This window comes from Danio rerio, chromosome 4 (genome assembly GCF_049306965.1).
Source record: "Danio rerio strain Tuebingen ecotype United States chromosome 4, GRCz12tu, whole genome shotgun sequence".
Taxonomy (NCBI): domain Eukaryota; kingdom Metazoa; phylum Chordata; class Actinopteri; order Cypriniformes; family Danionidae; genus Danio; species Danio rerio.
In genome coordinates, this window is record NC_133179.1 from 35,312,764 (window position 1) to 35,414,156 (window position 101,393).

The 101,393-nt window shown below is 38.7% G+C and overlaps 5 protein-coding genes, 1 long non-coding RNA gene and 23 other non-coding genes across 35 annotated transcripts; 9 read left to right on the top strand and 20 right to left on the bottom strand.

Moving 5' to 3' along the window:
- Nucleotides 1-2,545: 2,545 nt before the first annotated feature.
- On the bottom strand, nucleotides 2,546-2,616 carry trnag-ccc (transfer RNA glycine (anticodon CCC)). Its single transcript has one exon. It is a non-coding gene; the product is annotated as a tRNA-Gly (tRNA).
- A 2,537-nt stretch (nucleotides 2,617-5,153) lies between these two features.
- trnag-ccc (transfer RNA glycine (anticodon CCC)) lies at nucleotides 5,154-5,224 on the bottom strand. Its single transcript has one exon. It is a non-coding gene; the product is annotated as a tRNA-Gly (tRNA).
- A 565-nt stretch (nucleotides 5,225-5,789) lies between these two features.
- trnag-ccc (transfer RNA glycine (anticodon CCC)) lies at nucleotides 5,790-5,860 on the bottom strand. Its single transcript has one exon. It is a non-coding gene; the product is annotated as a tRNA-Gly (tRNA).
- A 723-nt stretch (nucleotides 5,861-6,583) lies between these two features.
- Nucleotides 6,584-6,654, bottom strand: trnag-gcc (transfer RNA glycine (anticodon GCC)). Its single transcript has one exon. It is a non-coding gene; the product is annotated as a tRNA-Gly (tRNA).
- A 2,605-nt stretch (nucleotides 6,655-9,259) lies between these two features.
- trnag-gcc (transfer RNA glycine (anticodon GCC)) lies at nucleotides 9,260-9,330 on the bottom strand. Its single transcript has one exon. It is a non-coding gene; the product is annotated as a tRNA-Gly (tRNA).
- Nucleotides 9,331-11,528: 2,198 nt separating this feature from the next.
- trnag-ccc (transfer RNA glycine (anticodon CCC)) lies at nucleotides 11,529-11,599 on the bottom strand. Its single transcript has one exon. It is a non-coding gene; the product is annotated as a tRNA-Gly (tRNA).
- A 1,671-nt stretch (nucleotides 11,600-13,270) lies between these two features.
- trnag-gcc (transfer RNA glycine (anticodon GCC)) lies at nucleotides 13,271-13,341 on the bottom strand. The gene has a single exon. It is a non-coding gene; the product is annotated as a tRNA-Gly (tRNA).
- Nucleotides 13,342-19,028: 5,687 nt separating this feature from the next.
- On the bottom strand, nucleotides 19,029-21,608 carry LOC110439607 (uncharacterized). The gene is made up of 5 exons (XM_021475745.3): nucleotides 21,287-21,608; nucleotides 20,368-21,169; nucleotides 20,062-20,271; nucleotides 19,301-19,597; nucleotides 19,029-19,119 (listed from the first exon to the last, which is right to left on the bottom strand). The coding sequence occupies exons 1-4, from the start codon at nucleotides 21,302-21,304 to the stop codon at nucleotides 19,335-19,337; spliced, it is 1,293 nt and encodes a 430-aa protein (XP_021331420.1). The 5' UTR covers nucleotides 21,305-21,608; the 3' UTR covers nucleotides 19,029-19,119; nucleotides 19,301-19,334.
- Nucleotides 21,609-27,429: 5,821 nt separating this feature from the next.
- Nucleotides 27,430-27,502, bottom strand: trnam-cau (transfer RNA methionine (anticodon CAU)). Its single transcript has one exon. It is a non-coding gene; the product is annotated as a tRNA-Met (tRNA).
- Nucleotides 27,503-27,606: 104 nt separating this feature from the next.
- On the bottom strand, nucleotides 27,607-27,679 carry trnav-uac (transfer RNA valine (anticodon UAC)). The gene has a single exon. It is a non-coding gene; the product is annotated as a tRNA-Val (tRNA).
- A 3,097-nt stretch (nucleotides 27,680-30,776) lies between these two features.
- On the bottom strand, nucleotides 30,777-42,484 carry zgc:174646. Of its 4 annotated transcripts, NM_001122615.1 has the most exon segments (5): nucleotides 30,782-30,962; nucleotides 31,076-32,150; nucleotides 32,235-32,398; nucleotides 41,998-42,145; nucleotides 42,434-42,463. In NM_001122615.1, coding segments are annotated over 3 exon segments (1,227 nt in total). In that variant the 5' UTR covers nucleotides 42,083-42,145; nucleotides 42,434-42,463; the 3' UTR covers nucleotides 30,782-30,962; nucleotides 31,076-31,172.
- A 1,966-nt stretch (nucleotides 42,485-44,450) lies between these two features.
- Nucleotides 44,451-53,223, top strand: znf1147 (zinc finger protein 1147). Of its 2 annotated transcripts, XM_068219487.2 has the most exons (3): nucleotides 44,451-44,503; nucleotides 45,046-45,195; nucleotides 51,875-53,219. In XM_068219487.2, the coding sequence occupies exons 2-3, from the start codon at nucleotides 45,111-45,113 to the stop codon at nucleotides 52,570-52,572; spliced, it is 783 nt and encodes a 260-aa protein (XP_068075588.1). In that variant the 5' UTR covers nucleotides 44,451-44,503; nucleotides 45,046-45,110; the 3' UTR covers nucleotides 52,573-53,219.
- Nucleotides 53,224-54,811: 1,588 nt separating this feature from the next.
- trnak-cuu (transfer RNA lysine (anticodon CUU)) lies at nucleotides 54,812-54,884 on the top strand. The gene has a single exon. It is a non-coding gene; the product is annotated as a tRNA-Lys (tRNA).
- Nucleotides 54,885-55,237: 353 nt separating this feature from the next.
- Nucleotides 55,238-55,310, top strand: trnam-cau (transfer RNA methionine (anticodon CAU)). The gene has a single exon. It is a non-coding gene; the product is annotated as a tRNA-Met (tRNA).
- A 355-nt stretch (nucleotides 55,311-55,665) lies between these two features.
- On the top strand, nucleotides 55,666-55,738 carry trnak-cuu (transfer RNA lysine (anticodon CUU)). Its single transcript has one exon. It is a non-coding gene; the product is annotated as a tRNA-Lys (tRNA).
- A 1,184-nt stretch (nucleotides 55,739-56,922) lies between these two features.
- Nucleotides 56,923-56,995, top strand: trnak-cuu (transfer RNA lysine (anticodon CUU)). Its single transcript has one exon. It is a non-coding gene; the product is annotated as a tRNA-Lys (tRNA).
- Nucleotides 56,996-57,105: 110 nt separating this feature from the next.
- trnan-guu (transfer RNA asparagine (anticodon GUU)) lies at nucleotides 57,106-57,179 on the top strand. Its single transcript has one exon. It is a non-coding gene; the product is annotated as a tRNA-Asn (tRNA).
- Nucleotides 57,180-57,811: 632 nt separating this feature from the next.
- On the bottom strand, nucleotides 57,812-61,054 carry LOC110439618 (PWWP domain-containing DNA repair factor 3B-like). 3 transcript variants are annotated; one of them, XM_073947959.1, is made up of 12 exons: nucleotides 60,977-61,024; nucleotides 60,770-60,850; nucleotides 60,615-60,692; nucleotides 60,086-60,146; nucleotides 59,933-59,983; nucleotides 59,813-59,857; nucleotides 59,540-59,604; nucleotides 58,615-58,813; nucleotides 58,275-58,463; nucleotides 58,105-58,193; nucleotides 57,962-58,022; nucleotides 57,812-57,878 (listed from the first exon to the last, which is right to left on the bottom strand). In XM_073947959.1, exons 3-12 carry the CDS (start codon nucleotides 60,644-60,646, stop codon nucleotides 57,864-57,866), a joined length of 807 nt encoding a protein of 268 aa, XP_073804060.1. In that variant the 5' UTR covers nucleotides 60,647-60,692; nucleotides 60,770-60,850; nucleotides 60,977-61,024; the 3' UTR covers nucleotides 57,812-57,863. The 3 variants fall into 3 exon arrangements, with proteins under 3 accessions (XP_073804060.1, XP_073804062.1, XP_073804061.1); XM_073947961.1 differs by lacking the exons at nucleotides 57,812-57,878; nucleotides 57,962-58,022; nucleotides 58,105-58,193; nucleotides 58,275-58,463; nucleotides 60,615-60,692 and adding an exon at nucleotides 59,010-59,058 and having other exon boundaries at nucleotides 58,724-58,813; nucleotides 60,977-61,054; XM_073947960.1 differs by lacking the exons at nucleotides 57,812-57,878; nucleotides 57,962-58,022; nucleotides 58,105-58,193; ... (1 more) ...; nucleotides 58,615-58,813; nucleotides 60,615-60,692 and adding an exon at nucleotides 58,881-59,058 and having other exon boundaries at nucleotides 60,977-61,054.
- A 1,164-nt stretch (nucleotides 61,055-62,218) lies between these two features.
- Nucleotides 62,219-64,604, bottom strand: LOC101886954 (uncharacterized). The gene is made up of 5 exons (XM_068220681.2): nucleotides 63,935-64,604; nucleotides 63,717-63,858; nucleotides 62,728-63,363; nucleotides 62,610-62,651; nucleotides 62,219-62,500 (listed from the first exon to the last, which is right to left on the bottom strand). Exons 2-5 carry the CDS (start codon nucleotides 63,769-63,771, stop codon nucleotides 62,292-62,294), a joined length of 942 nt encoding a protein of 313 aa, XP_068076782.2. The 5' UTR covers nucleotides 63,772-63,858; nucleotides 63,935-64,604; the 3' UTR covers nucleotides 62,219-62,291.
- Nucleotides 64,605-75,147: 10,543 nt separating this feature from the next.
- trnap-agg (transfer RNA proline (anticodon AGG)) lies at nucleotides 75,148-75,219 on the bottom strand. Its single transcript has one exon. It is a non-coding gene; the product is annotated as a tRNA-Pro (tRNA).
- Nucleotides 75,220-77,440: 2,221 nt separating this feature from the next.
- Nucleotides 77,441-77,514, bottom strand: trnat-cgu (transfer RNA threonine (anticodon CGU)). Its single transcript has one exon. It is a non-coding gene; the product is annotated as a tRNA-Thr (tRNA).
- Nucleotides 77,515-77,700: 186 nt separating this feature from the next.
- Nucleotides 77,701-77,774, bottom strand: trnaa-ugc (transfer RNA alanine (anticodon UGC)). The gene has a single exon. It is a non-coding gene; the product is annotated as a tRNA-Ala (tRNA).
- Nucleotides 77,775-78,646: 872 nt separating this feature from the next.
- trnar-ucu (transfer RNA arginine (anticodon UCU)) lies at nucleotides 78,647-78,735 on the bottom strand. Its single transcript is given in 2 exon segments — nucleotides 78,647-78,682; nucleotides 78,699-78,735. It is a non-coding gene; the product is annotated as a tRNA-Arg (tRNA).
- A 433-nt stretch (nucleotides 78,736-79,168) lies between these two features.
- Nucleotides 79,169-79,242, bottom strand: trnat-ugu (transfer RNA threonine (anticodon UGU)). Its single transcript has one exon. It is a non-coding gene; the product is annotated as a tRNA-Thr (tRNA).
- A 186-nt stretch (nucleotides 79,243-79,428) lies between these two features.
- Nucleotides 79,429-79,504, bottom strand: trnat-cgu (transfer RNA threonine (anticodon CGU)). Its single transcript has one exon. It is a non-coding gene; the product is annotated as a tRNA-Thr (tRNA).
- A 273-nt stretch (nucleotides 79,505-79,777) lies between these two features.
- trnat-cgu (transfer RNA threonine (anticodon CGU)) lies at nucleotides 79,778-79,851 on the bottom strand. Its single transcript has one exon. It is a non-coding gene; the product is annotated as a tRNA-Thr (tRNA).
- Nucleotides 79,852-86,926: 7,075 nt separating this feature from the next.
- Nucleotides 86,927-87,008, top strand: trnas-gcu (transfer RNA serine (anticodon GCU)). The gene has a single exon. It is a non-coding gene; the product is annotated as a tRNA-Ser (tRNA).
- A 1,179-nt stretch (nucleotides 87,009-88,187) lies between these two features.
- trnas-acu (transfer RNA serine (anticodon ACU)) lies at nucleotides 88,188-88,269 on the top strand. The gene has a single exon. It is a non-coding gene; the product is annotated as a tRNA-Ser (tRNA).
- A 4,827-nt stretch (nucleotides 88,270-93,096) lies between these two features.
- On the top strand, nucleotides 93,097-93,861 carry LOC141381764 (uncharacterized). Its single transcript, XR_012402417.1, has 3 exons — nucleotides 93,097-93,295; nucleotides 93,405-93,470; nucleotides 93,540-93,861. It is a non-coding gene; the product is annotated as an uncharacterized lncRNA (long non-coding RNA).
- Nucleotides 93,862-101,393: the final 7,532 nt, after the last annotated feature.

The window sequence follows — 101,393 nt, forward strand, 5'->3', positions numbered from 1 at the left end:
TCTTCACTTGGTGGCTGTGCATTACCCTGAAGTACCTTTTGCTGTTTCCAGCTTTGTGCTACATGGGAATAATGCTACCTCCTTAGGGAACCTTACTTCTAGGAACCTTGTTCCGTCCTCAATGTCAGTGCCTGTGTAAACTCTTCTTTTTATTTTTGATATGGGATAAACTCCCCATCCTTCTAATTTTTCTAAAATTTCTCTGTCATCAAGATAGACTGGCAGGTGCACGAAATAAACAACATAATCCTTGTTTTGCAGCTTTTTGATTTTAACAGTTCATTTCCTTAATCAACAGTTCATAGATCAATTCCTCACATGTTTCTTGCTTTACCATAGTTAGTTCAAACTCTTTTCCTTGCCTCAGTCTCAAAGCCAGAATCTTCCCATGACCACACTTGTCTGTCACTGCTTTAATGATGTCCACAGCTCTTACCTCATTTACTTCTTCGGCATTCACTATTACTGTTACTTCTTTTAAATATTTTCTTCCAAGTTTTTCCTTTGTCCAGCTCGTTGTCTATCGTCCAGTCCATTGTCCTTAACCATTCTTGCCCCTCCATCCAGTCTAGTTTCATTTGCCAAGAGAGTCTCTGCATCCAGCCCAGTTTCGTTTGCCAAAGAACGGTCCATTTTATGCCCAGGAAAAGTGAAAAACAAAAAACACCCTCCAGTTAGCAAGATGCTGCTCTTAGGTGGTTTAAAAAAATAAAATAGACTCTATTTCACTCCATAAAAACAACACAAACAAACACACAACAAAAATTCTAAAATGAAGGAGACCCTTTCTCCAAACTGCAGCTGTTCACTCCCTGTATCGCTCACTAGTGTCCTCTACTGTTCCCAGGGTGGTACGGCTATAAGCAGGCAACAATTCTACCACTGAGCCACCAATGTTGACACATATCTTTCCTTGCCTTTGTGGTGTGTGTGCTGCAAGGCTGTTACATGCAGCTGGAAGAGGAGCAACACAAAACATGAACTGCATTGGCCCAGAATCAGACCCGGGTCTCCTGCATGGGACGCGAGAATTCAACCACTGGACCACCAATGCTGCCTCACATGTTCACCTGCCCTTGTGGGCTCTGAGAGCTGCCAGGCGGTTACATGCAGCTGGAAGGGGAGCAACATAAATTGCATTGGCCAGGAATCAACACAAATCCACAAATGCTGACCTGCTTATTATTTTGCCATTGGCCGGGAATCGGACACGAATCTCCCACGTGGCAGGTGAGAATTGTGTGTAAGCGAGGCGCAACTCTGCGCAGGAGTTTAGACCGGGTTTGTTTTGGTCTAATGAAAAATCTATTTTAGTTTCTCAAAATAGCAACGCGCCAGCAGTGCGCCTCAGAACACCTTTTTTAGACCAGAACGCCTATGGGTGCACATATGAGCGCTAATGCATTTGCTATTTAAACAGCGTAGCGCAACGCCTCAAAACGACTCTTGTGTCAAGCTTAAACTAGCAATATACTTTTGCGCCGCGCGTATGATAGGGCACTAAACCATCAATGCTGAAACACATGTTATCCTACCCTAGTGGGGTGTGATTGCTGCTATGCTGTTACATGCAGCTGGAAGAGTAGCAACACAGACCAGCAACTGCATTGGCTGGCAATCAGACCCAGTTCTTCCACAAGGCGGGCGAAAATTCTACCACTGAAACACCAACGCTGGCACATATGTTCTTTTGCCCTTGTGGGGAGTCAGTGCTGCAAGATAGTTACATGTAGCTGGAAAAGGAGCCACACAAAACAGCAACTGCACTAGACGGGAATCGAACTCATGTGTCCCACATGGTAGGCAAGAATTCTACCACTGAACCACCAATACAGATATACTCATATTGCTGCCCTAGTGGGGTGTGATTGCTACAAGGCTGTTACCCAGAGCTGGAAGAGTAGCATCACAAAACAGTAATTGCATTAGCCGAGAATCAATCCTGGGTCTCCCACGTGACAGGTGAGAATTCTACCACTGAACCACCAATGCTGATCCATGTTGTTCCTTGCCTTTGTGTTGTGTGAGAGCTAAAAGGCCGTCAACCAGAGCTGGAACAGGAGCCACACAAAACAGCAAATGTTATAGCCGTGAATCGACGCCAGGCCTCCCGCGTGGCAAGTGAGAATTCTACCACTGAACCACCAATGCTGATATGCTCCTACTGCTGTCCTAGTGGGGTGTGATTGCTGCTAGGCTGTTACACAGAGCTTGAAGAGTAGGAGCACAAAACAGGATTTGCATTGGCAGGGAATCGGACTCGGGTCTCCCGCGTGGCAGGCGAGACTTCTACCACTGAACCACCAATGCTGATATGCACATACTACTGTCCTAGTGGGGTGTGATTGCTGCAAGGCTGTTACCCGGAGCTGGAAGAGTAGCAACACTAAACAGGGTTTGCATTGGCCAGGGTCTCCCGCGTGGCAGGCTAGAATTCTACAAGTGAACCACCAATGCTGATATGCTCATACTGCTGTCCTAGTGGGGTGTGATTGCTGCAAGGCTGTTACCCAGAGCTGAAAGAGTAGCAACACAAAACAGAAATTGCATTGGCCGGGAATCGGACCCGGGTCCCCAGCATGGGAGGCTAGAATTCTACCTGTGAACCACCAATGCTGATAAGCTCATACTACTGTCCTAGTGGGGTGTGACTGCTGCAAGGCTGTTACCCAGAGCTGGAAGAGTAGCAACACAAAACAGGAATTGCATTGGCCCGAAAACGGACACGGATCTCCCGTGAGGCAGGCAAGAATTTTACCAGTGAACCACCAATGCTGACCTACCTTGTTCCTTGCCTTTGTGTGAGTGCTAAAAGGACATCAACCAGAGGTGGAACAGGAGCCACACAAAACCACTTCTGTATTAGTCAGGATTCGACTCCAGGTGTCCCGCGTGGCAAGCGAGAATTCTACCAGTAAACCACCAATGCTGATATGCTCATACAGCTGTCCTAGAGGGGAGTAATTGCTGCTAGGCTGTTACCCAGAGCTGGAAGAGTAGCAACACAAAACAGGAATTGCATTGGCCGGAAAACGGACACGGATCTCCCGCGTCACAAACAGGAATTTTACCACTGTACCACCAACGCTGATACGCTCATACTGCTGTTCTAGTGGGTTGTGATTGCTGCAAGGCTGTTACCCAGATGGTTCAGATGGTTTAAATGGTTCAGATCTTACCTTGAAGGGAGAGGTTACTATGTCAGTTTAGGTGATCATAGGTCAAGGTGGACACCCATGACATGTGGAGTCCCACAAGGCTCGATTCTGGCACCTCTCCTGTTCAACCTTTACATGCTCCCTCTGAGCCAAATAATGAGAAAGAATCAAATCTCCTACCACAGCTATGCTGATGACACTCAGATCTACCTAGCCTTGCTGCCTTATGACTACAGCCCCATTGACACCCTCTGCCAATGCATTGATGAAATTAAAAATTGTATGTGCCAAAATTTTCTTCAGTTAAACAAAGAAAAAACTGAAGTCATTGCGTTTGGGAACAGAGATGAGGTTCTCAAGGTGAATGCGTACCTTGGCTCTAAAGGTCAAACGACAAAAAATAAGGTCAAGAATCTTGGTGTGACTCTGGAGTCAGATCTGAGTTTCAACAGTCATGTCAAAGCAGTCAGTAAATCAGCATACTATCATCTCAAAAATATTGCAAGAATCAGATGCTTTGTTTCCAGTGAAGACTTAGAGAAACTTGTTCATGCTTTTATCAGCAGTAGGGTGGATTACTGTAACGGCCTCCTCACTGGCCTTCCCAAAAAGACAGTCAGACAGTTACAGCTTATCCAGAATGCTGCAGCTAGAATTCTGACCAGAAGCAGGAAATCAGAGCACATCACACCTGTCCTCAGGTCTTTACACTGGCTGCCAGTTACATTCAGAATAGATTTTAAAGTATTATTACTGGTCTATAAATCACTAAATGGCCAAGGACCTCAATACATTACAGATATGCTCACTGAATACACACCCAACAGATCACTCAGATCTTTAGGATCTTATAAACTAGAAATTCCAAGAGTTCAGTCAAATCAGGGTGAATCTGCCTTCAGCCACTATGCTCCTCGCTGCTGGAATCAGCTTCCAGAAATGATCAGATGTGCTCCAACATTAGGCACATTCAAATCGAGACTGAAAACACATCTGTTTAGCTGTGCCTTTACTGTATGAGCACTGTGCTGCGTTCGACAGATCGCGCTATTATGTTTTTTGTTTTCTTTTTCATTCGTTTATAACCTATTTTAACTCATTTTAATTTGTTTTTATTTTTAATGATTTTTATTGTCTGCATTTTATGTTCCTAAACCTGTCTTTTTTATTCCTGTTTATGTACAGCACTTTGAATTGCCACTGTGTATGAAATGTGCTTTATAAATAAACTTGCCTTGCCTTGCCTTGCCTTACCACTGAACCACCAATGCTGATATGCTCAAACATCTGTCCTAGTGGGGTGTGATTGCTGCAAGGCTGTTACCCGGAGCTGGAAGATTAACTACACAAAACAGGAATTGCATTGGCCGGGAATCGGACCGAGGTCTCCCGTGTGTGAGGCGAGAATTCTACCAGTGAACCACCACTGCTGATATGCTCATACTGCTCTCCTAGTGGGGTGTGATTGCTGCAAAGCTGTTACCCAGAGCTGTAAGAGTAGCAACACAAAAGAGGATTTGCATTGGCCGGGAATCGGACCCGAGTCTCCCGCGTGGCAAGAGAGAATTCTACCACTGAACCACCAATGCTGATATGCTCATACTGCTGTCCTAGTGGGGTGTGATTGCTGCAAGGCTGTTACCCAGAGCTGGAAGATTAGCAACACAAAACAAAAATTGCATTGGCCAGGAATCAAAGCCAGGTCTCCTACGTGGCAGGCGAGAATTCTACCACTGAACAACCAATGCTCATATGCTTATATTGCTGCCCTAGTGGGGTGTGACCTCTGCAAGGCTGTTACCCAGAGCTGGAAGAGTAGCAACAAAAAACAGGAATTGAATTGGCCGGAAAACGTACCTCCCGCGTCACAAATGGGATTTTTACGACTGAACCACCAACGCTGAAATGCTCATACTGCTGTCTTAGTGGGTTGTGATTGCTACCCACTAGGGGCTGTTACCCAGAGCTGGAAGATTAGCAACACAGAAGAGGAATTGCATTGGCCAGGAATCGGACCCGGGTCTCCCGCGTGGGAGGCGAGAATTCTACCACTGAACCACCAATGCTGATATGCTTATATTGCTGCCCTAGTGGGGTGTGACTGCTGCAAGGCTGTTACCCAGAGCTGGAAGAGTAGCAACACAAAACAGGATTTGCATTGGCCGGGAATCGCACACGGGTCTCCCGCATGGCAGGCGAGACTTCTACCACTGAACCACCAATGCTGATAAGCTGATACTACTGTCCTAGTGGGGTGTGATTGCTGCAAGGCTGTTACCTAGAGCTGGAAGATTAACTACTCAAAACAGGAATTGCATTGGTCGGGAATCAGACCCAGGTCTCCCGTGTGGGAGGCGAGAGTTCTACCACTGAACCATTAATGCTGATATGCTTATGCTGCTGTCCTAGTGGGTTGTGATTGCTGCAAGGCTGTTACCCAGAGCTGGAAGAGTAGCAACACAAAAAAGAAATTGCATTTGCCGGGAATCGGACCCAGGTCTACCGCGTGGCAGGTAAGAAGTCTACCACTGAACCACCAATGCTGATATGCTCAAACATCTGTCCTAGTGGGGTGTGATTGCTGCAAGGCTCTTACCCAGTGCTGGAAGAGTAACACCACAAAACAGAAATTGCATTGGCCGGGAATCGGACCCGGGTCTCCCGCATGGGAGGCAAGAATTCTACCACTGAACCACCAATGCTGATATGCTCATGGTGCTGTCCTAGTGGGTTGTGATTGCTGCAAGGCTGTTACCCAGAGCTGGAAGAGTAGCAACACAAAAAAGAAATTGCATTTGCCGGGAATCGGACCCAGGTCTACCGCGTGGCAGGCAAGAAGTCTACCACTGAACCACCAATGCTGATATGCTCAAACATCTGTCCTAGTGGGGTGTGATTGCTGCAAGGCTGTTACCCGGAGCTGTAAGATTAACTACTCAAAACAGGAACTGCATTGGCCGGGAATCAGACCCAAGTCTCCCGTTTGGGAGGCGAGAATTCCACCACTGAACCACCAATGCTGTTATGACATAAATCTGTCCTAGTGGGGTGTGATTGCTGCAAGGCTCTTACCCAGTGCTGGAAGAGTAGCATCACAAAACAGAAGTTGCATTGGCCGGGAATCAGACCCGGGTCTCCCACATGGCAGGCGAGAATTCTACCACTGAACCACCAATGCTGATATGCTCATACTGCTCTCCTATTAGGGTGTGATTGCTGCAAGGCTGTTACCCAGATCTGGAAGAGTAGCAACACAAAAAGGGATCTGTGTTGGCCGGGAATCGGACCCAGGTCTCCTGTGTGGGAGGCGAGAATTCTACCACTAAACCACCAATCCTGATATGCTCATACTGCTGTCCTAGTGGGGTGTGATTGCTGCAAGGCTGTTACCCAGAGCTGTAAGAGTAGCAACACAAAAGAGGATTTGCATTGGCCGGGAATCGGACCCGGGTCTCCCGCGTGGCAGGCGAGAATTCTACCACTGAACCACCAATGCTGATATGCTCATACTGCTGTCCTAGTTGGGTGTGATTGCTGCAAGGCTGTTACCCAAAGCTGGAAGAGTAGCAACACAAAAAGGGATCTGTGTTGGCCGGGAATCGGACCAAGGTCTCCTGTGTGGGAGGCGAGAATTCTACCACTAAACCACAAATGCTGATATGCTCATACTGCTGTCCTAGTGGGGTGTGATTGCTGCAAGGCTGTTACCCAGAGCTGTAAGAGTAGCAACACAAAACAGGGTTTGCATTAGCCAGGAACCGGACCAGGGTCTCCTACGTGGCAGGCGAAAATTCTACCACTGAACCACCAATGCTGATATGCTCATACTGCTGTCCTAGTTGGGTGTGATTGCTGCAAGGCTGTTACCCAGAGCTGGAAGAGTAGCAACACAAAAAAGAAATTGCATTGGCCGGGAATCGGACCCAGGTTTACCGCATGGCAGGCAAGAAGACTACCAGTGAACCACCACTGCTGATATGCTCATACTGCTCTCCTAGTGGGGTGTGATTGCTGCAAGGCTGTTACCCAGAGCTGGAAGAGAAGCAACACAAAATGGGAACTGTGTTGGCCAGTAATCAGACCCAGGTCTCCTGTGTGGGAGGTGAGAATTCTACCACTGAACCACCAATGCTGATATGCTTATATAACTGTCCTAGTAGAGTGTGATTGCTGCAAGGCTGTTACCCAGAGCTGGAAGACTAGCAACACAAAATAGGGTTTGCATTGGCCAGAAACCAGACCAGGGTCTCCCACATGGCAGGCGAGAATTCTACCACTGAACCACCAATGCTGTAATGCTCATACTGCTCTCCTATTAGGGTGTGATTGCTGCAAGAGTAGCAACACAAAAAGGGATCTGTGTTGGCCGGGAATCGGACCCAGGTCTCCTGTGTGGGAGACGAGAATTCTACCACTGAACCACCAATGCTGCTATGCTCATACTGCTCTCCTAGTAGGGTGTGATTGCTGCAAGGCTGTTACCCAGAGCTGGAAGAGCAGCAACACAAAACAGGACAGGCCAGGAACCGGACCAGGGTCTCCCACATGGCAGGCGAGAATTCTACCACTGAACTACCAATGCTGATATGCTCATACTGCTCTCCTAGTAGGGTGTGATTGCTGCAAGGCTGTTACCTAGAGCTGGAAGAGTAGCAACACAAAAGAGGATTTGCATTGGCCGGGAATCGAACCCAGGTCTCCCGCGTGGGAGGTGAGAATTCTACCACTGAACCATTAATGCTGATATGCTCATGCTGCTGTCCTAGTGGGTTGTGATTGCTGCAAGGCTGTTACCCAGAGCTGAAAGAGTAGCAACACAAAAAAGAAATTGCATTGGCGGGGAATCGGACCCAGGTCTACCGCGTGGCAGGCAAGAAGTCTACCACTAAACCACCGATGCTGATATGCTGAAACATCTGTCCTAGTGGGGTGTGATTGCTGCAAGGCTGTTACCCGGAGCTGGAAGATTGACTACACAAAATAGGAATAGCATTGGCCGGGAATCAGACCCAGGTCTCCCGTGTGGGAGGCGAGAATTCTACCACTGAACCATTAATGCTGATAAGCTCATGCTGCTGTTCTAGTGGGTTGTGATTGCTGCAAGGCTGTTACCCAGAGCTGGAAGAGTAGCAACACAAAAAAGAAATTGCATTGGCCGGGAATCGGACCCAGGTCTACCAAGTGGCAGGCGAGAATTCTACCACTGAACCTCCAATGGTGATATGCTCATACTGCTCTGCTAGTAGGGTGTGATTGCTGCAAGGCTGTTACCCAGAGCTGGAAGGGTAGCAACACAAAACAGGATTTGCATTGGCCAGAAATCGGACCCAGGTCTCCCGCGTGGCAGGCGAGAATTCTACCAGTGCACCACCACTGCTGATATGCTCATACTGCTGTCCTAGTTGGGTGTGATTGCTGCAAGGCTGTTACCCAGAGCTAGAAGAGTAGCAACACAAAAGAGGACTTGCATTGGCCGGCAATCGAACCCAGGTCTCACGCGTGGCAGGCGAGAATTCTACCACTGAACCACCAATGCTGTCATAATCACAAATCTGTCCTAGTGGGGTGTGATTGCTGCAAGGCTGTTACCCAGTGCTGGAAGAGTAGCAACACAAAACAGTAATTCCATTGGCCGGGAATCGGACCCGAGTCTCCCGCGTGGGAGGCGAGAATTCTACCACTGAACCACCAAAGCTGATATGCTCATACTGCTCTCCTAGTGGGGTGTGATTGCTGCAAGGCTGTTACCCAGAGCTGGAAGAGAAGCAACACAAAAGATGAATTCCATTGGCCGGTAATCGAATCCGGGTCTCCTGCATGGGAGGCGAGAATTCTACCACTGAACCACCAATGCTGATATGCTCATCCTGCTGTCCTAGTGGGGTGTGATTGCTGCAAGGCTGTTACCCAGAACTGGAAGAGTTGCAACACAAGACAGAAATTGCATTGGCCAGGAATCGGACACAGGACTCCCGCGTGGGAGGCGAGAATTCTACCACTGAACCACCAATGCTGATATGCTTATACAACTGTCCTAGTAGGGTGTGATTGCTGCAAGGCTGTTACCCAGAGCTGAAAGAGTAGCAACACAAAACAGGATTTGCATTGGCCGGGAATCGGACCCGGGTCTCCCGCGTGGCAGGCAAGAATTCTACCACTGAACCACCAATGCTGATATGCCTAAATTGCTGCCCTAGTGGGGTGTGACTGCTGCAAGGCTGTTACCCAGAGCTGGAAAGGAAGCAACACAAAAGAGGATATGCATTGGCCGGGAATCGGACACAGGTCTCCCACGTGGCAGGCGAGAATTCCACCATTGACCCACCAAAGCTGATATGCTCATACATCTGTCCTAGTGGGGTGTGATTGCTGCAAGGCTGTTACCCAGAGCTGGAAGAGTAGCAACACAAAACAGGAATTGCATTGGCCAGGAATCGGACCCGGGTCTCCCGCGTGGCAGGCGAGAATTCTACCACTAAACCGCAACTGCTGATATGCTCTGTTTTCTGTCCTAGTGGGTTGTGATTGCTGCACGGCTTTTACCCAGAGCTGGAAGAGTAGCAACACAAAACAGGAATTGCATTGGCTGGGAATCGGACCGGGGTCTCCCGCATGGCAGACGAGAATTCTACCACTGAACCACCAATGCTGATATGCTAATAGATATGTCCTAGTGGGGTGTGATTGCTGCAAGGCTGTTACCCAGAGCTGGAAGAGTAGCAACACAAAAAAGAAATTGCATTGGCCGGGAATCGGACCCAGGTCTACCGCGTGGCAGGCAAGAATTCTACCACTAAACCACCAATGCTGAAATGCTTGTATTGCTGCCCTAGTGGGGTGTGACTGCTGCAAGGCTGTTACCCAGAGCTGGAAGAGTAGCAACAAAAAACAGGAATTGAATTAGCCGGAAAACGGACCTCCCGCGTCCCAAATGAGATTTTTACGACTGAACCACCAACGCTGATATGCTCATACTGCTGTCCTAGTGGGTTGTGATTGCTGCAAGGCTGTTACCCAGAGCTGAAAGAGTAGCAACATAAAACATGATTTGCATATGCCGGGAATCAGACCTGGGTCTCTTGCTTGGGAGGCGAGAATTCTAACACTGAACCACCAATGCTGATATGCCTAAGTTGCTGCCCTAGTGGGGTGTGACTGCTGCAAGGCTGTTACCCAGAGCTGGAAAGGAAGCAACACAAAACAGGAATTGCATTGGCCGGGAATCGGACCCGGGTCTCCTGCGTGGGAGGCGAGAATGCTACCACTGAACCACCAATGCTGATATGCACATACTACTGTCCTAGTGGGGTGTGATTGCTGCAAGGCTGTTACACAGAGCCGGAAGAGTAGCAACACAAAACAGGATTTGCATTGGCCAGGAATCGGACCCAGGTCTACCGCGTGGCAGGCGAGAATTCTACCAGTGCACCACCACTGCTGATAAGCTCATGCTGCTGTTCTAGTGGGTTGTGATTGCTGCAAGGCTGTTACCCAGAGCTGGAAGAGTAGCAACACAAAAAAGAAATTGCATTGGCCGGGAATCGGACCCAGGTCTACCAAGTGGCAGGCGAGAATTCTACCACTGAACCTCCAATGCTGATATGCTCATACTGCTCTGCTAGTAGGGTGTGATTGCTGCAAGGCTGTTACCCAGAGCTGGAAGGGTAGCAACACAAAACAGGATTTGCATTGGCCAGAAATCGGACCCAGGTCTCCCGCGTGGCAGGCGAGAATTCTACCAGTGCACCACCACTGCTGATATGCTCATACTGCTGTCCTAGTTGGGTGTGATTGCTGCAAGGCTGTTACCCAGAGCTAGAAGAGTAGCAACACAAAAGAGGACTTGCATTGGCCGGCAATCGAACCCAGGTCTCACGCGTGGCAGGCGAGAATTCTACCACTGAACCACCAATGCTGTCATAATCACAAATCTGTCCTAGTGGGGTGTTCTACCACTAAACCACCAATGCTGAAATGCTTGTATTGCTGCCCTAGTGGGGTGTGACTGCTGCAAGGCTGTTACCCAGAGCTGGAAGAGTAGCAACAAAAAACAGGAATTGAATTAGGCGGAAAACGGACCTCCCGCGTCCCAAATGAGATTTTTACGACTGAACCACCAACGCTGATATGCTCATACTGCTGTCCTAGTGGGTTGTGATTGCTGCAAGGCTGTTACCCAGAGCTGAAAGAGTAGCAACATAAAACATGATTTGCATATGCCGGGAATCAGACCTGGGTCTCTTGCTTGGGAGGCGAGAATTCTAACACTGAACCACCAATGCTGATATGCCTAAGTTGCTGCCCTAGTGGGGTGTGACTGCTGCAAGGCTGTTACCCAGAGCTGGAAAGGAAGCAACACAAAACAGGAATTGCATTGGCCGGGAATCGGACCCGGGTCTCCTGCGTGGGAGGCAAGAATGCTACCACTGAACCACCAATGCTGATATGCACATACTACTGTCCTAGTGGGGTGTGATTGCTGCAAGGCTGTTACCCAGTGCTGGAAGAGTAGCAACACAAAACAGTAATTCCATTGGCCGGGAATCGGACCCGAGTCTCCCGCGTGGGAGGCGAGAATTCTACCACTGAACCACCAAAGCTGATATGCTCATACTGCTCTCCTAGTGGGGTGTGATTGCTGCAAGGCTGTTACCCAGAGCTGGAAGAGAAGCAACACAAAAAGGAACTGCGTTGGCCGGGAATCAGACCCAGGTCTCCTGTGTGGGAGGTGAGAATTCTACCACTAAACCACCAATGCTGATATGCTTATACTGCTCTCCTAGTAGGGTGTGATTGCTGCAAGGCTGTTACCCAGAGCTGGAAGAGTAGCAACACAAAAAAGAAATTGCATTGGCCGGGAATCGGACCCAGGTCTACCGCGTGGCAGGCAAGAATTCTACCACTAAACCACCAATGCTGATATGCTTATATTGTTGCCCTAGTGGGGTGTGACTGCTGCAAGGCTGTTACCCAGAGCTGGAAGAGTAGCAACAAAAAACAGGAATTGAATTAGCCGGAAAACAGACCTCCCGCGTCACAAATGGGATTTTTACGACTGAACCACCAACGTTGATATGCTCATACTGCTGTCCTAGTGGGTTGTGATTGCTGCAAGGCTGTTACCCAGAGCTGAAAGAGTAGCAACATAAAACAGGATTTGCATATGCCGGAAATCGGACCTGGGTTTCCTGCGTGGGAGGCGAGAATTCTAACACTGAACCACCAATGCTGATATGCTCACACTGCTGTCCTAGTGGGGTGTGATTGCTGCAAGGCTGTTACCCAGAGCTGGAAGAGTAGCAACACAAAAGATGAATTCCATTGGCCGGTAATCGAATCCGGGTCTCCTGCATGGGAGGCGAGAATTCTACCACTGAACCACCAATGCTGATATGCTCATCCTGCTGTCCTAGTGGGGTGTGATTGCTGCAAGGCTGTTAACCAGAACTGGAAGAGTTGCAACACAAGACAGAAATTGCATTGGCCAGGAATCAGACACAGGACTCCCGCGTGGGAGGCGAGAATTCTACCACTGAACCACCAATGCTGATATGCTTATACAACTGTCCTAGTGGGGTGTGATTGCTGCAAGGCTGTTACCCAGAGCTGAAAGAGTAGCAACACAAAACAGGATTTGCATATGCCGGAAATCGGACCTGTGTTTCCTGCGTGGGAGGCGAGAATTCTAACATTGAACCACCAATGCTGATATGCTCACACTGCTGTCCTAGTGGGGTGTGATTGCTGCAAGGCTGTTACCCAGAGCTAGAAGAGTAGCAACACAAAAGATGAATTCCATTGGCCGGTAATCGAATCCGGGTCTCCTGCATGGGAGGCGAGAATTCTACCACTGAACCACCAATGCTGATATGCTCATCCTGCTGTCCTAGTGGGGTGTGATTGCTGCAAGGCTGTTACCCAGAACTGGAAGAGTTGCAACACAAGACAGAAATTGCATTGGCCAGGAATCGGACACAGGACTCCCGCGTGGGAGGCGAGAATTCTACCACTGAACCACCAATGCTGATATGCTTATACAACTGTCCTAGTAGGGTGTGATTGCTGCAAGGCTGTTACCCAGAGCTGAAAGAGTAGCAACACAAAACAGGATTTGCATTGGCCGGGAATCGGACCCGGGTCTCCCGCGTGGCAGGCAAGAATTCTACCACTGAACCACCAATGCTGATATGCCTAAATTGCTGCCCTAGTGGGGTGTGACTGCTGCAAGGCTGTTACCCAGAGCTGGAAAGGAAGCAACACAAAAGAGGATATGCATTGGCCGGGAATCGGACACAGGTCTCCCACGTGGCAGGCGAGAATTCCACCATTGACCCACCAAAGCTGATATGCTCATACATCTGTCCTAGTGGGGTGTGATTGCTGCAAGGCTGTTACCCAGAGCTGGAAGAGTAGCAACACAAAACAGGAATTGCATTGGCCAGGAATCGGACCCGGGTCTCCCGCGTGGCAGGCGAGAATTCTACCACTAAACCACAACTGCTGATATGCTCTGTTTTCTGTCCTAGTGGGTTGTGATTGCTGCACGGCTTTTACCCAGAGCTGGAAGAGTAGCAACACAAAACAGGAATTGCATTGGCTGGGAATCGGACCGGGGTCTCCCGCATGGCAGACGAGAATTCTACCACTGAACCACCAATGCTGATATGCTAATAGATATGTCCTAGTGGGGTGTGATTGCTGCAAGGCTGTTACCCAGAGCTGGAAGAGTAGCAACACAAAAAAGAAATTGCATTGGCCGGGAATCGGACCCAGGTCTACCGCGTGGCAGGCAAGAATTCTACCACTAAACCACCAATGCTGAAATGCTTGTATTGCTGCCCTAGTGGGGTGTGACTGCTGCAAGGCTGTTACCCAGAGCTGGAAGAGTAGCAACAAAAAACAGGAATTGAATTAGCCGGAAAACGGACCTCCCGCGTCCCAAATGAGATTTTTACGACTGAACCACCAACGCTGATATGCTCATACTGCTGTCCTAGTGGGTTGTGATTGCTGCAAGGCTGTTACCCAGAGCTGAAAGAGTAGCAACATAAAACATGATTTGCATATGCCGGGAATCAGACCTGGGTCTCTTGCTTGGGAGGCGAGAATTCTAACACTGAACCACCAATGCTGATATGCCTAAGTTGCTGCCCTAGTGGGGTGTGACTGCTGCAAGGCTGTTACCCAGAGCTGGAAAGGAAGCAACACAAAACAGGAATTGCATTGGCCGGGAATCGGACCCGGGTCTCCTGCGTGGGAGGCGAGAATGCTACCACTGAACCACCAATGCTGATATGCACATACTACTGTCCTAGTGGGGTGTGATTGCTGCAAGGCTGTTACACAGAGCCGGAAGAGTAGCAACACAAAACAGGATTTGCATTGGCCAGGAATCGGACCCAGGTCTACCGCGTGGCAGGCAAGAATTCTACCACTGAACCACCAATGCTGATATGCTTATATTGCTGCCCTAGTGGGGGGTGACTGCTGCAAAGCTGTTACCCAGAGCTGGAAGAGTAGCAACATAAAACATGATTTGCATATGCCAGGAATCGGACCTGGGTCTCCTGCTTGGGAGGCGAGAATTCTAACACTTAACCACCAATGCTGATATGCTCACACTGCTGTCCTAGTGGGGTGTGATTGCTGCAAGGCTGTTACCCAGAGCTGGAAGAGTAGCAACACAAAAGATGAATTGCATTGGCCGGGAATAGGACCCGGGTCTCCCGCGTGGCAGGCAAGAATTCTACCACTGAACCACCAATGCTGATATGCCTAATTTGCTGCCCTAGTGGGGTGTGACTGCTGCAAGGCTGTTACCCAGAGCTGGAAAGGAAGCAACACAAAACAGGAGTTGCATTGGCCGGGAATCGGACCAGGGTCTCCCGCGTGGCAGACGAGAATTCTACCACTGAACCACCAATGCTGATATGCTAATAGATCTGTCCTAGTGGGGTGTGATTGCTGCAAGGCTGTTACCCAGCGCTGGAAGAGTAGCAACACAAAAACAGCAATTGCATTGGCGGGGAATCGGACCCGGGTCTACCGCGTGGGAGGCGAGAATGCTACCACTGAACCACCAATGCTGATATGCACATACTATTGTCCTAGTGGGGTGTGATTGCTGCAAGGCTGTTACACAGAGCTGGAAGAGTAGCAACACAAAACAGGATTTGCATTTGCCAGGAACCGGACCCGGGTCCCCCGCGTGGCAGGTGAGAATTCTACCAGTGAACCACCAATGCTGATATGCGCATACTGCTGTCCTAGTTGGGTGTGATTGCTGCAAGGCTGTTACCCAGAGCTGAAAGAGTAGCAACACAAAACAGGAATTGCATTGGCCGGGAATCGGACCCAGGTCTCCAGCATGGCAGGCGAGAATTCCACCACTGAACCACCAATGCTGATCCATGTTGTTCTTTGCCTTTGTGCTTTTTGGGTCCTAGGAGACAGCTCAAACTAGTCAAGCATGTCAGGTTGGCCGAGTGGACTAAGGCGCTGAGTTCAGGATGCAGTCTCTCCTAGAGGTGTTGGTTCAAACACCACATCTGACAAACCAAATTTTTGGCTACGCGTTCAGGCTCAGTTCTTTAACTCTTTGGCGCCATGTCCGAGTGATACAGTAACACTGACAAAGCACAGCATCAATCTCTTTGAGCCAAAGTTCATGCACCGTAGCAGTGTCCCTGGCAGACTTAATGGGCACTTTAGACTGTAGGTTTTAAGGCGTTTCCGATCAAGGTATTGTCCACAAAAACTCGAAGATGCATATGAAAAAAAAACAATGGACGAAGACTTTAATGCAAGTGAACCGAAAAGGGATCAAAAGAACTGTCTTGGAATGCCATGTAGTGGAATGTTCTGGGATGCCATTGATTTTTAAGGCAATGGGATTCGCAGGACTTTTCGTCAAATCCTCGCACAACGTTAATTCATGACATTTGACAGATCCACGCCGAACGTCAAGCGACAACGTGATAGGAATGGAGGCATCTTACCATCATTGCTTCAGACTCAGGAAATGTTCTTGGAACTTCACGCCGCCAGGCCTCCAGAGGAGCTGTAGCTTTTTTCGCCCTGGGGAAGCATGATCCACACGGAAGGGGATAAAAAATGCCACCCAGTCATCTAAGCGCTTCCATGTGCCAAAAGTTAGCACGCCATGTGAGGCTCGATCTCACGACCTTCAGATTATGAGACTGACGCGCTGCCTACTGGAGACAGCTCATACCATTCAAGCATGTCAGGATGGCAGAGCGGTCTAAAGCGCTGTGTTCAAGCTGGGGAAAAATTGTCCAACAAAGAAGGGCAAGAAGGGAAGAAAGGTGGGAAGAAAGAAAGGGAAGAAGAGGGGGAAAAATGAAGAAAAGAAAGGGTGAATTCTAAGCTTCCCAGACACGCCTTCCCTGCACCTGCTTTACGTCACGCATAGTGATACTGTTCTGTGTTAAAACAACGCAATTTGAGTTACATTGATTTCTATTGCAAGTGCTCACCAAGACCGGGGTTCGAATCCAGCTAAAGACGCTTTATTGTTATTGGTTAATTATTACTCAATAAACTAACTGTTTGAATGTGTAATGCTCCAAGGTAAATAAAATATGCCTAAGCACTTTATTCTTGTGTTTTTTGACATTATTTCATGAAAAATAAAGCATACTAACTTGAATGTGTCACTATTATATATATATGTGTGTGTGTGTGTGTGTGTGTGTATAGTGTGCGTAGTGTATTTGGAATTAAAAGTCAAGTAGTCAGTTATTTATATATGCATTATTTATCTAACAATTGTCAACAGAACAGTAATGAATATAGAGTAGAAAATGTAAAAATAATAAATTAGTTATTAATAATACAGTATTAACAATATAAATAATATAAATAAACAATGTTAATAAAATGGTAAATACAAACAGAAACCGACACAAAGTGGACTTAAAAGTCAAGGACATTTATTAATCCAATATTTATTTAACAATGGTCAAAAAACAGTAATGAACATGGAATAAAAATTCTTAAAAATTAAATGTTAAATATTAACAGAATAAATACAAAATTAACAAATTAAATAAAATGTTAAATAAATTTAGAAATCAAAACAATAAGTGAAATAGAATAAATTTAACTATTATGGTTGTAACCTGTATACACTTTATACACACACACACACACATATAAATAATAAATAAGTTAAATAAAATGTCAACAAAATAAATAAACTATTTAAATAAAAAGTGCAATAAAACAGAATCAAACAAGTTCATTAAAGAACTATTATGGTTATAAATCTGTTTATTATCTGTACACACACACATATATAAATAATAAGTTAAATAAAATGTTAACAAAATAAATACACTATTTAAATAAAATGCGCAATAAAATAGAAACCAACAACAAGTGAAATAGAATAAACTGTAGAACTATTATGGCTATAAACTATATAAATACACACACAAATATAAATAATAAATAAGTTAAATAAAATGTTAACAAAATAAATTATTAAAAAGTAAAATGTGCAAAAAAACAAGTGAAATAGAATAAATTAAATTATTATGGTTATAAACTGTAAACACTATACACACACACACACACACACACACACATGAATAATATATACGTTAAATAAAATGTCAACAAAATAAATACACTATTTAAAGAAAATGTGAAATAAAAATATAAACTAACAGCAAGTGAAATTGAATAAATAGAAGAACTATTACACTATATACATACACAAACAAACAAACACATTATTTTGGGTTGGTCCTTTTCATTTCCTCTAGCCACTCTTCTTTAGTTAAAGTTTCAGTCTGTGGGCAGTACACCCTGCCCCTGAGTTAGCTATGGCCTGTGGCATTTGTTTTGAACTGCCCACACTTTTTACAAGTGTTCGCTTGAACAGTTCTCCGGTACGGTCTTTTGGGAATGGATCCAGATGTGGACGGTGATGCAGCAGGCTATGAGCTGGTACTGGACATTGTTGGCTGAAGTGGTGGCTGTCTGAGTGGCATCCCCTGCACCATTGGGATACCCTGGGCCATCTGCACTCCTTGCATCATCGGGATACCCTGGGCCATAGGGATTCCCTGGACCATTGGCACAGCCTGGAACATTGGTACACCCTGAAACATCAGCATACCCTGGTGTAGCTGGGATGTATATGTTGGGTACCATCTGCAGCGATGCTCCAGGTGCTGGTGGTGTAAATATGACCTGGGTCTGTACTGGTGCCTTGGGTCTGAGTGGGGGTCGTCCAACAGATGTCTGCCTCTGCCTTGCCTGACCTGCTGTGCTCTCTGGCAACACATACTGGTGCTGCTCTCCTGGTTGGTCTGGCTCTGTCCGAAGACTTTTGGCAACTGGAAGAGGTTCCTGGGCTTCTGGGAGGGGTTGAGGCGACTGAATACCCTGAAGCAGCACAGACAGCTCCTGCTTCTTCTGTCTGTTAGGGTTAGACCACTGAATCAGGGTATTCTGGTTTACCTCAACCAGCTGCATGGATGTACCTCCCATTACCAAGCTGTTGCCCAGAGTTGCCTAATCCTGCGGTAGTCTTGGATCAGAGACCATCTTGAAAGGGTTCCCTTGCCTTTTTGCTTGGGACTAGGGTGGATGGTACAAAGCCTAATAAAGATGGTCTCCACAAGACGGCAACAGTCAGGCCACTGAGCAGGAGAACTGCTTGCACCCAGCACACATCTGGTAGTGCTCTCCACGCCAGGGGTGTGAGTGGGCTTCTTGGGTGTTTTAAATCGCCCACTCAGCAGTCGCTTCTGGTGTCGAGCTGCATACACACCCGCTTCTTGTCTTGGTCATGCAGGCTTTGCCAAAGACCAATGATCTCGTCGGCCTCCTGGTTGGTGAGGCTGAGGCTTTTGTGGGTCCAAAGCTCAACCAGATATTCAGCCAGCCTGTCCACATTCTGGAAGCCCGGAATATTTTGGTAGTCAACAGCCTAATGAAAGCACAACAAAATAAAATAGCATATTAAATTTTTCAATGCATAATTCCATAATTGTTTCTGTTATCATGTTGAAGCTGCACTACGGAAATAAACCTGATGCGTGTTTGACTTTACACTTTATTTTTTTTAATTATTCTAGATCACTGTAAAGACAGAAATTAGTGGGACTTACAGTCACTTCATCACCATCATCATCGTCGTCATCATCATGTGGAGACTGGCAAAGAAGCGACACTGCTGGTGACTGCAGTGGAGGAACCCGATCTCAATGTGGAGGAGGATGGTGACAGAGCAGCCTCCGGATCAACAATAGTGTGATCCTCACTGATGTCACAGAAGCCCTCATCTTCTTCTCGCTCATCCACATTGAGATCCTCAATGAGCTCAGCAGTCTGCTCACAGTCTGGGTTCATGTTCTGCAGTGCCTGACCAGTCTGCTGGAACAGATACTGCACTCCAATGAGCTCACCTGAAAAAAATAAATGAAACATAAATAAACAAATTTTAAGAGCCATGTTTGATTGGGTGTTGAAGTAGCAAGTAGTTTTAAAAGCTCAACGTCAAGGAAGAAACAAACAAAAACATACATTTTAATCAGAGATCCAAAACATAATTAATATTCTGGACAAAACATCTAATGAAATGCAATGGAAATACAACGAAGACAGAGAAATGTACAAATAAATTTCCCTCAAAGCTTGTAGCATTATGGTTGATAATGACATGTAATAATAATGTAATGATAACTTTGTATCTTGCTTTACTTCAGTAAATAGTCATGAAACAATACATTTGTTCTTACAAATATTTAAAGACAAGCAAAGATTTCACAGCACAAAGCTCATGAACATTGACCTACTGTATCAAACTGGATACAGTAGATGGAGAGAACACAGAAATTGCAGGTTTATTAACAATAGCAAAATCTCTTACCAGTGTAACGTGCAGGCGGACAAAAGTTGGGCACCACTTTTCTCCCAAACAGCTTTTCAAAGTTGCAGTTTACACAGTGAACAAGTTCTCCTGTGTAGCTGCGTAAAGCTGATGGTTCAGATGCCAAGGAAGCAGCCTCCCGGTCCTGGTTCCACCTGTTTAGTCCCTCCAGCAAATAAATCTGAAAGATCAGACTATTTGCGCTGTACCCTGTAAATATTAAAAACAATGTTTAGGACTTGATTAAAAAACAAACACACAAAGACATTTAATGCGTTTTTACACAATGTTTGTGCAGAATCATACCTGGGATGAAACGATTGAGGTGTAAATGAAAGGACTCGAGAGACGTGGAGTCCCTGGCACATCTGTAGGTCCGTAGCAGAACACCTCCCTTGGTTATGCTCCCCGTTTCAGTATAGAGCACGACACCAGGGGGGTCCTGAATGCATTTTATATGCTTTTTTTGGACACTCCAGATGTGCCCCATCCTTTCCTTGTCTAAAAGAGGAACGCCCAGCGAGTCATTGCCCTTGTTGCTCATGAGCTCAGTAAGAAGCTGTTCAAGTAGAAGGATGGTAGTCTCCTCCCCACGGGTCCTTCTCCGGCAATGGAGAGCCAGCTCCTCCCTGGTGAGATGCTTGTTGACATCAGCATCTGTCAACGCAGGCCAACCTTGGGACATCAACAGTGCTCGCTTTGCTTGGCGTAGCAAAGAAACATCAGCCGCATCCCATTCAAAAATGCACGCAGAGATCCGTGACATGAAGATGGGATACAGTTGATGAGCATCAGTTGTACATCCCACAGCAATCCTGCGCATAAAGTGCCAGATGTCCAATTTCACAGTCAACTCCGGCCATCCTCTAAACCTGGCTTTGAGTTTGGTCTCACCCACATCAGTGCAGCACCCACAGTCCACATACAAAACAGCAGGTGGATCCACACCAGCCTCCTGGTATCTTCTGACCAGCCCATCCACCATCCTGTCCAGTCCTGCTCCTTCCTGGGCAGTGAGCACACTTATCAGCACCTGACCAAACTCATTGCCAACAGAGGTGAGCCAGAGTCCTGTTCCTTTTGCTGTCCCAGCCAGCTTTTTTGTGATCTAGATTAGACAAGAGAAGAACCATGGTGTATCGTCAGATCAAGCAGACTACACAAAGGGTTTTCACCAATGCTGGAATATAATAAAGAAATTATAAATTGATGAATATCCACTAACCTTTTTAGTTGAATCCATCTTCAAGATGGACCCATGGGTCGATGTTATCCTGGCATGGATTTCATTCAACCTTGTCAAGATGTCCTGGCTGTAGACAGTGAGGAGCCACTTGCAGCTTGGCACAACTGTAGGTGCTGGGGGCTCCTGGAAGGTGATCGGCAACACCCCAGGTCCACTGAGGAAATCCACACACTGAGTGGTATAGCGGGCTAGACGCTGGAGCCACTCTTCACTGTGGTTTTCCTTCAGTTGTTTAATGACCCTTGTGGTGCTGTTGCCTAGTCCACGCTCATGCAGTAGGCGAATGACTCTTATATCACAGGCATACCTTAGGAACAGAAGAATATTAATATAAACATATATATATATATATATATATATATATATATATATATATATATATATGTAAAGTATTTTCATATATCTGTGATGATAGGTTAACAACTGCACGAGGAATAAAGGTGTTCAATTACTCACTTCTGTGTGAGAATGACCCGAAACTCGTGAGCGATGGCCAAGATCTAGCTGCTGCAAGACAGTCTGACTCCAGGACACATGCGAGGCTTTGCACTTGGTACAGATGAGGGTTTCTGTAACCATGTTGTACATCCTGTCGATGTCCAGAACCTGCCGTGCCCTTTTGTGCAGACCTCCACCTGTCAGCTGATGCTGTCCACATGCAGGATTAGGGCAAAGGACTTTGACCCTCCACAGCTTGTATGGCATCCACAGCAAAAGTGAATGACAGAAAAATCTGTCTGGAGCTGGAGCCTGATCGTATGTAAGTGCAGGCTGTGGAGGGTAATACCAGAGCTGGAGGTTGTCTCGAAGCTCTGGCTTTCCTTTGGACCCCATTTTAAAAAGCCTGCTGGCAATCCACTTGTGGTCCTCTGGTGGCAAGGTTTCAGCCCAAAGGCGCGGAAGTGGAACAGCTGATGGAGCTTGCAACAATGACCCAGAAGGTGCAGTCTGTGAAGGAAAATAGATAAAACCTTTAGTCTGGTAATGTAAATGCACCTTACATATTTGAGTGAGTACCCTCACATGATATCATGATTATAATCTAAATACCTTTGATTTTAAGTGATTGTTTTTGAATACCTAATTATGTTTTTCAATTCCAAAAATCATTAATAGAATTTCACCAATAAACATTTTCTTTAAAGAAGCAAAAGTATTTTGCAATACAGTTATTTCTCTTTTTCCTTTCTACTTCTTTTCCATCCATTTTCTTTTCTTTTACTACTGTGAACATAAAATATCAACAACAGAAGGCGTAATTTTTGTGATTCTTTGCTTTATTTTTTCCTCTCTTTATTTTGTTAACATTTATACATATATCAAGCTTAGTTAATTAACATCAAGTCAATTTAATTGGCTGGTCTTAAAACCACTTTGTGTGAATTCAGCTGGGGCAGCAAATATGCAAACCAAATTACCTTTTTTTGGACAGAAAATATGAAATTACTTACTGAGACAATGCCGGACGGCTCTGTGGAACTGGTCACTGCCGTAGTGGATGTGAGGACGGGGGCAGAATATTGAAGGTCCTGTGTCTGTACAAACAAGCAGTATAACAAAGTGCATTTTGTAAATATATATCTATAAGTAACATTAACTAATCAGAATTTTTTGCAACCATTACTTTATTTGAACATTAATGTATAAAATACATTGGAAATGAATGATTGCTGCTAAACTGTCAAATTTTGTCACAGCGCTTCTATGCAGAACAAAAAGTTTAAAGAATGGTGCTTATTTTTAATATATATGTTTTTATGCACTAAAAGAATACTACAGAGATGTTTTATTGAGATTTAATGTGACTGTACTTAACAAAAATACGAATTTACGTAAAAAAAAATGCTTATACCAAATTCTCTCAGAATGCTATGTGGATTATGACAATACTTACAGCCGTGTTTGGTGTAGAAGCACTACACACTGCTGAACTGGGCTGAACCCAACCTGTGATGGTGTTCACAATGGCAAAATGTACACTACTGTTCAAAGGTTTGCGATCTGCTCAATGTATTTTTTTATGTTTTAATTATGTTTATCAAGGCTACATTTATTTGATCAAATATTTAGTAAAAACTGGAATAATGTGAAATAATAATATAGGCAAATTTAATAAATAAAGAATAATTTATTCAAACAATTCAAATCAAATAAAATCTACTTAATTTATGAGCAAATCAAACACAATAGAATTCTTGCAATATATGAGTAATATTAAGCTTTTATATTTTAACAATAATAATTTTTTGAACATTAGTGTATATCACATTAAATTTCAAGCAATTAGAAACTATCTTTCTATATGTCAGTTGTACAATCAGTTTGATTTCTCTACAGTGTTTCGAGTTCAAGCTGTTTTTTACTACCACCCTCTGCTACTTTTACAGGTAGAAATAAGACATAAGTTAGAATAGATTTAATTAGATAACTGGTTCATTGCAAATAAATGTGACACATTAGGCTTTGATTAAAATTATAGTTTTCTGGATCAAGGAGCAATATGCAAACAAATATTTTTTTTTACTACCAAAGGAATAAAGTATTGCATTATGTTATATACAGTATTATTGTACTATTATTACATCATGCATTTTAACAAAAACATACATTGTATATTACAACATCACACTATGTGTTATATACAGTTGAAGTCTGATTTATTAGCCCGCTTTTTAATTTTTTTTCACCAATTTCTGTTTAATGGAGAGAAGATTTGTTCAGCACATTTTTTAAACATCAAAGTTTTAATAACTCATTCCTAAGAACTGTTTTATTTTATCTTTGCCCTGATGACAGTAAATAATATTTGACTAGATATTCTTCAAGACACTTTTATACCACTTAAAGTGACATTTGAAGGTTTAACTAGGTAAATTAGGTTAAATAGGCAGGTTAGGGTAATTAGGCAAGTTATTGTATAACGATGGTTTGTTTTGTAGACTATGCCAAAAAAAAAAAAAAAAAAAGCTTAAAGAGGCTCATAATATTGACCTTGAAAAATGTATTCGAAATAAAACAAATAAGACTTTCTCCCAGAAGAAAAAATATTATCATACCTGTGGTAGCAAAAAAATAAATAAATATATTTTTAAATAAGTACTATTTCAAGATAATACCTCAGACTCATTGTTTAGAAAAAGTACAAATTTTAGCTTACACTTAAAATCAAAACAAAGTATTTACTATTAGTGTTTATTATGTATCATTATCTGAAGACAAGAGGTTAAAATGTAGCTTTAAAAACTGTGACCCTGACCATGACCTGACCATGTAATTTAATCCAATCACAGAAACTCAAACCGACCAATCAGCAAGTGTCTGCTACCCCCCACTGTGCAAGAGGTGTGAAAAGAAGCAGGTCTCTAGCAACACCTCAACTTTTTTATTGCTTTTTGTTATTTTCTCTCCTATGTTTGAACTTTGAACTGAACTTTGAGCACCTTGAACACCTGAAACACTGAAATTGTCATTTCTTTTGATTTTTAAAAAAATGTACCATTGACAATTGCGGTGAAATCTTTGATGCCACTGATGGAGTAGACGGGGGCTGGGGCTGGGGCTGGGGCTGGGCCTCAAGTTGTCTCGTCTCCATCCCCTCCTGAGCAGTTGCATTAGGGGCAGGTTGTTGCACCGTTTGTGCTGGAGCAGCAGAAGCAGTACTCTGCTGAAAATAAATCACAAAAATACATATAATCATAAAAAAGGAAAGGCATTCTAGTAAATAAAAATAAACACATATTGACTCAAAAATGTACCTTTTGAGTGTGAAAACCACATGTGCATTTCAGCACACCTCCAAGCAAAGTCCTCTGCCCACGAGATTGCAATGGGCATTTCTCAATCTGAAAAAATCATGAAAGATATATTAAATAATTTTATACAATACAAAAAACTTTTATAAGTAAATAAGAATTTTTACTCAATGACTCCCTTAATAAAGCACACAATAGCTCTGTAAATTAATTTACCACTGTTTCTAGAATGTGTTTAATATTTGTCTAATATATAATCGTACAGTTAGTATCTCCAAAAACGAAAGGAAGAATAAAAGGAACTGGACAGGAACATTTCAAGCCTTAAAACCACATGCTGTATACTGTACTCATAATCCTTTCCCCCACCTTTTCAGATCTCTCTCATAAACGGTCAAACTTACTAAATTATTTGACGTAAATCTCAAAATACATGCAATTTAAAACACTTTAATATATAAAAACAAGTATGACATGTTTTACACAGATACTGTACTGAAGCCTAACAAGTTAACGTTACTCTGTTAAGCAAATTTCAACAAACGTTATATCATGTAAACGAAATACACACCCTTTGATAAATCTCATGCCACTTTTTTTTGTCGAGGAGCTGGCCTGTTTCCCTCATTTGATGGCCAAACTCCTGTGCTGGTAAACTTTTTCAGACATGAAATCCAGTCAGCGTCTGACATGGCTTTATGAGATTTTCCAGACATTTTTCTCCTATAAATTAAACGGTTTTGAATTAAAGTATCCAAATTTAAAATACAACACACTAAAACATTAATTCGTGCAATTGTGTAGTTTTTCCTACCTTTTTTAAGAAATCACTATCGAAAAAAATCCTTTACTGTAAGCAAAACGATGCTGTGCTCTGTCGAATGATGCTGTTCGTTGAATATCACTGATGGTCAATGAACTTTTTTGACCTCTGACCTGCCTCCAGAGGACCGCGTCATTCCTTCGTGTACCTTCGGCTCAGTTCGGAAAATTGATGGACATCTGACTAACCTGTTTGACTGCACACCTAGCGATGAATCCTGGAACGGTTCCTTCCCCCCGGCTTCAACATTGTCTCAACTCTGATTGGTCAAATGTTGAAAATGTTAAGAATTCCGGTCTGTGATTGGCTGCAAATGTTGAAGCGCTGCAACGTGATTGGCTACAATGTTAGAGCGAATCGCTCCGATTGGCTCTCATCTTCAACATTTGTGAAATATTGTCGGACTATCCTTCTGCAGCTGACGTTCAGGTCGCAGCCCTGGAGGCGTGGGTTCGAAATCCCACTTCTGACAAACCGAGCCTGCGGCAGTGCGCTCAGGCTGAAGTCTTCAACTCTCTGCTACCATGTCTGAATGATACAGTAACACTGACAAAGCGCTGCATCATGCGGGTTTAAATGCAAGTGCACTGAAAGGGGATCAAAAGAATTGTCCTGGGATGGCGTTGATTTTTAAGGTTTGCAGGGCATTTTTTCGTCAAATCCTCGTACAACGTCAAGTCATGACATTTGACAGATCCACGCCCTAGTATCGTGGATCATCCAGTGAGCAGAGAGCCAATTGAGAATGTGCGTAAACGCAAATCTGAATGTTTCTGCCCAGTTTCTAACAGGAGACCCTCCACTTGTAAAGCCATCGTGATAACCACAGGAGCCTCCGGTTAGGGTGAGAGCACTGTCTTGTGGTACCATTGCAGAGAGACTGAAAGTCACTTTCCACAATGTTTTCATTCAATGTTCTACGCTGGTGGAATCACCTTCCCATTCCCACTCGGATTACGGATATACTGGTATCCTTCAAACGACAGCTAACACCCATCTCTTCAGAGTACACCCGAACCCCGGTGAATATCCCTCTCTCTAAAGAAAACGAAACTCCTACTCCAGCACTAAATTCTCTGAGCACAAACTAATTACTTGAAATAAATAGCCCTTTTTCGTATGCATTGCCTCGTCTTGTTGAATACCTCCACTATTGTATGTCGCTTTGGAAAAAAGTGTCCACTAATTGTATGCTTCCGCCCAGTTTCGAACAGGAGACCTTTAGCGTGTAATGCAAACATGATAAACACTAAACTACGGAAACCAATAGGCCCGTGCTGCTTCAAGTATTTATAGACTTTTTTTATTGAGCTTTCTTGTACGGTCTGCACCGTGGAGGGCCAGCAAACGCACTGGCCACCTGCTCATGCACAACACAAAGCTAAAAGAAATCAGATTCTACGCAAGTTTGCGACACCGCGAGGGGCGGTAAACACTGAGTTGAATTCAAACTTCTAGCCTCACAACGCTCTGCAGAAAGAATGTTTTCAGTGAACGTCAGTACTCAACAGAAGCCTGATTTGACAATTGTCCTAAAAGGCAGAGGTTGTTTCCCCCCAGTTTCGAACTGGGGACCTTTTGCATATGAGGCAAACGTGATAACCACTACACTACGGAAACCTTCAGGCAAACCAAGCAGATAACCCTTTTTGATTAGGTGCCTGTTGACGATCATTGCTGGTGAAGCAGTGGATGCTATTATTTTCTTGCCAAAAGAAGAGCACTGTTTCTGCTCGGTTTCGAACCGAGGACCTTTCGCGTGTAAGGCGAACGTGATGACCACTACACTACAGAAACCCCACAAGCACTTTCACCAGCGAAGTTAGGCCTGCAAGGATAAAGCAAGCCAACTCAGCGCGACAAGCTCCCTGCAGGTATTAGGGCCAATTTACAATCCGGGCTTGACACAGCTGTACAGGTCCTTGCGAAATGTCCCCTTTCGTCTGAGCTCATGCATAGTCAACAGGTTTTTACCTGATTGGTGTGCATGACTCTAAAGTGCTGTGGCCCTTCAGCCGTCTCGATTTTGGTACTGTATGGTAAAAAGGACATCTCTTCTGGAAATCTGTTTTTTACAAACCTTGTTCCATCTTCTATGTTTGTGCCAGGATACAATCTTCTTTTAATTTTAGAATTTTAAAATTTCTTCATCAGGTAGGTAACAGGCAGATGCTTGAACGAAACAACATAGTCTCTGTTTTGTAACCTCCGTACTTCAGATTTCACTCCTTTAATTGTCAATCCATTGTCTATTAAAATTTCGTTGTAATCTTCAGTCTCCATTGTTACTTCATACTCCCTTGTTTGTTTGGGTCTCACCGCCAGAATTCTTCCTTCTCCAATCAGCTCCGTGACTGCTTTGATTATATCAAATCTTCTTGCATCTTTTACATTTTCTACTTCTACAGTTACTGTTGCTTCCTTTGTGCATACTCTTCTTTGTACCTCTTGCTTATCCTTACCTTTTTCACCTCTTCGTTGGCCGGGCTTTTCATTTTATTTATCTCTGAGTGATGTGATTTTTGTTTAAAGTGTTACTATTATTTTGTTTTTATTCTTTATCTTCGTAATGGGAAGTTTGTGTTGTTATTATTGTGGGAATGATGTGACATCACTTGCTTACTGATATTTGCCAAATCGGAACCAAGGGTTTGTTGTGAATTTGATATTTTGAATTGTGTGGTTGGTGGTATGTACAATTCAGGAGCGGAAGTAGGGGTGAGGCCACAGGCCCCCGTTTAAATTGGTATGGCCACTGTTGTGCCTCTCTCCTCTAAGTCATTGATGATTCATATCAAAACTCGGACATAAAGATGTGCTTTAATTCATGTCGAACGTCAGTGATACCTGTTACTTCAGCTATTTTTCTTGTATGATGAATGTTTTCATCCCTGCAGATCAACTGGTTTGTTCATAACAGGGAGTAAAATTGTTACAGTCAGTGTTGCTTGCTGTACGATTCGCTTTTAATGCCGAGTTTAGACTGCATGATTTTCAAAGTAGTCTTGTCACAGATGTTTTCACACTGCATGACTATCTGGGCTAGCATTTTGTCGCTGCTTTGTTTCAAATCAAATCAAATCACTTTTAGGGCCTACTCACACTATGCCATCCGTACCGTGCTCAGGCCCGTTTTCCGGATCGTTTGAGAAGTGTGAGTGCGCTGAATCGGGCTCAAGCACGGTTCACTTGGCCGGCCCTGGCCCGGTTGGAAGAGGTGGGCCTGAGCGCGGTTAACCTGGGCTTTGGCGGGGTACGCATGTGTGTGAATGCAAACGCGCCAAAGCCAGAAACTGAAAGCAAGACGTGTCTTTTAAGGGACTGTTTCATATGGATTTATTATTCATTCTACTGTTCAGTGAACGCAAACTGCCGTAGATTATTAAAAACACAAACCCCTCACTGCATGACAGCTGCGTACCTTCAGCAAACCTCCTCATTCCTGCAGCACGAGAGCTTTATGATTGTTTGTGTGAACCAAAAGTGGCGGATCTGTTTGGCGAAATATCTGACTGCATGTCACAACATCCCTAAGGATTGTTTGGCGAAATATTTGACTGCATGTCACTGCATATCAAACGACTGAAACGATATAACTAGATAAATCTCCACTGTGCTGCTGAGTGAGAGAGCTTCTCACTGAACAGCGCAGCAGTGATGACGTAAGCGTGCCCAGGCCCGATTGTGGTGTGAGTGCGGGCCGTCGGGGGAGACGGGAGAGGGGGACAAGCGTGCTTTGGCCCGGTTCGAGGCAACTGTACCTAGTGTGAGTACGGCCTTATTGTCACATCATCTGCAGCACGTGTGCTATGATGAGTGAAAAGCTTAGGTGCTGGCTCCAGACATTACAAAATACAAATATTGCAAATACAACGACACTGCTAAATACAGACGGTGCAGAATAGAGACAGTGCAAAATACAACAACAGGGCAAAATACAGACAGTGAAAACAACAGACAGTGGAAAATACAACGACAATGTATAATTGACAGCGATAGTATATACACTGCAAGCTAGATCGGCGACATGGGCTTTCACATTGCATGACTTTACAATAGGAAGAATCGCTGACAACTTCTTCCAAACTACGTCTCTCAGCCAAAAACATGTCGTATATCTTTTGTTATTAAACTACATATTGAGAAAGAAGCCTTTAATGGGGTAGAAAATGTACATATTTGCTCACCTGGGTTTGAAGGGAATTAGCAATTTCTCATCAACTTTCTTTTTTAACTTTCTTTATGAAACACCAAACAGACACTGGTGCTCTTGTCAAACCTCCACTAGTTTTTCCTCCATTTTTTGGGTCCAAATGAACTAAAAACGAGCACTTTTAACTTCTCCCCCAACCTCCCGCTGGCCAGCAGGTACACACATACATAAGTGGAAACTGCTCTCTCATTGGCTGTGGGTGATCGCGGATAATATTTTCATTTAGAACTCATTTTACACGGCATGATTTGAATCGCCAACAGTTCCAGATATTCAGCACGCCAAATATCTCACGGGTATCTGCAACTCATCAGCGAAATCTCTCAGATCGCGCCTTTGATAGTTCATACTGTGTGATTGTCACTCACATGCATGAGCACCAATTTCCCTGTGATTTCAGGCATTTGTCACGATTTCTCAAAACCTGTCGGCCAGTCAAAATCTGGGCTAAAATCATGCAGTCTGAACTCAGAATAAATGGGTAGCTTATCTTTTGAAACGTACCAAAACTGATAGTCATATGTGAGCAGACTAAACATTTAATTTATTGCTGTCACATGCATTATTTTTAATGACCATTTTGAGATGTAATGTCAACGGTAAAGGTGCGCTTCATGCCAAAATTAATGGTGAAAGCAAAGACTGCTTCTGTCATTAACAGTGCAACACGGACACTTTCAGTTTAAAATTACTGTGCTTTTTTATTACTATAAGAAGATTACAGAACAATTGTGAGGGCAAATCTGTCAAAATGATGAACATCATTTACGGAACAGGACCTGATACCTGATATCTATGATAAACATGCCGTCTAAAAAATCGGCAAAATCTAAAAATGTTTCAGGTTTCAATGGTTGTTTTGTCCTAGCCTTTTTGTATATGTATATGGTTTAAGCTATCATATATGATGTAAAAAGGAGGATTAATACCAGTGTGTATGGAAGCTCTTTTTCTATGCTGCTACACGTGTTCACACCATACCGAAAAACCATCCCATGAGTTTATTAAGCTGCCCCAAATGAGTGAAACTCTGTACACACTGATCATGTCTACAATTCCTTTCCAGTGTGAATCCTCTCATGTGTTTTCAAAGTTCCTAGGTAAACCTCTTTCTCCAGTGTGAATCCTCTGGTGTCGTTTTAATTCTGCAGCTGTAATAAAAGTCTTCTCACACTCCAAGCACATATAGTCTCTCACACCAGTGTGGATCTTCATGTGTCTTTTAAAGTATGATGATAGGCTGAAACTCTTCCCACACTGAGTGCATGTGAATGGTTTCTCTCCAGTGTGGATCATCATGTGTTGATTAAGGGATGATGAGTGCCTGAAACTTTTCCCACAACAAGTGCATGTGAATGGTTTCTCTCTATTGTGGATCATCATGTGTTGATTAAGGTGTGATGAGTGCCTGAAACTTTTCCCACAACGAGTGCATGTAAATGGTTTCTCTCCAGTGTGGATCCTAAGGTGTTTATTTAGGTATGAGGATAGGCTGAAACTCTTCCCACACTGAGTGCATGTGAATGGACTCTCTCCAGTGTGGATCCTCATGTGTCGATTAAGGGATGCTGATTGGCTGAAACTCTTCCCACACTGAGTGCATGTGAATGGTTTCTCTCCGGTGTGGATCCTCATATGTCTATTAAGCGTTGATGATAAGCTGAAACTCCTCCCACACTGAGTGCATGTGAATGGTTTCTCTCCAGTGTGGATCATCATGTGTTCATTAAGGTGTGATGAGTGGATGAAATTCTTCCCACACTGAGTGCAAGTGAATGGTTTTTCTCCAGTGTGGATCCTCATGTGTAGATAAAGGTTTGATGGTTGGTTGAAACTCTTCCCACACTGAGTGCATGTGAATGGTTGTTCTCCGGTGTGGATCCTCATGTGCCTGTAAAGCGTTGATGATTTGCTGAAACTCTTCCCACACTGGTGGCATGTGAATGGTTTCTCTCCAGTGTGGATCATCATGTGTTGATTAAGGTTTGCTGAGTGGCTGAAACTCTTCCCACACTGAGTGCATGTGAATGGTTTCTCTCCAGTGTGGATCATCATGTGTTGATTAAGGTTTGCTAAGTGGCAGAAACTCTTCCCACACTGAGTGCATGTGAATGGTCTCTCTCCAGTGTGGATCCTCATGTGAATCTTTAGTTTGCTTTTGTTTGCCAAACTCTTTCCACACTGAGTGCAGGTAAAACAACTCTTGTCTCTCATTTTTAAAATACCATCAGTCTCTAAATGAGTTTTGCCCTCAATTTTGACACGATGTTCCTCTTTACTCTCCTCATAGTCTTTAATTAGGTCTGAAATAAAAAATTTCCGTTTTTAGTAAATCATTAAACTCTCATCAAAAGCTGAAGTAAAAATGCAGTAAAACATTGGCTACACAAACCTTAATTTTGATGCACATTAAATGTAAAAACATAGCAGATCATATTTAGATTGATCTTGTCATATCAACCTCCTGGGGTTTATTACACACATGTACATTTAAGCAGATTCTTATATGATTGATCCCAGATCATTTTGGTCATATTGATGAGACATAAATTTGAAAGCTGTAAATTTCTCTGCAAGTTCTCTAGCCACACTCAGACCTGATTACTACCACACATGTTCGCAATCAAGAAATCACCATAGACCAAAAGAGTCTCAAAAGCTGAATCTGTCTAAATCTTTAAAATTTTTAACACAAATAAGAAAGAAAATATTTGTGTCTTGAGTAAAAAACAAAACAAAAAAAAAGAGTGAACTCAAATGCAGAAAAACATCAAGTCTTTATTGAGGAGTGAGTCCTGGAAAAAGCACAAATCAAACCCGGTCGGGTGAACACTGAGGGAGTGCCATGGGGAAAAAACAACCAGACACTCAATCAGTAGTGGTCCTGGAAACAAATACAGGGTGAGTAACAAAATAATATGCACACAAATGATCAATAACATACTGAGACAAACATGAAGGTAAATGATGTGGTATAGAAAGGAAAAATGAAATGAGAGCTCCTGTGACTGCAAACAAAAGCAGATGAAAAGAGATCATCTGTAACCCAGAACTGGAGGAGAGAGCAAAAGAGGCAGAGGTGGAAAGAGTAATAAAATATTTTATTCGAGTAAAAGTACTGTTACTTACAATTTTTTTTCACTTAAGTAAGAGTAAAGTTACATGTCTACAAATCTACTCAAGTAAAAGTAAAAAAATAACTCTTCTTTTTACTCATGAGTAAATTTTTAATGAGTAACTATTTCTTAAAAAGGGACAAGATGATATAAATCTCCAATTAGTTGTTTTTATTTGTATAAGTAACTTTAAAAACTAAAGACCAATAACAAAAAATAATATAACTATTAAAAATATTTTTACAGATGAGCCTATTCATACAAATTCTAATGCAACATCTGTTGTGTTAGCTAGATGGCTATATGCACATAGACATTTAATTTTTAGCCAGGCAGTCCAAGGGCTTCCGGTGAACTGTCTTTCAATTTCAAAATTGTCACGTTTAAGATCTGATTTCTTTAAAAATCAGTGATCTTTATTGCCTGTTAGACATACGAATATGAGGTGGGTCTCAGATCGGACAAGAAGCACTGCATTAAAGTCCATTTCCCTTGCCATGTCTTTAAAATATGACTGTTTGTTTTACCCCAGTATTTTGGTTTTTGCTAGATCAGATACAGTTGCGGCCAAAAGTTAACGAGAATTATTTATATTATTTATTAAATTTCACATTTGTTGTTTTTTATTAACGTCTACCCCAACCTTAAATCCAACTGTCACAGTAATGTAAAAACAGTAGTTGTATTGAGCATTATTTATGCTATCTATTAAATTACCCAATAAATTATATTTTTTAAAGCCTAACCCCACCCCAACCCTAAACCCAACCTACACAGTACTGTAAAAATATTAATTCTTGTTATACAATCATTCATTTTCTTTTCGGCTTTCATGCCAACTGACCCAGCCAAGGCTCGAACCTGCAACCTTCTTGCTGTGAGGCGACAACACTACCTACTGCGCCACCACGATGCCTATTGTTATACAGTATCATAAAAAACAAATGCTGCTATATTGATGTGCATAGCGCACATCCGACAAGGAGTCTGACAACAGCCAGTGCTCCACACAGAGATCTTATCATTTGACATACTGTATTTTCTTTATATATATATATATATATATATATATATATATATATATATATATATATATATATATATATATATATATATATATATATATATATATTCATAGCGCTTTACTTTCTCCACATTTATGACATTTTAGGTTTTTTATTTTGAAATAAATTTGCAACAATTTAAACAATATATTTTTTCACATTGTCATTATGGGCTATTGTGTGTTTCGAGGAAATAAATTAATTTAATCCATTTTTGAATAAGGCTGTAACATAAAAAATTAGGAAAAAGTGAAGCGCTATGAATACTGTGTGTGTGTATGTACATATACACAAACACATATATATATATATATATATATATATATATATATATATATATATATATATATATATATATATATATATACACACACACACACACACTAGGGATGTGCGGAACAGCCGGTATTTGTATCTGTATGTGTATTTGTTGAGGGGGGAAAAGTATTTGTATTTGAGTAAAATTCAAAATGGCGCAAAAATATATATTTTTTCTATTACACTTCTAATTTACATTATAGTGAAAGTATTGTTTAATTATACCCATTATATAAATTATAGATATGCAATATTGGTTGTTGTTTTTGAACATGTGACAAGAAACGTCATTGAAAAGAAAATAACATAGAAGCCATTATCTCATCCATGGTTAAACCAACAACTAATAAAATACCATTGTGAATAGTATGAACCCCACCACCACCGTTCTTGTTGAAGGACACTGAATAGACAAAATAAAAACAAATAATACTTCAAAAAACTGTTCTTCTTCTGAAAGAACTTCTTTCCAATGGACAGAATTCCAAAAACTAAAATTAGCTAAATAAATCTAAATAAAACCCTGCCTGGGAGATCTGGCAGAACAAAAGTATTCTATATAATACTAAAAGATACAGCCCTGCTATTGTCATCTGCCTGCCACAAACAAGACACAAAGTTTGTTTGTTTTTTTTACATTTTTTTTTTTTTTATGTTTGAAACTGACTTGTTGGGGCAGAATGTGGCTGTGTTGATGGTTTGGTGCTTGTGGAGGATTTAGCAGAACATAGCTGTGCTGATTGAGGGGATTGATGCTTGTGGGGGGTTCACAGTAGAGATCTGCGCGGGACTAAATTTTGAATCCCGCTCCCGCCCGCCAGGTTTTAGCCCTAACCCGACCGCTCCCGCTTATATTAAGAATTTATTGTCTCGCTGCCTGACCCGCCCCGTTTTCTGCCCGCCGCGCCCGATCCCGCTAAAGAGCGGGGGAGAACAAAACCGAAAATCCCCCAGCTATATAGTCCAGACAGCCAAGCTGTCTGTATAAACACACACACACACAGCATCAAGCACACACACACAGACAAATCTTTCTCTCTCTCATACGCGCGCGCGCACTAACAAACACACAAGCACCAAGCAGACACACAGGCGTTTGCTGTTATATCAACTCAAAGGCTTGTAATACCATGTATCAAGTACCAATGTAATACCAAAAGGTTTTTTATAAAGGTATATAAATACTGAGTCGCGCCAGCTCCGCGCCGCAGCGCACATTACTCTCGGGCCGATTCCGGCGCGGATGCGGCAGCGTCTGCTCGCTTACGGCCGCCGCATCAGGCCCGATTGATTTGGGTCGGAATCGGGCAGTGAATCCACAAGCATCCGGAGTCCGGCAGCCGGAGCCGGGCTGAGTGGTAAGTCTCTGGCAGGCGAGAATCTAGCCGGAACTGGCCCGAGTGTATTTTGCTATCTGGGAAAGCTCTCTCTCTCTCTCTCTCTCATTCGCGCGCGCGCGCACTAACATACACACACACAAGCACCAAGCACACACACAGGCAAAGCTCGCTCTCTTTCTTTCTCTCTCTCCCTCTCTCTCTCATTCGCATAGCAATATCCACGATATTGCTAGACAGCCCGCTCCCGTCCCAAATTAAACCCGTTACCGACCGCTCCCACGATTTATTCGGAAATTTATTCCCACGCCGCAGAAATCTGTTCGGGTCCTGCGGCGCCCGCGGGAATGCAGACCTCTAGTTTACAGACAGTATCAGAAGAGGATGCTTTTAGTGCATGTGATAATACATTACATAGAAGGTTGCGCGGTGGCACAGTGAGTAGCACTGTCGCCTCACAGCAAGAAGGTTGCTGGTTCGAGCCCCGACTGGGTTCTCCACATGTTGCCGTGGGTTTCCTCCGGGTGCTCCGGTTTCCCCCACAGTCCAAACACATGCAATATAGGTGAATTGGGTAAGCTAAATTGTCCCTATTGTATGTGTGTGAAAGAGAGTGTATGGATGTTTCCCAGTGCTGGGTAGCAGCTGGAAGGGCAGCCACTGCGTAAAACATATGCTGGATAAATTGGTGGTTCATTGCACTGTGGCAACCCCAGATTGATAAAGGGACTTAGCCGAAAAGAAATGAATGAATGATTATGCATAGAAGATGTTGACAGATGTTTAAAATCCCTGCCTATGCTGATTTCACTTTTGCACACATTATACAGTATCAGTTTGTTTTATCTGCAGCACCACTGACTGTAAAATGCTTCCACACAGAACCTGAAGAATCTTTTTTTTTTTTTGACTGGTTGAGGACCAAGAAATGGCTCAGCAGCACTCTTTTTCTGGGTGCCCAAATGTATTTGAGGAGTTTCAAGTTAATAAAAAGTGACGGGAAGCTATGCTAAGGTTAACTAGCCTATAGCATATATCTTGCTGTCTGCAAAAGACAGTAATTTAGACGCACAATATAACTCCTATAAGTGCATACTATTCGACACAACTGCACAAGCATCGTTTTACCCTTTATAAACGAACGTTAACGTTACTCTGTCAACAGTCTATTGTCTAAATTACCGCGCTAACAGAGCTAACGTTGCGTAAACAGAGAGCACCCGATTGCAAACGTCAAAAATGCAGCGTAATGGAATATCCCGATCAAACTCCGCTACAAGTTTATAAACTGCATCTGGAACCCAATTAAGGTACAAAAATCTATTTAACAAAAATAGTGATGCAGTGAAGTATTTTTTCGCTCAGCCAAGCCTTCTCTGTCTGTTGCTGTGGAGAAGCGCCCTCCAACTTCTGACTAAACGTCTCTCTCTCTCTCTCTCTCTCTCACTCACTCACTCACGCGGGTATGCACTGTGGTCTCATGAGGAAACGCTGCTTTTTGATATAATGTTTTTCTTGCTCCCAAATACAAATAATTTTTCAAGTATTTGTTTAAATAAGTATTCGTAAAAACACGCTATTCGTGCCTTTCCAAATACCGTATTCGGGTTCGGCTCCACCCATAATATACACACACACATCTTTGCATGTATGGCTATGACTGTGTACTAACCTTAATCACTTCTGGGGATGGGGACTTATTACAGTAAAAGGTAGCAATTTTTGTTTACCCAATATATGCACTGATAAAATCCACTGATTTTTATATAGTCGATCAAATGAACTTAAACTATTTAAAATGCAACAAACATTTGTTTTGGCCAAAACTACAAAAACAAACAAATGTAAGACTTACATTTAGTATTAGTTTTGCTTAAGTTCCACACTAGTTTGATCATGTATAAATTTCATTATAACTCATTTATTCATTTTCTTGTCGGCTTAGTCCCTGTATTAATCCGGGGTCGCCACAGCGGAATGAACCGCCAACTTATTCAGCAAGTTTTTATGCAGCGGATGCCCTTCCAGACGCAAGTCATTATAACTATATTGAATAAATATTATTACAAAGGCCTACATCATGCTGACAATCTATGAAATGATATAACAGGCGATTGTCCTCTGAGTGCACCTGAAAAGACATATATGACACTTCTCATAAAGCTTGAGAAGCACACAGTTCTTCATGATACATATAATTTGTAAAATAAAGAGTTGCAGGTTACAAAAACACTAAACAACATGTGTTAAAGTTACCGCAGGCCCTGGTGCAGATGAAAAGAAAAATAGAAAGATAGATGGGTAACTAGAACAGACAGAGAAAATGTGAGCGCTCCATCAGCTCTCATCGTGTGTGCGATGGGAAAAAAAAGTCTTCCCGCCTCCATCGCGGCCTTTATCATTTTTTGTGCGCACTGCTTGATTTCTGCATAGTAATGAACTTTATATCGCGGATCAAGAGCAGTGAAGTGTTTCAGACAACACGCGCAAGCCGCGGTTGTGTCATCACAATTGGTGTAACAACTTTTATAGCAGGAAAAAACAAATACTATGGAAGTCAATGGATACAGCTTTCCAGCATTCTTACAAATTTCTTCTTTTGTGTTCAACATAAGGAAGAGAATTAAACATGTTTAGGCCTATTACAAGCAAAGGATGAGTAAGTGACAGAATTGTCAGTTTAGGGCTTTAAGCTGTCATGGCAACCATATACAATGCACCACTGAGTAGGAAATAAGTCAGCGTAAGATCATTTTTATGTAGGATTATCAGACTTTAGCGTTAGTGACGAGATTTATAGTCTAACAAGTGCAAACATTACATTAAACAACAAATTGGAGATGCATCAGACTTTTATACCTGATCAAACTAGTGTGGAACTTAAGCAAAACTAATACTAAATGTAAGTCTTACATTTGTTTGTTTTTGTAGTTTGGGCCAAAACAAATGTTTGTTGCATTTTTAATAGTTTAAGTTCATTTGATCGACTATATAAAAATCAGTGGATATTATCAGTGCATATATTGGGTAAACAAACATATACACATATACATATATATATATATATATATATATATATATATATATATATATATATATATATATATATATATAAATAAATATTAAAAAATAAAAAAATTAAAATAAAAAAAATAAAAAAGAAACTATATATATATATATATATATATATATATATATATATATATTTTATTTATTTATTTATTTTTTTTTTTTGCTGTGCTCGTGTTTAAGGAGGCTTGGCTCTAGACGGCAGAGGAGGGACTGTGATGTAGAGATTTATGCGAAGCTGTTAGCATTGTGGAAGATCACCTAATGCACCTTTAATGTGCTCTTTACTGGCGATTTTCAAACATTTTCATCATCATATGATCTCTTATAACAAACCTTTTACATTGCACATACTGGAATTTGTTCAGTAAAAGTGCTTTTGTAGTTTACGTAAGTTTATCTTTTCTCATCAAATAAAAAGTTTATCCTACTCAGTTATACGCATCTTTTTTATGACTTTAATTTAAAAGTTATGTGCATCATGATGTTTCTATCAACTGATTTTTTATGCTCATAGCCCATCCAAGTGCACATAAAAATAGGTGGCTGGACATAAAGCTAAGTGAGAAATACCGCTTCATCTTTAAAAAAGGGGAGGAGACCGACAGAAACTCAGAGTTTAGAGGATAAAACCTGCTACTGATCAGGTTAGGTTTTCAGAGTAAGTGACCACTCAGAGTTAAAGTTACCTCTCCTTTAGAAACAGGCTTGACTTACCCTGCTTTCTCCAGTTTGACAAACCAGCTATTTTGAAACAGAAAACCCAGAGTTTCTCTCATTTCAGGGTTAACATACTCTGAGTTTTCACTTAACCTTCTTTCTGAAATGGGGCCATGATCTCATATGCTATTGTTTTAGAACTTCAGTTGCCTATTGGAGAAATGACCAGGAATAATAAACGGCTACTTGCTCTACAAACAGGTGTGTTCATGACTATACATACAAAGAAAAACAAGAAAATTAGAAAATATGGCTTTGCAACATCAAGCAGCATTAGGCATGGGCCAGTATAAGATTCTGACAGTATGATAACCTTGAATAAAAATATCAGTTTCACGGTACGGTGATTACTGCTCTAAAATATATTCTTTTTAAATGTCTTGGTAAAAAAAAAAACACTTTTTCCCCTTTGAACACAAAATATTTTCTTTTGAGAAACTTTTTAAGTGTTTTGGAGCAGTAAACATGTCAGGCTGAATAATTCTAATGAATCATTGACGTCTGCTGTCTTCATTTGTTTCAGAAACACATAATTCTTTACGATTTAAAACGACATCTTTGGAGAACTTTTCTGCTGGAGATACGGTTCTCCTGAAAAACGTAAAAAACAAGACATAAAAAAACTTAAATATACTGTGGGAACGGTACAGCAAAAAATATTGGCGTTTTAAAACCTTGACTTTTTTCAAAAAAAAAGTCTCAAGCAAAAAGATTACAATGGTGGCACCTGCTGGTACATGAAGAATATGGTCAATATTCTGACGAACTTTACACTCAAATGTTTGCATATCATCAGCACGCTGTAAATAATTTCTTAAGCAGCAAAAGTCATTTTTAGACAAGTTTGTTGGCCAGTTGTAGTCAGTGCATTGCTAAGCGTTATTGTTCCACTTTAAGTTTTGTCTCATGTTGTCCCAACACACGATCATATAGTTTAGAATACTGTACAATGTTTTATAATACTTAATGATCTAAGTGTCCATTTCATTCAGCATATTTAAAATTGGGGGCATCCACGTTTTTTAACACACTATAAACCAGGTTTTTTTTTACCATGTTAAATGTAAGACTTTTTAAGACAATTATAAATGAAATTTTATACTCATAAGGCTAAGGAATTTTTCAAATGCCCCAGATGAAAAGATTTTTATTTGTCCTATCAAACATATTATAATTTAATACATTTATTAATACAATGACAAATGAATAATAATACATTTTAATATTTTAGATATTTTTTTGCAAAATCTTTTTTAAATATTGTGTCAAAACAAGCAAGCTTTACTTGTATCCACACACTTCTTTCCTAAATAAACTTTCTTTAAAAAATAATTAAAAATGAACAAATGTTTTAAATGTTTTAAAAACTATAACAAACTAAATCTACACAACAATCTGTGCTTGATGTCTTCAGCAGTAAATACATGGAGCACATTTAAACAAATGTTATTGTGAGGAAAATACTTAAACCATTATAATAAATACAGTTAAAATGACGTTTTTGAATGAAAAGTTGAAAGTTTTATTGAGATGGATTGTTGGTGATTGTATGGGTTTTGGCCAGATTGGGTAGCAAAACATGAACAAAGGAAGATGAAGACTTGTTTAAAAAAGATTTAAGACCTACAACACAACATTTCAGTAAATCTAAGACTTTTTAAGGCCTGAAATTTGGATTTTGGAATTTACAACATTTTATGACTTGCGGAAACCCTGTTTAAACACAATAGCCCTGGTAATTAGTTATAATAATGATGCAATTCGAAGACATTATCTGTGAGAACTAGTAACAACTACTAGAAACAAGTTTAAACCCATAAAGAAGTCAGAATTGAAAAGAAGTTGATGGAAAAAAAGGTAATTGTGATCAACATGACATTTGCAAATGATAAAAAAAAACACTGAAAACACAGAAAACACTATCACCATAATACCAGATATATTTTAATACTGAATACTGTAGGTCAAATATCGTCAGCTCAGTTAAACTTTTTTTATTTATTTATTGTTTTTATTTATTTTATATAGGGCCAGTGCTCAAGGACTCTTTACCAACAGTAGAAGAACAAGAAAAGCAATAACCTTAAGAAGGTAGAGAAAATGGGAGACTAATAATACATAAAAATAATGACAAAAGACACGAGAACAAAGAAACAAGAAATAAACTCATTCCTGGGTGCTTATGTGCATTTAGTAGAACTAGGCAGCACACTCAGGGCTGCAAGATGGATTTAATATAGTATTCTTATTATAAAAATATATCAGTAAGAAAACCAACCTGTTTGTTCCTGCAGATCTTCCTGTTTGACTCTGAATGTTTCTTCAATCTTCACATCTTCATTCTCCTCTTTAATAAACGCCATCTTTATAACAGTGTGGAGATCAGTCGCTTCAGCAGGAGTTTTTCTCTGTTTGGACAATTTATCCTGTTTAAAATAAATAAGACAATGAACAGAAACAAAATAACTTCTCTTCAACAGTTTCTTTATATGAGAGTAGTTAACCAAAAGTAAATCAGGTAAAAGGTTTCTTTTATACACTCATTACACACTTTTCTTCATTTAAACAGTCCTCAGTTACTGAGAATAAAATAGTACTACATTGTATAAAGGGTTAAAACAATATTGTCAACAGCAGGTATATCATATCATCGGGCGAAAACCTAAAACTTTAATCAATCGGTTTGTATCTTTGTAAAAAGCTTTAAAACAAACCTTTCTCCAGTTGAATCCCAGCACGGTAGCGGCGCAGCCTTATGACGTCACAAGACACGCCAAAATAAGAGTCTTTGTTTAGCTTTTTATTGCTACTTACTGTTGCAATCATGACTTGTTGATACATTTCTCCCTCGTTTTCCACTTTCCCACATACATAGACACACCTATATGCAGTATTTGGAGTTGATTAAAAGCTTTACTCTAAACATTTATGGGTCAAACGGGTGCCATTTGTGTCTGTAACATTTGATGAGCTGCAAGAAGCACAAAAATGTCCTAAATTGTTTTTCCAAAGCTTAAAGTAATTAATTCAAGGCTTCCTGCTAGCATGATACATTATAAATGATGATTGTTAAAGTGTAATATTCTTTATTTTATATACTTTTTTATGATTACATAACAGATTGCACATGTCTGTGCTGATCAGCACTGAATTTGCACCTAAAATATCACCAAATAAATGACTTTTTCCCTCCTAAGTTTTTATTGTTTTGAGGTTTATATGTTTGTTTCTATTTTCATAAGATATATTTAATTTATACATTTTATATATTTTTTGTAAATATTTCCTGATTTGTGTGCATCCCAGGTGACTTACCACCCCGTCACACTAACTTGTTTCATCTGTAAATGATGTACTTTTGCTTTAAATTACATCACAAAACAAAATTGACTAAAAGCAGGGAATTACAAAAATGTATTTACATTTGTTTTGTTTTTTCTTTTTTCTTGTTAGACAGGGTCTGTCAAGCTTACCGAACCACTCTGTCACGCAAAATAGATAGGGTAAGCTGTTTTTTTTTTTACATTTATAAAGCAAAGAAGAGTAAATTTTCAGATTGAATGAAGGTATGCTAGGTGAGGAACTTGACCACAGGGGATATTTGCAGCCATTTTTGCATGCACTTTACCACCCTGTCACATTTTTTATTGTGATGGGGTGGTAAAGGGATGTGATGGTGTGGTTCTGCATATTTGAATGTGAAGATGTATGAAATCAAAAATTCTTTAGGGCTAATCAAATAAATTAGTTTTTTTTTTTAAATTTAACTCTGTTTGGTCTCTCGCACACTTCATTACTTTCTCTTTCAAACACTAATTTTTAGTCATTCACTCATTATCCTTCACTCAAACATTCAAAATATATCTGTTTATAATTAAAATTTTCAAATCCTATAACATAATTGCAGACAGATCTGCTTCCATCAAGAATAGCACACAGTTCAGATTAAACATTATTGGACATACAGTGCTCAGCATTCATTCTTTTTGGCTTAGTCCCATTATTATTCTTGGGTTACCACAGCAGAATGAACCACCAACTTATCCAGCATATGTTTTACTTAGCGGATGCCCTTCCATCATGGGAAACTCTTACTGAAGTGTCTTACTGAAGCTTTAATTTATTAAACAGTATAATGTCATTCCATTCTAAGTTTACATCACTATATATAAGAATAAAGTTATGTTACTAGTTTTAATCAGCTAATATGGCTATAGTTTCTTGCTCAGACTTATCTGATTTCTTTTTGTTAATTACTCTCATATAAGAAGAAGAGAAGTTATTTTCTTTCTGTTCATTGTTTTATTCATTTTACATTTTTATTGCTTTGTTAATTTTTAACAGGATAAAGTGTCCAAACGCAGAGATAAACTATATATAAGTCATGACTAGTTAGAAGAACTAAAACGTGTAGTAGTAATGAATAATTTTTACATGGAGGACACCTATTTTACCTCCTTTTCTGTAAAGTTTCAGCTCCAAACACTCATTAGATTATTTATTATACCTTTTAGAATGTTGAGATTTTTGCTTTAAACACTTAGTCTTAGTGGATTCAAAGTTTTTTAATTGTCTTAAAATCTTTAGAGTAAAAGTTTTGATCAACTCCAAATACTGAATATATGTGCGTCTGTGAGAAAGTGGAAACGAAGGAGAAATGTATCAATAAGTCGTGACTGCAACAGTAAGTGGCAAAAAAAAGGGTTAAAAAGACTTTTATTTTGGCGCGACGTGTGACGTCATAAGCCTGCGCCGTTCCAGCGCTGTGATTCAACTGGAGAAAGGTTTGTTTTAAAGCGTTTACACTTATATAAAGCGATTGATTAAAGTTTCATTTTTTTTTCATTCAGTGCTAAATTATGTACCTGCTGTTGACAATATTATTTTACCCTTTATACAATATAGCCCTCATTACTGTGAGTGAAATAGGATAAACTTTTTGTCCTCAAGAGGAAATTTGTCTTGTGCAAAAAAAGTGCTATGCATTGCTGTAAGCAGACAATAAGCTAAATAAAACAAACAAAACAATTAAGGACATACATAAAGAATAAAGTTACAAAGAAAAAAAAAAGTTACAGAGATGTGTGTAATAAGTTCTTTATTGAAAATTTAATTTATTAAATAGTATATTGTCATTCCATTCTAAGTTTACGACTATATAAGAAATGGAGTAACATTACTAGTTTTAATCAGGTCATTTGTGGCTATTGTTTCTTGCTTGAACTTACCTGATTTCTTATTGTTAATAACTCTCCTATAAAGAAACTGTTGAAGTAAGTGTTAAGAAGTTATTTTGTTTGTTCATTGTTTTATTTATTTTAAACAGGAAAAAGTGTCCAAACACAGAGAAAAACTCCTGCTGAAGCGACTGATCTCCACACTGTTATAAAGATGGCGTTTATTAAAGAGGAGAGTGAAGATGTGAAGATTGAAGAAACATTCACAGTCAAACAGGAAGATCTGCAGGAACAAACAGGTTGGTTTTCATTCTCAAAGACCAACTCAGTCATTTAATCCTCATTCAGATATTTTAATAATAAGAATATTTAATTAAATCCATCTTGCAGCTCTGAATGTGCTGCCTAGTTCTCCTAAATGCACATAAGCACTCATGAACTGTTTCCATCCAAAAATGCGAATGAACTTTATGCTCAAAAGTGGATTTTAGCATAAAAGATATGCAAAAAAAGCTGCGTTTGCATTCAAATCAAATCACTTTTATTGTAACATCATCAGCAGCACGTGAGCTATGATGAGTGGAAAGCTTAGGTGCTGGCTCCAGACAGTGCAAAATACAGACAGTGCAAATACAATGACAAAGTCAAAGCGAACAAAATCATCACTTCCTGATTAACTGGCGCCAAATATCAACAGTAAAAATGGAATTTGCTGCGATAAGAGAAGCTGGATCAATAGCCGCGTTTCCACTATCACGCCTAAAGTGAGCGAGCCAAGGCCAGTCACGTTTCCACTATCACTTCCGGAGCCAAAGCGGGGCTTTCTCGGGCCCAGCAGCCGGCCGTTTTCAGCCCGCTGAATACCTTGGGCCAAAGAGGGCTAGCTGGGACTTCGGGGCGGAGTGAAAGGAGAGGCAGACACTAGTTTTCCGATCGCACAAGAGTACATGCACCAAACAGATAACCAAATAAAAAAATAAGGGAAAGAAAACATCTAGCCATTTAGTCTGGGGTCTTTTTGCGTATAATCGCCCTTATGTTTCCCTTTTAAATGTAAGGCTGTTGCGTAAATTGATAAAGTTTTCATTTATAAGTGACTTTGCTGCATCCTCCTTAATGTTTCAATAACGCATAATAATCTTTACACCGCATTAAAGACACAGCAGACAGTAAAGGTTATCGAGAGTTTTTGTCAAGTTTAAAAGGTGTTTGTGCACGTTTAGTTGCCTGTATGTGAATGTTAGACCGAGCAAAAGAGCGCTCTCTTCACAGCTCTGTTGATGCTGCGAGCGGCTTCTGTTTTTATTTATTTTGAAGATAATACACAACATAAATACCACAGAAAGACATGAAAATTTACAAGTTTCGTGTCTATTTTTGTAGACTCAAAAACAATAGTGTCATATCCTAATAAAATAGCCCAAGATATATTGAAATAATTTAAATAATTACAAATATCAGACATAATAAAATCAATATAAAACCCAATAAAATCTAGCTATAATAATTTAGGTAGCCTATAAACAGTACATAAATCAAACCATTTTAAAGCCATATTAAACTTTCATTTTCCAAAGGCCTATCTGAAAAAAAGATTTAAGATATTTTCTAAAACAATAAACACCGGAGGAGGTTTGAAATATTATTTATAAAGTATATGGATACGATGATATTAATCAAATCATGTAAACCGAGCATTTTATGGGTGGGTGAAAGCAGAAACTAGGCTACCTTTTTTTCTTTCATGCATGCATTATCCGCCTGATTCCCGCTGAAGTGGGCGGGTTGTGTGACGTTTGATTCGGGGGAGATTCTGGGGGCGGGGTTTGCATGACACGCTGCGAGGTACTAGCCCGACAGTGGAAACGCGACATGATTTCTGCCTCACTGCTCAACCCCCCCTTGCGATTGGCCTGGCCCTGCCCGATAAAAGCCCTGGCTTGCACATGCCCGACAGTGGAAATGCGGCTAATCTTTTCTTCATCTAATAAATGACTTGCACCTCAGAGGGTAATCCTGAAACGCAGTGAACGCGTAGTGGCTTTAAAGGTGTCAGACGCGAAGCTAAGATGCTCTTGATTCTGGAGGTCTTGAATAATATAATATAATAACACTAATACTTGAACTGTAAGGCGTTTAAGAATGACCAAAACAAGAGTTCAGATGTTTTATAATGTACTGAGCCGGCTGGTTTGTCCATTCATACACATTTATATCATCACATGATCTCTTATAACAAAATCACATGACCTTTTTAATGCACATACTGGAGTTTGTATCGTGTTTTCCATCGTGATTTTTGATCTTTTCTTATCGAATAAAACGTTTATCCTACTCAGTTATGCGCATACTTTTTTTTTTTTTGCATCATGGTGTTTCCATAAAACGTTTTTTTTTATGTGCATAAAAATAGGTGGATGGAAACATAACTATTGAAAGACAGAAATGAGTTTCTCTCTTGTTACTCGTTCTCGTGTCTTTTGTCATTATTTTATTTATTATTAGTCTCCCATTTTCTCTACCTTCTTAAGGCTATTGCTTTTCTTGTTCTCCTACTGTTTGTAAAGCGTCCTTGAGCACCAGCGCTATATAAAATAAATAAAAACAACTAATAATAAAAAAAAAACTTAAACTGAGCTGAAGATATTTGACCTACAATATTCTCATAGAAGATATCTGCTATTACAGTGATGGTGTTGGCTTAGTATTTTCCATTTGCATATGTCACATTGATCCAAATTAACTTTTTTCATCGACTTCTTTATGGGTTTAAACTTGTTTCTAGTAGTTGTTACTAGTTCTCACAGATAGTAACTGAGTTAGAATTTCATCATTATTATAATAACTAATTATCAGGGCTATTGTGTTTAAACAGGGTTTTTGCGGGGTCTTAAAATGTCGTAAATTCCAAAATCAAAGTTTTCGGCCTTAAAAAGTCTTAAATTTACTGAAATGTTGTGTTGTAGGTCTTAAATCTTTTTAAACAAGTCTTCATTTTCCTTTGTTCATGTTTTGCTACCCAATCTGGCCAAAACCCATACAATCACCAACAATCCATCTCAATAAAACTTTCAACTTTTCATTCAAAAACGTCATTTTAACTGTATTTATTATAATGGTTTAAGTATTTTCCTCACAATAACATTTGTTTAAATGTGCTCCATGTATTTACTGCTGAAGACATCAAGCACAGATTGTTGTGTAGATTTAGTTTGTTATAGTTTTTAAAACATTTAAAACATTTGTTCATTTTTAATTATTTTTTAAAGAAAGTTTATTTAGGAAAGAAGTGTGTGGATACAAGTAAAGCTTGCATGTTATTACACACAATTTAAAATATTTTGCTAAGAAATATCTATAAGATATATTTTTTATTAATTTATTATTGTATTATTAAATGTATTAAATTATCATTTTTTTAAATAGGGCAAATTTAAAATCTTTTTCATCTGGGGTATTTGAAAAATTCCTTAGCCTTTAGCCCTTTATGAGTCTAAAATTGTCATAATGGTATTAAAAATGTCTTTAAAAGTCTTACATTTAACTTGGTGAAACAAGCAGAAACTCTGGTTTAAAGTATAAAAAACATGGATGCCCCCAATATTAAACATGCTGAATGAAATGGACACTAAAGTAATTAATTATTATAAAACATTGTACAGAATTCTAAACTATATAATGTTGCTGCAGGGCGACCTGAGACTAAATGACTATTGTGAAACAATAACGTTTAACATTGCGCTGACTACAACTGGCCAACAAACTAGTCTAAAAATGACTTTTGCTGCTTAAGAAATGGATTACAGCATGCTGATGATATGCAAACATTTGAGTGTGAAGTTTGTCAGTATTGACCATATTCTTTACGTACCAGCAGGCGCTGCCATTGGAATCTTTTTGCTTGAGACTTTTATTAACGAATACATTTTTAGATCCTAAAAACAGTGTTGTGCTGCTGAGGCATGGGACGATAACCGTTTTCAAGGTATAACGCAATTTGAAAAAAAGTCAAGATTTTAAAACTGGCAAATATTTTCTGCTGTACCGTTCATCGCTATATGCAAGTTTTTTTTTTTTTAAATATTTTGTTTTAAGTTTTTCAGGACAACAGTATCTCCAGCAGAAAAGATCTCCAAAGATGCCATTTTAAATTGTAAAGAAATCTGTGTTTATGAAACAAATGAAGACAACAGAAGTCAATGATTCAATTGAGTGATTCAGCCTGACATGTTTACTGCTCCAAAATACTTTAAAAGTTTCTCAAAAGAAAATGTTTTGTGTTCTAAGAGGAAAAAGTGTCTGTTTACCCAGACATTTAAAAGAATATATTTTAGAGGAGTAATTACAGTACCATAAAACTGTGATATTTTTTATTCAAGGTTATCATACTGTCAGAATCTTATACTGACCCATGCCTAATGCTGCTTGTTGTAGCAAAGTCATATTTTCTAATTTTATTGTTTTTCTTTGTATGTATAGTCATGAACACACTTGTTTGCAGAGCAAGAGAGCCTGTCTCTGAAAGAGAGTTTTCTGTCGGTCTCCTCCCCTTTTTAAAAGATAAAGCGGTATTTCTCACTTAGCCTTACATTATCAGCCACCTAATTTTATGTGCATTTTGGGTAGGCTATAAGCATAAAAAATTGGTTGATGGAAACGCCATGATGCACATAACTTTTGAAATATAAGCATAAAGAAACATGCGCATAACTGAGTAGGACAAACTTTTTATTCGATAAGAGAAGATAAACTCTCGTAAACCTAGCAAGCACTTTTACTGAACAAATTCCAGTATGTGTGTTTAAAAAGGTTTGGTATAAGAGATCATATGATGATGAAAATGTGTGTGAATGCACAAACCAGCAGGCTGAGAACATTATAAACATCTGAAATGTTGTTTTGGTCATTCTAAAACACCTGAACCGTTTCAGTATTCATGTTATTATTTTATTAAAGACCTCCAGAACATCTGTTCTCTGCGTCTCATTGCTTCAAACGCCAACACGTGTTCACTGTGTGCCAGCATTGACCTCTGAGCTGTCATTTAAATAAAAGATTCATGTAGCTTCTTCTACCGCAGTAAATTCTGTTTTTACTGTTCTTAATTGGGGCCTGTTAATCAGGAAGTGACGATTTTGTTCTCTTTGATTCATTGGATGGAAACGCAGCTTTATTCGCACATCTTTTATGTGACATCCCAGTTTTGCGCATAAATATAATTCGCATTTTTGGATAGAAACATAGCTATTGTCTACATTTTAGTTACACAAAGAACAAAGTCACGTAGCAGAATGGCTTGTCCTTTCTTAATGAATAATTAGCTTAAATTCACTAACCTTTGACGGACATGTACTGTAACTAGATTAATGGGATTATTCGTTCTCGTTCTAAAAAGATTTTTTAGTCCTGCTTACATTCTAAATGTCATATCAACCTCTACCACTTGATAGGGCTGTGCAATTAATCGAAAATCTGGTTTCAATTTCGATTTTAGCTTCTAATGATTATGAAAAACCATTAATCGAGATAAACGATTATTCCATCATATAGAACACACATCTAGAGCCATCTTAATCTGAGCGCTTTAATGGTCAAATGCATGCAAATTTGGGTCAGAGTGCTGTGTTTAGTGAATATTCATATTAACTCTTATTTGTGTAATAAACAAACAAGTTGAGAATCAAAAGACATGTGAAAGAGAAACCATATCAGAGCCGCACTATTCTTAAAGTGACAGTGCGCAATATTCCTGCTGCTGACTGTTTTTAGCATTAATCAAACAACAAAAGGAGAAAATCCCTCACTGCTCTTGACTGAAAGACTTTTGTAGCTCAAATGTTTTTCTGAATCCGAAAACTCAGAGAATTTAATCTCTCTGTAAATCAACTCAGAGTTCAAGTTTAAACTCTGAGTTGGTTTAACCTCCTTACTGAAACAGGCCCCAGGTCATCATGACATGATTGACAGTTGTCGCTGTTTGTCATTATAATCTGTTTATCCTGACAGCTGATGCTGAGTATTCTTAGGGCTTTTCACACTTCAAATTGTTAACCCTGGGTCAATCTATACCTGGATAAATTCTGGGTTATCTGTAGTCACCTTCCACACGGCTCATGCTATACCTGGGGTTAAAAAATAATCCTGGGTGTTCATTAACAGACAGTTCACATTCGTAAACCCTGGGTTAACATTATTATTTTGTATATTTATGTTGTCACTGTCCCTGATTGGCATTTCTGCATCTTGTCTGGTATATACAATGTCACTAAGTAGATCTTCAGCCAAGCCTCAGGGCATACACAAAGGCAAGAAAACAAAGACAAAAGTACAAATAAATGAAAACAAGTAACAAAGTATTTCATCTTGCCATCTCCTCATCACTCCTTTTTAAAGCAAATGTGGCATTAAGAATTTGCATAAGTTTTATACAATAATGCAAACTTGCAAATATAAGCATGAATTATGCATACTTGCTATGGACATGCAGGATTTGTCTCAATCGGGTCTTCCAAGCAAGAGGGAACACAACACGAGTAATCTAGAGAGAGTGCATTTGATCATTTGCTTTTAAAAACAAGAGCTTGGTTTTCCTCTGACCCCCAACATTAAATATTCTACAAGGTATATGATCTGATTTTGAGCTGAAACCTCAGACACATTCTTGGAACACCAAAGACTTATTGTACATCTTGTAAAAAATGGGTAATTGTAGAAACCTTTTAAAGGGATAGTTGATGCAGAAATGAAAATAGTCTCACCATTTACTCTCCCTCATGTGGATTTAAACCTTTATGAGTTAAACACAGAAGATAAAAAAAAACACTACTGGCTTACTGTGTTCCACAATAAAGGAAAGTTTAAAACCACATGATGGAGAGTAAATGGTAAGGTAATTTCATGGTAAGACATTCAACATCCATTTCTTGCTTGTCGCTTTGAGTCTTCATACTAAAGCTAACTTTTTTTTTTTTTTTTTAGACCGGATGGTGCTGAAGGAAGAGACACATGGACAGAATGAAATAGATGAGAAATGGCAGTTTGAGAAACCACAAGAACTAACGACTGATGAAAAACCCACACTGACTAAAAAGACTTCATCACACGGAAGACCTCGGAAATCCAAATCTGGGTGTAATTTTAGCTGTAAACTGTGTAGTAAGAGTTTCAGTCAAAAGTCAAACCTTGATGTTCACATGAGAGTTCACACAGGGGAGAAACCTTACACCTGCGAACAGTGTGGACAGAGTTTTAGTCAAAAACAATGCTTAAAAACTCACATGAGAATTCACACTGGAGAGAAGCCTTTCAGCTGTAAGCAGTGTGGAAAGAGTTTTAGTCAAAAGCCAAACCTTGATATTCACATGAGAGTTCACACAGGGGAGAAACCTTACACCTGCGAACAGTGTGGAAAGAGTTTTAGTCAAAAACAAAGCTTTAAATCCCACATGAGAATTCACACTGGAGAGAGGCCGTACACATGCCAACAGTGTGGAAAAAGCTTCCGCCATGCAAGAAACTTGGAAGTGCACATGAGAATTCACACTGGAGAGAAGCCTTTCAGCTGTAAACAGTGTAGAAAGAGTTTAAGTAAAAAGCTGAACCTGATTGCTCACATGAGAGTTCACACTAGGGAGAAACCTTACACCTGCGAACAGTGTGGAAAAGAATTTAGGTAAAAAACAAGACCTTTACATCCACATGAGTATTTACACTGGAGAGAAACCTTACATATGCACAGAGTGTGGTAAAAGTTTCCCACATAAAAACACACTCAATCACCACATGAGAACTCACACCGGAGAGAAGCCGTTTGCATGTGCTCAGTGTGGAAAGAGCTTCACAACCAAATTTAGCCTCAAGAACCACATGAATGGTCACACTGGAACCATAGTGTTCACATGTGATCAGTGTGGAAAGAGTCTCACACGGAAAGACACCATTAAGCAACACATGAAGATTCACTCAAGAAAGGATCGTTTTAGATGCAGTGAGTGTGGAAAGGGCTTTAACTGTAAAAGAATCCTCAACACTCACCTAAAGCTTCACAATGGAGAGCAGAGTCCTCAACATTGAGGCCTTGTCCACACAAACACGGGTATATTCAAAACGGCAGCTTTTTCATGTAGTTTGGCTGTTTATTCAAGTGAAGTTTATTTATAAACTACTTTCGAGAGGATCACATGCTTAGCTAAAACATGATTCACAAATTAGATCATCCTTTGTTATAAAGTAGTGTCTCACAGTTAGTTACTTGAAGACAGACAAGTTAACATCACTGCTGAGGAACTGCACTATTCATTGTCTTCAATAAAGTCTTCACCCCGTAAGAACTTTGGTCAGCTTACTTATTTATTGTATTAAGAGTCCATCTATACAACTGTTAAGCCAAATACAGCAAAATCTGACAATGTGCTTTAACTTATTATGAACCGATTACCATATTTGTGCAGGGTTTCACACAATTCTTTCATGTTGTCTTAACACAAATTAAGATAACTTAACACTTTTACCAAATTATTTGGACTGAACATTAAGTTGTCCCATGTAAATCTTAAGAATTGTGTAATTAAGTAGTTTGAACAAGTAAAAAAAAAGTTTTTTTTCCCCTATTTCTGTTAAATGGAGATACGATTTTTTCGGCACATTTTTAAACATTATTGTTTTAATAACTAATCTCTAATAACTGATTAATAACTGATAACCAAAGCTCTGTGGCACAATCGGTTAGTGCGTTCGGCTGTTAACTAAAAGGTTGGTGACCCCTTTCATTAGGGTTTATATAGCAGACCTTTTGAAACAAAGTTCCGCCTCTCTACCACTGAAGGTGACCTCTAAATAAGTCTCTGTGGCGCAATTGGTTAGCGTGTTCCGCTGTTAACTGGAAGGTTGGTGGTTCAAGTCCACCCAGGGGCGAATTAGGCATTTTACTGCCTTGCAACTGCTAACACGTGCACTGGGCATAGATCCTGGGCCACATTCTGTCCAGCGTTACAAGATGAAATCAGGATTTAGCAAAATATAGTCACAGGCAGGGAAGGTATTACTAAAAACAGTGTCTAGCTCTTGAAAGGGCCCTTCATCAGCTCGACTAGCTCAGTCGGTAGAGCATGAGACTCTTAATCTCAGGGTCATGGGTTCGAGCAGCACGTTGGGTGTTTCTGTTACCTCTCTCAGCAAATTTTCATTAGGGTTCATATAGCAGACCTTTTGAGACAAAGTTCCGGCTTTCTACCACTGTAGGTGACCATTCGCTAAGTCTTTGTGGCGCAATCGGTTAGCGTGTTGGCTGTTAACTGAAAGCTTGGTGGTTCAAGCCCACCCAGCGGCGAGTTAGGCATTTTTCTGCCTTGCAACTGCTAACACTTGCACTGGGCATATATCCTGGGCCACATTCTGTCCAGCGTTACAAGATGAAATCAGGATTTAGCAGAAGATTGTCACAGGTAGGGAAGGTATAACTGTAAACGGTGTCTAACTCTTTAAATGGCTCCTCATCAGCTCGGCTAGCTCAGTCGGTAGAGCATGAGACTCTTAATCTCAGGCTTGTGTGTTAGATCCCCATGTTGGGCATTTCTGTTGCCTCTCTCTCAGCAAACTTTCATTAGGGTTCATACAGCAGACCTTTTGAAACAAAGTTCTGCCTTTCTACCACTGTAGGTGACATTTTACTAAGTCTCTGTGGCGCAATCGGATAGTGCGTTCGGCTTTTAACTAAAAGGTTGGTGGTTCAAGCCCACCCAGAGACGAATTAGGCATTTTGCTGCCTTGCAACTGCTAACACGTGCACTGGGCATATATCCTGGGCCACATTCTGTCCAGCGTTACAAGATGAAATCAGGATTTAGCAGAAGGTTGTCACGGGTAGGGAAGGTATTACTGAAAACGGTGTCTAGCTCTTGAAAAGGCTTCTCATCAGCCCGGCTAGCTCAGTCGGTAGAGCATGAGACTCTTAATCTCAGGGTCGTGGGTTCGAGCCCCACGTTGGGTGTTTCTGTTACTTTTCTCGCTCTCTCTCAGCAAACTTACATTAGGGTTCATCTAGCAGATCTTTTGAGACAAAGTTCCGCCTTTCTACCACTGTAGGTGATGTTTCCCTAACTCTCTGTGGTGCAATAGGTTAGCGCATTTGGCTGTTAACTAAAAGATTGTTGTTTCAAGCCCACCCACGAACGAATTAGGCATTTTGCTGCCTTGCAACTGATAACCCGTGCACTGAACATAGATCCTGGGCCACATTCTATCCAGCGTTACAAGATGAAATCAGGATTTAGCAGATGATTGTCACGGGTAGGGAAGGTATTACTGTAAATGGTGTCTAGCTCTTGAAAGAGCTCTTCGTCAGCCTGGCTAGCTCAGTCAGTAAAGCATGAGACTCATAATTTCAGGGTCGTGGGTTAGAGCCCCACGTTGGGCGTTTCTGTTACTTCTCTGTCTCTCTCTCTCAGCAAACTTTCATAAGGATTCATATAGCAGACCTTTTGAAACAAAGTTCCGCCTTTCTACCACTGAAGGTGACATCATACAAAGTCTCTGTGGTGCAATTGGTTAGCGCATTCGGCTGTTAACCGAAAGGTTGGTAGTTCAAGCCCACCCATGGACGAATTAGGTATTTTTCTGCCTTGCAACTGCTAACACGTGCACTGGACATATATCCTGGTCCACATTCTGTCCAGCGTTACAAAATGAAATCAGGATTTAGCAGAAGATTGTCACAGGTAGGGAAGGTATAACTGTAAACGGTGTCTAGCTCTTGAAAAAGCTTCTCATCAGCTCATCTAGCTCAGTCGGTAGAGCATGAGACTCTTAATCTCAGGGTCGTGGGTTCGAGCCCCACGTTGGGCGTTTGTGTTACTTTTCTCTCTCTCTCTCAGCAAACTTACATTAGGGATCATGTAGCAGATCTTTTGAGACAAAGTTCCGCCTTTCTACCACTGTAGGTGATTTTTCCCTAACTCTCTGTGGTGCAATAGGTTAGCGCATTTGGCTGTTAACTAAAAGATTGGTGGTTCAAGCCCACCCAGGGACGAATGAAGCATTTTGCTGCCTTGCAACTGCTAACACGTGCACTGGACATAGATCCTGGGCCACATTCTGTCCAGCGTTACAAGATGAAATCAGGATTTAGCAGAAGATTGTCACGGGTAGGGAAGGTATTACTGTAAACGGTTTCTGGTTCCTAAAAGAGCTTCTCATCATCCCCGCTAGCTCAGTCGATAGAGCATGAGACTCTTAATCTCAGCGTCGTGGGTTAGAGCCCCACATTGGGCGTTTCTGTTACCTCTCTTTATCTCAGCAAACTATCATTAGGATTCATATAGCAGACCTTTTGAGACAAAGTTCCGCGTTTCTACCACTGTAGGTGACCTTTCACTAAGTCTCTGTGGCGCAATCGGTTAGCGCGTTAGGCTGTTAACTGAAAGGTTGGTGGTTCAAGCCCGCCCAGGGACGGATCAAGCAGTTTGCTGCCTTGTAACTGGACATAGATCCTGGGCCACATTCTGTCCAGCGTTACAAGATGAAATCAGGATTTAGCAGAAGATTGTCACGGGTAGGGAAGGTATTACTGTAAACGGTTTCTGGTTCCTTAAAGAACTTCTCATCAGCCCGGCTAGCTCAGTCGGTAGAGCATGAGACTCTTAATGTCAGGGTTGTGGGTTCGAGCCCCACGTTGGGCGTTCCTGTTACTTTTCTCTCTCTCTCCCGGCAAACTTACATTAGGGTTCATGTAGCAGACTTTGAGACAAAGTTCCGCGTTTCTACCACTGTAGGTGACCTTTCACTAAGTCTCTGTGGCGCAATCAGTTAGCGCGTTCGGCTGTTAACTGAAAGGTTGGTGGTTCAAGCCCACCCAGGGACGAATTAGGCATTTTGCTGCCTTGCAACTGCTAACACGTGCACTGGACATAGATCCTGGGCCACATTCTGTCCAGCGTTACAAGATGAAATCAGGATTTAGCAAAAGATTGTCACGGGTAGGGAAGGTATTACTGTTAACAGTGTCTAGTTCTAGTGGGGACTCCTCATCCGCCTGGCTAGCTCAGTCGGTAGAGCATGAGACTCTTAATGTCAGGGTCGTGGGTTCGAGCCCCACGTTGGGCGTTTCTGTTACTTTTCTCTCTCTCTCTCAGCAAACTTACATTAAGGTTCATATAGCAGACCTTTTGAGACAAAGTTCCGCGTTTCTACCACTGTAGGTGACTTTTCACTAAGTCTCTGTGGCACAATCGGTTAGCGCGTTCGGCTGTTAACTGAAAGGTTGGTGGTTCAAGCCCACCCAGGGACGGATCAATCATTTTGCTGCCTTGTAACTGCTAACACGTGCACTGGACAAAGATCCTGGGCCACATTCTGTCCAGCGTTACAAGATGAAATCAGGATTTAGCAGAACATTGTCATGGGTAGGGAAGGTATTACTGTTAACAGTGTCTAGACAAAGTTCCGCGTTTCTACCACTGTAGGTGACCATTCCCTAAGTCTCTGTGGCAACATTATGAAGCTGCAGGCCCCGAGACCCAACCGCACGCTCAGACTTGCTCGCTCAGACCAGCACTTCCAGACCTATCATTTTCTCAGACAGTGCCACCTGCTGTTGGAAAAATTGCCTAACCTGAATTCATTGATTTATAAATTGTAAATTACACTATTTTTCTACTATAAAATATTGCACTATGATTGAATACATTATTATATAAAATATTAAACATACTAGATTATGATTTAATGCATTAAGTCTGTTGTATTTTAATTAACTGTATTTGTAAATAGATATTGTTCAGTTACTTAAATATTTTCAGTCATTTATTGTTTTTGTTGTTGTTTTTTGTTTTTAAATCATTAAGGATTTATCAAACTCTTTAGTATTGAGTTGAGGGAATGAACATTATCTTATTATTCACAGAATAAATGATAGTACTCTGAGTAATTTTCTCACACCAAACTTTATTTTTTTATAAATTTTCATGAGGTCCTACAAGTCATCGAGCTGTAAAAAATGCAGAGAAAAATTGTGAAAAACAATACTTGGATTAATAATGTATTTATTATATATAAAATAAAATGCTTTACATTCTTGTTGGGGAGATTTTTCATTTCTCGAGCAATTCTTTTGTTAAATTCCTCAACTTCACTAAAAAAATAAATGTTTTTGTCAGAAATTGTGTTTAACATAAAAACTTAACAGCTTTTGTACAAAAAAAATGTAAACATACCTTGCGTGATAAATGGGGCCCTGGAGGAAGACATCTTCAGCCTCCTGCCAAGACAAGCCTTGTAACTCGGAAATGCCATGAGTTATGGCCTGTACAAACATACAGATAAACCAATTAATAAAATAAAACACACATAAGCATGCTCATGTACATACATGTTTTGTGATTACCTCTGGGAGAAGAAATCCACAAATGAACTCCACCTCATCATTGAAGGTCAGCTGTGTTTTGGTTTTATTAAGAATTCCTCTGATGTAGTCACAAATGATTGACTGGGACTGCTCATTCTCAATGTAGACAGGCACTTGAGAACGGGGTTTTAGTGGAAACCAATTTGACCTTTTCCCACCGAGTATATCCTTTGGGCCATAGAAGGAAATTATATTTCATATGTAAATGCACAAGTAATTAATTATATTTGGCAAATAATAGTTAAATTGTCACTTGACTATATTTAAGTCAACCATACTCAGAGTCTAGAGGAGTAATTTAAAGTGGAACCATCTATACCACCAAATGCTGCTCTGCTGATTTTGATGTGATAATCGAGTCCACTAATCGTTTGTCATTCCTTTCCCGATCTTGAACTGCTTGGACATGTGCCGGAAGATTGGATGTGGTTTTTCTTTTCACCCTAAAAAGGAGCAGAATCTTTCCATCCAAGACACTTCTTGCCTCCTCAGTCCAGAAAGCAAATCTGTGCCCATAGCTTTTAATAACAAGACAAGACAAAATCCATAATTACTGTGTAACGAGGAGACTGACACGGAGGGATCCATTATGCAGTATTTATTAATCACAACTTCACTCAAACACACAATATGCACCGGAGTGCACACACACACACATCCACAGTAGTAGTATGGGTATCAAGACTGATGATGAACAGACACAGAGTGAGTTACCAGGCATGAGTGGAAGGGAGTGAGCGAGAACCAGGATCCGTTATGCAGGCTTGGGTCAAGGGCAGGCAGCAAGGATCAGAGTCCGTATAACAGGTGTGGTTCGTGGGCAGGCAGAGAGAGAGTCAGAGTCCGTATAACAAGCGTGGGTCGTGGGCAGGCAGAAGGCGAAGCAAAGTAAGAGACAGGCTGGAGTCGTGCACAGGAGATCAGGCTGGAGATAATGCTCAGAAATGCTGGCCGGGGCTAAACAAGACTTCGCCCTGAACGAGTGTTTGAGTGCGGCTTATAAGAGGTACATGGGTCATTAGCCAGATTCCAATCAGGTGTATGCGCAATCAGTGTAGATGGATGACGTAATGCTAAAAGTCCGAAGATGGTGGCCTCTGCTGGCCAGCGAGGGGAGTTACTGGGACCGAGGTAAGAGAGATTTTAAGTATGTTTTGTTATTCATGTTACAAGTTGTTGTATTGACACAATATACATTTTTAATTTTACAGATTTACAAGAAAAATAAATAAATACTGACATACCCATCAATTTGAAATCGTTCCATGAGTAGAAGGCACCACCACTGACGGATGATAGGTATATCCATCTGAAAGAAAGACTGTTTAGTCTAACAGTTAACCAACATGTTTTTGTTAATACATGATGTTGGGTGTGCTTGCAATAACCATGCCCCTTTTTTTAAAAGATATGTTGCTTAGAAGAAAGCAAGATAATTTACATTAAAATAGTTACATTTTAGCTATGATTAAGAAAAGCACCAACAAAATAAAGTTACATAAATAATAAAATAATACCTCCTGGAGTTGAAACCCAATGCCACACACCATTGAGAGGGTGTACTGAAAAGAGAGAAGCCACAGTCATTTACAATGTTTACAAAATCTTCAAATCAATTAACTCAATTTATATCTTACCATGAGTACAAAAACACCACAATCATTCCCTCTTGTCTGACGTGGCAAAGCCTAAAATAGGCAAAGCAAATTAATTTTATTTTAGAATAATGTACAAAAAATTTAATTGTTGTAAAAGCCAAATAATAATTTTTTTTTAAGTTGATTCCTCACTGGAAAATCATATCCAGTCTTTTCAGACCATGTCCCATGATCCACTTGGTAAGCAATTTTCCTGTAAACAAAACATATTAGTAGTAATACTAACAATTACAGCTCACCTCAACTCTAGAACACCATGCATAAAAAAGGCTAGATGAACATAGCCAGAAGTTTAAGAAACGGCTATAGGAACGTAGCCAAAAGTGACAGACCTATAATACACGGTTAGGAAATAAATAGAAATGGCTATAGGAACGTAGCCATATATCACATAAAGGCTAAAACATGTCTTAGTTTATTGATAGACCTAAAAATTGCCCTGTATTCCTCATCTCCAAATCATGATTCATGCTCTGCGTACAGAGAGTCTAAAAACACCATCTCTCTTCGAAGCGGCATCATTATCTATAATGTTAAAGGTGTAAAAATATTTCATTTGAACATTATTGCTTCTTCCAAGATTTTTCAGTGTTTTATTTTAGAAACACACACATTGCAATACCAATTAATGTATGCACTAGACATTTCAATATTTTCTTACACAGACAACAAAGCGGTCTGGTCCATTGGCATTTGTCCATGCTGGAAAGGCTAACAGGTCTTTCAAGTCTGCATCTTCCTAGAATTGATCAGGACAGTTATGTCGTTTAATTTAGGTTGTACTTCTCACACAGTAAATACAGTACATACACGCACCGGTAATCCAGTAACAATGTTGTTAGGAGTTTCTTTCCACACAGGGACAACATAAAAGTCCTCAATGTATATGTCCTTGCCCTACATGAATAAAAATAAACTGTTGACAATGACATGAACATTTTCACACAGTTTAGAAATTGTTTTTTTTTTTTTTTGGATCAAGTTAAAACAATCTATATAAATATTATGTTTTATAGTACATACAATTTGTCGAGCCATTTCACAAATAAGCTTCATGCAGGCGTTTCCAATCTGCAATAAATACTTTGATAAGTCAATGTTTTTAATAAAAAAAAAGTTATAATAAAAAACAGACTGATACATGGGAGTTCATGTCCCTCAACAATCCAAGGCTCCAAAATTCTTCTCGAATAAGGCACACTTGCCCCTCCTTCACAATTATTTCACTGCCAGGGCGATTTCGGTCCAGCACATAATCAAGCTGTAATAATAATAACAATAAATATGTGTGTGTGTGTGCGTTTGTATGTAATGGTAATTGTCCCAGCTATACCTCTCTTTTCATCCTGATGATCCCTCGGTTCCAGCTCGCATCTCAGCCTGCCTGTTGGATATTTCACACTGGATGAAAGATCATCATCTTCAGCTGAACCTCGCAAAAACGGAAATGCTTGTAGTTTCTGCCAACCCGACTCTACACCATAACTTTTCAATCCAGATGGATGGGGCAACCATTACTGCATCCAAAATGGTGAAAAGCCTTGGAGTAACGATTGATGACCAACTAAACTTCTCTGACCACATTTCTAGAACTGCTCGATCGTGCAGATTTGCACTCTATAAAATCAGAAAGATCCGACCCTTCTTATCTGAACATGCAGCTCAATTCCTTGTTCAAGCTCTTGTTCTCTCCAAACTGGATTACTGCAACTCTCTACTAGCTGGGCTTCCAGCTAACTCTATCAAGCCTCTTCAACTGCTCCAGAATGCAGCAGCACGAGTTGTCTTCAATGAACCTAAACGAGCACATGTCACTCCGCTGCTAGTCCGTTTGCACTGGCTGCCAGTTGCTGCTCGCATCAAATTCAAAACTCTGATGTTTGCCTACAAAGTGACTTCTGGCCTAGCACCTTCTTATCTGCACTCACTTCTGCAGATCTATGTGCCCTCCAGAAACTTGCGTTCTGTGAATGAACGTCGCCTCGTGGTTCCATCCCAAAGAGGGAAGAAATCACTTTCGCGAACGCTCACGCTCAATCTGCCCAGTTGGTGGAATGAACTCCCTAACTGCATCAGAACAGCAGAGTCACTCGCTATTTTCAAGAAACAACTAAAAACTCAACTATTTAGTCTCCACTACACTTCCTAATCTGCAATTGCCTCTTTGAATATCACACTAACTGTACACAAAAAAAAAAAAACTACTAATACTTCCCTTCTTAGACTTTACAGACCTGAAACTTGCCTTTAGTACTTATTCATTGTTGCTCTTAGTTGTGTAAATTGCTTCCTTGTCCTCATTTGTAAGTCGCTTTGGATAAAAGCGTCTGCTAAATGACTAAATGTAAATGTAAATGTTCACCAGTTTCTCTTGTAATGGATCCCAGTCCCTCTTCCAAGGCTTAGTAGGTTCCAAAAAATTCAGAAGAGTGGTAGGTTCACAAGCTGTTTTTTCTGTACTTGGTACTGATGACAGAGGAGATGTGACTGATGTTATGCCTGGTGATGCAGCGGTCGTTTGTAAAGTCACAATATTTTCTGGCAGTGCTGTCAGTGGTCCGTAGAGTACATTAAAGCACCAAAATGAGAAAATAACACATAATAATTAGAGAACAGAAACTTGACACTGAGCAACTGGAAAGAACAGTCAAATTACCAAGTGACATGTCCATGCATTTCTCTGTGGAGGATGGATTTTCTATAAATACAAATATACACATAAGTACAGTTATGGATAAATTGATGTATTTGTTACACAGTAAGGGAAACATTACCTAACACAACCTGGCTGTGGTCATTCATGTGAATGTTTGAGTTGAATTCCTTTTTTATGTCATGAAGACGTTTCTCGTTTTTTCTGACAGTGTAATGGTGGATGATGTTTCGCATGAGGAAAACATGTGTGGATGGCAATGCCATGTTCATAAAGTAGTTATTTTTCTTTAGCTTTGAAAAAAGCTGTTCTGCAGCCTGACTGTTAACTTTGCCAGCTAGTTGAGGCACAAGACGAAGCTTCCTCAGTGAATCACGAGGATCTTTTGTGTTGTCTTCGTGAAAGCGGTCATACAGAACATAGTGTTCTGCAGAACCAGTTATTGGATGACCATCCGTATCTGGACTTTGCTTTTTTGCAGTGAGCAATGGCAGAGTTACCTGTAATTTTCCTGATTTTGCTTTTGCAATATTTTCAGTGGTTGGTTCGAGTAACCTTCCCTCGAAAGGTGTGAAAGTTATGGGTTTCCTCAAATTTGTGTGGGTGGACAGTCCACGGGCAAAGTCACAAATAACAACATTAGGCAGATGCTTCCAAGACAGAAGCATATCTGCAAAATCCCGTGGACTTTCTGCTCGCAGATTACACTTTATACTGTAAACTATGCCACAAGGACACATGATGACAGCCCAACCTCCTGGAACAGACAAAAAAGATAAGCAAATAGTTAAGAAAACATAATCAAATCCCATTAATGACATTGGGACTTAAATGACCATAGGTTATGATAGAGGGCAGTGGCATTAACCTTAACAAAGTATACTTTTAAAAAATTTAAAGATGCAGTGCCTCAGAGATGTAAATACACTCCCCCACACGGAAAGCAACAATAGGTGTCAGACGAGGCCACCTCCAACACCCCCCCAGAGCTGTACACCACCAGTCACTCCCCAATCAGTGCCAAGCAGAAAACAGGAACCATTATGTCTATGTGACTTTGTACATTTCTGATTTATTTGTAATATTTTAATGTGCAACATTGAGGTTTACCTGAAGCAGCCCAAATCTTTTCAAAAACCTTGTCATAGGCCTCCCTTGACCTCATCTCCTCCGAAAGTCGCAGGAGTAGATCTGTGCGAGAGCCTTTGGCATCTAAACCACACTCTTGACACAGTCTTCTTATCACTCCCACCTATCACATAAAACACACGTTAAATGAAATGCCAACACTGACAAATAATACATATAATTAGCATTAAATATTTAACTTTCTGTTTTGAAAGTTCGTCCTTTAAGCGATCTTCAGAGACAGTTATTTCTGTTCGTTCTGCAGTTTTTGCTTTGTGCACTTTCTCAAATTCAGTGTTGAGAACAACATTCGCTATATGAGTCTTACTCCCGATCCAGGGTGCCCAAAAGTTGTAACTAGGTGTAACACAGAATGGATTGTTTTTTTGACCTTTAGGACAAACATGTTAGTACATCAGTGAATTTAGATTGTACTCCTGAAAACACTTATGAAATTAAATAATGATGACATGCCATTCCTGATATAATAAATTTCCTTACTTGAAAAAAATCCTCGAGCAATTCGTTCTTCTGTCAGTGCCTTCCAAACATATCTAAATCCACCTCTCCATTAAAATCTTGTGGAGGCTGTGAAAGATCACTCACTAAAGAAAATAATTACTTACTATAAACTTACTAATAGTTTTACTAATAAGACTTACCTCTCTGCAGTAAAAAGGAAAGATACAGGTAACATGAAAGACACAGATGGATGGTCACCACAAGATACACATGAATACTTGTATTCATGGTCAGTTAGGGCCTCAAAATGCAGATAGCCGTGGAGAAGAATAATTGCTGAGGGGAACTGTACACCTGTAGTTACCTCCAAGTACTCCACTACTCTGCTGACTGCTGTATGCACCTATGGTAAAGAAATCACAGTTAATCAGTATGTATATAGGCAAGGCAAGTTTATTTATATAGCACATTTCATACACAATGGTAATTCAAAGTGCTTTACATAAACAAGAATAAAAGAGACAAGTATAAGAAAATAAAAACAAAGAATAAAAATGATTTAAAAAAACAGTTAAAAACAGAAAACATAATAGTGTGAACTGTCGGACGTAGCACAGTGCTCATTCAGTAAAGGCACAGCTAAACAGATGTGTTTTAAGTCTTGATTTGAATGTGCCTAATGTTGCTTAACATAAAATCAACACTATGAAGAAATCCTATTGTTGTAAAAAATATTATATTGTATAACATATAATATATGAACTGGTAGGACAAAACATTCTTGCACTTTCACTGCGCTCATATGCGCAGCATTATCCTGCCCAGCCACTCCCCGCACCTGTGCGTGTGGAGCAGGCGTGTCCAAACTACGGCCCGCGGGCCATCTGCGGCCCGCAATCAGTTTTGTGGCGGCCCGCGAGGCTTTTTATAAATATCAATAGAATCTGGCCCGCTATTCAAAAATGAACGTAATTCAATAAATAACCACCGGGTGTCGCTGTTACATGCATTCAATTAAGCAGCAGTTCTTGCTATGATCTATCTATCTATCTATCTATCTATCTATCTATCTATCTATCTATCTATCTATCTATCTATCTATCTGTCTGTCTGTCTGTCTGTCTGTCTGTCTGTCTACACACAGTTGAAGTCTGAATTATTAGCCCCTCTTTGATTTATTTCTTCTTTTTTAAATATTTCCCAAATGATGTTTAACAGAGCAAGGACATTTTTACAGTATGTCTGATAATATTTTTTCTTTTGGAGAAAGACTTTTGTTTTTTTTCAGCTAGAATAAAAAGCGGTTTAAATTTTTTTATGAACCATTTTAAGGTAAAAATTATTAGCACCTTAAGTCTTCAGAACAAACCATTGTTATAAAATAACTTGCCTAATTACCTTAACTTGACTAGTTAACTTGATTAACCTAGTTAAGTCTTTAAATGTCACTTTAAGCTGTATAGAAGTGTCTTAAAAATATCTAGTCAAATATTATTTACTGTCATCATGGCAAAGATAAAAATAAATAAATTATTAGAAATGAGTTACTAAAACTAATATGTTTAGAAATGTGTTGAAAAAAATCTTCTCTCCGTTAAACAGAAATTGAGGAAAAAATAAACGGGGGCTAATAATTTAGGGGGGCTAACAATTCTGACTTCAACTGTATATATATATATATATATATATATATATATATATATATATATATATATATATATATATATATATATATATATATATATATATATATACACACACACACGTGTCTGTGTGATGTATGTAAAATTTGGCCCACGACAACGTTTGTTTTTTTGCATCTGGCCCTCGGCCCAAAAAGTTTGGACACCCCTGGTGTGGAGCATAAGAACAGATATGAGGCCTGTTACAGGGCTCAACAAGCAAACAATTCAGTGTTTTGAATGCGACTCAAAAGGTGTTGGCGCTGGCCTTACCTTAAGCTCCCTAACGCTTCCAGGACCCAGACGGTGTGGCCACACAGAAGCTGCAAAATTCCATCTGGGTCCTGCGATGCAGCTGGCACCGCTGGCTGAGGCGACGGGCAACCTCAGCCATATCCGCCTCCATTGTGGAGGGGTAGGGGCTTCATGTTCATGTATTGTATCATGTATTGTATAACGATTACCTGAAACAGGTTTCTTATGGTGAGGCAGAGAGAGAGTTCAAGGAGGACATGGTCATTGAAGTTATGCAAACCATTAGCCCACTCTTGGTAACGTTACACCATTCCACAGAAAGGAAAGAATTTGTAGTAGGTTGAAATATCTGCAGATACAGAATGTAAAATAAATGGTTTAGTATCTTTTTCATAATTAAAATAAAATATGTAAGTAACAATTATCCACCTTGGACAATTCCTGTAGTTGTGAGAATTTTCGCTTTACGTGTAATGCAGACAGGATCACTGAGCAATGTGCGGTCTGAGCAGTGGTAGCACATTGTCTCATCAGGGATTAGGTGTTTTGGAAATTCCTTATAGTCTGAAGAAAGCCTCAAATGACTGGGAATAGTAGATGGTAGCTTTTTATTCATTAAGATGTATTGTACCATGCTCTTTACTTTAGCAATGTCCTTTGGAGGGTAATTCTCACTTTCATCACTTTCCTCCATCGCTGCTGCCTGAAATTCTTCAGCGCTTTCAGTGCTCCGAACTTTTCGGAAGAGTTCAGGGTGAATTTGAAAGAGGTTCCATTTTGCTATGTATTTATGGGTACATGATCTCTGGGTTTTTGCACAGGGGCAGTGCCATGAATTCTTCTTGGTGTGATATGATACCATGACTCTGCCCAGTCTACTATAATATGATATATTAGGCTCAAAGACCGATATGAACATTTTTGTTGGTGGGACTCCAATCTTGGATTCAACTGACAGTGGTGCATTTTCTTCTTGGGCTAGTTTTTGACGATTTACACACTGTTTTATTTTGTCCTGCCCAAACCACTTGCTTTTAACCATTTCTTTTAAACTTTCTTCTGTGAGTGAAGGTGAGGTTAAAAATGTTTTGCAGTATGAAACTGACCGGAGGTGAACACATTTGTATGACAGCAGTCCACTTCTCCAAGCCAACTCCATATTAGTCTGGCACTCATTTAATTCACATGAAACACGATGTGGTTCCCGCCATATTTATATTTGCACATGGAGTGGAGTAGAAGCTCCATGAAAACTTTTGTGGACCATATAGACTCCATTCTGAGGGTCTATGCACTCACTGTCAAGATGAGATGAGGAAGTGATGTCCATCATTTTTGGGGTGTGTTTACGTTCTATGTGTCTTTTTAAATTTTTAAAGTGGCATATCAAATCACATTTGGGACATTTCTTTAGTTGCTTTGGTTTTTTCCGACAATTTTTTTAAGGGCCTAGAAATGCCAGAAGTGGTGGGCAGAGCCATGTCAGTGGATAGAGGCACATGTGTGGCGGGCAGAGCCGTGGCAGTGGAGAGAGGCACATGTGTGGCGGGCAGAGCCGTGTCAGTGGAGAGAGGCACATTTGTGGCGGGCAGAGCCGTGTCAGTGGAGAGAGGCACATGTGTGGCGGGCAGAGACGTGGCAGTGGAGAGAGGCACATGTGTGGCAGGCAGAGCCGTGTCAGTGGAGAGAGGCACATGTGTGGCAGGCAGAGCCGTGTCAATGGAGAGAGGCACATGTGTGGCGGGCAGAGCCGTGGCAGTGGAGAGAGGCACATGTGTGGCGGGCAGAGCCGTGTCAGTGGAGAGAGGCACAGGTGTGGCAGGCAGAGCCGTGTCAATGGAGAGAGGCACATGTGTGGCGGGCAGAGCCGTGGCAGTGGAGAGAGGCACATGTGTGGCGGGCAGAGCCGTGGCAGTGGAGAGAGGCACATGTGTGGCGGGCAGAGATGTGATGAGAGTTGTGATGGCTTTAGTGTGAGGGGTTGGTGGTTGTTTTTGTTTGCAGAGTCCTAAATGTTTAACAAAATCAGGTTTTCTTAAAATGGTTGATTTGCAGAAGAGGCAGTGATAATGTGGCTGACTTCTGCAGAGGCGTCCACATCTGTGTATTGTAAATTCTGAAAAAAAAGCAGTATAAGATTGCACTTTAAGTTTTCTTACAATTTTTCACTATAATCAGATGTAAATTTTCAAATATTACCTTCATGCTGGACTGATCTATTAAAATGTGCCTGCAGATGTGATTGCACTTTTTTTTAATCGTGTTGGTTGGAAAACCGAGGCATCACAAAATGGACAATGAAAATATGTGCAGCATTCGGTGCACTGTACAGGTACTGGCAGAGACCCCCCTTTTTGAATTGTAATATCCATCTAGGAAAAAATACACAAGTCACAAGCAAATTATATTTGTTTTAACCTAAGAGAGCTCACAATGTAAATGTTATGCAGATTAATTGATATTTTGATTTCCAGAGATCTTATTTACAATTGTTAAACTGTTATTGTGTTACTGTTATTGTCTGAACTTTCAGATAGATAATACAGTAATACGTTCAGTAGACCTACATAGCACTTTAATATGTTACAATTAATAATTGCTTTATATACACAATACATTTTATTTTAACATTTTTACTTTAAAGTTTTTTATTTTGCCAGAAATCCTTGCTAGAAAAGTGTCCCAGAATGGTACAATAACAGAAAATAAGAGCACGCTGTAAATATCATAAAATAATGCTATCTTTTGACTAATTCAAATCAAACACTGAAATATTGTTTGTTAGTGTAATAAGATGTCACATTGATTTATGCCATAAATTTCAAGAATCGCTTTAATAAAATGAATAACCTTACTCACGTGTCCGATGTTGCTACTTCCTAGAAAGTGCTGCTCTGAGCGTGGGTCTCGATACCTGCCGCTTCACCCAACCCAACAGCAGGTGGCACTGTCTGAGAAAATTATAGGTCTGGAAGTGCTGGTCTGAGCGTGCAGGTCTGAGCGTGCGGTTGGGTCTCCGGGCCTGCAGCTTCACCCTACCCCCAAATGTGGGAATCTCGACTGCATAATTTCTGGTAGTGGGGAACTGCGTTCGTGCTCTCCCCTGAGCACAGTGGTTCAAGACAGAGTTCAGGCGGTAGCGTCGGACCCGGCTGGAGCGGTGCTTCCCTCTCTTCCTCGTCCTTTGCTAAGCCTCTTTTGCTCCAGTAGAGCTGCGCGCGCCTGTGGAAGGCCTGCCCACCCCGTCGCTAGAAGAGTCTGTTCTGACGCCAAAAACTACTCGAAAGGTCCCCCCTCAAAGCGGTTTGACCAGGTGAAGGAACACGCAAAGAGAGCCCCCGGTGGCTTTTGTCTGCCAAGCGAGTGTGCCCTGTGGAATGTCAGAATTTTATTTGCCGGCCTGCCGCTGTTACTGACGGAACGAATGCAGACCGTGTGAAAGGTCATCATTTTATCTGCCATTAAGTAAGCGAACGCTTCTGCCCGGATCAGAGGTAACTTTATTTCAAGGACTGCAATCTTTTGCAGACGTCTGTGGCGTTTTGGGCAGAGGGACGCTTCTAAACCAATCTGAACCAGAGGCAATTTGGCAGCCAGCCGTCGGTGGTTTGCCGTCTCAGGAATGTAAGGTGCTTGCAGCGGGAGGTTGTTTCGTTAGCGCTTCCACTTTCGTTAGTAAAGTTCTTTTGCGGAACGTTTGTAGATCCCGTCGTGTTCTTCAAGCTATGTCGTTTGAGCACTGTGCTGATAGGCTGACGTAAGAAAACAGGACACAAAATATACAAGGCAAGAGTGCAAAGCACGGAGCTCTAGGCAAAGGCGGTCCGAACCGCAGCAAAGCAGGAGGTCGACATGTCTAAATAGACCAAATCAGAAACTAAGCAGAGAAAAACGGCATCTGTAGAGAAAGAAAACAGATGGAGGAAAAGAAAGAAAGAACAGGAGGATCCCCTCCCCTCCCCCCATAGAGGGTCTGTTATCCCCAGATCGAGTGCGTCCAGTGGAATCCATGTGTTGGCAGCCCCAACTGATGACAAAACACAAAGCAAGCATCCGGAGGATGTTACTAGCGAGTGGTTTGCAAGCACAGGCATGTCTGCTGCAAGTACAGCGCCGTCAGGAGACAGGGGTTGCTGGCCCAATCCCCATGCTCGGTGGCTGGGCATCACCGTCCTGGAGTATGGCCGATAGAAAACGGCGGCTGACGGCTGAATTTTTTGAAAAATAACAAAAAATAAAAAAAATTTGAAAAATCGCAAAAAATGAAAATTATTTGAAAAATCACAAAATAGGAAAATTTTTGAAAAATCACAAAAAAATGAAATTTTTTGGAAAAATAACAAAAAATGAAGTTTTTTTGAAAAATCACCAAAAATGACATTTTTTTGAAAAATAACAAAAAATCGAATTTTTTTGAAAAATCACAAAAATGAAATATTTTTGAAAAATAACAAAAAATGAAAATTTTTGAAAAATAACCAAAGAAATGAAAATTTTTGGAAAAATAACAAAAAATGACATTTTTTTGAAAAACAACAAAAAATGAAAATTTTTTGAAAGACAACAAAAAAATCGAATTTTTTTTGAAAAATAACAAAAAATCGAAATTTTTTGAAAAATCACCAAAAATGACAATTTTTGAAAAATAACAAAAAATGAACATTTTTTTGAAAAATCACCAAAAATGAACATTTTTTGAAAAATCACAAAAAATTTAAATTTTTTGAAAAAAAACAAAAAAATGAAAATTTTTGAAAAATCACAAAAAAATGAATTTTTTTGGAAAAATAACAAAAAATTAAGATTTTTTGAAAAATCACTAAAAATGACATTTTTTGAAAAATAACAAAAAATTGAATTTTTTTGAAAAATCACAAAAATGAACATTTTTTGAAAAATAACAAAAAATCGAAATTTTTTGAAAAATAACAAAAAATGCAATTTTTTTGAAAAATCAGTAAAAATGACATTTTTTTGAAAAATAACAAAAAATCGAAATTTTTTGAAAAATAACAAAAAATCAAAATTTTTTGAAAAATCACCAAAAATGAAAATTTTTGAAAAATAACAAAAAATGAAAATTTTTTGAAAAATAACAAAAATGAAAATTTTTTGAAAAATAACAAAAAATTGATTTTTTTTGAAAAATCACAAAAATGAAATTTTTGTGAAAAATAACAAAACATGAACATTTTTTGAAAAATAACAAAAAATCGAAATTTTTTGAAAAATAACAAAAAATGCAATTTTTTTGAAAAATCACAAAAAAAACAAATTTTTTTTTGAAAAAAAAACAAAAAATGAAGATTTTTTGAAAAATCACTAAAAATGACATTTTTTTGAAAAATAACAAAAAATGAAAAATTTTTGAAAACTAACAAAAAATCGAAATTTTTTTGATAAATAACAATAAATGCATTTTTTTGAAAAATCACAAAAAATCGAAATTTTTTAAAAATAACAAAAAAATCGAATTTTTTTGAAAAATCACCAAAAATGAAAATTTTTGAAAAATAACAAAAAATGAACATTTTTTGAAAAATCACCAAAAATGAACATTTTTAGAAAAATAACAAAAAATGCAATTTTTTTGAAAAATCACAAAAAATTTAAATTTTTTGAAAAATATCAAAAAATGAAAATTTTTGAAAAATCACAAAAAATGAAAATTTTTGGAAAAATAAAAAATGAAGATTTTTGAAAAATCACTAAAAATGACATTTTTTTGAAAAATAACAAAAAATGAAAATTTTTTGAAAACTAACAAAAAATCGATTTTTTTTTGAAAAATAACAAAAAATGCATTTTTTGAAAAATAACAAAAAATGAAAAATTGTTAAAAAATAACAAAAAATCAAAATTTTTTGAATAATCACAAAAAATCGAATTTTTTTGAAAAATCACAAAAAATGAAATGTTTTTTGAAAAACCAAAAAAAAATGTAAAATTTTTGGAAAAATAACAAAAAATGAAGATTTTTTGAAAAATCACTATAAAATGACATTTTTTTGAAAAATAACAAAAAATGAAAATTTTTTGAAAAATAACAAAATATCGAAATTTTTTGAAAAATAACAAAAAATGCAAATTTTTACAAAAATCACCAAAAATGAACATTTTTTAAAATATAACAAAAAATGAAAAATTTTTGAAAAATAACAAAAAATCAACATTTTTTGAAAAATCACCAAAAATGAAAATTTTTTGAAAAATTAACCAAAAATGAAAATTTTTTGAAAAATAATAAAAAATGTAAATTTTTTGAAAAATCACAAAAAATGCAATTTTTTTGAAAAATCACAAAAAAGAAACTTTTTTGAAAAATCGCCAAAAATAACAAAAAATGAGTCTTTTGAAAAATCGCAAAAAATGAAAAATTTTTTGAAAAATCACAAAAAATTAACATTTTTTGAAAAATCGCAAAAAATCACAAAAAATTAAAAATTTTTGAAAAATCACAAAAAATGAAAATTTTGAAAAATCACAAAAAATGAATTTTTTTAAAAAATAACAAAAAATGAATATTTTTTGAAAAATCGCAAAAAATGAAAATGTTTTGAAAAATAACAAAAAAATTAACATTTTTTGAAAAATCGCAAAAAATCACAAAAACATGACAATTTTTTTAAAAATCGCTAAAAATCACAAAAATGAACAAATTTAAAAAAAAAAATGAAATTTTTTTGAAAAATCGCAAAAAATGAAAATTTTTTGAAAAATAACAAAAAATCAAAATTTTTTGAAAACTCACCAAAAATGAATTTTTTTGAAAAATAACAAAAAATGAAAGTTTTTTGAAAAATAACAAAAAATCGAAATTTTTTGAAAATTCACAAAAATGAAATTTTTTTGAAAATTCGCAAAAAATCCCCGAAAATGAACATTTTTTGCAAAATCGCAAAAAATGAAATTTTTTTGAAAAATCGCAAAAAATGAACATTTTTTGAAAAATCCCAAAAAATCCCAAAAAATGAACATTTTCTGAAAAATCACAAAAAATAATTGTTTTGTAAAATCGCAAAAAAATAAAATTATTTGAAAAATCACAAAAAATGCAAATGTTTAGAAAAAAAATGAAAATTTTTGAAAAATCACAAAAAAATGCAATTTTTTGGAAAAATAACAAAAAATTAAGATTTTTTGAAAAATCACCAAAAAAATGACATATTTTTGAAAAATAACAAAAAATGCAATTTTTTTGAAAAATCACAAAAAATCGAATTTTTTTGAAAAATAACAAAAAATGAAAATTATTTGAAAAATCACAAAAAAGAAAAATTTCTGAAAAATTGCAAAAAATAAAAAATGAAAATTTTTTGAAAAATCGCAAAAAATGAAAATTATTTGAAAAATTGCAAAAAATAACAAAAAATGAAAAATTTTTGAAAAATCACAAAAAATAAATTTTTTTGAAAAATCGCAAAAAATAAAAAATGAAAATTTTTTGAAAAATCGCAAAAAATGAAAAATTTTGGAAAAAATCGCAAAAAATGAAAATTATTTGAAAAATCACAAAAATGAAATTTTTTTTTAAAAATCACAAAAAATGAAATTTTTTTGAAAAATCGCAAAACATAACAAAAAATTAAAATTTTTGAAAAATCGCAAAAAATGAAACATTTTTGCAAAATCGCAAAAAATTAAAATTATTTGAAAAATCACAAAAATGAAAAAATTTTTAAAAATCACAAAAAATGAAAATTTTTTGAAAAATCGCAAAAAAAGATTTTTTTTGAAAAATAACAAACAAATTAACATTTTTTGAAAAATCGCAAAAAATCACAAAAAATTACAATTTTTTGAAAAATCGCTAAAAATCACAAAAAATGAAAAATTTTTGAAAAATCGCAAAAAATGAAAATAATTTGAAAAATCACAAAAATGAAAAAATTTGAAAAATCACAAAAAATGAAAAATTTTTGAAAAATCGCAAAAAAATAAATTTTTTTGAAAAATCGCAAAAAATGAAATTTTTTTTGAAAAATAACAAAAAAATGAACATTTTTTGAAAAATAACAAAAAATTACAAAAATGACAATTTTTTGAAAAATCGCTTAAAATCACAAAAAATGAAAAAAAATTTAAAAAATAGCAAAAAACAATTTTTTTTTAAAAAATCGCAAATAATGAAATTTTTTTGAAAAATCGCAAAAAATCACAAAAAATGAAATTTTTTTGAAAAATCACAAAAAATCACAAAAAATGATTTTTTTTGAAAAATCACAAAAAATCACAAAAAATGTTTTTTTTTGAAAAATCACAAAAAATGAAAAAATTTTGAGAAATCACTAAAAATCACAAAAAAATGATATTTTTTTGAAAAATCGCAAAAAATCACAAAAAATGAATTTTTTTTTAAAAAATAGCAAAAAATGAAACATTTTTGAAATCACGAAAAATCATGAAAAATGAAAAAACTTGAAAAATAACGAAAAATCATGAAAAATAAAAAAATTTGAAAAATCATGAAAAAAATCTTGAAAAATCACCAAAAATCATGAAAAATGAAAAATTCACCAAAAATCATGAAAAATTATCTGTACAAACAGTAAAAAATACAGATAGTGCAAAAAAATGACAGTGCAAATACAACGACAGTACAAATAACAGACAAATAAAATGACAATGTGAAATTGACACCGATATGTACAATGAATAGGTGTCCACATAGTTGTAGGCAGTGTTGTTTCAAGTATGGATTGGCTAAAGGTCAGTGCATGCTACATATCGATGGTGTGCAGTGAGGGTATGGAAGAGTCTGTGTGTTGTGTATTAAGTGTTCATCAGCCTGATAGTCTGAGGGAAGAAACTTTCCTTTAGCCGGCTGGTGCGTGACCAGATGCTGCGGAACTATCTGCCTGAGGGTAGCAGACAGTTTTGTCTGTATAATTGTACATGTTAAACTAATTTAAATTAGAAGTCCACTAAATGTTCATTAACTAAAGTCACAGCAAAAGGTGCTACAATTAATGTAGAAATGCCAAAGTTCCACTGCTTTTTCAGTGACAGCTGTAGGGCTCGTCTGGGGATTGAACCCAGGACCTCTCGCATCCTAAGCGAGAATCATACCCCTTGACCAACGAGCCCTGAACAAAGACCCTGCAGTGCCAAAAAAAAATTCTTACTTTTTTATAAATACTTTTTGTTCTTGTTGTTTTTAGTATGGGCCACCTGGGTTGCCTTTGATGCAGTTCCTTTTAAGTTGGCTGTGCAGCACAATCCAGTGTGACCTTCAAAAGCTAGGTTCATACCCTTAGGTCAAAAAGACATGACAATGGAAAACTCTTCAGAGAAGCTGTTTTGTCATTAGGTGTACACACCAGATCGTCTGAATGCAATATGGTATAGGGATCCTTAAGTGCTGTTTTTCTGAGTTACAAGAACTTCCTAAACCGTACAACAGATATGGCAAATGCTAGTATTGGCCCAGTGGCCTAATGGATAATGCATCAGCGTTCGAAGCTGGGAATTGTGGGTTTAAATCCCATTTGGGTTGTGTTTGTTGGGTTAAATATAAATTGTGTGGAAAAAATCCTCACTTGTCCCCTCAAACCTTAGGCGTGATGATCTGAGGTCAATAGTTAGCTTCAAATTCTCAGACTTGCTGCACACTTCAATTAAGATTTATCCAATCTTGCTTAAATTATCCAATCACTTTACAAACATCAAAGGTTCTGAAAAGCTCTGGTAATGGAGATCTTGACTTCAAGTACCCCGTGGCTTTCAACTAATGGTCTCATGTTAGGTGGATGATAATGAAATGCAAACAAGAAAATAGCTGCAGAAAGGTTGTGATTTCATGTTAATGAGAGTTGCCTTGTCTGGAATTTGAAACCCAAGATCAGTCACACCATAGCCCAGGACCAATAAGACACGAATGTGAATGATTGCACAAAGAAAATGTTTGTCCATTAGTTGCACACATCTTATTTGACGAAATGCAAACTGGCATCGAGATCCTCAAGTGCAGTTTTCCATGCGTTGGCATCTTGTTGAAGGCATACAAGAGCTCCATGACAAAATCTTGGCAACATGGCCCAGTGACCTAATGGATAAGGCATCAGCCTCTGGAGTTGGGTATTGTGGGTTCAAGTCCCATCTGGGTTGTCTTTGAAGGTCCACTATAGATTTAATTACAGATCATTTCAACCAATTATTGCAATGAAAAAAAAACTGATGCATCTACACATCAAAGCACTCTCTTGCTGACATCAGGGCTTTCCTGTTGCAGTCGGGTGTGCACATCTCCAACACCACTATAAGACGACACTATAGACATCAAAGCCCTGTAGGCCTTCCTAGAAAAACAACTGCAAGGCAAGGAAAATGAACAGGTATTGTGTATTATCATCTTGTCAAATCAAGTATTTCAGCAACACTTATGTCAAAATGTTAATAAAATTAATTAAGAAAATTATTGTATGTGTTTGTTGTATAGTGCTGCACTTAAAACGATTGACGAAAAACTGCACAAGGACAATGAGCGATCTGCTAAAAAGATTCAGAGTGAGCTTCTGTTTAGAATACAGTTAAAAGCATCAGTCTGCAATATTAGAAAACCAGTAAAACAACTCAGGTGGACCTATAGAAAAGCCAGGTAAGCCATTTTGAACAATGCCATAATGAAAAGATTTATTTATTTACATTAATCCATCATCTCTTTATTTAGGCTATTTGCTTTATGCGAGCTTACATGTCCTACAAATTTATTAATAGGACATACCCTATTAATAAACCGCCATGTTGTGAAACCTAAAGCAAAGCATCCAGTAAAAATTCATGTCTGGGGAGCCATATTCCATCAGGGACCTGGACCGCTAGTTGTGTTAGAAGGTTAGTTCAATCTCTTTAATATGATTGAATCGTTTCTTTGCAGTTTCTTTATTTATATATATTTTTTTTCTATTTTCAGGAATTATGGACAGATGTTTTTACGAAGACACTATAATAAAATTCAATCAGGCTCCATCACTTCTTCCAAGGTAGATACAGTATGTAGGCCTACTGTACCAACTGTGTGTGTGTGTGTGTGTGTGTGTGTGTGTGTGTGTGTGTGTGTGTGTGTGTGTGTGCAAAAAGAGGCTCTTGTACAACAAATCCAAAAGGCTTGATCTCAACAATAGCTGATAGTCACTTTTGCTGGAACTTGATTCCAGGGTCTCCTGTTTACAAGACAGGCACTTTGACCAACTAAGCTACAGCGCCAAACGACCTTGACAGGGGCTAATTTTTTAATAGAAAAAAGAAAAAATAACCGACAACTGTACCGCTGCTCTTAACAAAAACCCACCCTGGCACCTGTACATTAGGCACTGCTGGGATTTGAACCCAGGATCTCCTGTTTACGAGACAGGTACTTTGACCAACTAAGCCACAGCGCCAACCCTGTAAAGCAGCCAACACGTTTTTGCACACAGAGACCAAAAAAACACAGCGAGTCTAAAAATGGCAAGCAAAGAGGTTGTTTAACTCTATTTGTCGCACTATTCATTTCGCCTCAAAGCTATACAATTTTATAATTCGATCCGGCAAGCTCTATAAAACAAGCACACGCACCACCTGTACAAAGGCACTGCTGGGATTTGAGCCCAGGATCTCCTGTTTGCAAGACAGGCACTTTGACCAGCTAAGCCACAGCACCACAAAAATTGACAGGAAGAAACATTTGCCCGATAGCAAAAATCAAAGGAGAAAAAATAATACACAACAAAAACAGCATGTCAGGATGCAAAAAATGCCGACAAGATGGACGTGGTCTTTTAGAGTCTCGATGATCATGTCTCAAACCTGACCGGTAATCTGGTAATCTCTGTAATCTGGTAATCTCTGTTCAAGATCAAAGCAAAAAATGTGTGAATTTATTTTTATTTAATCTATCCTTAATCATGTGTTGTGTTTTTTGGAACCTCCAGTTTCATTACATCCAAACCCAGAGTCAGCTTGGAAAATGGAAATCAGGACAAACATATGCTATCGGCCATTGAAAGAGTTTCAGATCAGAAAGCCACTCTCCCATAATCTGAGGGAAAGGTGCAGTTTGGATTTGAACCTAGCACCTGCTGTTCCCAAGACAGGTGCTCTGGCTAACTTAGTCTTAACACTAAAAGAAAAAAACCTCTGGATACGATACTTCCAAACGCAGTTTCATCTAAGACAGTGGGGGGGGGGAAGCAAAATTTACTGTGCCTTCTACTCAGTTACTTTGCACATGCATAAAGAGGCTCTTGTACGACAAATCCAAAAGGCGTGATCTCAACAATAGGTGGCAGTTACTTTTCCCCAAAACCACAGGTTGCCTTCGAGTCATTCCTCAAGCCCACTAGGCCCTACACTGTTTTCTAATCTTCCTTATTTAAAACAGCTCAATTAAGTCATCGGCTTTATTGTAGAGTACCCCTAGTATCTGAGCCTGCACTGCGCAATGAAAGAAAGAAGCAAAACGGGATGGACAGATGAATAAAATGTTAGAAACGCACCACACCTTAAGTCAGTGAAGAAAAAGAGCCAGGCTTGCGATTCTGGTGGGACTCGAACCCACAACCTCTGAATGGCTCAGCTCACAGCCTAGAAGTCCAATGCGCTATCCATTGCGCCACAGAGCCTGAGTGCTCTGCTGTCTCTAGCACTGTTGCACAGAAAGCACTTTTTAGTACTCTCTGGCCCATGAAAGAACAGCCAACTGCTGACAAGGTACTGATGGGATTCAAACCCAGGATCTCCTGGTTACTAGACAGGCACTTTGACCAACTTAGCCACAGCACCAAACAACATTGACAGGGGCTAATTGTTTAATTGGGAAAAAGAAAAAAAAACTAACAACGGTTGCGCTGCATGTGTGAATGTCTGGACTTGAAATATTAAAGTCCAATTGGTTAGGCATTACCACACTATGCTAGATAAAGCCAACATCCAAAGCCCTCTTGAACGAGCAGCGTTCTTAAGGATTTGAATTTTGTTAAGAAATCAACTGCTAAACATCCCGCTGCGTAAACACTCGTTACTCTTAACAAAAACCAAGCCTGGCACCTGTACATTAGGCACAGCTGGGATTTGAACCCAGGATCTCCTGTTTACAAGACAGGCGCTTTGACCAACTAAGCCACAGCGCCAACATCAAAGGAGGTAAGACGTTTTTGCACACAGAGACTAAAAAAGACAGCAAGTCTAAAAATGGCAAGCAAAGAGGTTGTTTAACTCTATTTGTCGCACTATTCATTACGCCTCAAAGATATGCAATTTTATAATTTATTCTGGTAAGCTCTATAAAACAAGCACACGCAACACCTGGACTAAGGCGCTGCGCTGCTGGGATTTGAGCCCAGGATCTCCTGTTTACGAGACAGGCGCTTTGACCAACTAAGCCACAGCGCCAAACAACCTTGATAGGGGCTAATTGTTTAATTCGAAAAAAGAAAAAAAAACTAACAACGGTAGCACTGCATGCGGGAATGTCTGGACTTGAAATATTAAAGTCCAATTGGTTAGGCATTACCACACTATGCTATATAAAGCCATCGTTCATAGCCCTCTTGAACGAGCAGCGTTCTTAAGGATTTGAGTTTTGTTAAGAAACCGACTGCTAAACATCCCGCAGCGTAAACGCTCCTTACTCTTAACAAAAATCAACCTTGGCAATTGTACATTAGGCACTGCTGGGATTTGAGCCCAGGATCTCCTGTTTACGAGACAGGCGCTTTGACCAGCTAAGCCACAGTGCCACAAAAATTCACTGTAAGAGACATTTGCCTGATAGCAAAAATTGAAGAAGAAAAAATAATACACAACAAAAACCAGCATGTCAGGATGCAAAAAATACTGACAAGACGGACGTGGTCTTTTAGAGTCTGGATGATCATGTCTCAAACCTGAGCGGTAACCTGGCCTCTGTTCAAGATCAAAGCAAAAAATGTGTGAATTTATTTTTATTTAATCTATCCTTAATCATGTGTTAAGTGTTTTTTGGAACCTCCAGTTTCATTATATAAAAACCAAGAGTCAGCTCGGAAAATGGAAATCAGGACAAACATATGCTATCGGCTATTGAAAGAGTTTCAGATCAGAAAGCCACTCTCCCATAATCTGAGGGAAAGGTAAAGTTTGGATTTGAACCTAGCACCTGCTGTTCCCAAGACAGGTGCTCTGGCCAACTTAGTCTTAACACTAAAAGAAAAAACCTCTGGATACGATACTTCCAAACGCAGTTTCATCTAAGACAGTGGGGGGGGGGAAGCAAAATTTACTATGCTTTCTACTCAGTTACTTTGCACATGCATAAAGAGGCTCTTGTATGACAAATGCAAAAGGCTTGATCTCAACAATAGGTGGCAGTTACTTTTCCCCAAATCCTCAAGCCCACTAGGCCCTACACTGTTTTCTAATCTCCCTTATTCAAAACAGCTCAATTAAGTCATCGGCTTCATTGTAGAGTACCCCTAGTATCTGAGCCTGCACTGCGCAATAAAAGAAAGAAGCAAAACGGGATGGACAGATGCCTAAAATGTTGGAAACGCTCCACACCTAAGTCAGTGAAGAAAAAGGGCAAAGCTTGTGACTCTGGTGGGCCTCAAACCCACATCCTTTGAATGGCTCATCTCACCGCCTAGAAGTCCAATGCGCTATCCATTGCACTGCACAGCCTGTCATTTTTATGCCATATGATTTACAAGCAAAATGCATATTTCATCCCTGGTTGGGCTTGAAGGGCCAACCTTTCAGTTAACAGCTGATATATGATATATGGATGACAGATATTTAGTGCAGGGTCACCTACAATGGTAGAAACGCTGAACTTTGTCTCAAAAGGTCTGCTATATGAATCGTAATGAAAGATAGACAGAAAGGTCACAGAAACGCCCAACGTGTGGCTCGAATCCTCAATCCTGAGTTTAAGAGTCTCATGCTCTACTGACTGAGCTAGCCGGACTATTTACAAACTAATTCAAGAGCTAGACACCATTTACAACAATACCTTCCCTACCCGTTACAATATTCTGCTAAATCCTGATTTCATCTTGTAACGCTGAACAGAATGTGATTTTTAACCTTTTAAAGAAGAAATTTAAACTACACACAAACACATATTAATTACAATTTATTACAATGTTTTGTGCAGGATACATTAGCATATTTTACATACCACTAGTTTTTTTTCTTTAGATTTCATTTATAAAAAGTCTTACAACTTTTCACAGTAGTTTTATTCTAAACCTACAAACATAATGTCATAAACATCTTATGCATATCACCACAAGACAACAAGAGCTTGTGACATACAAAAAATACTTCCTGTCAAAAACATTAAAGCCAGTTTTAACTTATCAATTTTTAACATTTTTTGTCACTTTTAGGTGTACTTCACTTATCTTCATTTACAATAATATGTTCTATTTGTTCACAAACAGCAGACCCAGAGTGTTCACTGTAAATACATGGTCTCACATTCTCATTGCTGTCAACTGCTCTTTCAAATCCAGTAGGAAAATGAACAGCTTTGACAAAGGTCAATTATATTTTGACCGTACATCCTCGAACCAGCTTCTGCATTGTACAGTTTCCAAATCTGCCAACTGCATACAGGCGATGCTGGTCATCACTGACTCTGACAAAGTCTGATATCTTGAAAATACTGTCATCTTTCAAAATCATAACTGAGTTGTTTATTTTCTTTGTCTTTGTATATGTTTAGCTGTGAATGACTTCTCCATCGGCAACTATTCTGCTATAGTACCTGCCAGTTCAGGTCCCAGATAAATCTAACAATGTATGCAATGCATTTACATCCTTTTCGGACACTGGCCTAATCTATGGGATTACAAGTGCAGTCACCCTGTCATATCTAGCATAGTTCCTTACATTATGTGTACTGGAGGTCATTTCTGTGTAGAATGACTTATTTTCAGGTGAGACATCAGATGAGCAGGCTTTAGCTATGCGTGGTAAAGCACGAGATCATGCTCCCCGTTTGCAAATCCGCTGAAGCACTGCATTGCTGCTTTTTACTTGCTTGAGCAAGTAGCCATTGTAGTTCCCAAACATGAAAGCAGACTGGGCCCAGAGTGGACCCAAATTCTCTACACTTTTAGTCAAATGCAGAAGTGAATGCACATTGTAGGCCATCTGATCTTCACCATACAAAGACTGAAGCGATTTAACATACAGCTCAAGAGCCTCACGAGCATGTTTAAAAGCCAGTTTTTCCATTCATGAGCTTTCCAAAAATGCTGCTGAACAATAGAATGTGGAATTCGTGGAAAAATGCTTGGAGGCTTAATTGCTAAAAGATTTCCATCAACTCTTTCAGTATTCAAACCAACATACCATGGCTTACAGTAGCTTTTGGAATCAAACCATAAAGTAGACATTTGTCTGCAACACACAGTGCATGTAATCAGGGACCATGCCATTGATCAGGTAAAAATTTGGCAAGTCCACGATTGGAGATGGTCCTTTTATGCCCAAAATGCTCTGTTCGTTACTTTTGGCAATTTCACCTATTTGCACAGTTGTGTTGTGATCTCTAAGGTCTGGCACCTCTTCCAAACAAAGATACACTCTCACAGACCCATTACCATTACCTTTTCTTACCTGAATATCTGGATGAAGACAGTGCCCACACCCATACTCTCCATTAAACTGTTTGAAATTTTGCAGTAAAGGACGTGCAACAGCATCACAAATAGCACATAATGCATAGACCTTTGTGGTTTTGACTGAGTGATTTTCTGGGTCCTGCCACTGAAGTCTTGTTTGTCCAAGACTTTTGCATTCCTCTACAAAAGGTTTGAGGAAGCTAGTCATCAGTGGCTTAGATGAGCCAAACCACAATGCACAAAGTAGCACATTTTTATCTCTTTCCTCTGGGGGCAATTCATTAACAGAACATAGTAAGGGCCAAATGCTGAATTTAGATGACTCGAACACAGGCACTCCATCCCAATTGAATGAGAGAGAAAAGAAAGAATCATTAAATGATTTTAGATGTTTCTAAAATCTCCACCAGAGATATCTGTGATATTATCTGAATTTCATTTAATTATGTTTATCAAGGCTACATTTATTTGATCAAATATTTAGTAAAAACTGGAATAATGTGAAATAATAATATAGGCAAATTAAATAAATAAAGAATAATTTATTCAAACAATTCAAATCAAATAAAATCCACTTAATTGATGAGCAAATCAAACACAATAGAATTCTTGCAATATATGAGTAATATTAAGCTTTTATATTTTAACAATAATATTTTTTTGAACATTAGTGTATATCACATTACATTTCAAGCAATTAGAAACTATCTTTCTATATGTCAGTTGTACAATCAGTTTGATTTCTCTACAGTGTTTCGAGTTCAAGCTGTTTTTTACTACCATGCACCCTCTGCTACTTTTACAGGTAGAAATAAGATATAAGTTAGAATAGATTTAATTAGACAACTGGTTCATTGCAAATAAATGTGACACATTAGGCTTTGATTAAAATTATAGTTTTCTGGATCAAGGAGCAATATGCAAACAAATATTTTTTTTTACTACCAAAGGAATAAAGTATTGCATTATGTTATATACAGTATTATTGTACTATTATTACATCATGCATTTCAACAAAAACATACATTGTATATTACAACATCACACTATGTGTTATATACAGTTGAAGTCTGATTTATTAGCCCGCTTTTTAATTTTTTTCCACCAATTTCTGTTTAATGGAGAAGATTTGTTCAGCACATTTTTTTAAACATCAAAGTTTTAATAACTCATTCCTAAGAACTGTTTTATTTTATCTTTGCCCTGATGACAGTAAATAATATTTGACTAGATATTCTTCAAGACACTTTTATACCACTTAAAGTGACATTTGAAGGTTTAACTAGGTAAATTAGGTTAAATAGGCAGGTTAGGGTAATTAGGCAAGTTATTGTATAACGATGGTTTGTTTTGTAGACTATGCCAAAAAAAAAAAAAAAGCTTAAAGAGGCTCATAATATTGACCTTGAAAAATGTATTCGAAATAAAACAAATAAGACTTTCTCCCAGAAGAAAAAATATTATCATACCTGTGGTAGCAAAAAAAAAAATATTTTTTTTTTTAAATAAGTACTTTGTCAAGATAATACCTCAGACTCGTTGTTTAGAAAAAGTACAAATTTTAGCTTACACTTAAAATCAAAACAAAGTATTTACTATTAGTGTTTATTATGTATCATTATCTGAAGACAAGAGGTTAAAATGTAGCTTTAAAAACTGTGACCCTGACCATGACCTGACCATGTAATTTAATCCAATCACAGAAACTCAAACCGACCAATCAGCAAATGTCTGCTACCCCCCCGCTGTACAAGAGGTGTGAAAAGAAGCAGGTCTCTAGCAACACCTCAACTTTTTTATTGCTTTTTGTTCTTTTCTCTCCTATGTTTGAACTTTGAACTGAACTTTGAACTGAACACCTTGAACACTTGAAACACTGAAATTGTCATTTCTTTTGATTTTTAAAAAAATGTACCATTGACAATTGCGGTGAAATCTGTGATGCCACTGATGGAGTAGACGGGGGCTGGGGCTGGGCCTCAAGTTGTCTCGTCTCCATCACCTCCTGAGCAGGTACAGTAGGGGCAGGTTGTTGCACCGTTTGTGCTGGAGCAGCAGAAGCAGTACTCTGCTGAAAATAAATCACAAAAATACATATAATCATGAAAAAGGAAAGGCATTCTAGTAAATAAAAATATACACATATTGACTCAAAAATGTACCTTTTGAGTGTGAAAACCACATGTGCATTTCAGCACACCTCCAAGCAAAGTCCTCTGCCCACGAGATTGCAATGGGCATTTCTCAATCTGAAAAAATCATGAAAAATATATTAAATAATTTTATACAATACAAAAAACTTTTATAACTAAACAAGAATTTTAACTCAATGACTCCCTTAATAAAGCACACAATAGCTCTGTAAATTAATTTACCACTGTTTCTAGAATGTGTTTAATATTTGTCTAATATGTAATCGTACAGTTTGTATCTCCAAAAACGAAAAGAAGAATAAAAGGAACTGGACAAGAACATTTCAGGCCTTAAAACCACATGCTGTATACTGTACTCATAATCCCTTCCCCCACCTTTTCAGATCTCTCTCATAAACGGTCAAACTTTCTAAATTATTCGACGTAAATCTCAAAATACATGCAATTTAAAACACTTTAATATTTAAAAACAAGTATGACATGTTTTACACAGATACTGTACTGAATGTACTGAAGCCTAACAAGTTAACGTTACTCTGTCAAGCAAATTTCAACAAACGTTATATCATGTAAACGAAATACACACCCTTTGATAAATCTCATGCCACTTTTTTTGTCGAGGAGCTGGCCTGTTTCCCTCATTTGATGGCCAAACTCCTGTGCTGGCAAACTTTTTCAAACGTGAAATCCAGTCAGCGTCTGACATGGCTTTATGAGATTTTCCAGACATTTTTTCTCCTATAAATAAAACGGTTTTGAATTAAAGTATCCAAATTTGAAATACAACACACTAAAACATTAATTCGTGCAATTGTGTAGTTTTTCCTACCTTTTTTAAGAAATCACTATCGGAAAAAATCCTTTACTGTAAGCAAAACGATGCTGTGCTCTGTCGAATGATGCTGTTCGTTGAATATCACTGATGGTCAATGAACTTTTTTGACCTCTGACCCGCCTCCAGAGGACCGCGTCATTCCTTCGTGTACCTTCGGCTCAGTTCGGAAAATTGATTGACATCTGACTAACCTGTTTGACTGCACACCTAGCGGTGATTCTTGGAACGGTTCCTCCCCCCGGCTTCAACATTGTCTCTACTCTGATTGGTCAAATGTTGAAAATGTTGAGAATTCCGGTTCCGGGATTGGCTGCAAATGTTGAAGCGCTGCAACGTGATTGGCTACAATGTTGGAGCGAATCGCTCCGATTGGCTCTCATCTTCAACATTTGTGAAGTATTGTCGGACTATTCTTCGGCAGCTGGCGTTCTAATCCATTGTGCTCTGCACACGTGGGTTCGAATCCCAACCTCGTCGCTCATATCTTCTGGCATTCGAGAAATCATGGTGTTTCTGTAGAAGTTCGTTTATTGTCACTCTTTTAGCGTTTTGAAGGATGTTGTTGCAAAATGTTATGTCATCTTTATCGAAAATAGCTGCAAATACAAACATATATGCCATAGTCCAGCCCCCATCATGAAAGTAATTACATACATGCTGAGGTGGAAGAGTCCATCGAATCCCATCCTTGTCGTTCAAATCCTCTGGCGTTTGAAAGAGGCCGGTGCTTCCGTGGAAGGTGTTTTACTCGCACGCTCTTATCATTTTGAAGGATGTTGTTGCAAAATTTAACGTCATCTTTACCGAAAATAGCAGCAAATACATACAGAAATGCCATAGTCCAGCACCCAACAGGAAAGTGAGTACAAACATGACGAGGTGGAAGAGTCCATCGAATCCCATCCTTGTCGTTCAAATGCTCTGTTCATTTATTCTCACTCTTTTAACGTTTTGAAGGATGTTGTTGCAAAATTTAACGTCATCTTTACCGAAAATAGCAGCAAATACCTGCAGAAATGCCATAGTCCAGCACCCAACAGGAAAGTGAGTACATAAATGACCAGGTGGAAGAGTCCATCGAATCCCATTTTTGTCGTTCATTTGATCTGTCGTTCATACGGCAAAACTGAAAGTCATCTTACCGAAAATAGTTGCAGAAACATACATATACAAATATGTGCCACAGTCCAGCCCTCACTAGAGAAGGCAAATACATGACGAGGTGGCCGAGTGGTTAAGGCAATGCACTGCTAATCCATTGTGCTCTGCACGCGTGGGTTCGAATCCCATCCTCGTCGCTTTTATGTTCTGGCATTCGAGAGATCATGGTGTTTCTGTAGAAGTTCTTTTACTCTCACTCTTTTAGCGTTTTGAAGGATGTTGTTGCAAAATTTTATGTCATCTTTATCAAAAATAGCTGCAAATACAAACATATATGCCATAGTCCAGCCCCCATCATGAAAGTAAGTACATACATGACGAGGTGGCTGAGTCCATCGAATCCCATCCTTGTTGTTCAAATGCTCAGGCGTTTGAAAGAGGCCGGTGCTTCCATAGAAGGTGTGTTACTCGCACGCTCTTATCGTTTTGAAGGATGTTGTTGCAAAATTTAATGTCATCTTTACCGAAAATAGCAGCAAATACATACAGAAATGTCATAGTCCAGCCCCCATCATGAAAGTGAGTACATACATGACGAGGTGGAAGAGTCCATCGAATCCCATTTTTGTCGTTCATTTGATCTGTCGTTCATACGGCAAAACTGAAAGTCATCTTACCGAAAATAGTTGCAGAAACATACATATACAATTATGTGCCACAGTCCGGCCTTCACCAGAGAAGAAGGAAAACACGTGATGAGGTGGCCGAGTGGTTATATCGATGGACTGCTAGTCCATTGTGCTCTGCATGCGCAGGTTCAAACTCCATCCTCGTCGCTCATTTGTTCTGGCTTTCGAGAGATCATGGTGTTTCTGTAGAACTTCTTTTATTCTCACTCTTTTAGCGTTTTGAAGGATGTTGTTGCAAAATTTTAAGTCATCTTTATCGAAAATAGCTGCAAATACAAACATATATGCCATAGTCCAGCCCCCATCATGAAAGTGAGTACATACATGACGAGGTGGAAGAGTCCATCGAATCCCATCCTTGTCGTTCAAATGCTCTGGCGTTTGAAAGAGGCCGGTGCTTCCGTGGAAGGTGTTTTACTCGCACGCTCTTATCGTTTTGAAGGATGTTGTTGCAAAATTTAATGTCATCTTTACCTAAACTAGCAGCAAATACATACAGAAATGCCATGGTCCAGCCCCCAACTGGAAAGTGAGTACATACATGACAGGGTGGCCGAGTCCATCGAATCCATTTTTTGTCATTCATACTGCAAAACTGAAAGTCATCTTACCGAAAATAGTTGCAGAAAATACATATACAATTATGTGGCACAGTCCGGCCTCCACCAGAGAAGAAGGCAAGTACATGATGAGGTGGCCGAATGGTTAAGGCGATGGACTACTAATCCATTGTGCTTTGCACGCGTGGGTTAGAATCCCATGTTTGTTGCTCATATGTTCTGGCATTCAAGAGATCATGGTGTTTCTGTCGAAGTTCTTTTACTCTCCTTTAGCGTTTTGAAGGATGTTGTTGCAAAATTTAACGTCATGTTTATCGGAAATAGCTGCAAATACAAACATATATGCCATAGTCCAGCCCCCATCATAAAAGTGAGTACATACATGACGAGGTGGAAGAGTCCATCGAATCCCATCATTGTCTTTCAAATGCTCTGGCGTTTGAAAGAGGCCGGTGCTTCCGTGAAAGGTGTTTTACTCGCACGCTCTTATCGTTTTGAAGGATGTTGTTGCAAAATTTAACATCATCTTTACCGAAAATAACAGCAAATACAAACATATATGCCATAGTCCAGCCCCCAACAGGAAAGTGAGTAGATAAATGACCAGGTGGAAGAGTCCATCGAATCCCATTTTTGTCGTTCATTTGATCTGTCGTTTATATGGCAAAACTGAAAGTCATCTTACCGAAAATAGTTGCAGAAACATACATATACAAATATGTGCCACAGTCCGGCCTCCACCAGAGAAAAAGGCAAATATGTGACAAGGTGGCTGAGTGGTTAAGGCGATGGACTGCTAATCCATTGTACTCTGCACGTGTGGGTTTGAATCCCATCCTCATCGTTCATATGTTCTGGCATTCGAGAGATCATGGTGTTTCTGTAGAAGTTCTTTTACTCTCACTGTTTTAGCGTTTTGAAGGATGTTGTTGCAAAATTTTATGTCATCTTTATCGAAAATAGCTGCTAATACAAACATATATGCCATAGTCCAGCCCCCATCATGAAAGTAAGTACATACATGACGAGGTGGCTGAGTCCATCGAATCCCATCCTTGTCGTTCAAATGCTCTGGCGTTTGAAAGAGGCCGGTGCTTCCGTGGAAGGTGTTATACTCGCACGCTCTCTTCGTTTTGAAGGATTTTGTTGCAAAATTTAACAACATCTTTACTGAAAATAGCAGCAAATACATACAGAAATGTCATAGTCTAGCCCCCATCATGAAAGTGAGTACATACATAACGAGGTGGCCGAGTTCATCGAATCCCATTCTTGTCGTTCTTATGCTCTGTCGTTCAGATGGCAAAACTGAAAGTCATCTTACCGAAAATAGTTGCAAAAACATATGTAACCCTAGTGAAATAGTTAAATAATTATTTATAATATTATTTAGAGTAGTATAATCATATTATTATTATATCTACAAGTCTTTATAAATATAATAAATGAAATAAAATTCATGTATACAAATGTAGATTGAGGTAAAGTAACAACCAATCGTAGGAGCGGGTTGTTAGCTCCGCCCCTTCCAGCTTGCCGGTGTTCCGGAGAATTCAGTTCCCCCTTCACAGCGCATGCGCAAATGCAGTATCATGACGTCATGATTTTGTGTACTGAATCAGCTCATAGTGGCTTTCAAACAATTAAGGCCTTGGAAAAATAAACGCTACTGCATTTTATAATTACCTGTGTCTTTCATTATTTTAGCTAACTCATGATGATGTTTGTGGTGTTTAAAATGAGTTATTTATGTAAAATTTTTCACTTATATGGAGAGCATGATTTTATACTGAAAACACGGGAAACATATTTTTTTTAGACTGAGGAAAATGGTCTCCCTATATATATATATATATTAATTTCTTAAGATTTATAGCACAGTAACGCAATGCTGGTAATGTTATTTTATAATTATGTCATGTCATGACATCATTTATATGATTTTGATCACTATTTTAAACAAATGGAACAGTTTTTTCCAGAGGCTGAGGAAAATGGTTTACCTCTATATATGACTTTTTACGATTTAAAGTACAATACAGCAATGGTGGTGATTTTGCTTATGTTGTAATTATGTTTAGCTATTTCATTAACAGAACACTTATAGTGAAAACACAAATTATGTAAATAAAAACAATTTGTATTTTAAGGATAAAAATATTTACAATTGTTGTTTAAATTAATTGAATTTAATTAAAAAAACTTTGTCAGTTAATTAAAAGTTGGAAGTCCTTTAAAAGCACTAAATTGCTTAAATGATGGATTATTACAAATAAACAAAAGCATGCACCTGATTTTGTCCAGAAAGCACCTGGAAGTCTTTAACCCATCAGATTTTTGTCTATAAAATGTATCTAAGTTGTAACACTTTGGCTCTGTGTTCTTCAACACATTCTTTCAATGTTCTGCATGCTATTTGACATTCATTCTCCTGGCAGCTAAAAGTAAGGCCACATGTAAGTATCAGCTTTTTGATAATTTAATTGTGCCAATGTAAGCAGTGTAAAAAAAATTAAATTATGTTTTTATTCCCAGAATGGATCCAACTCCGTTTGATGTTTTGTTAAATTATAAATGTCAAGGTATGTATCCTCCTGGCATTTCAAAAGTTGAGAAATATGTCATTCGACGGCGTGCACACCAATATGTTGTCCAGGGCAAGACTCTGTACAGTTTATTGTTTGTTCTTTATTCCTGTGCTTAAACATATTGGGCCAAAATGTATAGGGTATTATACATATGGTTTTATTTGAGCTATTTGTTTGTTTGTAATAAATGGAATGCTGTTTTATATCCGTCATAAGGGCTCTGCTATACAGCTCTTAGTAAAAGTTTTGAAGGGTGCTGCAGAAGCAGACAGCATTTTCAGAGAATTTCATGCCAGTGAAGCCAGGGGTCACAGTGGAAAAGAGAAAACCATACAAGCAATTTCCAGCAGGTACTACTGGCCTGGAATGAGTGTTGATATCGAAAAGTGGGTATGTTGCTGATAATTTTCATAATGAAATTGTAATTTAACCGTGGTAGTTTTTACCAAAAGCAATGTAATAATTACTTCATTTATGCTCTCTGTAGATCAAACAGTTTTCTGCCTGCCAGGTCAATAGACCCATCAAGCTCCAGGAGGAGTACGCTCCAATAGTTGTATTGAATTATTATATTATATTGTGTTATATATTATATGATATTCTATCCCTCTGTATACCTTTATTCTGTGTAGGCGAATGAACCATGGGAATTGGTTGGAATGGATTTGGTTGGGAAGCTGTCCATGACATCTTAAGGGCACCAATACATGTGTGTGCTTAGACTATTTTACAAAATGGGTAGAAGCATATCCCCTCACCTCAAAATCCGCAGAGGAGGTCTCCTGGTGCATTGTGAAAACATTTTATAGATTTGGTGCACCAGTGAGAATCCTTACAGATCAAGGAAGGGAGTTTGTTAATCAGGTCTGTATGGTAACTTGCTCAACATTTGAGCATTTTAGTAATGTTATGTCTGTACCAATGATTTTTTTTTTCTTTCAGATCAACAAAGAAATCTGTAAACTGTTTGGGATTGAGAGAAGTCTTTGTTCCCCATACCGTCCACAAACAAATGGGTTGGTGGAGAAAATTAATGACACAATACAGAGGTAAGATTGTGTCATGTTGAGCATGGCTGTGGCTTGGTTATTTCAAGTGGGTATTATCATTTAAGTGTTTTCTTAACCCCCCCACCCCCCAAAGTGCTCTTGGAAAACCGTGTCAGGAAAAACTGCAGACATGGGACCAGTATCTTGACGCCGTTCTCTTCAATATCAGGACCAAAAAACAGCTAACCACGCTGTTCTCCCCATTCCGATTGATCTTTGGAAGGGAGGCTCGTTATTTTTCACAGGTTCCTGTGTCTTTTGATGTAAGTTTTATTCACAAAAATTGCTTCCATTTTGTATTATATGTGTATTACTTATTGGTTTTATTTATCAGGTCAATGATACTGTGGAAGATGTCCTGCAGACTGAAATAGTTATGCCTGCCATACAGCTGCAGGACCAAGTATTTGAGGCCGTAAAAAAAACATGCAAGCCTCAAGACAAAAGGTCAAGGGCAAGAAAAGAACATCTGGGGCTGTTGTGCATACTTTTGCTATTGGGGAAAGAGTGCTCCGAAAAAATGTGGGAAGTCAGCAGAGGAAAGGGGGAAAACTTGATGCTGGTTTTTTGGGGCCATTCACAATTTTGCAATTGGAGGGGAAAAGTGCCCATTTAATAAATGACAAGGGCGTGGAATTTCCTAAAATTAATTTAGATCATTTAGTTCCCTTTTATAAGAGAGGAACCTAGAATTCCACAAAAGATAAAGAGGCTTAGCCTAACACGGTCACCAGCCCTATGCACAAGCCCTCTAGACCTGAGCGCAACTCCTCCCGCCCCATGCTCAGAACTTTAGTCAGCTGCACCTTCTACAGCCCCATGCACAAGCCCTCTAGACCTGAGCGCAACTCCTCCCGCCCCATGCTCAGCACTTTATTCAGCTGCACCTTCTCCAGCCCCATGCACAAGCCCTCTGGACCTGAGCGCAACTCCTCCCGCCCCATGCTCAGCACTTTATTCAGCTGCACCTTCTCCAGCCCCATGCACAAGCCGTCTGGACCTGAGCGCAACTCCTCCCGCCCCATGCGCAGCACTTTATTCAGCTGCACCTTCTACAGCCCTATGCACAAGCTATCTGGACCTGAGCGCAACTCCTCCCGCCCCATGCGCAGCACTTTATTCAGCTGCACCTTCTTCAGCCCCATGCACAAGCCTTGTAAATTTGAGTGTCGCACCTCTGGTCACCTTGCCATCTTTTCCAGTCTCTGGGAAATCACTACCAGGCCATAGTGACTCTTTTGTCCACAACCAAAATGTTTGCATTTTGGTGGCTAAAATTGGGCCATACAACATTTTTTTTTTTCTATGGACTTGGCACGGCTGAACCCTGGCTAAGAACTAGAAGTTACCAAATTTGATGTTGTAATCGAATAATGCCAATCTTGCCTCAGGATTAATTGTAATTCTGAAGTAACCAAGATCCTCGTAAAATCCTGGAGGGTTTTATTTAATGATTTTTTAAAAATGTGTAGGTTATCAATGCATACATCTCTTTATGCGTACGGCGACATAACCAATGTCAAAAAGGGAAGGCATTTATGATCGATTGCTTTGAAATTACCAAAATCTGGCATGGGTCATACAAAGGCTTAAAGAAGGTATGTTCTTGAAATTCTAAATTGAATCTATGTGCTAAATATTTTATACAAGATTTGTATGTAGCAATGTGATTTTGTTTTTTAATAATTGATTTGCTCTATTTTGTAGCTTGATCCAGCCAAATATGAGCTGATTCTGGGGGTGATAAATGAACATAATCACTGGACTCTTGCTGTGAGTATTAATTGTACATCTAAACGTGTGTGTGTGTGTGTGCTTATTTATTTATTTTTTGTTTAATAGGTAATTTTTCCTTCCCTAAAAAAAAAAAAAACCTTTTTTTGGATCCATTGGGAGAGTCCCCCGAAAAAATAAAGAGGTGTCTGGAAGCAACAAGGTAAGAAATGTTTATTTATTTTTTATAGTAACAGACACCATAATGATATTTGTTTTTAAGAACTTTTATGAGGAGTAAAGGCTGCAAAGTGTCAAGGTGGACCTGTGACAAAGTTCCTCATCCACTGCAAAAAGGCAGCACATCTTGTGTTTTTTTGTATGCAAGGTATGGAAAATAAGGTTGCTAAATTGACTTGTATTTGTTTTTAATGTTTTTTTTTTTTTTTTAAGTTTGCAGAAAAAATCTTACAGGATGACGTGATCACCTTTTCTAATTCAAAGAAGGGCATAGACAAAATAAGAAGAGAAATTGCGGACACTCTTGTGCAGGAATCAGGTAAGTTAAGATTAGTTACTGCAAAAACATTGGTTTGTAAGTTAATTGAAGTTCAGATGCTCTTATTCTGTATTAACATGACTTTTAATATAAATCTGATCCTTGTGAATTGCTGATTTATGTTGGTGTATGTATTTACTAGAAGATTTAACAGAGCTGTGTCAGTTTTGTGGACTCAGTGATCCAAGTGATAATGACCAAACCTCAGCTTGGGTATTATTTTAAACACCACACTTGTGTTGTGTTAAGGCCTTGCTAAAGTGGCTGAAATTCTTACAACTTTTAATGTTTTTTTTCTTTTTGTGTGTATGAATCTTTCAGATTGCCTGTGACGGATGTAACCGGAGGTACCACCAATCATGAGTTGGCAACCCGCCAGTATGCAAAGAATATTTCTGCCCAGCTTGCACTAGTTAAATCCATAAGATGAAAACAGTTTTTTTCTTTTTCCCGAAGTCCATCTAAATAAATGTTTGTTTTTCTTAAGTTGTCTTTTCCTGTGCTTTCATTGTTATGACTGCATGCTTTACAGATGACAACGATCTGATGTCGTAACATCCTAAATGGTGTCTCTGTATTTTGCTGTATAATTCTAAAAGTCTTAGATAGACACCTTGACCAAAGTTTTCCTCTGAATGTTGCACTGTACACTGCATAAGTGTTGCTGTGTGTACGTGTATAAATCATAACATTTGCATTAAATAAGAATTAGCAATATGATTAAAATATAGTATGGATTTTTTTTAAATTTAGGAATGTTTTTGGCAAAGTCACGTTTACAAATATTAATTCTTAATGTTTAATTTAACATAACCGGTTTCACGCACCACACTGCTGATTCGGTCCGCTGGAGCGACTTCATTGCGTCATCATTCATGATACTGAATTTGCGCATGCGCTCTGGAGGGGGAACTGAATTCTCCGGAACACCGGCAGAGAGAGACAGAGCAGAGACGAGACCGGTTGGCAGAACAATAGAGAGGAGCAAACTTGAACAAAAAGATTAAAATACAGTAAGTTATGATTCCTAAACAGTTTAAAAGTGATTGCAGTTGTACTAAATCGGTCCGTGTATCATCCGTTCATTTGATTATTCCTTTTATTACGGAAAACGAAACATCAGAAAAACGATGAATATTTTGTTTTTCTGTTTATTCTGTAGGCATAAAAAACGGAAACTCATCAGTTATTCTGCTTATTAACTTAAAACGAAATATTAAAACAAACACAAAACCAAAAAAGTCAAAAAATGGTCCGTGTACATTTTGTTCATTTGTTTTCCATTTTCAAACGGAATAAAGGAAATGGAGAAAACGGCCGTTTTTCCGTTTTTCTTTTGCTCACGAGAAAACGAAAAAACAAGATTTTGGCTGGATTTTCGTTTTTTGGTTTAGGGTAGGAAAACGGATTAACGACTTTAAAATTCATTTTACACATGTAGGCGGTGCTGAAACGCCCACTTTCCTCTAATTGGTCAACCAAATCTGCGCTCGTGACGTCGTCCTCAAAATAAAAGCCTTACACGCAGGCTTTTATTTATTATTATTTAATTATATATATAAACAAAGTTTACATATTCTATCATTTGAACCACACACAGTTAGCAGGCTTACATTCATTGCGTATGTATAAATTAAATAAAAACGTAAATCAGCAGTATTCTTAGACATTTGTCATTAAAATAAGATCATAGTTCACTGCCAAGCTTCTTGCTCCCTGGTGCTGCGCCTGTTTTAAATAGCCAACTCTTGACAACCTCTTTCGCTTACGGCCATACCACCCTGAGCACGCTAGAGGGAGCTAGAGTGCAACGAGGAAGTGTAAGGCTGCAGACAGGAGAGAGAGGCTCTCCATTTTTTTGTGTTATTTTGAGTTTATTTAGTGTCTTTTTTGTGATAGTGGACTTTTTTTTATTTTTTTGTCTTTTAACCACCTGACAGCAGCACGTGTGCTGGCTGGAAGGTGGTTAGCACAGTTTTTTTGAGAGAAAATGATGGACTCACAAAGCAACAGCACAGATTTGTTTGATGATGCACATGGGGAAAACATCACAGGAAGGAGTGGAGAAAGACAAAAAGAAAACAGCACTGGATTACAAGGGGAAAGACAATTGGAAAACAACACTGGACAGGAAGGAGAAAGAAACATGGTAAACAAAGAACGACAAGAAAACCAACAACAGGAGATGCAACAACAAAGAAGTGGAAAAAAGTACATGAAGGAAGCAACAGTGATTCTAAATATGGACAAAGTTAAAGAGGTGAGAGTTTTGGAAATAATTAATGCAGTAACTGAAAAGTGTGGACTTGGGAAAATTCTTGCGATAAGGCCGAGACAGGACAAAGATTATGAACTAACTTTAGAAAATGAAGAAACATGCGATAAACTGATGGATGGACTAATAATAAAAGGAGAAACCTGTGAAGTGAAAATGCTACAAAATAGAGATTACGTGGTTTCCTTCATGCATTTGCCCGCTTACCTGGATGATCAATTAATATTAGATAAATTAGAAGGCTGGGGAGTATTTCCCATAACAAAAATTAAAAGAAGGGTATATCCGGGCACAGAAATAGAAGATGGAACTCGATATCTCAAAGTGAGATTCCCCAGAGAAGTGATATCTCTCCCTTACAGCACAAGACTGGAAACGGCAGAAGGTCAGCAATATTTTAGGGTGATGCACAGCCACCAGGTTAAGACTTGTAGGCTGTGCATGAGCCCTGACCATATGGTCAAAGATTGCCCAGACTTTAAATGCCATAAATGTGAGGAAAGGGGACATTTTGCCAGAGACTGCGATGCTATTAAGTGCCCGGACTGCCAGAACTATTTAAGTAAGTGTGAATGTTGGATGGAGGAAGAGGAGGAGGAGGATGAGATCCAGGTGAGTGGGCAAATGCATGAAGGAAACAGTGAAAAGGAAAGTAATGAAGAGGAACAAACAACGACACAAACAATACAAACTACAACAGAGGAAATAACATTGAAGGAGGAGAATGCAAAAAAAGAAAAGGAAAAAGAAACAGAAACAGACAGTCAACAAATAGAGCATGAAGAGGAGGTAGCATGGACACCAATGGACATAACTTCTAGCTTCAAAAACGTTTTGGATGTAATTGAAAAAGAGGATCTTAAAGAACAAAGCAAGGGAACGGACAGAGAGACTGGAAAACATGAGGAGGAAGTAGAAAAAGACAAACTTGAGAAAAGACAAACAAGACGATCGGCAAAAGTTTTATCAAAATTAGAAACTGCAAGAAAAAAGGGTTTGAAAAAAGGACAACTGAAAAGCCACAACAGATATGATTCTTTGAGAGGTTTGGGAGAAGAAGAGGACTAAGATGACGGTTTTTATTTCCTTTTTCCTTCTTTTAATGGTTTTAAATTGCGTGTCTTTTAATGCAAGAGGTTTAATGGACTTAAGAAAATTTAATAATGTAAAGGAAAAATGTAAAAGAGAAGAAATAATTATTTTACAAGAAACAAATTGGAAAAATGAGGTGATGGACATATATAAAAAAGAATGGGATGGGGACTTTTATTATAGTAATGGAGATACGAAAGCTGGGAGAGGAGTAGCAATTTTAATAAAGAAGAATGCACTGCAAATGAGTAAAGTAATATATAAAGACAAACAAGGAAAATGTATGATCTTAGAAATAAAATATGAAGGGAAAGATATTATTTTAGTTAATGTGCATGCACCAAATGAAGAGAGTGAAAAGAAAAGTTTTTTTAACATATTAAGAAGGTTTTTAAAAAACTATAAACAAATAATAGTATGTGGGGATTTTAACACTGTTTTTAGCAGACAGGACATAACAGAAGGTATGGTTTTTAAATCAGACACGGGAAGGAAAGAACTAAAATCACTAATAGAGGAAAAAGGAATGATAGACATTTGGAGAGAAAGAAATGGGAAGAAAAAGGAGTTTTCTAGAAGACAAATAGTAGGGAATTTTGTAAACCAATCAAGAATAGACTATGTGTTATGCACAAGAAATATAGAAATTTATATAGAAAAAATAAGGTACGATGAAACTGTTTTAAGTGACCATAAATTTGTATTTTTTAATTTTAATACAGATGAAATACAAAGAGGCCCAGGGGTATGGACATTAAATAGTGATATTTTAAATAACGAAGACTATGTTAAAAAAATAACAGAAATAATTGAAAAGGAAAAAGTAAACCAGATTTATAATGAAGACAAAAGACTATGGTGGGAAAATGTCAAATTTCTGATTAAAAAATCAACATTAACATTCTGTAGGATAATACAAAAGAATAAAAGACACAAAGAAAAAACAATCAAAGAAAACTTAGAAAAAGAACTAGGAAAAAATGAAAAAGACATTCAAAAAATAAAAGAAATGGAGGGAAAACTGAAAGAAATAGAAGAAAAGAAATATGAAGGAGCTAGACTAAGAAGCAAAGCAAAATATGTAGCAGAAGGAGAAAAATGCACAAAGTTCTTCTTTGATTTAGAAAGACAAAAAGGAAAAGCAGAAACAATAAAGATAATACAAGGAGCAAAAGGAGAAAGCATAGAAGGAAATGAAGAAATTTTAAAAGAAATCAAAAAATACTATGAGGAGTTATTTAAAACACAGGGAGTTGATGAAGTACAAATGGCAAAATTATTAAAACAGATAAAAACAAAAGTAGATGAAGAGGATAAAAAAGAATGCGACCAAGAAATAGGGGAAGAAGAAATAAGAAAAGCAATAGAAAGCTTGAACAAAAAGAAAAGTCCAGGAATAGATGGTTTAAATAGTGAATTTTATGTATGTTTTAAAGAAATTTTAATTCCAATTTTAATTGACGTTTTTAAGGAAATACTGCAAAAAGAAGAACTAAATGAAAGAATGGGAATGGGATTAATGAAATTAATACACAAAAAAGGAGAAAAGACATTGTTAAAAAATTACAGACCAATCACAATGTTAAACACAGATTTGAAGATTTTAACAAAAATTTTAGCAAATAGATTAAAAGAAGTGATGCCAAAAATAATTAAAACAACACAGGCCTATGCGATAAAAGGAAGAGACATAGCAGACATAACAATGAGCATAAAAGACATCATAGAATATATGAAGGAGAAAAAAGAGGAAGGATATATAATAAGTCTGGATTTTGAAAAAGCTTTTGATAGAGTTGAACACCAGTTTTTATTCAAAGTACTCAAAAAGTTTGGTTTTGGAGAAGTTTTTAGAAAATGGATAAAGATTTTGTATAAGGGTATTTTAACAAAAGTTAAATGTAATGGCTTTTTAACAGAATGTTTTAAAATAACAAGATCGATAAGGCAAGGATGTCCTCTGTCAGCACTTTTATATTCACTTGTGGCAGAACCCCTGGGCTTAGCTATCAACGAAGAAGAAAAAATAAAAGGAATTGAGATTGAAGAAAATAAAGTAAATAAAAAAATGTTTCAATATGCAGATGACACTACATTAATAGTAAAAGGAAAAGAGAGTGTGAAAGAAGCCATGAAAATAGTACAACAATTTTGTAAAGGATCGGGGAGTAAAGTAAATGAAGACAAAACGGTTTATATGAAGTTTGGAAAGGAAACAGATTTAGCAGAATGCACCAATTTCAAAGAAGTAGAAGAAATCAAGATTTTAGGGGTTTTATTGGGGAAAGATGCCAGAAAAGCGAGAGATAAGATGTGGGAAGGTTTTTTAACAGATATAGAAAGGAGGTTAAATTACTGGAAACTAAGAACACTAACATTAAAAGGAAAAGTTTTGATTTTAAATGTTTTAATGGAGTCTAAATTGTGGCATGTTTTATATGTTTTAGAAATGCCAATGTGGATAGAAAAGAGGTTGAAAAAATGTTTTACTGATTTTTTATGGGGAGGTAAGCCACCAAGGATTGCTTTTAATACAGTCGTAGGGGAAATAGACAAGGGTGGTCTGGGTTTAATAGATGTAGAACAAAGAAAAAATAGTTTAAGAGTGAAAAGAATAAAGAAGTATCTAGAAAAAGAAAACAAAGCAGAGTGGAAAAAAACAATGAAATATTTTTTAAACAAATGTGGTAATTTTAACATGGGAGATGGGATTTTATGGATGAAAACAAAAGCTTGGATGACAGAAAACTTACCTGAATTTTATAGAGAAATTTTAAGTGCGTGGGGGAATTTTTTAAAACAAGTGGAATATAGTCCACATGGAAGGGAAAACATTTTAAACCAACCTCTTTTCTTGAACAATAATATTTTAAGTCAAGGGAAGGTTTTATACTATAAGAAATGGATAGAAGTTGGGATTTTAAAAGTGCGGGACATTTTATATGAATTTAAAGAAGGCTTTTTAACTGAACAATATGTTATAGACACAATGGAGGAGGCGAAAGAGGAATACAACAGAAAGGAAATTGAGAAAAATCTTGACATAATTAAACAGGCGATTCCAAAAGAATGGATAAAAAGCATAGAAAATTTTGAAAAAGAAAAAGAAACAAAAGAAGTGTATGTGAAAACAGGTGAAAAAATATGCAATTTTAATGAATGTACTGTGAAAAATATTTATTGTTTTTTTAGAGAGAATGTTTTTAAAGAACCAACAGCAAACAAATACTGGATAGAGAAATACAAAAATGTAAAAGCAAATGAAATATGGGGAAACATGAAAGGAAGGTATGTAGAAACAAAAGTCGAATGTCTAGAATTTTTAATAAGGCACAAAGCAATCTTTTCTGATGTCATTTTAAACAAGATAGGGATGGAACAAAGTGGAATGTGTAAAGTATGTCAAAAAGAAGAAGAGGGTTTTTTACACATGTTTTTATATTGTCAAGAATTGGAAGGTTTTTTAAAAGATTGTAAAGTTTTAATTAAAGGACTACTTGGAGACTGGGATGAAAATGAAACAGAATGGAACAGAGTAGTGATGTTGGGATGGAATAAGAACAATGAAAATAAGAAAATAGTAAACCTATGTATAATGCTGATGAAAAATGCAATGTGGGAAAGGAGAATTGTGGCAAAAAAAGAGAAAATGGTGATGGATGTATGGGGAATTTTTAAGAGGAAAATGGAGAGATATGTGGAAAAACTGTATATATATCATAAAAATGAGAACATTTTGAGTGAGCTGCACAAAATTCTGACGGACAAAGCATGTCAAGTTTTTAAAGAAATGAACTGGAAACTACCACATTTTTAATGTTTTTGAATATGAAATGATTTTTTAATGTCTGTTTTATTATGATTTACTGTAAAAGATTGTAATTGAAATTGGTTCAATAAAAAAAAAAAAAAAAAAAAAAAAAAAGAAATGCCCGATCTCATCTGAACTCGGAAGTAAAGCAGGGTCGGGCCTGGTAAGTACTTGGATGGGAGACCGCCTGGGAATACCAGGTGCTGTAAGCTTTTCGAAAAAAAAAAAAAAAAAAAAAAAAAAAAA

Bases quoted from the DNA above. Each gene is read 5' to 3' on its own strand.
- LOC110439607 (XM_021475745.3), bottom strand. The intron at 20,272-20,367 runs GTATGATTCTGC...TAATATTTACAG, and splicing joins CCTCAATCGTTTCATCCCAG to GGTACAGCGCAAATAGTCTG. The intron at 19,598-20,061 runs GTAAGAGATTTT...TATTTTTTTCAG, and splicing joins TCCGCCTGCACGTTACACTG to GTGAGCTCATTGGAGTGCAG.
- zgc:174646 (XM_021475750.3), bottom strand. From the start codon at position 42,082: ATGGCGTTTATTAAAGAGGAGAATGAAGATGTGAAGATTGAAGAAACA. The intron at 32,399-41,997 runs GTTGGTTTTCTT...TTTTTATTTCAG, and splicing joins AGATCTGCAGGAACAAACAG to ACCTAATTAAAGACTATGAG.
- znf1147 (XM_068219487.2), top strand. From the start codon at position 45,111: ATGGCGTTTATTAAAGAGGAGAGTGAAGATGTGAAGATTGAAGAAACA. The intron at 45,196-51,874 runs GTTGGTTTTCAT...TTTTTTTTTTAG, and splicing joins AGATCTGCAGGAACAAACAG to ACCGGATGGTGCTGAAGGAA.
- LOC110439618 (XM_073947959.1), bottom strand. From the start codon at position 60,646: ATGCCAATGGACCAGACCGCTTTGTTGTCTGT. The intron at 60,147-60,614 runs GTAAGAAAATAT...TTTTGTTTACAG, and splicing joins CAGACCGCTTTGTTGTCTGT to GAAAATTGCTTACCAAGTGG. The intron at 58,464-58,614 runs GTATAGATGGTT...TATGGCCCAAAG, and splicing joins CAGCAGAGCAGCATTTGGTG to GATATACTCGGTGGGAAAAG.
- LOC101886954 (XM_068220681.2), bottom strand. From the start codon at position 63,771: ATGAGGTCAAGGGAGGCCTATGACAAGGTTTTTGAAAAGATTTGGGCT. The intron at 63,364-63,716 runs GTAAACCTCAAT...TGTCTGTTCCAG, and splicing joins AAAGATTTGGGCTGCTTCAG to GAGGTTGGGCTGTCATCATG. The intron at 62,652-62,727 runs GTAATGTTTCCC...TTGTATTTATAG, and splicing joins CCACAGCCAGGTTGTGTTAG to AAAATCCATCCTCCACAGAG.